Source organism: Ambystoma mexicanum, chromosome 6q (genome assembly GCF_040938575.1).
Source record: "Ambystoma mexicanum isolate Mex_15411 chromosome 6q, UKY_AmexF1_1, whole genome shotgun sequence".
Classification (NCBI taxonomy): Eukaryota; Metazoa; Chordata; class Amphibia; order Caudata; family Ambystomatidae; genus Ambystoma; species Ambystoma mexicanum.
In genome coordinates, this window is record NC_090937.1 from 1,017,232,105 (window position 1) to 1,017,376,283 (window position 144,179).

The following is a 144,179-nucleotide window of genomic DNA, read 5'->3' on the forward strand; positions in this document are numbered from 1 at the left end:
CACCAGCCTGTGGCACAGAAACCACAGATGCAGGCAACCATACCAGAGTATTTGCAATCACCACAGAGTAGAGACAACACACAGCAGGTGTCACAAGTGCATAGCAGCATGCAGACAAATGACGGGACGGTGGGACGCATGGACCCAACAGCAATGACCTCATTAGGAAATTGAGAGGGGTCACCATGGTGGGGAACAATCAATTTTCTGGGAATAGGATGTCCTTATCCCCTCAATAGGACAGCCTAAAGACACACTTGATGTGTTCTATCCTGTCGATCACACCCAGCCCTGCGGAGGAACCTTGTATAGGGGTGGCGATGGGTGACAAAACATTTTCCTTTCTTGTAGACACAGGGGCGACTAGGTCCTGCATTCGAGAGGGAACATTTAGGTTGTCTGGCGATGCCATGAATACTCAATGATTCCCTGGGGCTAAATAAGTGATTCCATTTCCAAACAATATCTCCCTTTCTATAGGGGAATGTGGCTTATCTTTGACTGGAAAGAGACATTATGAGCAGACTAAACATGACCATTTCATTCAACGACAAGGGAACAAAGTGCCCTACACCAGGAATACACTTCCTTAATGTACAAGAGATTATTCAAGCGTATTGCAGATGCAAGTTACAGAGGGGGTGCCAGTGGATGGGGAGCTGTTCCAGTACAGAACTGAGATTAAAATTGCATGGCTCCCAGGGATTGCAGGGAAGATGTGGCGAGTTCAGAATTAATCTTTGTTCAGACCAGAGATACCAGTGGATGTGACAGAAGGAACAATAGTGCCAATAGAGATCGAGGCAATAATTGTGAGGGATGAGTGGATAGCAGTATATTGGATGGATGACACGGGACGATCATGGCGAGCAGTGATCGCTGTAGCAGAAGGGTAAAGGCTGACCACAGTGACAGATAAAGAACTATTCAGAGATGAAAGAGCAAAACATGAGACAGTGTTTGAGATGAATGTGACACACTGGTTAAAGATACATGAAAGAGAGTTACCACAGAGGATGGCAACAGTCCTGGAAGCACAACCACCCTTCTGTGACGAAGATCTGGCCAAGATGTCTGACATTTTATGGACCACCAGTCCCTATGAAGTGGGACTGCTGAAAGGAGTGGGGAGAGTGAAAATAAAGCTGAAACCAGGAGCAATTTTACACACTCTCAAAGGAGGCAGACAAAGGCATGTATGAGACAATTGCAACAATAACTGAGCGAGGCATGCTAGTGCCATCAGAGTCCCCATGCAACACGCCTGTGTACCCAGTTAAGAAAGCAAAAGGGGGGTTGGGGCATTTTATACAGTACGTATGCCCTCTTAATCACATTGTAGTGGCAGAGTATCCTCTGGTTCCAAATACAGTGACAATTTTGTGCAGCATTCCAGCGGAAGCTGCCTGTTTCATGGTTCAAGACTTTAAAAAAAAAAATGCCTTCTTCTCTATACCACTACACCCAGACTCACTGGATGTTACTTCCTTTATGTATAGACACGCTAAGTGGAAACATACAAGACTTCCTCAAGGGTACTGTGAGTCACCCTCAGTATTCAATAGGGTCCTTCAGATGGGCTTAGGCAATGTACAGATGGAGAGCACAGTCATACAATATGAACACGACATGTTGATTTGCAGCATGACAGAGGAACAGTGTAGAAATAACTCAGTACACATGCTGACAGTGTTAGTTGACAAGAGATACAAGGTAGACAAAGAAAAACTACAGTACTGTCAGAAGGAAGTGCTATACATTGGATAGACAATCTCACAAAATGCCCAATGGGTTATGCCAAAGAAGAGGGAGACAATACGCAGGTGTCATGATTCCAGCAGAGAAATACAGATCCCATTCAGAAATACTTGAGGCAGGAAACTTCATTTCTATCAGTGGGTCAACAGTGGCTTCAAGCCTGGCGCAAGAGGCATTTGCCTCACTCTTAGCTCAACTCTAATCCCATAAGGTAACTCACAGTGCATTCTATAACTGAAGCAGAGGGAGCTACTTAAGCCCCGCCTCTGCCGAAGCTCTCGCTTCGCGTCTACTCTGCTGACAGCAGGTAATACTTCCAGCAATCTCCTGACAGAACCTGTCAACAGAAGAAAACGAGTCAAAGATATTAGTTCCATAGCAAAATCAACAGAATAGCAGAAAAACCGTAAAGACTTACTGAACCAAGGTTTTCCAGGAATTTTCCTCAGTCCGCAGTGATAGTCAAAGTCTCCGCATCTCCCGTCAGAAGCTCTGTCACAGACGCAGCATTTCTTCTCTCAGCATCCTATGTCTGCGGTCGCAGCCTATTCTTCCGAAAGTTTCCACAGCAGTTCCCCACATCGGCCGAAGGTATTTTCTTCCACAGTTTCTCTGAAGACCTGCAAAACAAAGGTATTTAATGAATGAATGAATGTATTAAAGAAAAGAAAGAAGAAGTTTCATGTGTGCTTACCTGAAGTCTCAGCAAGGCTTTTCTTCACATATTTTTTACAGCACTTGTTCCTGAAGGCAGCTATTACTCTGTTTTTTCAACAAACTGATGTAATTTAATTTTTCCTTAAAAACGAGTATAGCTGCAGCCTTACCACAGCCTAAGCCCTTGTTAGGGAACCACAAACCTGCAAAGCATAAAAGGAAATTCTAGCAAGAGAGATCTCTCCAACATAGTGAACATTTCTAATTTGATGAACTATACACAATTATTATTCTTACAAAGAGACTTTCCCTTGATACTTTATGTTTTGGATGCTATACAGATAAAAGGCTTTCAACACCATTACTCCCTCAGAATAAGTCATCTACCCAATGTGCCCCTGTGGAATACAGGATGGAGAGCTCCACAAAACAAAAGCACAGGTGAGAAGGGAGGGTCAGTTTCAAGGTACACTGTAGCAAAGTTATCAGTTTGTGAATGGGGATTGCAATAGTGGTTTTGTTACAGTTGTTGTTTCCACAGAACTAGTGCCCAGACCACAGGTCCTCAGCTGAAAAGGCATTACGCTCTCGCAGAGACTTAAGGTAAGCTTTACAGCAGGACAGCAAAACCCACGACAGTGAGACAGATGCAGCAATTCATGGGGTTGTGCAATTACTGCAGGGCATGGATCTTTGAATACAGCACTTACGCCAGGCCTCTTCTAGGGGATCTGAAGGAAGCCCAGAAGGAACACAAGATGATACAATGGACAACATAGATGACTGAGGCATGGGAGGACCTGAAAGAGGCTATATGCATTGCTTCATTGTTATGGATCCCAGACTATTAAAAGGAATTATTTTTTTTCTCACACACTGATGATGTGATGATGAAAGCAGTACTAACACAAAGGACAAGCTTGCGGCACAAGCCATTAGCATACTACAGTGAAAAGCTTGAACCAGTAGTGAGGACACTTTCCTTGCGAACAAGCTTTGGCTGCTGCTACATTGGTGGTAGAGAAATCAGCAAGTACTACTTTGGGGTGTAGCACCACTCTGAACTTTTTGCGATACTGGAGAAACCCAGACAACACATAGAGCATCAGGTTACGAGGTGCTACTATCATACTATCATACGCAAAACTCAAAGTGATGAGACGTAGAGTTGTTTACCCAGCAGTCTTTCTATCAGAAGTGTTAGAGGAAGGTGACTACGCACATGACTGCACAGAAAGTGGACAGGGCTTCAGTAACACTTGCAAGGTACAGGAAGATGCACTTGAGGGGAGAGACGTCCTTTACATTTATGGTTCTTTGACAATCGACCAACCAGATGTGGTCAGCCATGCAGGAGCGCAAGTAGTGAGACTGAGGGAGGATGGGACAAGCGAAGTAGTGCTAAGTGGTTGATTGCCATCCCATTATTCAGCACAGCCAGCAGAACTAGTGGCCCTTATACTAGCATTCGAGCACAGCAGAGAAAAGTAAGTAACAGTGTACTCAGACTCTGCATACAAGGGTACATGTCTCGGGAGAATAACTAAGGGGCAAAGCCCTTGTCTTGGAAGCAATATGACACAGAGCAACACAGGTTCGATCCCCGGGTCCACGCCTAGACACCACTGGGTATTAAGCGTGTTATAAATAACCAATTACAGTTACAATTAAAATGACATCAACAGTACATTCAGGACTGTCACGATGGATGAGAAGGGGGTTCAAAAGAGCAGATGAGACACTGGTGCAGCATGCACTTCTAGTGGCCAAATTGATTGATTTTATTCAGTATCCTGTGCAGATAAAGATAGTGAAGTGCCAAGCTTACACAAGCGGGGAAGACTCTATTTCAAGGGGAAACACAGCCGCAAACTCAGAGGCAAAGTGTGCATCGTATTTTGGGGAGGTACTAGAAATGGGAACCGCAACGCATGCACGTGATTATGCGCGAACAATGGTACTAAAGGAACGGTCCAATGTGTTGCCAGAAACACAGATAATTGGGTTGCAGGGAGCTGCCCCTAGGGAGGAGAAGGATCTGTGTACCAAAAGGGGACAAACAGTATCAACAGCAGATGCCCTATGGCTCCAGTACAGCACAGGGAAAGTGGTGATACCACTAGCATTATTGCACACTGCACTGACACAATTACACCATCCTACACACACTTGGAACGAGGTAATTGCCGCCCACATTGGAGAAACATGGTTCTGTACTAATTCAACTGAACATGTCGCCAAATTTGTGAGTATACTGTCTGTAAACAGTATATTGCAGGACATAGTGAGAGGTGCCATACCTCGCCCAGCAGGTTCATTCCACCATTTCCATGTCGATTATGTTGACATGATCAATGTTTGACAAGGGTACTAGTACATGATAATGTTTGTCTGCCCATTCTCTTGGTGGATTGAGACAGGCCCCTGTTCTCATTATGATGCCTTCAGTACAGTCAGGTTTCTGGTCTGCGAAGTGTTCCGACGATGGGGCGTGTGTGAGGTCCTGTGGTCTGACAATTCCCGTACTTCGTGTCAGGGCTTGTATTCCTCCCTAGCACCCGGAACATATAAAAGTTTTGAAATAGTTCTTTGTAGTAATATTAAAATAGGTGTGCTCCTATTGAATGACATTGTGTTTATAATGCCCTCACTTCACCAATGAGATGTACAAGCACATTAGCTCATTACCAGGTTGCTAGGCATTCAACATAAATTCTCGTGTGCATACCACCTGCAAGCAAACAGGAAGGGTGAATGCCTAAATGACCTTCTAAAGGAAATGATTGCCAAGACCAAACTGAGTACAAAGAACAATTGGCTTCACTGCTTGCCCCTGGTAATCTTTGCATTTCACAATAAGCCTTGGTCTGACCACCATTTAACGCCTTACGAGGTGGTGACTGGACGGCACATGCAACTCCACCTGGCTCCTCCCGCTAGAGAACTGAAAGATGCTTAGAGTGGTACAGCAGTATTAGGCCAATAAATGTTTGATTACATTAATTCCTCGATTGCTAGTGCCTCTTCTATCTATCGCCAGATACAGCGACACAGTGGAGGCCAGAAGACAGCAGAGGAAGCACCAGTGACAACAAACTTAATGACTCTGAGAAAGGAAAGCTTGTTAGCGTTGGAGATAGAGTTTTTTTGAGGAATTTCATTCAAATCTGGGATGCACCCAGATTTACTGGTCCTTACATCATCGAAGAAGTAGCAGACAAAGCTATCAGATTGGCCGGGAAGACAGGAATCATCTCTTGGACATCAAGCCCTACAAAGCGGAGGCCTCACTTGGCAATGAAAGCAACAGGGCCAATGATCAGCAGCAAGAGGAGCAACAAGATAATTCTGAACTTACACTGCTGAGTGGAGGACACCCAATGGTTACTCGCTCAAGGGCAGCAGAGTTAGGGCACAGACTTCTGGAACATCCAGAGTGAGGAGACATTGGGCCTCATTATACCTATGCCGGCACCAGTGTTTCCGGACAGGCACAGTATGACTCTGCAGGCGGGTGCCGTCCTGCCCACCAGGGTCTGACCCGGCGGATGGAACGACACTTGGCCACAGAGTTTCATAACACCGTAAGGGACTCCATGGGAAGTCAGGCGCTAGTATTTTTTTCAGGTCTGGTGGCAAGCCTCTGGTATCACCGGCAGGCTTAACGCCAGACCTGGAATGACGACCACTGACTGTTTTTCATTTTATTCTCTATATACATTTTTCGAGTAAGCCGACTGGGATATTAATGACTGTTTATTTTACCTGCAGCTTTCCAACCTGATACATTTTCACAAACCAGTTTGTCCACAATGTTAGGAGACCCAGTAGGTTTCGGGCCAGTTCACCTAGAGTATACTATCTTGCATTTATAGCTTATCTGGCCCAAGCTTAGCCACAGCTTGGGCAGGGAAACCCTTCTATTCTTTCCATACTGAGACACCCTGCAATTAGAGGTGTGTGGAAATGTATATTTATTTTTGATATAAATGATTATCTGGTTTATGGGGCTTAAAACTAAACACTAAGACAATAACGCTTGTTCTTGCTGCAAGGATCCAGCAGCACAGGTAAAGATGAGTGAATTAATACAAAATGTGCCTATTTTGTCAGTGGAGCTTATTTATTTGTTTTTAGGAGAATATCGCTTGTTGCTAATACTGCCGCTGTATCCTCTACTGACATAACCCCAACTCCACAGGTGGAACGACCATGTCAGGTGGACAGGAGAGCAGTGAAAGCACAGTAAGAAGGGGTAAGCACAGTGCTGATACACACATGAGGGGTTGGATCTCTATCTCAGTGACACTGCTCGAGTGTCTAATAACATGTGGTATAATCACATGACCAAAGTAGGTAAGGAAACCACCGGGGAGAGCTGTTATGTCTGCTCATTAATTCCCTATGCCATGGGCACCTCAAGAACATTTATAGCAACTGAAATATCAGCAGCAAGAGCTCAATGCCTGATGTACCTGTCGATGGTAACAACTCAAGGATGATTTCAAGGGAGGACAGCAACATTGAGATGGATGTCTCGTGCATCGTTCCCGTATGAAGATTGTTACATAAAGACTTAGGACATGATGAACAATTACTGGAAGTTAGATGAAGCTATACAGTACACAACTGATGGGTCTCAGAAAGGTGACACAAAGAAAATAACATTGAAGGAGAAGTCATGCCTGAAGATTGGGGTAAAGGAAATAGGTGGTGAACCAGGATGCTGGGAAAGACTGTAGATGCTTGTGTATGGTCAAGTATACACAGAAGAATGCTGAAAGATGGAGCAGTCGGAGGCATAGCAAACACACTACTACAGGTGAATACCATACAAGTAGAAAATGACAAATGCCTGAAAGAATGGAGTGTGAGTGCAAAGCTGATCACTTGGGTAGAAGATTAAGCTGGTCCAATGCCTATAATACCTCTGATGAAACCAGCATTGTGCTAAAACAGTGATGGAGCAGTAACATTTGGCGAAAACACAGAATGGAGGTAAACTGAAAAGCACCCAACAATGAAGATAGGCACGGCAGAACTGATGGATCATTATTGGTTGTGCAGATCCAAGGCATATGAGAAGCTGCCAACAAAATGGGGAGAAATTTGCTCATTGGTGCACATCAACATGCCATCACTGGTAGTGCCTCAGAAGGACATAACGTTTGATGACTTTCCAAAAGTGGACAGTGGCAAAAGAAGTAAAAGGTCACTGGGGTCCAAAAACGAGGAAGGGGGGAAACTACATGAAGAACTAAGCAGAGTGAAGAGAGGTAGCAACTACTTATCAGAAGCATCAGAAACAGCACTGGATGATGTACCACCAGAACGTAGGTTATTCAGCAGAACCCATATGTTGTTTATGTCAGTGGTTTCACCGGTGTAGGCCTATACAAATGCGAAATGGTTGCAGATCACCAATGGGAGTTGATGCTGATGATAAATTCTGTGGTGAATGGCTTCAACTCAATAAAGGAAGAGCTTCGAGCGTAAGATTAATGGCACGCAAGAATAGATATGTTCTGGATCTGCTCACAGCGATGGAAGGAGGAGTTTGCACAAGAATCTTTCCTGTTGCACATTCGTACCTGCCAATGAGGGAGAGAATGGCACTTTGACATAAGTAGTGAACCAGCTGTCACAAATGCATGCCAAAATGGAGGAAGAAGCCAAGGGGACTGGAAAAGACCAAAGCTGGACAGCATACCTCTTGTTATGGAAGCATTCATGGTTGGCAGATGGACTGAAGGTAGTACTGAGAGCACTAATATTGGCTGCAGTTACACTGTGCGTGGTAAAGATCTGCATTGCACAATGTTGCAAGATGGCAGAAAAATCAATAGGAATGAAGGTGATGATGGATGCAAATATAAGAGGAGCAAAGGATGAAATAGTGGAAGAAAGAGACAAGCTCAGAAAAAGAATAGTAGGATGTCCACTGTTCCCACTTGAGGCAATGAAGCTAGACAATCCATTAAATGTGAAGATCTATCAAGGAAAATGGGTGTGGAGCAACCCAGATGGAGTGCACAGTTATATGGACTGGACTTTCGTCGACCACAAAATTATTATGGACACCATGGAGGGATAACAAAGATTTGGCAGCCCAAGGCAAAAGGCTTGAAGTATGAGGATTTGGTCCACAAGTTAACCAGAAGGGTGACCGAAGAGAGGGTCCTGAGAATGCCCTTCCTCACCCCCAGATTCATGACAGGACAAAGATCCCAAAACGATGGCTGCCGCTCATCCTATTTCGGACATATCCCAAGTGCACCAATTATTGACAAGTTTACAGAAAGGTACCCACTCAGCCAGCCGTACAGAACAAATCCAATAAATGTCTTTACAGGTATAGGGGAAGAAAACAGAGATTGAGGATGGAAATACCTTTATGGACAGTATCGATTGAGCACGAAGCAACCAGTATGATGACATCATTAGTGACACCGCATTGTAGCAACATTAGATATGAAGCACACTCACAGCCTTGCACTGTTTACATGAACACACATTCACCTACATGATGAACATGCTTACACAGTCCTATCTCCAGAGGACAGATGCATATACACACTGTCAATTCTTTTATTATTTTAGCATTTGCCAAATGCGTAATGAAAAACTGCAAGACACGATAGATTCTGAGCAAGCTTGCTGATGCTTAAAGCCAATAGTCACGTGGACACACAGGAGTACATATGAAACCTGATAAACTTACGTATGACTAACCTATAGGGAACCTAGCATAACTTGGACAATGTATAAACCGCATTATAAGGTTTAGGAAATTACAGCAGGCCTCAAGCAACAGAGCATGAGATGAGGAGAAGCCGATTCAGGCTGCACATAGAATACGACGTGCAAGACAGGCTCACAGCCAAGGTCAAAGATATGCTGACACATCCCAATCTGCCAATGACAAGGGGACAGCTGCAAAAAATACAAATACATTCTCATAATTGCTGGCTCAAGAGCTCGATTTTGGGGTCTCTAGATGCGTGGTATGGCTGAAGTAGACAATGGACATTCACCCATGGTGGGAAAGCAGACCCGATCCCAGCAAACCAGATGGAGATGGTAATGAGTGTTGCAAGGTCTGAAGCGCACTCTCATAGGAAATGTGGTACACACAAGTTACAATGCAGGCACATAGTTGTTCCCATTACCTTGAAGAGGTGCACAGAGGGCTGAGAACCGAATCGAGTCGCAGGCCTGGGGACATCAGCCTTAATCAATTACAGCGTAGAACATCAGGGCTGGATGGCAAGGGGTTTCAAACAAATGGCAAGCCCATTACTCTGCAAAAATGTAATAGATAGTTGTGGGGGATGGGACAGGTCAGCCACCTACAATGTCTAATCTACTGAAAAGTCAGTAGAATGGCATCTATAGTAGACCATATAGGTAATAGTACTCTCAATGCCAAATCCTCTGGGTTGTATAGGTTTTTTGGTGACGGGCCCAGACGGTGACGCCAGAGTTATACAAAATCTGGCCGCACACGTTGGAGCACCCATATGCAACAGAGAATTCCCATGTTCTTGTATTTATCCCTGTTGGTTTTATATGCAATACAACTCAATTTGATATTGCCGTTGACTGAGTCATCAATTTTCTCTGGGGAGGGTGTTGGGCCCTCAAAGTCAAGCAACCCCTAACCATACTCTGGCATATCTGGGAGTCCATCCCAACAGTAGGTGCAGCAAGGTGCATGAACCAGTGGGTGATCGATATGATTTTAAATTCAATGCAGGCTTTGATGGGAAGCCAGTGAGTCTCCCGTCTCATTTGTAAAATGTGATCAGTTCTCTTCATACCTTAGCCATCCAAAGGGTATTATTCGGCATCCATTGAAGTTTATATACATTTTTTGAAGAGGTGCCCGAGAGGATAGCTTTGCAACAAACCAATTTTCTGCCAATGATATCTCTAGCTAGTGTAAGGCAATTGTCTGCGGTAAGGAATTTTCTGCTGAGGTTGATGAGCTTTGTGGAATAAGCAGTTGAAGAGGCCAGGGCCTTAACATGTTTTTGCATAGAAAGTTATACATCCAGTTAAACACCCAAGGTTTTCACATGGCTGGAGACAGTGGTAATGTTGCCATTGATGGAGAAGGATGCATAAGCCGGATCCAGGTTCTTGAGCCGAGGAGAACCCACAAGGAAAGGTTCTGTTTTGTCATAATTCAGGCAGATATCATGGTCAGCCATCCAGGCCTAAATGATGCTATAAACATGATTGCTATTAGAGGAGTCAAGGGTGTGATTCCCAGTGCATTTTTTCAAGATTTGGGTATCATCCGAAAGGTTTGTGTAGGGAATTTGTAGATTGTTAGGGTGGTTAAACAGGAGCTTAATGTACAAATTATTTAGAGTGGAGGATATGCATGAGCCCTGAGGGATGCCATATGGTAAAAGGATAGGGCCGGCTGATTTTGAACCACTGAAGACCCTGGAGAAGCACTTGTTGAGAAAGGATTTGACAAAGCTGCTGGCTTCCCTGGAGAAGTTGAACTTAGTGGTGAGGTGCTGACATAGGATGTCATGGTCAACAAGATTGAATGCCGTGGAGAGGTCAAGTAGGAGGAGGATGGAATCATGTATACTGTCCAGCTGGATCTTGAGGTCAAGGAGGGCAGCCTCTGTGCTGTGTCTGAGTCTGAAGCCTGATTGGCACAAGCCAAGAAGGCTATGGTCTTCCAGGTGGGCATGTAATTGGGTGTATGCAGTATGATCACACATTTTAAGGAGGCAAGGTACTATTGTAATGGGGAGCTAGTTTGTGGGAGGGTTGAGTTGAGGGAGGTCTTTTTTTTTAGTTTTGATGTGACCCAGGCTTCTTTGATGGATCTAGGGTCAGAGCTTGAGGCAAAAGAGGAGTTGATGAATTTTGAGATAATTGGTGCCAGGTGGGCAGTGCACATTTTCAAGAGGTCGAAGGGGCAAATTTCTCTGTAATTAGATGGTTTGGATGTTGGAGAGATTGACTTGGGTGAAGTTGAAGGGCAGTGGGGTAGTGATGGAGGATTCTGCCTTGTGAAAAAGAGTCATATCTTTGGCAGAGCATCACTTTTCTTGAGGATAGTTTTTCTCTAAGTGTTTGGGTTTTGTTAGCCAATGCTGATTTGGCATCTGTGCACCAGGCTTTGTCTTTGGGGACGTGGGTGGTGGGGGTTGCTGGGGAATCCAATTCTTTCAAGATTTTGAAGAGCTCCCTGGTATTGGAGTTTGATTTCCTAAATCGTGTGTTATAGATGCTGGGTTTGGCAGGAACAATTGTCACTTTGTAGATCTTGACAGTGGTGAGCAAAGCCTCTTTGTATGCAACAGAGAGGTTCTTCCTCCATTTGTGTTCATTAGCCCTCTTGCCTCAACAGAGATTTAGCAGCTCTTCTTAAACCATTTGTGATTACAGCACTTTTTGGAGTGTGATTTTTAGGGGTGTGTGCTAGTCAAGGGTGTGTAAAAGCATGGTGTTGTAATCAGAGAGAATAGCTTTGGTATCATTGTTGTCGGGCAAAGATGAGAGGAAGGCACAGGTGGTAGGTTCTAGCATTTCAATGGTGACTTAACAGGTTTGTCTTGTGGATATGCGGAGGTGTATGGCATCCTTTCAACCAGTCATGGATATGTGTTGCAGGAGGAATTTGACCAAGGAATGGTCTGTCCAGGGAAGGGAGGCAACGGTAGTGACCGTGTTTTGAATGTTTAGGTTCAGGATCCAGTCAAGGATGCAGCCTTTGGCGTGCCTGTGGGTGGAAACGGTTTGAGTGAGATTCATCTCCTGTAATGTGACAATGAGGGTGGTTGTTTTAGAGTTGGTGGTGTCATTAAAGCCCAAATTAAAATCGCCAAGTTGAGGACTTTGGTGTTAGGTTTGATAAGCAAAGAGACAAGGAGATGAGAGGGATGTCAGTATTGGTGGAGGTCTTTAAAAAGAAATCTCCCCGCGAGCCTGTTGAGGAGCAGGTAGATGCTATCTCACTAGTTTCCGCCCCTCACGACCATCATAGTGAATAGTCAAAAAAGTGCAGTAAATGTGACCCCCTGTATTGTTCCCATACTGCATTTAGTGTATGAGAGATGTTATGCACTCAGGCAGCCATACAGATTGTACCCTCACACTAAATGTTTGGACGGATGCTACATGAAAGGATGTCGCATGTCAGGATATCAGAATGCATCTATGGACATCATGGATGTATGATAAAGTGAAATCGGACGAGGACGGAGAGTTGTAAAAAAGCAGATATATGAACCTATGTTAAAATCATATGAATATAATTAATGCTGTAACTAAAGCGCTAAAAGAAACATGTACCTAAAGCTAAAGTAATCATAGGAAAAAAGAAGATGAAGTAACTTGCTAATCAATAAATGTAAACACACAGCAATGCAATGGAGAAAGAAAACAAATAGATGCTTACTATAGCGGAGTATATCAAATGTCAATTAAGGATATAATGAGAATATGGATGCTGGCTCAAGTTGAACTTAAGCAAGCTACCTCATAGAGAGGCCGAGGCTGTAGAATCAGGAGACGCAGAAAAACAGCTCTGTGTGCAGAGCCGATGATGAGTGAAGGTCGGCCCAGAATAAAGTATGCTATTTTAAGGGATAAGCACAGGGCACAAAGGAAGTACGTTAGGGAAAATTCTCAAGAATGGCTAATGTCCCTCAGCAGCTTTGCTGGATTTTCATTATGTAATTGCAGTTACTACAATTCAAGCAAGGGAATGTACCAATGAGATCTGTTAACTTCTTCCTACTTGGAGGTTTGGTGCTGACCAGCTTATCATTCAAGTTTTGGCTGCGTTGATAGGCAAAAGTAGGGAGCTCTTTAAACAAATGTTCGATTCTCTGGTCACAAGTTATTGTGTTCCAATTTTTCCAATTCCCAGGTCACCATGGCAATGCATAAATACTCAAGCAAACATGCGCGCTCGCGCTACGGCGAATGCGTTTGCCATTGAGACTTTGTTTTCTGCAGGTAAGCGGACTAGCCACACACACCATTACTCGCTCATTAAGACATTGGTGCGTACTTATCAGCTCTCAAGTCGTTATGACAGGAGCTTTAACCGCAGCTCAATGTTCTGCACGACAGTAGAAGATTAATTTGAAACACAAGGTACACCTTTTACTTTGAAGTATTTACATCGTACAGAATACATTTGTAACATCGCTGATATGACGTTTCTCTTTTATTTTCATACCCACCTTTTGGGACACATTGATTGACACTACATTGGTATGTGTTTTCCTGTTTTTGCATGAATCTTATGAACTATCAATTGGTTGTTTGTATGTGATCCGATTTGACAAGGATAGAATATGTTAGGCACATCTGAATTAACAAATTATGTACGGCACTGAAGAAGGTTTTGAACAGAAATGCATTGGCATATGTACATGAAATCTTAACCATTATATTTGCCTAGCCTCATTGAATATGAAACAATAATATTCGATAAAAGAAGCTAAATGGAATGTGAATAAACAGTTCCTCTAAGAAAAATCTTAACGATTTGCTGTTGAGAACATTTGTTTTTTGTTATTTTTGAAAAACGTATGGATATCACAGTATTCATGTGTGCAGCCCGGCTTAGGGTCAACTGAGAGCACCAGTTCTAATAGGGTGGACTCACTCTATTTTCGCTTTTTGCTGTGTGTGTTTAACATTTTTTGTGTTCATGGACTGTGGAGCCTCACCTACTAAACAGGCATCATCTTTTTACTGTGTGTTACATAGCACCTTCAGTGCAGTGACACAGGGTTGTCTCTTAGACTTCCCAACTCAGACTCCATTTTCTGGGACTGACTACTGTCTCCCAGAACATGTAAAGTTGCCATTGACTTAATTAGTCTTTTTAAATCCACAGACCCAGTACAAACCATTTTACATGGAGTACTGGAAAGAGTTAATACTTATCCCTTTTTGTCTGTTTCTCTTGGAGCATTGTTTTGCTCCCTTTTCATCGAGACTTGGCTGGTGGCAGTGGTAACTACCCTATTTTTCCTACCGCGGTTATCTTAAATAACCTTGGTATTGTTTTAGGCTATCTTGGTAGCCTCGAGCTTAACCATGCTGGACCATATACGGTTTTATACGGTTCCGGCTGGGTTTATTTGCCATTTCTTTTTGAAAATGTCTTTCTCGTGTTTTTCTCTGCGCACCTTTCCAGGTTTGGTTCCTTTGTTCACTGTCTCTTTGCGGGCTTCTACACAGAAGACCTCCTTAGGCGCCTGAATGTCTGGGTAGGCAGGATGTGACGGAGGGGTTTTAGGACCCCTGCCATGGGTTTCCTTGGTAACCCAAGTCACACTCCTGTTTGATTGGCTAGGTGACTGTCTGGCCAGGACAGCCACCCTGCTGTGTGATTGACAGCCAGGGTGAGTGAATGGGGGAAAACTGCATAAAAAGCAGGTCTCTGGGTCTGGAAAGGCAGAGTCGCCACTGGAACGAAAGAACCAAGGAGGAGCTGACGGAAGAGGACCCCTACCACGACTGAACCGCTCGATGAAGCCCTGCCACAGGTCCGAATCCTCGAACTCCAATGACAGTGAAGATCCTCCAGGAATCTTCTTCCCCTGAACTGGTGGGACCAACCAGTTTGCCCAAACTACAAGCTAGGACTCCCTCCTCTGGTTGAATTTGCTGTACAGAGCTACAGTGGGCCGGATAGCCAGAAAGGTCGGACCCTGCTTGGGTTTTAAGGATCGCACCTTTTATTTGTTGCTTTGCTCTGCTGCTGGTTTCTTCCCCGGGCATTGCAGGACCCTCCAGTCTTCATACTTCATGTCAGTCGACAGTCGCTTCAGGAACCGTGAGCCTGCAGGAACTGCCAGGAACGTCCGACTCAGCTACAGCTTCTTCTCCATTTAAAGGTACTGTGCAAATCCGGTTGTTCGTTTCCTTCAGCCGCAGTGAAAGTGTGTGAAAGCTTTCTCCAATCAGAGGGCTTGTCCTTCTCTACTCTTTAAACTAAGTTTTCTGTTGACAAACTTCGTCTTGAACTCTTGGCAAAGACTTAACCGCAAACTACCCTGAACCGTGTGATCTTGAGCAAAAGACTTTTGTCCTATTGACTTTGGCCCTAAGCCTATTTGATTTGATTCCATCACTGTAGTTCCTCTTTCTAAATTAATCTGCTTACTTACCTGTTGGTGCTGCTTAATTTCTGCCTAACTTTGTCTTTCCCTCCCTTTTTAAATTACTAAAATGCCATTTTGCACCCAGTTCATTTTGTGAGCTTAACTTGTCTGGAAACTATTGGGAGTGGTGTGGTGTATTAAGAGTGTGATTTTTGAACTGCTTTTCTTTAGTGAAATGTTATACAACTGATGTGTAAATAAATGTATATTCTTTTACTCAGAAACCTTGAGTCAGTGTTTGTTTGAATCATAGTAATTTCTGTACTTTGTGTAACTATTGATACTGCTCACTTGCTCTTGAGATAAGTCTGACTGCTCAGCCATCGCTACCACTTTTACTGTGTAGTGCATGCTTGTAACAAAGGTGAATTTGTACTGTCACTTGTAGTCTTAATTATGTGTGGTGTTCCCAAAGGGTACTGCATATAATTCTGCCTAACAGAGTACATGGATGAGCTTTGAATGTGGGACATTCCTCATACATGGAAGAAGAAGAAAACATCTGTGAGAGCCAAACTGCTGGTCAATTAGAAGCATATAATGTGCATGTGAAATAGAGTGAGCAAGTCTCTAGAGGCTAAGAGGAGCAACAGCGCCCTGCATAATTAAAGCAAATGCCAGTAAACAGAAGGCTGAAATGCACAAATGTGTGGTGTCTTCATATGTGACTCAGAATTTGAAAACAAAGCCTATTCATTAGATTTTCAAGCTAAGATAATGGTGTGCTCATACTCCCTTGAATGTTCCAGGACAGTGAACAAGCAACAAGGGCAACTTCAATCGGAAGACTTTGGCTTATGGCCTAGTCATGAGAGATGATGGACTAATTGGGAAAATGGGGAGTTGTTTGACGGAATTCAAAAACTTACGTTTCTTTTCACGTATGTGCTGCTAAAGAGCCAAAAGTCCAAATTTGGGATAGTATGCCAACAAATCAGTAGGTTTGGGGGACATCCTAACATGCAATGTAACAAAGATCAATCCACGGTTGTTTTGTCCGCTATAATCAGTACAATACATATTTATAGGTAGTTCAAGGCATGCCCTACATATAAGGGGTAGCCAATGATGTACTAATCCTTATATGTTCTATAAGTAGATATGTCCCCTTAAACCATTCCCATCCCTCGATAGGTTTTGTATTTGCCACGTAGAATGTCGTCAAAGATGACTCATATTGGGGTAATGGACCTCCAGGTAATCAAGCTACTATGTGAGTGTGGAAGCATGAGTCTGATGTATGCGAGTTCTCCTACTTATTTAAGTAACAATAATGTAGTACTTTGCCTTATTCCTTGAGTTTGTCCGATTATTTGGTCTGAGATCATTATTTGTGATTCTATCTAGCACACAAAGATGCTTCAAGGTGCTAGAGCAAAAGCCCACAAACTATAGGCTCCGCTTAATGCTTGATGTTACTGGCAAATTATTTGCTTCTATGCTTTTGAGGAAGCGTAATAGTTGGGCTTAATATAAGAAGATTCTAGGCCGTTTCCAAACGTGATTCTGGAAAGGCTCCTCAACCTCTCTAGTCCTAAAATTGCTATCACATGCAGCACAGATAAAGGATAATCCCCCATTATATGGGGCATTTGTGGATTTCCGAGCCGCTTTCAACTCCATAGACCGTAACTGGTTGTGGCAGAAACATGGTATCTGGGGTGTTACACCCACTCTACTGAGGATGATCAGGCAATTCCACAAGGTAAGAAATGTGTGTGTTCACCTGAGCAGTAGGGGGCATGCACATCTAACATACCTACCTTTTGAGGCCTTAAGCAAGGCTGTGTGTTTGCCCAGTGCTTTTTAATTTGTGTTTGGCAGATCTACCTGTCTAGTAAGCCATGGCAGCTAACTGTCCACATAAAGAAGGAGACAGTCACTTAGTGTGTCTGTCTTACACGGACAACATCATGCTGGTGAAACATATACTGGTAGGATTAAGAAGAACTTTGAACATCTTGTGTAAATACACCTCTGAAAATGGACTGAGACCGAACGTGAATGAAACAAAGTACTTCAGACATAGGAAGCTGACGACACATATGGTGTTTTAATTGCTGGGAACTATTGGACGGTCTGGTGATTATTGTTAGCTGGGCTTTCTGATAACTCAGAAAGCTGTTCATCCAATGGTCTGCTTGAAATGATTATCTTCAAGAAAAAGAAGGCAATAGTTCTCAGTAACATGTTCATAAAGATAGCAGGACAGGCGGCAGAGTTCAGTTTGAAGTGTGTCGAAGCAAGTTTATTGCCCCAAAATATGGCGTGGATTGGAGGCAGTGGGGATGGACTTTACAAATGGCGGTGGCTGGATTTCCTTGAAGAAAATTGTGAAACAGTATTCGGGGGCTCCCACAAGTTTGAGCTGGGCCTGATTTCGCTTGCAGGTCAGGCAAAGTGCAGGGCAGCTGTCCTGTATATGAAGATGAAGAGATCTAAGACTTGTCCTTTGTTTAGCCTATTGAGTTGTACCCTTGGCTTAAGCTTCCTGAAGCCTTTCTGTGAGGCTAATGAGAAATTGGTTGCCAAAATAGGAGGGACACCAGATTGGACTGAAGCCTTTATATTACTCATACAAGAGTTATTGAATTAATTCTTGCTGTATGATTGGCAGCAGAATTATGAGAATTTGGAAACACTTAAATCCTATTTGGCCTACGCCACCATGGGTCACAGATACATAAACATGCAGCAGTATATGATATTATGTCCTACTCTGGCTATTAGGAATTTGGTGCTGCTACTGTATTTGGTTAGGCTTCCCACATTGGTGTTTAAAGGCCCGGAGTTGAAAATTCCAGTGGAAGGCTGGGCATGTAGTATCTGTGGTAGTCCCACAGTAATGGAGACAAACAAGCATGTTGTGATTCTATGGAAAAGCATGGGTGATTTGTATATGCTTCAGCTCAGTATTTTTGTCAGTGTTTATAAGAACGGATGAGTTTTGGGTTTATTGACTTAACACTAAGACTTTCACCTGAAGGTCCGCAATATATAGAAACTGGAAATTAATGGAAACAATGCTATCGATATAGGGCTTAGTTAATGTATAGGATTCGTGAGACCCCCGTCTTGCAAACCCAAGCTTGGGTGGTGGTCTGGATGCTTGCTGTACTTAATTGCTTGGCCTACTGCTGAATTGTGCAGTTTATAAGGAGTGTGATAATGTTATGATTTATACATATGTTACATATTAAATGTTTATCTTTGTGTCATAATATTTTACTTTCCATCAAAACCGAAAATGTGAAAAGTTCATTGAACTGAAACACATAATAAAACAAATGTGCACTGTTAGCTGTTCTACCTCCCTGTTAATGTGGTATAGTTTTACCATGAATCTAAGCATGGAGATACCCTCCAATCCTTCCATTATCATAAAATGGCATTCTTTATTTCAGGAATCATAGGAACGACTTCCTTCGGAGCCTGCGTGAACTGCTTTATCCTGGGGTCGAGTAATGAGGTTGGGAGCTGGTCTGAAAAACCCATGACCTTGTGGATCTGCACCAGGACCAGGTCAACTTCATCTCTAACCAGGTACTTCCTTGTGGCCTCATCGCCATTTTGGAAGGATAGAGAAGTAAAGGGTGAGGAGTGTGTGGGAGTGAGGGGCCAATGGGCCCCTCTCTACCATCACTTCTCAGTACAAAACTTGGACCAAGTGCCTCTAGTGGTGGGTACGCCCCTCGCCCTTATGCGATACTAACCTTTGGTTATATTCGCATAGATGGGACCACCGAGCAGGACACAGGGCATCCATTTTCTGTACCCCCTTTTGACTCCATCCTGGTAACTAGGCCTCACTGCGATAGTACAAAATGCATCTCTCCCTTTTGCCCGCCGCTGTAGCTGGGAGCACATGGCCCCCACCCTCGTCCCCTCTCCCACTGGAAAAACTCTGCGGCTCCATTCTCACGCTGAGGCCGGAGCTGCTTGTGACAATAATAAATGTAACACATCCCTTTTCCTCTGAGATCACTGTCCTGCATGTGAACCAACATGAGCCAAGCACATAGCTCGTCCATCTCCACAAAAGTGTCCTTGCCCTCTTACCCTCGCCAGTTGAAACTTATTGCCATTCTAACCCTGTGTCCTTGCAAGGCATCCCTTTCATGTGCCAGACTGCCAACCTCGCTTTGAAGCCCACCCAACAGACCCCCCAACTAACATTAGACCCCTGTGCAGTATATCGTGCCCAATACTAACAAGTGCCACATACCTGAGATTCTTGTGAGACTAACCCTATAGTTCAATGACAGTATTATAGTGGTCAAGGCCCTTAAACCTGTGACCTGTGTAACCCAAATGTGTAGATGGTGTAAACCCTTGAGTGATTTGTATAACGACATGATACAATACTGAGAGGCTTTTGATCAACTGTTATTTAGTGCATGCATTACTCAGAATGTATTTTCTTAGCTTAGATAGTGACCACCGTGTTTCACAGCGACCTGACCTTTAGCACAAATGTCTGACGTCAATCCTCCCGCCAACCAAGCAACCAACCCGGAGTAAGAGATGATGCCCACACCTATGTCATCACCATGGCTGACCAATCCTGGTCCAACATAGCATCATATGTTAAAAGTGTAGATGTACTATATAAATGTGTTGTAACCTTGATTTGGTCAGAGCGCTCTCAGAGATCTAGATAAACTTTCCTTAAACTCTCGCAGCCTGCGCTTTTGTGCCTTATTACCTGCCCAGGGAGTGTCTGTTTTATTCATTTTTACACGTGTGAGTCAGGGTGGACACAAACAGGAGCATGAAGAAGTAGAAGAGGAAGAGGATTAAGAAGAAATGGGAGGGGAGGGAATCTCCTTTCTTTCATTTTACTTTATTGTTCCCAGAACAGAGACCTTCCCAACGTCTTGTCTGTGACAGAAACCCAACATTTCATTATCTTGCAAGAAGGAACGCCTCCTGCCCCTAAAGAGATAATTTCCCCATTACCTATCTCCTGGGCACAGACCTTGAACCCTTCCTGGGACAGCAGTCCAAAGCAGCACCTGCCCCTTAGAATGCAGATAGGCCAGCTCCTTCAACCCCACTAGGTTCCTCATGGCATCATCGCAGATTGGGTGCAATAATCCCTTACCACTAGATTGTTCATTAGGGTGCTACCAAATATGGTTGTCGCAGAGGAAAGGTCGGCATCATCTATCCTCCTCCATAATTGAGCCTCACAAGGTAAGAAGAGAAGGCGAGAGACAGGAGCAGTTGACCACCTCCCCGGAAGTCTGGGACACTTTGTAAGTAAATCCTAAACAGAAACAATAAAATACCAGCATACATGATGAGTAATAAGGGAGTTTAAATTACCAGGGACAGCCAAGGAAGGGAAGCAAGCTTAGGAAGAAGGTAGCTCCTAGGAGGCAAGCTCTCCCAGAGGTAAGTACTGTGACGAGGAAGTATAGGCAGCAGTCCAGCCTAGAGAGGACCAGAGCTCTGGAGACAGTGAGCTTCTGGGGGAAAGTGAGAAAAGGAAAAATACCTCAGAGGAGGCGCAGCTGATAGTTTGACTTCGTAGAGACATCAGAGATGTGAGGAGAGAAGGAGAGGGTGGAGTCGAATATGACACCAATTTCTTAGCATCCCAGGAAGGAGCAGGAAGAGGGCCCAAAGTGGGCGGCTAGAGAGAGAGAGGAAAGGAGGGAGCAGGTGTCCCAATGAGAAGGATCTCAGTCTTACTGGCATTAAGGCAGAGATTATTGGTGGCACATCATTCCTGAATTGTGGCCAGACAGTCTGGTATGAAAGAAGGAGCAGAGGTGGCTGAGGGGAGCCTGAAAGAGAGCTGTGTGTCTTCTGCATAACACTAAAAATTGGGGCAGAAAGTAGTGATGCGGTGGGCAAGAATTGCGAGGTAGTGGTTGAAAAGCCAGGGAGAGAGGTTACCCCCTGGGGAACACCACAAGTAGAGAGAGAGATAGAAGATAGGAAAGACCCCAGTTTGACCTGAGAGGGTTGGTCGGTGAGAAAGGAAGTCAACTAGGCCAGGGCCAGATCAGTGATACCCAGGTTGTCATGGAGGCGATTGAGCATGATGACATGGTTTACCGTGTCAAAAGCAGAGGATAGATCGAGGAGGATGAGGACAGAAGGGAGATGAGAGTCAAGATTGGAGAGCAGATTTTCACAGGTGTTCTGGAGAGCAGTTTCCGTGCTTCTGGCAGCTCTGAGGCCAGGCTGGTTGTCATGGAGACAACCAACAGATTCGGCATGCAGATTAACCTGGGAGATGGCCGGCCAGCTTTTCCAGGAGTTTGCTCAGAAAAGGAGTGATGGAGATCGGGCAATAGTTAGCCGAAGAACCATCCATCAGTGGCTATATATGCCCTCAGGACTGCAGGTTGGTGACTCACTGCCATGTTGTTGACGGTTGTTGCGCTGTATTGTCTCTGCTCATATTGTAGGTATCCAGCCTTGCGTTGTTTAGTCCTTATTTTCATCCTTCATATCTCGCTGCCTGCTCGCTCACATTCCTGGAGGTCGCACAAGGGGAGTGAGAGGGTCAGAACTAAGCAGCCTTTTTTGCAGGCAGTTGGCCACACCCCCCATGGTTATCGTTCTATAACAAGCCTTGGCATATTTGTGTCTGTTCCCCTTCGGAGAAACCAATTGTCTCTTTCTTTGTGATTTGATATTCATGCGCTAGGGTCTAGGGGCAGACCTACCGGGGGTATAAACACATTAATAAGAAGCTCCCTCCTATTCAAGCTAGAGAGTAAGCTTTTGGACAAGGGATTTCCTTGGGGTTGCTCTAAAAGTTTACGAAGACCAACAGGGGTTGCTAATTGCAAATGTGTATTTCCCACCTAATAAGGGTAAGTCTATCTAAGAGTTGTTAAAAATAAATGGATGCGGTTATAACCAAATACGAGAGGACCCTTAATATAATAATTATGGGGGGCTTTAACGCCGAATTAGGCACCCCAAGGAAAATGAGGATAGAAAGTTATTAGAGGAGGTTTGCAGAATCCCCTCTAGGAACCTTCGAAATCAACTACAAGATCGGTTGGATGATAGGCTGGAATCCTTTATGGTTAATCATTCCTTAGTGGAGCTGAATGGTTGCTGTGAAGGCGATAAATCTCCCGGATGTACCTTTAAACGGGTGGATAGCTCATCTATTATAGACTTTTGTATGGTAGATAGTTATCTTTTTTTGAGGGTAGATGACTTTGCTTTGCCCAGATAGCGACCACTTTCCTCTTACCTTTGTGGTAAATCTTCAAGTACTGGCCGTTTTGAACACCTGGCTTTTGCCACTCAAGTCGCACTTTAAAGGAAGTAGTGAAAGCATTTTTTGAGTTTGCAAAATATTTCCCAGAAATTAGGAGTAGTGTGGCAAGACTTCAGAGGGAGGATTACCAGGGGGACATTGTTCTTAATTAATTTTAATCTCTTATGTAAGCCCTAAGGGAGAAGTGTTCGGCTGCCCAAGGGCAAACCCATCCGGAAGGGGGAAGGGATGCCCCTTATCATGATGCGGAATACAGAGCATTTTTAAATCCAGCTAAATGCAGCTGTAAGATGTGGGAAGGCATATGGAGCTGACCTCCCTAAGCTTAAAAAAGAATATATGTTACTTCTGAGGGAAAAGATGAGATTGTATACAATTAGTCTAGCGGATATCACGGATTAGCCTGTCTTAAAACAGATGTTAAAACATTTTGGAAATTAGTGGCAGAAGGCATTGATGACCTGGGTGGGGCCACTGAAGAGGTTATCACCCTGGATAAATGGATGAAACATTTCCTAGCAATCTTTTTTAATCCACGGATGAGCACCACTGAATCTGGGAATACCCTCAGGCGTTGTGGCATAGTCTTTTCCAAGGGGGGATTTTCACTTTCCATTAAATCTATGCCTGCACAAAAAGCTGCTGGCCCTGATGGGTTCTGTTCCGATGTGTATAAATGGTGCGCTTACTGGTGGATACCACTACTTACCCGCCTCTTTAATGTTATCAATTTCTAGGGATGTACACCAAAATGATGGAGTGGGAGATTTATTATTCAAATTTTTAAGAAAGGCTCTACCATGAACCCTAACTGCTTTCACCCAATCTCCCTGTTGGATATAAAAAATGAGCTCTTTAGCAAAAGTATGATGTTTAGGCTTGAAGACTGGACCAACGCCAATAATGGTTACATGCTATTTCCATTAAGCAAATTACTTTGTGGTATTTACTTTGTGTAAATTGCTTTGAAATTTTACTTCAAAATGTATTATGTTTGTATGGCCGACCCCCACAAACCCTCCCCCCCTTCATTACAACCCCTACCCCAAACCCTTCACCAGCACCCCTTTAACTCCTTTACCCACAAACCCATATACATTGCAATGTTTTTTTGAAGTAATTTGGAAACAACTGGAGACATCAATACTAATTTGAATGCTTCTCAAGCCGTGTTTAGAAAGGGCTTTTCAATACTTGATCATTGTTTTATTTTTAATGATTTAATAGAAATGTATTGTAAGATTATAGGGGGGAAATTGTATGTTGCTTTTCTGAATCTGGATCTGGAAAAGGCTTTTTAGACTCCATAGATGGGAATATTCTATGTAGGAAGCAGAAACCCTGAATGCCCCCAAATGACGTTTAAACCAAATAAAAGCTTGCTATTGAGAAACATATGCAGCAGTTTGTTGCATCTCATGGGCGTGGGGGGCTTAGAGGGGGGGTTATAGACCATACGTTCTAACTAATAAGGGTGTCAAACAAGGGTACTCATTGGCCTCTCTTCTATTTATTCTCTTTTTATCAGATTTTCATACCAAGTCGAGCGGGTCTAGGACCCTCCCCCTACTCTTCATAATGTGCCTCATGGATTTGCTTTTGTTTGCTGATGATACAGCCCTATGAGATCTCACACCGGGGGTGCGGGGCTTCAAAGGAGTCTGTAGTATGCAGAATGTTACTTTTGCAGATATGGTTTAACCCTGAACATGGAGAAAACAAATCCTGCTTTTTGGGAAAGGGGAAAACAACTATGTTTAGAACGTGGTGGGTAAAACAATAGAAGATGTGAGTACATTTTGCCACATGCTGCTCACTTTTGATAGACCTTGAAACAGGGCTTCCCACATAAAATCTAGCGCTGGGAATGCAAAATCTAAGATGGGAGGACTGTTGAGGTGCTACTACAAATTTGGTGCCTGCAGTTTGGAGAAATGCTTGGAAGTATGTAGAGCTCAAGTAAGTAAAACGTTTCTTTATCGGAGCGCGATTTGGGGGGTATGTTTTTGGGATCAACTGGTGGTGGTCCAGAATAAACTGTTGAAAAATTGAAAAGGCCTTCCAGAGGGGGGCACCCAGCAGTGCAATTTGGTTGGAATTGGTGGTGCCCGATATAGCTACCTTGCAAACTTGAGATTGGGCACATTCTTTTTGAAAATGCATGTTTTAGGTCTAAAGAATCCAAATATACAAAATGATCTGGCAGAGATAGCAAGCTCGGAGTGAAAAAGGAAATATACTTGGTATAACGAGGGTTGCATTCTATTATTCAGGTAGGCGGTGTTAACAACATTTAGAAAAGACCTGTCTTGGAAAGCCCTCAGCTATGATGAGGAATTGGAAAGGGTAAACATGGGTACCCTATCATCACTCAAGCTGTACAGAGCCACTCCTTGTCTATTGATGCCGGGGGAGAAATATACAAGATCAAATCATATGATGCAGGAAATGCATGCTGATGCTTAGAATTAGACTTAGACCTATGGCATTTGGAAAGGGTGAGGTTTTATTTGTAATTGTGGAATGGGAGCCAATGAAGACCTGGGGCATTTCCTGTTAGTTTTTAAGAATTATAGTGACAAACAGAAAAAAGTGAGTAAAAGGTCATTTTATGATGGCCAAAACTACAACCTACAAAGAAGCATTACTTTTTAGAATGAACTTGAATGATGAGAGTTTTATTTTCTATTGATTTGAGTGTGTAAAGGAAGCACTCTTCTATCAGGGCATTTTAGTTAAAAACTGCACTTTATAATTTTACTTGTTGGACACTACTATTTAATCATTTCTATGTGTATATGAATCTTATGGGGTAATTATTTGCTGCCCACCACTGTGTACAAAGAGTGATGGTTTGGTACATGGTATTGGTTTTATTTGTATGCTGTATACTCAGCCAACTTGTTAATCATAGTCAGCATGTTTCCCCAATTGTATAAGGTAGCCTTTCTGATTCTATCCTCATGTACAAGGTTACCAAACGTTGCATCAATACAATTGGATTAGTCAGCCACATGTTACATTTTGGGTAATTATGGATGGGGTAGAATTGTGAAGATTAGCCTTGTGTCACATCCAGGAAAAATTGTGAATATTAGGTTGCGTCACATCTAGACAGAATTGTGATTATTAGCCTGTGCTACATCTAGACGGAATTGTCAATATTAGCCTGCATCACATCCAGACAGTATTGTGAAGATTAGCTTTGCGTCACATCTAGGCACAATTGTGAATATTAGCTTGCATCACGTCAAGACAGAATTGTGAATATTAGCTTGCGTCACATCTAGACATAACTGTGAAGATTAGCCTATGTCACATTTGGACAGAACTGTGAAGATTAGCTTGTGTCACGTCCAGACAGAATTGTGAATATTAGCTGCATCAAATCTAGAGAGAACTGAAGATTAGCCTGTATCATATCTAGGCACAATTGTAAATATTAGCTTGTGTCACATTCAGACAGAATTGTCAATATTAGCTTGCATCACAAAAAGACAGAGCTGTGAAGATTAGCGTGCATCACATCCGGACAGAATTGTGAATATTAGCTTGTGTCACATATAGACAGAATTGTGAATATTAGCTTGTGTCACATATAGACAGAATTGTGAATATTAGCTTGTGTCACATCCAGACAGAATTGAGAATATTAGTTTGTATCACACCTAGGCAGAACTGTGAAGATTAGCCTGCATCATATCTAGGCAGATTTGAAAATATTAGCTTTTGTCACATGTAGTCAGAATTATGAAGATCAGCCTTGAGTCACAGCTAGATAGCACTGTGAAGATTAGCATGCATCATGCTAGATAGAATTGTGAAGATTAGCATGTATCACATCTAGCTGGAATGGTGGATAGTTTACGTCACATCGAGGCAGATTTGTAAATAATAGCTTGTGTCATATATAGACAGAATTGTGAATATTAGCTTGCGTCACATCCATACAGAACTGTGAAGATTACCCTGTGTCAAATCTAGACAGAACTGTGCAGATTAGCCTGTGTCACATCTAGACAGAAATGTAAATATTACATTGCATCACATCCAGAGAGAATGATGAATATTAGATTGTGTCACATCTAGAAAGGACTGTGAAGATTAGCCTGTGTCACATCAAGGCAGAATTTTAAATATTAGCTTGCCTCACATTCAGACACAATTGTGAATATTAGCTCATGTCACATCTAGACAGAACTGTGAAGATTAGTCTGAGTCACATCTAGACAGAATTGTAAATATTAGCGTGCGTCACATCTAGACAGAACTGTGAAGATTAGCCTGCATCATATCTAGGCAGATTTGAAAATATTAGCTTTTGTCACATGTAGTCAGAATTATGAAGATCAGCCTTGAGTCACAGCTAGATAGCACTGTGAAGATTAGCATGCATCATGCTAGATAGAATTGTGAAGATTAGCATGTATCACATCTAGCTGGAATGGTGGATATCATCATGCATCCCATCTAGATAGACATGCCACTAATCAAACTTACTAATAAAACAAACTCGCCCCTCTGCGTACATCTCTCAAACACTGAACTAAAAACAAACATACTTCTAAAGCACAACAAACCGTATGCACTTCACTACACTGCAACAACAAAACTGACCACACATAGCTTCGAACAACAGCACATGAAGGCTATCAAACAAAAAACGCATCTAAGCTCAGCGAACAGTGGAAACCGAACTGAAGCTGCCACCAGCACATCACAACTCTTGCTCTTTGTCCCGCTCAGTCCTACTAATTTATCCTACCCTCTTGCTTTTCAGATCTGCCAAAGCACCAGGGGGCCCCTCCAGTGTTGACAATGCGTGATATAAGTATCCTTTAACATAACATAACATATATTGTATACATATCGTTTGTGTTTTAATGGAGAAATCCAAATTAATAAAGAACTGAAGTGGTGTTTGTCCATGAAAACGAAGAAGAGAAGCGGTTTCCCTTTTCTTGACAGAATTCATTGAGAAGAATACAATGCCGGAGGTTATGAAAAATCCATATTCATATGAATTAGGAACCGGAGTGGAATTAGAGATGCACAGATTATATATGACAATATCTAGGATTGCACAATGCAACTTGTTACCTTTAATTATTTAAGTATACTCGCTGGTCTACTTACAAGTACATGTTATTCTACCAATTCCTAGGCTTCCTCATCACAGTCATTGTCTCAGTACCCGAGTCAGACTCTCCATTCTACCCTTTCCTAAAACCACATACAAGACTGACCCCCTGATGCAGCAACCACGGAATCCACATCACTGGTGAGCTGCCTGCCTGCATAAACAGCCCACTCTTACCACCACTTGGGACACCATCCGAGCCTTGCTGGCCACCAGAGCCCCACCGGGGCACCTGCGTTCATCCATGGTGGAGATCCACCATCTTGACCTAAGCAAGCGGCCTGACCCTATAATGGCGGGCGCAGCGCGGCCCGAAAACGAGGTTGCATACTGCTGCTAGGCAACCTGGTCTTTCTTTGCCCAATCCCCGGCACCGATAGGCGGGAGCCGACACCTCGGGAGAAGGCCCGAGGGAAAAGGCCCTGTTCCTCCCCTGTTCGCCCCGGGTCGCAGCGGTCAGGCGTCGCCATCATACTCGACTCCTGCGCCCTCACGCACCAACACGGACACAACTGGCCCTGCCTTGCCCTATCCAGCCTGCACGTCCCTGCGGCACACCTCAGGTACTATCCTTCGGTTTACACGCCATCCTGACTACCGTCACTCTGTGGACATGAACAGCATTACTGATCTCGGAGCCAGGAGACTTGCCTGGTCAATTCACCCGTAATTTCTGTCACTCACACTTGTCCATATTGATGCTGAGCCTTATGGTCGCTTTCAGACCACATCTGAATTGTGTCGCGCCAAATAGCTACTCACCGGTGATCAGGCCGGTGCCTCTTGTCGCGCCTAGCCAGTTATATGCTAGTTCATATAGTTCATTTGTTGTTTGCACTACCTCTGCACGCCGTGAAATATGACTCTACCACGATATGTTATGATCTTTTCAGCATCAAAGTAAATACGGTAACCTGTCCCATCAATATATCCGGCTCAGGCCAACGTCACGGCATTGTCAGACCCTCTTCTTAGAGCAGGAGCTTTGGCTGCTCCCTCTCCCCTTTTGCACCCTAGCTACAACCTCGCATTTAGCCTTTGCCTACCTGTGTTTGCTTCATTTGAACTGCCCTTTTGCACCTAGCAATAATTTCGATTTTAGCTTGTGCCTACCTGTGTTTGCTTCATTTGAACTGCCCTTTTGCACCTAGCAATAATTTCGATTTTAGCTTGTGCCTACCTGTGTTTGCTTCATTTGAACTGCCCTTTTGCACCTAGCAACAATTTTGATTTTAGCCTGTGCCTACCTGTGTTTGCTTCATTTGAACTGCCCTAGCTACAACTTCGCATTTAGCCTGTGCCTACCTGTGTTTGCTTCATTTGAACTGCCCTTTTGCACCCTAGCTACAATTTCGATTTTAGCCTGTGCCATCTGTAGCGGTATTACTGAAACTGCCCTTTCTGCACTATAACAGCAACTTCAATCTATAACCTCGGCTGTGCTTTAATTAAAATTGCCCGTCTCCGCACCACACCAGCTAGTTCAAATCTTGCCCCTGCCTATCCTACTGCGCCAACAACCAAACTACCCACGCTCTCCTCAATTCCAATTATGATCCATTGGCTCATACTCACCATGTTCCCTTTCTGTATCTTAAACAATAACACTCCATGTAGCAATAACAGCTACATACCATACAACAATGGACTAGCCAAACTAGGCTGCCCTAGGCACCACCCCATCCCCTGCCCCACACCCTTCCTCCCCTCCCTTCCACCTTTCTCACACACCCCCCACCAACAACTCTTCGCTAAAAGTAAGGCCACACCAGCCAACATCCTACCTAACAGTACCAACTCAACAAATGCCAACCATACTGCCTCCAACCTTCTCCTTCCCAACCTATTAGATCACTGTCCCACAACTTACCCCACCTTCCAAGACCGCAATAATAGACTTGGCGTTAGACTCCCCACCACTTCTAGCAAACTGCCTACCAAACCTATGACTAAAACTTCAACCACTAAGGATAGTGCCATGACCACTAACGCAACTGCTCTAAAAGGTGCACTACTCAATGTTAGATCTCTAGTAGCCCACCCCACCGAAATTGCTGACATTATCCTCTCAGGAGACCTCGACTTCCTTGCCACTACAGAAACTTGGTTACATGAAGCAGCAGGACCCTACCTCACTCTGGCCCTCCCCGACAACTACTCCATCCTCAGAGCAGACAGACCTAATGCTCGCGGAGGAGGTGTAGCTATCATTTTCAAATCCTCACTCGACTTCAGACACATCACCTCCCCCCCGCTAAAGTCCTGCGAGCACCTCACCTACAAAGTACAAACTACCCCCAAGAGTACCATTACTGTGCAACTAATATATAGACCCCCAGGCCCCACAGGATCCTTTGAGGAAGACATTACCACTCTCATAGCAGAGAACACCAAACCCCACTCCCAAAATATCATTTTAGGAGACTTCAACTTAGGATTTAATGACCCTAACGACTCTCCAGCTGCCTCCCTGGCCAACGCCTTATCCGAGCACGACTTCACTCAAGTCGTTACACTACCCACCCACCAGAAAGGTAGAACCATAGATTGGATTGCAGCCCACAACTGTAATATCACCTGCAAAGCCCCACAACCACTTGCATGGACTGACCACTCCCTCATATCATTTGAAATCAACCTAAATAATCCCAACCCCAAACAGAGCCCCTGTGCACCAGCCTGCCTGTCTAGAAACAAGCGCAATATCTCAGCAGAGACCCTCACACCTCTGATCCTCCCTTCGCTAAACACACTGCCTGCCACTGCCGACCTGAACCTTCTAGTCAACACCTACAATGATGCCCTCACCAGCGCCATTGATACTGTCGCTCCCCTAAAGGAACGCAAAGGTAAACCCATAGCCCACTTGAACCCTTGGTTCACACCAGAACTCAAATCCATAAGAAAAAAGAAAGCCAAGATGGAAGCCTTATGGAAATCCAACCCCACTGCAGAAAACAAATCTAATCTCAAAACCATCTCTTCCTTCTATAAGAAAGAGATAATCCGCACTAAAAAGGAAACCTACAATACTAGAATAAATAATGCCCAATCGTCGGTTAAAGAACTCTTCACCATCCTGAAGGAACTAGAAAACCCTAACCCTCCTACCGATACCTGCGTGAAGGACAAGCCTTGGTGCACCAGTATCCAAAATGCCCTCGCCAATAAAATTACTGGTCTCCAAAACAAAATTGAAACCAAAAGACAACAACTCGCCAACAGCAATGCCCTCACTCCTAGCGCACCCACCCCGACCCATAACACCTCTGGCTTCACTTTCAAACCGGTTACTATTCCTGAAATCCAAAAAATCATAGCATCCCTCAAACCTTCTAATTGTAAAGGGGACAGCTGCCCCGCCCAGATCATCAAAGATGCTGCACGAGACCTAGCCCCCTTCATCTCCAAACTAATAAACCTTTCATTCTCAACCAATTCTGTACCTAACAACCTGAAACAGTCCTGGGTTCTGCCCCTCTTAAAAAAACAATCTCTCGACCCGGCCATACCCACCAATTACAGACCCATCACTACGGTCCCTTTCCTGCTAAAAATCCTCGACAGAGTCGCCTACCTGCAAATCCAAGATTACCTGGAGACCAATCAACTGTTAGGCCTGCGTCAATCTGGCTTTCGTCCTCAACACGGAACAGAAACAGCCCTCGTTGACCTCAAAAGCCAGATTGATGGCATCAAGGACAACAACAAAGCAGCCATCCTACTCCTCCTAGACCTCTCAGCAGCCTTTGACCTGGTTGACCACAAAATACTCTGTAACCACCTTTCATCTGCTGCCCACTTCTCACACTCTGCTGTCACTTGGATACAATCTTTCCTAGCCAACAGAACCATGAGGGTTTTTTCATCTTTGGCTGCAGCAGACCCCATCCCCATCACATGCGGTGTCCCACAAGGGTCCTGCGTCTCCCCTACCCTCTACAATATCTTTACCAAACCCCTCTTTGACAAACTGGACCATCTGGGTGTCACCTACACTAACTACGCGGATGACACCCAGATACTCCTCACCATCACTGGCAACTACAACACTGACGCCACCAGGATCAACGAAATCTTCGCCATCATTCAGGCATGGATGGCCATACACGGCCTCTGCCTGAATGATGAGAAGACCGAGCTCCTCTTGGTCGGCTCCCCCAATAACCTACAGAAACTCAGCCCTGACTACTCCAAATTCATCATAGATGGCAACATCATTCCAGTTGTAAACCATGTGAAAACCCTAGGCTTCTACCTAGACGCCAATACCAACCTCTCCAAACAAGTTAATATGACCGCCTCAGCTACCGCCTACACGGGGAAATTAATTAGGGCTTGTAAACCCTTTCTATCTACAAACAGCTGCCTCATTCTGGCGAGGGCCCTCATACAATCTAAGCTCGATTATTGCAACAGCCTCTACCTTGGTGCCAACCAAGCTATAATCAAGAAACTTCAGATCCTCCAGAATAATGCGCTGAGAGCAGCTCTAAACATTCCCAGGAGAGAGCACATCTCACACATAAGACTAGCTTGTAAATGGTTATCTATCCAACAAAAAATCGACTTGAAAACCCTCTGCCTCACCTATAAAGCCCTAAATCACCTTGCCCCCCAGTACCTCACCAACAAATTCTCCCTCAAGCCTAACACAAGACTCACCAGATCATCCAATACTCTCTGCCTCACCGTGCCCAGATTCTCCGCCAAAAAAGCGGGGGGCTCAAGCTTTAGTGTCCTTGCCCCTCAACTCTGGAACACCTTGCCACTGAGTATTAAATTGACCAAATCCTTCCAACTGTTCAGAAGATCAGTCATTAGCTGGCTTCTAGAGAAGGAAATCCCCAGATAAATTAAGCTCAGTCCCACTTGCGTTTACTGTACATACCTTGAATAGATGATTGTCTTAGACCTGCACCAACTGTATATATTGTACATACCTTGAAATGCTCCTACTGCCTGCCTGTATACTCTATATTTGGCATCTTAACGCCACAATTGTATAACTGATTATTTACTGTAATTATGTAACCTATCCTTAAGCGCCCATTTACCCCTGGGTCTGGAGCGCTATACTAAATAAAACAAACAAACAAACAAACAAGAGAAACTTGGATTTTCAAGAGCCCCTACCCTGTTTAAGATAATGTCACTTCCTGTTTCAATGCCAATCAGTCACAGTACAAGGTTGGGAATTATCTAATTACTTACCAGTAATCTTCATTCCTCCTAGTCAAACTCCTCTTTGTTACACTCGTCACAGTACTGACCTCTAAGGGCCCACCACTCTCACAGGAACCCTTTTTATTTCCCCTGGAAGAATAGAACTCCCACTTACCAACAATTCCTTAGTTAAAAATGTCCCAAGCCAGATCATGGCACCATCCACACCCTGCGTGAGAGAGGAAGGTCATCAGTACTATGATGAGGAAGATTAAGACTAGGAGTAATGAAGATTAATGGTAAGTAATCAGAGAATGATTTCCATGTCGCTCTTCCTTGTCCCAGTATTTGCCTCTGTGGAATAACTAAGTAGTAGACTGTTTCTGCATCCCAACACCAATTTTATTATGCTACCAAGGCAATCAGACCATTCCAACAGAAAGCACATCAACCCCAAAGCAGCAATCCCTGGGGTTATCCCGGTTCATTCTAAATTGGTGAATGAAAATGTTCTGACCAGCCCATGTGGCTGCTCTACATAGCAGCTGTACTGAAATTCCCTAAGCATCTGCCCAGGAGGCAAAAATACCCTGTGACAAAATCTGATTTGCAGGAGCGTAGGGGTGAGTAGGGATTAAACCACCTACTCAGCCATCACACTTCGAGAAACCAACACTGAGCCCAATCATAAAGGTAAAACATGCATTGTCAAGAGATATACTTCCTTTGCCATTGGACTCTTAAGAGAGAGTGAATGTGATTCAATATTGTCCCAAACAGAAAAGTATCACAGCTAAAACTAAAGGGAATGTCCAATCAAGGTTGTATAAAAATATACATGTACTTTAATTAAACATAACATCAGCAAGAAAACTGAAGAGAACTGTAAAAATCCCAACCCTTTGGAAAGAACAGAGGATATGCAAGAAAAGATAGAATACAGCACTATGGGTAAGAAAACATGCATAATAGGAAATTTCCACAACCACAATGTTATTCTAAAAGGATATGTCTTGAGGAAAAAGTAGCAAAAGTGACCTAACCAGTCTCTGTATGTAAAATAGGACAGAGGTAGGGGGGCAGTTATGGGCCAATAGTATCCTCTTGGCACTTTGACTATTGCAAACCAGGTTGTTCGATGCTGCATGTGCAGTTCAAGACTATTCGGGTTCTTCAGTCACACTGTCCTAGATGGTGGGCAGTGTCGAGCAGGGTAGAACGAGTCCTCTTTGTGGTTTGAAGGCGAGCGGATTGTGAGGCCACCAGAGTCAATTTGACGGTTAGTTCGAAAAGGCTAGAGACTGGATGGCTTGTGAAAGCAAGCCCCTGAACACTCACATCAGAGATAATACAACCCGCTGGGGAAGAAAGGCTCAAGTCGATTGGATAACAAGTTTAATCTCATGTGCAGATGAGGGCAACAGCAAATAACTCTGCTAAGAAAGTTCTGCCTAAGAGAGGTACAAGCAGAAACATTTAAAGCAAAAGATTGTCAAAGTGACGCAATACATAAAGTGACAACCTGTGCGGCTGATTGGATGGACCTAATACAGGTGCTGACTTTATCCAAATGGGATGACAGTTTATAGGTCCAAGCCTAGTCTGTCCATCTTTCATCACCTGGGTGCTGCAGGGCTCATCTTCTCACGTCGAAGGTCAGGAAACAAATTAATTATACTCCTACTATACAGCTTGTTTATCACTCATACTGTGCACTTGGCAGGCTTCAAAACAGACACACAGGAGGTTCAAAGGCACTCTAACCTTCACACACACATTTCACTCACTCCATCCTCGCCATGCAGCTCCAAGGTCTCCACCTTCTTTTTTGAACTATAATTTATCTCTCTCAGTACCTCATAATACAAATCATATGATTGGTGCATCAACGACACGCCCTGTCCATCCTCTTTGAACATTTCAGGACTTGTTTATTGGGGACTGATAGTCAAAGGGCATATAGTGTCATGGAATTCGGGGTTCTTAGGGTTCAGTCACTTATATGGACTATAACTCATGGTCACCCAGGAATCGCCCGTGTCATGCTTTGGCCAAAGTGAGATAACATGCACACCGGGTGCCAGCCTTAGATTGCGGCCTTGTCGGTCACATTCCTTTTGTGTGAAGGATACTTTCAAGAACAATGAACCAACAGTTTCGAGGTTGGGGGTTCACCTGTCCTCATGGGATCTCGGGCATGACTGGAGATTTCTGTTGCCTCATGGATCTGGGCTTAGTGCATGCAATGCTGCCTTTACAGTGCAAGTCTTCTCTGCTACCTATGATTGTTAATATCTGTGCAAAAATAGCAGTGCCACCCTTGCCTTGGGCCACATGATATGAATACACTATACTTGATTATATTGGGATAGGGTCCTGCTGAACTGGAATTTGTGCCTTTCACTGACCACCTCCCCCGGCTCATCACAGTGCCTCAAATGCATCTTGCCTTACTTTAAAGCACCTGGGGGGATGGAGCTGCCCCCTTGCCAGTACTTGTCTACAGGAGCAGTTTGATTAAGTGCTTGTGGAGATGTGGAACATTAAGGTCACCTGGCAACTGGAGGCACAGGTTCGGTTCTAGCGGTTCGATGCAGTGTCCGATAGTCGGGGCTCGAAGTACCACCAGGGTCAGTTCGACTGGCAATGACAGCCAGCAGCAAATATACTGGTGGGGTAAGTGACGGTTCAAAGATGGCAGAAACGACAAAGATGTTGCAGTTCAAGCTGAGCCAATGATACAATTGAATAGCGCAATGCATTTGCAAACAGGTGCATAAGTGTCGTTTGACTTTGAAATGTCAAAGGAAACTCCAGAGGGTCCTGCTGGTTTGGGATGCAGAAAACCCTGTTCAGCAATAGTTCAATGCAATGAAACATAGGGCTCCTGGATGTCTTGGCTCTCATGATGATGTGAGTACCACTCTGGGGTGTCTAGGACAATTTCAGTGCTTGGCCTCAGGCTCCCAGCAAAAAAGTAATGTTCACAATGTCAGGGGTCCTTTACCATGATGAGATCCTGGGCAATAGTGTGACTGGCAGAGATGCAGGTCTTCTTCCAGCAGCAGGCTAATCCGCAAAGTGCACTGTGGATGGGTAGGTAACAAAGCTAGCCTCTGCCTTGTATGCTCAGTCTTCAACTGACTGGTGGAGGGCTCTGAAAAGTCAACTCACTCAATAGAGGTCCAATGAAATTGTTCTTAGGGGACCACTTCTTTTAAAGGCAAAACCCACAGGTGATTGGCATAAAGGCTTCTGATATCACAACTAAAGTGTTTTGTGCTACAGGAAAACATAGAAAGAAACAAGATGGTAGAACCTTCCTCCAACTGTCAAGAGTTCCCTCTGTCTACACCAATGCCACCTGCTTCACTTGTCAATAGAATCAAAGGTCCATTTGATACTCAGAACCTTGGTGTGAGTATCTGCCGTTTGTGAATGGGTGTGTCCTTTCATTTGTCAACCCAGGACAAGTTCCTGTGGAGTAACTGTCTCGCTAGGGAGCGTGTTACAAAGAAAGGAAAACCCTTAAACTACAGTCTTGTTGGCAGCAGTATCATGCAGCTTGACTGGGGGAATACGCATAGCCATTCATCAGATGAGCTAGGCTCACAGGGCAGACACATATGTGCTATCAAATTGATGTGGCTTGGATAATTATGAGATCTGCTGGTCACCATACCCTTAAATTTGTGTATGACTTATATTTACAGTTTAGCATGCCGCCAAGGCATTCTCATAATTTTGTGGTATTGAGAACATGGGTGCATATCTTAAATAGAGCCCCTGTGTGCAGAGACTTGCCTGTCACTGCAGCTGTCAGACGGGCACATCTGTTCTCTGAACCTGCTCTGTATCACTGGTAGAGCAGACAATGTGTATCAGGCTACTGATATAGTAGGACACCAGTGTTTTTGGAATGGTGGAACTTCTGAAAGGGGTACCTGATTATCAGATTACACTTTCTGAGATGGAATTACCTGCATCATTGTATTATTGTAATAAAAAAAAAAACCCAGATGGAAATATTTCACACCCAGGATCGGTCATCAGTCCAGGCTTGGTGTATCTCTGCACCCTCCCTCAGAAGCCTTCATTCAGCACGAGAATTGAAAGTGCCTTACCGTCCAGACCACACAAAAGCTTGACTACAACCCCGACCCCACACGGAATGCAGGAGCTACCCCATCCAATGCATCCCCACTACCCTACCGGAGAAGATGCCCAGTAGGCCAGAAACTTTTCCCCCCAGTGCTCCAAACCATAAAGAATCAGATAACTGACTGGAGGATAGGGCATTTTTTAACTAGGAGAAAGTGGATAAGTAGGAGGTTTATACCTCCTGGGGAAAAAAAGGTTTCTGAGAGTGGGGTGAGGATGAGGAAGAGGGATTTGGAGGTAATGGGATTGCAGGATGACCATATTCCTTACCGATAATCTTCATTATTCTTACCCTTGGTCTTTCTCATCGCAGTATGGATGTTTGAGGTGACTCACCCCACACAGGAACCCTTTTTCTATTTTTATTATTTGTTTCTTGCATGCCCCATGACTCCCCTGGGAGTGTAATTCCCACAACATCTCAGCATGCATTAGTTATCTAACCAATACAATATTCTATTAATTATATTCTGGGAGGGAGAGGAGTGAGTGTAAGTACTCTGACTAGGAAGAGCAGGGCTAGGAGTAAGGAATATTAACAGTAAGTAATGTGATTATTACTGCCATGTCCCTGTTCTTCATCTCAGTACTTACACATGAGAAATACCTACTGCAGAAAAATGGACGATCCAGAATAGCCCTACTGGTCACCAGATATCCTGCACACCAACCAATACCTTTTTATTGTGATGGACATCCAGTAGAAGTTCAATGCAGACGCTCAACACCCCTACCCCAAATCTCCCAGAACTCTGGGAGAGAATGTTCAATCTATAGTCCTTAATAAAAGTGTTTGGTTCCGCCCATATGTATGTCCTGAAGTTGCCATGGATGTAGGGTGGCCGAATAGGTGGCACTAACCCTAGCTGATCAACCCAAGATCCTTGGAGACAAACATGTCCCATCGAGAGAAAAGGCCATAAAAATGGTTTCTCTTATCCACCTACTAATGGTTTGTACAGTAGCCTTCCTACCAGGATTGCCACCTCCAAAGGCCACAAAAAGACTGTTGGAATGCTGTATAACCTAAGACCTATCACAATAAATTAGCAGCGCCTGTCTTTTTTCCAAGTGGTGCCATGCAACCTTTCCTAAGGAAAAAAGTATTCGGGGAAAAAGAAGGAATACTAGCCTCCTTGGACAAATGAAATTTAGAAGTTACTTTGGGAAGAAAGAGTGAATGACACCTGAGGAACAGGGCATCCCCCTGAACCACAAAATATTGGGCCTTTCCAACCAAAGACCCAATCTCCCCCAAAATCCTGGAAGATGTCATAGCCACCAAGAACACTGTTTTGAGAGTCATTATAACGTTATCTTCAAGTGGGTCAAAAGGAACTGCCTTCAGGTATTTCAGAACTGGGGGAAGATCCCAAAGAGGAACTACTGGTGTGGGCACAGGTCTAAAGAGATATTTTGCAGGAGTCAAGACACCAAACCCACATTCTCCCTGGACTCTCATCGGGATCGGAAGACCTTATGGCTGCCATTGTTCCCTCAAGGTGGAGACCATCCGACCAAGGTAAAAACCTCATGCAAAAACTGGGGCACATCTGGAATCCATCACCACCTGGCCCCAAACATTTTTCTAGCAATGCAGTTCAGAAAATATTTCCAATGCCTATCATAACTTTTCAGTGTAGAGGGATACCTATCATTCTTGATTGTGGCAGCTACCTCTTTGAAAACCCTAGGAGTTAATGTTTCTGCCACTCAATTTCCAGGCCACCAAAGTTGGTCTCTGCAGCCTTCCCTCCCCATGTAACTCTTGAATAGGATATGGAAGAAACAGAAGGAATAAAACCTGGCTAGGGGGAACCATAACCTGCAAGGCCAAATAGCAGCAATAATAATGACTTCTACTGCACAGTCCGAGACCTTGAGAATTACCTTCTGTAGCATCTTCTGGGGACGCAGCGAGGGGCAGTCCAGGATTCTCAAACTTCTTGCAGAGATGGAGGGAAACCTTTGGAAAAAGCTCCTAGAAAGCGAATGGAAACTTCCTGCTTAGTAGGCCTGCTTCTAGATTGTCCTTTACATTTATGTAAACTGCCCTGATTTCAAGAAGAGCCTTCCCAACTCCAGAGCAAGCTAATGCAGGGGTCTGGAACGTGCTCCCTCCTGTTTGTACACAGTATATATATATATGAGGTGACCCCCTAACATAATCTAGAGTTGTAGTATTGTCTGTTTGTAGAGTGGCTTCTAAGTAGTTGGACAAATGATGAACTTCCTGTGCTGTCCATTTTTCTTGGTGATTCTGTCCATTCACCACTGCACCTCAACCACATTAGCTGGCATCAGTAGTAACAATGGTTGGTAAGAGCCTCTTTAAGGGAACCCTTCTGAAAAAGTTGTTGCCGTGGAACCACCAGTCTACGCTCTACCTCAGGGTTTCTGAGACTGGAATAACTGCTTTGAAGTTCTGGGAGTACTCCCTGCAATTCCTATGCAGGTGGTACAACAGTGTAGGGATGCCGAGTAAACCAGAAAAATGCAGGAAGCCATCTTTCTCAGAATCTGTAGAAAGTCCATGGCCTGAGCCTGTTGCTGGCCCATCAGGCATAGAGAAAACTATGTACATGTTGTGCTCTGCTCTCTGGGAGAAGCACCTTCTACTGCTCTGTGAGGAAACGAGACCCAAAGAATTGAAGGCCCCTCGATAGTAGAAGGTGGGATTTCTACATATGTATTCGGAAATGCACAGCCTCCAGGCCTCTGCACGTCATGCCCCAGTGCCTCTGTAAATTGTCTTGAGATGAACTCTTGAGAAGCCAGTCATCTAGATAAGGGAACCCATGAATGCCCTGCTGGTGAATTCAAACCATAATCAGTGCCAGGATCTTGGTAAAAACACATTGAGTTGACAACAGGAAGAATGGAAGGGCACAACATTGGAAATATCTGTCCAATGGCGAACAGTTGAAGCTTCTGATGGGGTTTCCAATTTGTAAAGTGGATGTAGGCATGGAAGCAGGCATCTCTAAGATCAAGGAATTCAAGATAATCTCCTTCCGAATGAGCAGAATGATCTTCTACAGCATTCCATCTTGAAAGTCTTTATTATAATAAAATGATTCAGTCACTTAAGTCCAGAATAATTTCACTTGGGCACCATGACAAGAATGGAGTAAAATCCTCTGCCGATCTAGCTCCTGTGTACCTTCTGAATGGCTCTTTTCTGATGAAGTACTGTTATTGCCTAAAGCATGGCTTTCCTCCTTAGGTGACCCTTGGGCACCGCGGTAGGAATGATTCTTGAACTGGGAGGAAGGAAGAAGAATTCCAGACAACATCCCTTTTGAACTAATCTGCTCACTCAGACTTCTGGGGCAAACATCAGCCAGGTCTACTGCAACCACTGCAGCCACCATATAACTGTTTTGGCATCAGGAGCATAGCATATTTTGGGGAGAAGTTGCCTGTTCGATCTTTCCTCAGCCATTTCTGTCTTTCTATTATTCCTTGCATCTGAGGAGAAGCAAAAGAAAGGTGTGACCTACCACCTCTTTTAGTGGGATACAAAGGTTTGGATCGGGTATCTGACTTCTTTCTTAATTTTCCAGCATGTTTATCTGCCTTAAACACACAGTGAACTTCTTCTTCTAGAGTGTCCCCATATTGCCTTCAAAGGGGATCATCATGGCCATAGCTTTTTGACGGGAGTCTGTTTGCCAGTGTTTAATATGCAAAGTATTTAGGAACCACAGTGTGGGGAACTACAAAGTGGGATCCACTGCGCTGATCAGAAAATAAATTGTTGAGCCCTGCTAGATGTGTAGGGTTTCTAACAAGACAATGCCCTTCCGTCTTGAGTGATGGACATATCATTTCTGTGGAGGGAGAAACCCTTATTACAATTGTGCTGGGAATAAACAATCTATTTTCCCAGCACAATTGTAATAAGGGTTTCTCCCCTCAAAGATTTAATATGCATAAGCATGCGGCCTGCCACATCTGATCCCACCACCATTGGCAATGCTTTGATACTATACTGGGCATGGCCCCATATGAACTTGATTTATTTTCTAATGTCCTGAAGGTCGGGAGTAGGGTTGTGCAGTGATTTGCAAACGTTCATTATCCTCCCAGGCCAGTCTCCACCCTATAGGAGTATAGACTCCCTTCATGTCTCCATCCTCCTCGTTATCTGTGCTGCTAGCCCTGATGGATTCCCCGGAATCCATAGATGCACTGCCAGGCTAACAAGGCAGAGTCAGTGGCGTACCTTTCTCTATCTCTATCTCTGCCAGACAGTAAAATCTGGTCAGGACTCTGGAAACTGACACATTCTCAGGGTCCCTCTCTTCACTGAGGATTTCCACATTGACCTCTGGGAGTGGCAACCCCTTTTTCATGGTTCTATTGAACTGAGGAGAGGAAGCTCTAGTTTTATTTTTTTTTATCCATAGGGGTAAGGGGAAGAGGGCCCGAGCCTCATTATTCAAATATTTCCCCTTTTGCTTTTCCTACATTGAGGATAAGGATTCCAGCAATGCCTCAGAAGAAAGGGATACAGTGTTAGAAGAATCTGAAGGGGGAATAGAAGCCTTCAAGTTTTTCCTTCATATGGCCTTCCTCCTTAATAGCCTTTACGAATATTTACAATATACATTTCTTGAAAAGGCTATTGAACCTTTTTGTTTGTTTCCTTTTCCGCTCAGGGTGCATGGAAGACAAGGAGCAATCCTCCTCCAAATGCTTGTTTTTTCCCAAAATGCTTCCTCACCCTGATCACCTTGTTCAATGCCTGCTGCAGTGTGGCTGGCTTAGCTCAGCAGAATAAGAATACTGTTTAGCCCGCTATACAGTGAACACACACCCTTGATGCTCCACCCGTTGCCATAGACACCAATCTGCAAACAGATCTTCCTCCCTTCTGTCGGCCATCCACATGGGGCTCTCCTGTGGCATTTCACAGGGAATGGTGACGTTGCGTTGTTCATACCATACAGCTCGAAAACTGAGATGTGGCCCAACTCCTGCTAAATGAGCATAATGTAGCTGGAGAGCTCCCCTTTCTATGGCTTCCAATCCCCAGAGCCAAGCTTGTCGGTGACGTTCAGAGGGAATGCATGCACAGCAGGGAGTGGTAATTGTTACAGAATACGACACAGTTGACTTCCTGTGATCCCTGACAGAGGCAGGATAAAATAAAAAACAAATGTATGCCGGGATGTTTGGGGTGTCGTACTCCAAGGAAAAGAGTGTGGTAGCCAAGAAACTAATACAAATAGTAAAGGGTTCAGGTGTGAGAGGTGGGTCACCGCATGCGTAAGTATCAGGATGAGTTAAGGGGACATGGAGGGAATGTGATGAGGAAAAACAAGACCTGCTGTAGTGAATTTTGCCAGTAAGTAATTAGTCCAATATCCAGATATTCATCTTCCTTGTTATTTGAAAAACAACTTGGCTAATTTAATTTAAGTGTACCTTGTAACATATATGTCAATATTCAATGAGAAACCAAAGCAATTTACTCCTGTCGCTTACTGCTGACGAGAAATATCCTTCATTTGGCTGTCTAATCAGTGTGGAATCATAACACCCAGAGAGCGGAGTTGGTGAGGAGAGTTGAGTCGGCAGGAGTCGCTGCAGACTTTATCCCCTGCCTACTACCTGTGTGTGGGAGGACTCAAAAACTCCCTCCAGAGCAGAGCAGTGAGCGGAGTTGGTGAGGAGAGTTGAGTCCGCGGGAGCCGCGGTGAGTGAGGGAGCTATGGACCCTAATGTGAAATCCTCACGGCCCCTTACCCATACAGAGCGGAAAAGTGCTAGAAAGGAGCGGACCGAAGATTCACTCATTGAAACAGATGCGGACCAGAGCCGCTGCCGTCTGAGAAGCACCAAAATAACATCAATGGTGCCTGTTACAAAGGACTCCCACAATGATGACATGTACCAGGCAAGCCTCGTGGTGACTCAAGGCCTCATGCCACACGGCTCTCAGGTAACAGAGGAAGCTCGGGAACCACAATCACAACCACATGAAGCACAAGAGCGCAGCCAGGAGCCAAGCCACTCACCCAACAGTGATGCATGCAGCGTCCACCCAACCGCCAGCATGGTGAGCGGGTCTCCGGCAGAGGCCGCCGAAGGGCGGCCTCTGCCGGACCCTCAGCGGGAGTGCCGCAACGAAGAAGAAGATGAAAGCTGGAGGGCTAGAGAGCCGGCATCCGTGCTCCCAAGACTTCCTGGACTCGTGCGGGAACTGACGAGTACGCCGTTGAGGGGGGAGGAGCCTGACCCCATGAGAGCCAGAGCATGCCGAGGAGACCCGAGCCATCGATCAAAGCAGGTAATGCTGCCGAAAGGTTGAAACTAGGACTACAAATCGAAGAGGTGGTCAGTGTTCAGACAAGCCACGAAACGGAAAGCCGCAACCTCAATCCAGATGACCAATTGGATAAAAAGAAAATGTGCACCACGGCAATAGTACATACGGAGCCGAGATCTCCACATAACCTAGCACCCTTTACAAAAGAAAGGATACTACAGGATGCAGAAAGCAGCAGCAAGATAACAACAAGATAAGAACATAGATTGCACTGTCACCATTCAAGACAGTGAGGAGAGTGGGAACGAAGAATGAACCAAGGGAGAAAACTTAAAGTCAGACTCGGACCCAGAGGAGAGTCAGTCCTCTGCAAAAATGAAAAAAAGAAAGAATGACAATAAGCCCATGAATCAAAGAAAAAACCAACAGAATAACACTAATTCTAAAATGAACAAGAAAAAACAAGAAAACGGCGACACAAAACTGACAAAAGGCAAAACAGCAGCAAATGGGCACCAGAAACCACATAAAAGAAGTGCTACACAGCCAAAATGGCTGCCAACCCCCTTGATGTCGGGCACCCTAAAAACATTTTTCATTAACCACCAAAAACGAAAACTAGACACTGATAGTGAACTTTCTGATGCAGAAATTCTAGAAGCGGTCCAGGAAATCACCCCAGTGAACAAACATCGGAAAACTGATCTGGAACAGGACCAAGATCTAAACCAACACCCAGAAGAAGCCCGACCTCCACAGATTTCACCGGCAAAAAGAAACACCTCAAACGTAATCCAAGCTCAAAGAGAGAATAACCTGCTGTCTACGCCTGCTAGGAATCAACTAGACACGGCCAAACAAGGTTCAGGGAGCATACCCCCGAACGAAGCCATCCAACAAAAGGATGGGCAAGAGCAGGAAGAGGGATGCCCAAAGCTGCGAGATGAGGTAATAAAATCACAAGACCAGACAGTAAGAGAGACGGAATTTCACAATTCAAACAGGTGGTCAGATCAAAGGATACACAAGTAAGTGATCCCTGCCTCGACTGGACCACAATTCACCTCATCATGGGACAAAAACCATTTACCCCAGCTAAAATGAGGGATCAGCACTCTACGAAGCAAGAAAAAAGGACAAACAACACTGACTACGTCAGAGTTTGATCAACATGGAAACCGGCCAAGCGATAACTCAATCTCTGAAGCACATGTATTCCGGGGAGATCAGGGACTACGATACAGTCACCTAAGAACAGACGGTTAAGCGAAATATCCACAAAACTGAAAAAGATTCACCAAGCAAAAATCCTGACATGTTAACGGTCATGTCAGCTATTACGATAGATTTAGCCCCATTTTGCAAACTCTACGAGGCTATAAAAGACAGAGTTCAAGATAACACTTTGATTCTGGCAAACTTGACTACAAAAATGACCTACATAGAAGGCTATATCACCGCCTTAGAGGAAAGAAAAAGCAACCCTCAAAAAGGTTGAGAAAAAAAGTAGAAGACCTGAAAAAGCTGGTAGAATCTCTACAAGCAGAGAAGGGAAAATAAATGTCAACAGCTAAACTAATTCAGGTCCAGAGTCAGGACAGTGAAAGGGGGAAAGAACCAGACTCACCGCGAGAGACAAAAGAAAAGATCGGCGAATCATCCAGACGGAATTCCAATCAATCAGTAAAACCGGGAGTGTCAACCCAACCATCCATAAGAATCCCAGTGTTATTAAAATTAACAAATAAGGAATCGGTGCCCACAGCGACGCGAGGTGATAACGAAGTCACCATGAACCAAAGAGGACAAACCCTAAAAAATCACACCAAGAAAATGAACTTCTGGAAGCCGCGACTGGAAGAAAAAAGGTGGGGGATACAAGCAGCTCACCAAGATCCATAGAAGACTTTATGAAAGACATGGACATGATGAACCTCTCTCAACATTGGGAAATCACCCCCAACAACTTAGATCAAGAGGTGTTTATCATGGATCCAGAAAAAAAAGCTACTATTTCACAAGACCTGGGAACCAGCAGTAAAGAAACTGATAAAGCCCAAGGAATAAAGGAACAACTACCCGTAATGGAGATCCAAGAGACAACCTCGCACATCCAACAAAAAAAGAAATGACAAACAAGCAAGCTAGATACCAAAGAAGATAGACAAAGACCAAGCAGGCGTGAAACTCCACAGCAGAAACGTGAGACAAAAAGAGCAAATGGACAGCAAAGCAAAAATTCGAATGCAGAAAATGAGGACAGCATATTCAAAGTTGAACAAATGAAAAAAACAGAAGGCTATATGATTCTGAATAGGAAAACAATCCTAAAAATAACCAGTAAAACGAACACACTGAAAGGTATCAAAACAGGAGACATCAAATTAGTCGAACCATATCATAGAGGAAGCACTGCAAAAGCATACCGCCATGTCAAGGCCATCAGAATCCAGCAAATAAATGGAGCAACTTGGCTTCTTATTGACAGAAATGAAACATGAACTCTCAAGGGAGGACAAAGCGCGCCACTCAAAGGGCACGGAAGAACACAAATACCGCTACACATCTAGAACGGAAGAGTTCTATCGAGCCAACCGGATATGTAAAGCGCAGGGGGAAAAGACACATGACCCCGTGAATTTGCATTCCATCGAGATTATCAAAATCACAGATATCGACGATCAAGCTATGAGGATAAAAGGAACAAGTCACAGGAAAGGTCCAAAAGACATGAGAAGGGACAACACGAATACACCTCACGGTCTAGACCAGAGGATCTCCACAGTCAACTTCTATACAGTCCCAAAAAAACCATATGCAGGCAGCCAACCGACAAAAGTCGTGACGGAAACCCAGCAAAAACAAAAGTCGTGACATCAGCTCAAGGTTCATGGTCATGGCTCAAATCAACCTTGAACCCGAAACCAGAGAGATAGCAACCAAAAGTGACCCCGGAAACCACATCCATAGGAACTGCCAACTTCCTGACCGATGCATGTACTAAAAGATACAATTTGGGATCGTGGAACACGAGAGGGCATGTACACCTGACTACTCTGGGTGACGTTGATCTAGGCCTATTCGATATCATATGTCTCCAAGAGACATGGCTGCTAGAAAAACCAACCTTAGATGGGTTCGCAGTAGAAATATCTCCGGCAGTTAAAGGCCTCCTGGGACGCCCATCTTTGGGACTTTTGACAGCAATAAAAATGCGCTCAGGTCTATCTGCTCCGAGAAAGTTAAAGGAATCATATGAGATGCTGGTCATCTTGACAACATGGGCCCACCAAACTGCAGGGCCGAAGTGGGAACACACTAATCAACTTGCAATAATAAACACATATTGGAATCATACGACAACAAAAGCCTACTGTGCGAAAATGGGGGAAACAATAGACTGGATTTATGCAGAGCACGACAAGATTGACATCATCGTGTTTGGGGATCTGAATGCCAACTGCAATAGACCCCACAAGGACGAAAAGGATTGTGTGCCACAAGGAGCTACAGTTGAATGAGGAAAGGCCTGGAGGTCTGTCACCAAACCAAGGAATCTACACAACATCGCAGCACTGTTCACCAAACAAATTAACATTCGACATGGGAACACTTGAAGTCTAAAGCCACCTTGGACTACATCTATGATACCCACGGCCTGCTGCCTAATATTCTTGAGTACAAAGTCCAAAGAACTACGCACAGTGATCACAACCTTCTGACTTGTGCATGGCAAGGTAAACAGCTACTCAAACAGTCCTACAAGTTTAGCGTGGAGGTAAACAATCAACATTCCAGGTTATGCCTCTCATAAGCTGATGTCCTAAAGATAACTGCGAAATATGAGCTTCCTGGTGTCACACACATATCAGAAAGTGTGGTGGAGCGACCAAATTATCTTCCTCTACTAATTCCATACAGAAGACCCGAGTCAGGTCATATGAACAAGGCGGCTCGACTTAAACATGCCTATGACAAATTGGTGGTCGAAAAAAGGAAAGTGGTCCGGAAATGGAGAAGAACAGCAAAAAAGATGAATACCAAAGAAGCCTGGGAAAAATGGTAAACTGAAACAAAGACGTATAACCAATGGTTAAAACAACATAGACTTCTCCTTTACCAACAAGACGCTGAAAAGATGTTGAGAAGTCTAAGTACAAAAAAATCGAGCAACTTCTGGGCGCTAATTAAATCAATGAATTTGCCCTTATCCACAGAAATCTCGAACTCTGTTTCAGAGGAGAAATGGGAAACATACTTGGCGGCCTAATTCGACCTTCCACAGTCGAGAGTATCTGAGGAAGAAGTAGATACTACCACACCATGGGTTGATGTATCGAATGTAGACGACATTGAAATTGCCATCAACAAACTAAAAACATCGAGAGCCCCCAGCCCGCCTGGCCTAACCAACCTTGATTTGAAGCAGTCACCGAAAGCAAGGGTGGGAATAACAGTAAAATCTTCACCCACCGCAGAAAAACAAAAATGGTTCCTGAAACCTGGCTGAACGCCATAATTGTTCCAGTATATAAAAAAGGCAGAAGAGAAGACCCTGAAAGCTACAGGCCCATAGTGCTCCTGGATATTGTGGGAAAAATCTTTGCAACACAATTGCTAGACCATTTTAGAATTTGGGCAAAAAAACGCTCCCTGCAGGGACTCCTTCCAAACAGGTTTTCAGAAAAACGGAAGTACTGCCATAAACATCTTATTGATGAACATATTGAAGGCTAATGTCAGAGAAGGAGCACCAAGAGCGTATCTTGCATTTGTAGACTTATCGAAAGCTTTTGACAAAATAGACCGGGCTACACTGTGGTCCAAATTAAACAACTGGAAATGTCCAATGTCGATTTTAGGTCCAATAAAAGCCCTTCACGCCCAAACTAAGATACAGGTGAAACTTAGCAAACAGGGAACACTGTCTGAGGATATTCCAGTCAAGCGAGGTGTCAAACAAGTATGCCCCTTAGCTCCATCTCTTTTTATTGACTTCCTCTGTGACTACCAAAACGACGAGGAAAAAATAAGAGCGTTTCCACCAAAAATCGGGAAAGCGACCATATCGCTACTCCTTTACGCGGACAACGCCATCATCATTGACCAAACACAAATTGGTATACAACGGAAACTAACGAACCTGGCAAGATACACGAAAGAGAATAACCTGGAAATTAACATATCAAAAACTAAAGTACTGATCCTGGATAAAACAACGAAGAAGTCACCGAGACCACCCAAATGGTTTCTCGACAAAACCAAAATTGAAGTCGTCAATCAGTTCAAATACCTAGGGGTGACCATCGATGGGTAGGCCAAAGACAAAGCGATGCAAGAACAGCTATAGGACAAGGTGAAACGATTAACAGCACAAACAAGATTGTTAGATAATAAATTCAGGAAATTTTCGCTCTTGCTGTCGATCAACTTTTATAAAGCAAAGGTTGTACCGTCTATCATCTATGGCATGGAAGCTTCACTGAACATTCCAAGTGTGATATGACAGAAGCTGGAAGGCCATGTATGGAAATTGGTTCTGGGCCTACCAAAGTCGACATCCATGCCCGCGATCAGACGAGAATTGGGCCTGGTGTCCTTGGCATCTTTGGTAGAGCAAAGCAAGATGAGACTATACAGGAAAAACCTGATGGCGGAATCCCTGCCAATTTATAACATCATTGAAGAAGAGCTTAGGAGCGGCACGTGCAAGGCACTCAATAACTTAACTGGGCGCTAAGACAGCAAGAAACCCTTAGAGAAATATTATGCTCGGAAGAAGATCTGAAAACCAATCCAGACTGAGTAAAACGGAAAATGGAACTTATGGACTGGATCACGACGACTGACACAGCTAGTGCAAACCAACTATTGACTCATCTCCCACCGACATTCAACAAAGTCAAAATGCCCCAGAACTAGTGTATGAAATTTCCAAACAAACGCATGCAAGGTATGTTCCTGAAAGTTAGACTAAATTTGCTGATGACACATGAAATCCTGGCAATTTGTGCCCCAACAATGGACAACAGTTGCCGCCTGTGCAAAAATAAAGATCAAGTGGAAACACTGAAACATTTAGTGTTGAGATGCCCAAAGACACATCAAAACAGAGACACATATCTTAAATCCTGTCTGCAAGGGGCGGTAACGCTAGACGAAGACACAGTGTGGAACAGGTTAATTTCGGGAGAGACAACAAGATGGGCACTGACAACAGTGAAGTTAATAGAATCAGCCTTTAAAATGATTACCCACCTAACGACAGAGGTGATGGCATTACCAGATACCCCAGCGGGGGGAGACCCCACATTTAAAGGTAAATCCTAGGTCGGACCAAACTCTGACAATTAAACGCCAATTGAAGAGCGAGTCGAGAGAACACAAAATACCATGAAGAAGAAAAGACTAGACAAGAGAAGATTCATTAAGTCACCCTTTGATTGACGGATCCTCAGAGTGGAAGACCCTTGTAAAAATCGAAAAAAATCTTTTTGATTAAAATTCAAGTAATAAAAAAATAAAAAAATAACACCCTTTGCAGACCAAAAACCTGATGGCTGGATGCATGCCAAAACGTTGTAGCCCATGAGACACCTGCTCCTTGTACACAATCCAGAGTTGAAGAAACAGGAAATCTCAGCCATCACGTAAAAAATTGAAAACATCTACACTTTTGTACTGCAGAGTAGTGACTTCTGCCTTACCCGAGTACAAGGGTGAGTAATGGCTACAGTGCCTACTCGGCCATCAAACCGGTACAACACAAGACTGATCCCAATCATAAAAGTACAACAGGCACAGTTAAATGATACACCTCTTTTGCATTTTGAGGTATTGTGGGCGAAGATAAGGCTACACTCTCAGGTGGGGTGTGAATGTGATCAGTGGCAACCAAAAGACCAACAGTCCAAAATAAAGGCAATGACCAAAAAGGTTTCAATGCAAATATGTATACTTTAATTAAACACACCACCTGGAAAAATAACCAAATAGAAAAACACTACACAAAACCCTCCCCTGAGGAAAGATCACAGAATATGCAAAGCTACAAAGATGCAGCACTCTGGGTAGTGAAATGGAGGTGAAAGGCAAGTAATAAACTCAATGTTCTTAAAATAAAACATTATTGAGTGAAAATAGGAATTACAGTGGCCAAAACGTTCTCCTGAGCCCAAATAACGAGTGATGGGGCAGTTAGAACTCAATACTACCCTCTGCATTGCTTTGTGGTTCAGTGGTTTCAAACCATGCTTCTAGATACTGTTTGGGTGGTTCAGATTGGGCTTGAATGCATCAGTCATGTTGTTCCAGACAGGAAGCAGGTGTTGTGCTGGGGTCGAGCTGAGGTTTTCTGTGGTCCGAAGAAGTGCAGATAGTGAGGGCCACCAGGGTCGATTTGACAGTCCGTTCAATGGCAAAGATGCTGGTGACTAGATACACAGTTCCAGATGGGCAGTTCCGGTGCAACCGTCTAATGTTGCAGTTCAAAGAATCTTCCAGCGTTTGGTCGACTGTTGATGAAGATTGGCAACAAAGATGCAGGCAGTTCGAATCTGTGTGCTTCAAATTTGAGCCAGAGCCATAAGGGGCACAGTGTGATTGGTGAGCTGGTTTGAGAGTGCAAAACAGCAGCTCTAGGATTGTTCGAGTGCAAAGGCAGCTCTGGATAATCCTGTTGGCTCAAATGGGTGAAACGTGCTCGATTCATTGCTAAACAGTTCAATGAAGAAAATACAGGAATCCTGGTTGTCTTGACTCACAGGTTGCTGTGAGTCCCAATCCAGGCTGCAAATATTAGATTTAGTCCTTTTTCTTAGGCTCCCACCACAGGGGAGGCTTACAAACACCTTCAGAGGGCTTGGGGGTTAGTGTGGCATGCAGAGAAGCAGGTTTTTCTCCAGCAGCATATCATCCCAAATCTTCCCTGGGGATGGTTAGGGAGCAGAGCTCACAAGCCTGTCACATGTGTGATATGAAATTAATGTGGCTTGGATAATTATGAGAGATACTAGCCATCATACGTTAAACTCATGTTTGGCTTATATTTAAAGTGTAATGTGTCACCAGGATAGCATTCTCATAGTTATGTACTGTTTGGAACAGGGGTGCATATATTTAATGCAGCTCTTCCTCTGCAGTGACCTGACTGTCACACAGTCATCAAATGGGCAGCAGTGACCCCTGAACCTGTTCTGTGCCTCTTAGAGCAGGCGCTGCAGACCAGGATGCTTATCCAGCAGAGCAAAGGTGTACACTATGTTTATGGCATGTAACATATGAAATGGCGATCTGATTAGCAGATTTCCCTTATCGAGATGGAATTACCTGCATCATTGTGTTAGTTTACAAAAAATCTAAAAAGCTGGGCTTTTACACTCTTGCCAGATGACAAACCCATTCCACAGAATAAAAGGAACATATTGTGAGCCTTCAAAATTGTGATTGCAGACATGCAATATCTGTGAGAATATGGTGCTCCAACATTCCCTTTTTGTCTCCTGCCCACAGGGCAGCCCTCTGCGCTTTGCAGCCCTATGGCGAAGGACCACAAGTGTAAGGACAGCTCCATTGTAGGAGCTCCAGATGGTGCCTGCCGGTGCCCTCCATGGTAGCAAGGAAACTGCAGCCATCACCCTGCTGCAACCTATCAAGTAAGCGGCCAGGTTGGTGCAGTACTCACTTCTAACTTTCCCGCTCACCCGTCTCACTCCTGCTGTATACATAACCACAATCAAACATCTTAGTACCCTGTTGATCAGCCCTACTAAACTTACTCCCTGATAGTTACCATCTTTTAGATTGCAGCTGCGTAAAGAAGTTGACTGTTTTAAGCAATTATTTAAAAAAAGTTAAATTATGTGTATTTTGCATTGCGGCTGTGTAAATATGTTGAATCTGTGTGTTTTGCATTGCTACTGGCTAAAAAGGTTGAATCTGGGTGTTTTGAATTGCTGCTATGTCAAAAAATTGAATCTGGGTGTTTTGCATTGCTGCTGTATAGCCCACTAGGCTCTCTCCCCTCTGGGTTCCCATCCCACAGGGGTTCATGTACTGCTGTGTGCCACCTGTCTATTCCTCTGTTTGCTCCCTAGTTTGACTCCCTCATGCCCCTTTGGTGCAATCTATTGTGTGTCTCTCCTTCTCTCTGCCCCCCCCCCTCCAACTTTCCTCCTAGCACCCTCTATGGTGCTCTCCATCTCTCATATCTTCTCTAAATGCTACTCTATCTCCAGCCCTATCCCTCTCAATAAGTCTGGAAGGAAGAAGCTCAAGAAGGATATCCTGGTCTCCAACCTAGGCCTCCCTACTGCTGATACCTACACCAGTACTTTCCCCAGGCAGACTCTAACCAACATCCTCTTTGTCATTCCCTTTCCAGACTAATGGACCCCTCATATGCTCTCTGCTCTCTCTCCTTTTACCTCCTCTGCCATTAATGGTGGCACTAGGTGGGAGGTCCCCTTGAGCGCCTTCCACTCCCATAAAACCATCATTAATATATATCTGAATGGCAGGTCCAGAGGCCACAGCCCAATCTCCTCCTTTTTGATAGGCGCTTCCCACCTCTTATCAACTTCCTCCCTTTTCCTGCTACTCCTTCCGCTACCTCCATGGCACCCACCTCTTCCTCCTCTGGCCACCCTAAGGCCCCTTTACCATCTCTGCAGGGTGCACCTTAAGCCTGTACCCCGACACAGAAGTCTTTCAAAGGTGGCAACCTGCTCCATATCACTACTCTCAACACTTGTTCTGCTGTCAAATACTCCTCTGACATCTCTCACCTCCTTGAAGAACTCAACCTTGATGTCCTAGCTCTCATTGAGACATGGTTCACGGCCAGTTCTGTCATGAATTTTGATTCTCTCCTCCCTGAGGACTACAAGTTCCTCTCTAAACCCACAACCAACTGACCTGCAGGTGGGGAGCCCGGATCTTTCCAGAGTGGGTACCGGCTTATGTCATTGCTACACAAGCCTATTCTTCCTTTGAATGCTTGGACTTCAGACTCTCTATCTCTCCTGAACTCTCTCTAACTGTGAGACTGTTCCTCTCAGAATGGGCTGACCTCTCCTCTTCTCTCCTTTCTTCTACCTCTGAACTTCTCCTACCCCGGGGACCTCAGCATCCATCGGATGCTTCTTATCCCTCCTCAGGGATCTTCTGCAATCTCTCTTTCTATTCTACCTATTCTACCCTCTTCCCCGACACACTCTGCGGGGCACACCTTGGATGTTCTCATCTCTTTTGACATCCCCCTCTCTAACCCTCTCACCACTCCTCTGTCTTGGACTGACCACGTTCTGCTCTCTCCTGTGATGTGCCTGGATGCCTGAGGACTTTGGCGCTTAACAAATATAAAGAAATAGAAATAGAAGTGTAGGGTGGCTGAGAGGAAGTGGAGGCCATCGGGCACATCCACTGACAAACTGGCCTGTCGTCTGCTCGAAAGGCAATACAGATACTCTGTCCTTTCCAAGAAGATAGCCCACATTAAAGCCTGTGTCTGTGCGGCCTCTAACAACACAGCTGAACTTTTCAAAATCTGCAAGGCGCTGGCCAATCCAGTTGCAGTCTCCACCTCTCCTGTTCCCTCCCAGGCCCTCTGCTCAGCTCTAGCCTCTCACTTCACCACTAAAACTCAGGGCATCATGTCTTCTCTCTCCTCTTCCTCTACCTCTGCATCTAATGGCCCCTGTCTACCTGCCACTCCCCTGCCTCCACCTTTCTTCTCTTTTTCTGTGATCACTCCTGATGATGTTTCTAGACAAGTGCGATCTATAAAAGTGTCATCCAGGCAAGTTCTCCCCTGCTCCAGAACATCAAGGACCACATTGACACACTCGCATCAGCCTTGGCCGATTTTTGCAATCAGTGTTTTGTCACTGTAAGTTTCCACTCCTCCCTTACGCACTCCCATGTACACCCCCTCCTGAAGAAACCTTCCGCTGATCCTTCTTGTCTGGCAATCTACCGCCCGATATATATCAATCCTTTCTTGGGCAAATTCTTGGAAAAGCTGGCCATATCCCAGCTTACTTTCCACACTGAATCTGTTGGTTGTCCCCATGACCTTCAGTCTGACTTCAGAGCAGCCAGAGGCACAGAAACTTCTCTCCTGAACACACATGAAGACCTACTCACTAATCTTGACTCTAGCCTTCCTTCTGTCCTCATCCTCCTTGATCTATCATGTGCTTTTGACATTGCCAATCATGCAATTCTGATCAATTGTCTCTGTGAGAACCTGGGCATCATGATCAGGCCCTCACATGGTTGACCTCCTTCCACCGGGATCGTGCCTCCCAGGTCCAACTGGGGTACTTTCTCTACACCACCTCTCTCTCCACATGTGGTGTTCCCTGGGGTTCCAACCTCTCACCCTGGCTTTTCAATGGCCTCTGAAATGGCCTCTCTTCCCCTCTCGAACTTGAGCAGGACCACCTCAGGTTACGGAAGCAGCTCAAGACATTCCTTTTTGTTTCTGCTTTCTCACTTTATCTCCCTTACTGACCCACGTGTCTGCTGTGCTGACTGGTTGCCTGGCTACCCCCCAGAACTCAATGGGACCAGGCTTCTTCCACTACCTGCAAGCACCTGCACTGCCTCCAGGCCTCTGCACACTTAGGGAATGCATCTGTAACTCTACAGTCCCCTTCCTCCCTGCACTACCCGGACCCGGCTCACCAGGCTGCAATTACTCAGACCAATGCTGCCTGACCGCAATTCCTCATTCCCTCCCTCTGGCACTTCTGCTCTCCCTCTCTCCGTGCACTTGCACAGTCTGAATGACAGTACGCCTATCGTTTGTTCATCCTCCCTATGTCTCCCTACCTTGTCTTGTCGCACCTAGAAACATTTGTTTACAGGCATGTTATAAATGACTCATCTCATATCATATCATAGTAGAGACATGTCAATCGAACTTTGATGGATACTGACTGAAGATGAACTAATCCAACTGAGTATGTGCTCATTCATCCTTACATATCACCTGGCAAAAAAGCCTACATGGCTAAAAGAAACATTATCAATGGACACCCTTTGGACCTCATACAGGCTGATGTTGCAACCATTGTGTCCTCAAAATCTGAAACTGTCTGAATAAGTATACATAGAATATTAAAAATGGTGCAGAAGAAAGTCTTATTCCAGTGATGCACTACAAAATGCAATGTTGCAAGAACATCACCATTCTAGCAAATGGACGAAAAAGAAATAAAAAGAAACAATTTTCCAAGCCACCACAAACCCACAAACTTCACAACTGCTACAGTTTTAGAGTCCCCACATGCCCCTGAAGGCAAACATCCCCCTCCCATCTTGTTTTCAGAATATTGGCATTTCAGATTGTTATGGGACTTCTCATGAGAAGGGATGTCATCAGTGAATCTGAAAAGCTTAACAGGCAACAATGTACCCGGGGAGATGTATGAAATATTTTAGTGATCAGGCACCCTGTTTGTTGCTAATTTACCTGTGCACCTTTTCAATGAGTGTTTATCATTGTGGAAAACCAGTGCAAAAGGTAAAACTCAACCTAATGGTATACGATATAGAAAATAATGGGCACATTTGCACTAAACCTTTGAATTTCAGAAAATAACTTCATACAGCTATGGCAAATGAGTGAAAAGTAATTAGCAACAGAATCTTTAAAAGGTCAATGGCTCATATGTTTCAACACAACTATGGGACAGGGATTTACTCGATGCTTCGAGCTACAGCTCCCCTCAGTCCCAGCCAGCATAGTCAATGCTGCTGGACCATGGGAGTTGTAGTCCAAAACCTCTGGAGAGCCGCCAGTTGAAGATATATGCTAGAAAGCCACTACTGTCACATATTGGTTGACTGATAATATAATTTCAGTATGGAATAAGTAATTTCAACAACTATGCCACCCATGCCATGGCACCACCCTTGCAAGTTCACCTCCAGTTCAGAGCCACTGAGCAATGCATTGTGGGTATGAACATTAGCTCAACCTCATTATTTTGCTCCAGGACATTGACTTTATCTGATAGGGAAACACTGTTTTATACATATTTTATCAATCTCAGACAGGTCTCAAGGATTCAAACAACCACAAAGGTGTTTAACCCCAATTAGGGATCTTCAGGCTGGTGATTGGATCATTAGGGTGATTTTAGAAAACATCAATAGTATGGTAGGTTTAAAAAGCATGAAAAAAGACTGTTACCTGATAAGTGAGAGTAGAATAGACCCTTTCAGATAACATGCCACTGATACCACAATGCCACCCGGTAGCCATCTCTAGCAGTTCACCTCCAGTACGGAGTCCTTCAGATGTGTCTATTTGGATTGATAAAGATATGTATAAAATAGCACTGCTCTGTAAAATAAAGAGGAACTAAAAGCCTGCGTTTGATCTATGGATACTCACAATGCATTGATTAGATGCTGCAAACTGGAAATGAAATACACATGTACCTCTGAATGTTTGTGGGACAACCTTGTGAAGCTTCAATGACGGGGCGGGTCCCAAAAGGTGCATGTCCATTTCATGTCCCCATGTTTATAAGACAAACAAACATCAGGATGGATTTGCATCTAACCTTTGCAAGGAGTGAGTGTTTATGTCAAGTTAAGTTCTTTGCTTGGTTTAGAGAAAATCTCTATACCTTTAAAAGAAACACAATTTTTGGCATTTTTGTTTAAGTATATTTGGGCCGTGTGAGAAAACTGAGGGTATCGTCACACCTATTCCCCTTGGATCCTCTTGTCAGGTGGTTAGGGAAATGCCATCACTTTTGGATCCTGACCCTGGAGGTGGAGATGCGAAGGAGGATCACCTGGGTGGAGGGTCCTTGGGGATAGGTAAGAGAATATCCACAGGTGAGACATGGTATCCCCCCTTTTCTGGTGAGAAGCAAACTTACAATACCCCTGTTTTATAGGCTGTTGCAAACCATCTCCCATAATTTTCCCCAATTCAGACCATTATAGTACTGGGACGAGGAAGAGGTGACATGGAACAGTGCACACTAACATGTTATTTGAGTCAAGGAGGAGGTCTGATGACTGTTATGAGGACAATATCTATAGTCAGGCAATGAGAATTAAGAACTCTCACATGCAACCTGTTAAATGGTTGCAGGTGTATAAAAGAGGAAGAAAGCAGCATAGCAGGGAACCAGTTGGGCAGGAGAGCTCAGCAAGCTGAGTTTCAGCTCACAGATTATGGGCTGGTGTAAAGGCTGCCAATTTCAGAGAAGTGTGAAAGATGTTGAGATATGAGTGGGTCTCAATAGAGTCTGGAGCTGAGCGTATCCCATTGCAGGGTGTTCAGTGTTGCGAGTAGGGAACACAGAGAAGCTTCTAAGCACTGCCTGTAGGTCAGGAGGATGCAAGCATTGCTCACTGGCGCACTGCGGTAGAGAGAGTGGAATCAGCGAGAACCTGAAAGACAAACCATAGCACTCGGAGGATCGGTTGCACACTTGTGAGCAGCAGGGAAGTATCACTCAGGCCAGGGCACTCCAGGGGTATGCTGTGGGCAATGGCTAATGCCGGTCAAACAAACGTCTATGGAAACAGGATCTGGGGACCTGATCGAATGTATTTGAATACCAAACGAGTTGTAAAGCATGAAAGGAGTTTTGAATGATATTAAAAAGGGTCTGGAGACCCAATATGAAATATTGAATACCGAATAAGTTGTCACAAATGTAATGTCTAGAGGCTGAGGTTGGTCGGTGTACGATTGTTCCAGTGATAAAACGAGAAGGCAAACTAAATAAGTGAATGTGACAGTGAATTTGAAACCTGTAGAACTGTGTTGAACTCAGGGAAGGGAAGCCCAAGACCATTCGGTGGAAATGTGTTGGACTTGGTGAAGGGAACCCCGAGACCATTCTGTGGAGCTGTGATGAACATGGGGAAGAGAACCCCATGACCATTGTGTGGATCTGTGTTGAACTTGGGGAAGGGAAGCCTGAGTGCATTTTTTTGTTGGATCTTTCTTTAACTTGGGGAAGAGAGCCAAGAGCTCGTCAGGAGCTGAAAGAAGCTCAGAACTTTAATTTGAACACTGGTTTTTGGGTTGCTGAAATCAGTACACATTGTTTAACTTTAGTTGTGAGAGCAAGTATAGGTTTGGGATGCAGACAGACTATTAAGTTGAACTTACTGATTCAGACTATCCTTAGTTTATTTATATAGGAAAATCCCACCTTAGTATGGGGCAAGTTAGGCCTTACATCATTCTGACATTTGAGTTAATAAAGATTTTTTTTTTTACTTTGAATCTGTTGTCTGTGTCTTGCTTCATGATGCCTTCCCAAATGGTGTCAGTGGTGGGATGCGGCTCAACCGATACAAGTTGGGGAACCCTAAAATTTCAGAAGCTAGGTGCCAGAGCATCAGACCACTCAGTAGCCACAAAATTCTCTATTGGGTTTGATATTTGTAGCAGTAGGGTTGAGATTAATCTCCCGGGTGAAAGAAGTGCTTTGATGACCATCTTGGAAAAATACAATCTCAGGATTCACTCTTATGCTGATGATACTCATCTGTACATCAGACTTGATGATGTAGAGGATGCTCTTACTGTGGCTACTAGTTGTCTAGATGAGATAAGCACCTGGATGGAGGAAAACTGGCTGCAATTGAACCCAAAAAAACGGAGGTGATCCTGTTTGGGCCTAAACATCTCGTTGCAGGAGGAAAATGTCCCCCTCCTCCTCAGTTTTTGGGGGCTAGCCTCAAATATTCCACCAAGGTCAAGAATTTGGGCTGTATTTGGCAGAGTGACCTGGGATGTAACGCCCAGGTCTCAGCCAAGGTACAGTCCGTATTCTATAACATCTGCCTCCTGCGCCAGCTCTACCCTACGTGCCTAAAGTAGATCTTGCTGTAGTGGTGGGAGCACTGGTTAATTCAAACCTCGATTACTGCAATGGTCTTCTGGCCGGAGCACCTAGTAATCAAATTCATCATCTCCAGAATGCACAAAATGCTGGAGTCAGACTGGTCTTTGGTGTACCTAAAAATACCCATATATCCGGTCTTTGTCGATCACTAAACTGGTTGACAGTCGAAGATCGGATTAAATTTAAGACCGGTTGTTTGGTTTATCGATACCTGCACGGCATAGCACCAGCATATCTAATAGACAAATTGAGACAATATCAACCTACTTGCACTCTTAGGTCGGAGGATCACTTCCTTCTTGTAATTCCTAGGATGAAGTATAGGTCTAGGGGATATCAGTGTTTTTCAGTGACTGGGCCCAGATTGTGGAATAGTCTTCCGCTATCTCTGAGACAAGCCAACTCCCTGATGACCTTTAGAGCAGGTCTCAAAACTCATCTCTTTAAATAAATCTGTGATCCTGATTATTTTGTTTGTTGTACAGTATCATCTACCTAGTTGGTCTTTCTGGCCTTCTGAGTGTCATCTTTCGCTCCATCTGTGCCAGGATACGATTTGGTTCATTGTGTGCGCGTTTATGAATGCTTCAAAATTCAAAATTCAAAATTCAAGACTGATACCTTCTGATTTGATTCTAATTCCACCCCTGATACGTATATCAGACTAGAGCCCAACTCTGGGCTGGCATGGAGGTTTGGAATTGATGTATTAGCCGGAGTTATAGACCCAGACTTTAGTGGAGATGTTAAGGTGCTGTTCCAAAATCACAGGAAAGATCAATTTCAAATACATCAAGGGGTGCTTGAGAAAGCAATGTTCCCTTGAATTAAGGAGGAATCTGGTGATAAGAAAACAGGTAGAGCTAGAGCTACTCAAGGCTTAATGAGAGGCAGATGAGACACCTGATGCCCCTCCCAAACCTGAGCCCAGACAAATTATAGACGAATACCCCAAAACACTTGCAGACCTAGCCTTTGCCCAAAGGAGCGATGCCTTATTGGCTGAAGTAGCCGGAAGCTCGTAAGAAAGGGGTAACCATTTTCTTTGTGAAACATGGACTTCTATATGGGGGAGCCACCACTTCAGAGGGCTTAGTAAAACACAGTAGTTTGTCCTGAAAAGTCATGAACAGGAGGTCCTAGAGATAGCCCATTCACATATGATGGAAGGCCACCGGGAGAGTCCAAAACTCAAGCCAAATAACACATACATATTACTGGCCCGGAATCTATGCTGACATTAAAACCTTTATTCAAACTTCCAAAATCTGCCAGAAGACTAGCTGCCATATACCACCACCAGTCACCCTAAATCCATTACCGATAATTGAGATTACATTTTCTTGGATTGGCATGGACATTGCAGGATCACTAGAAACTCCCAAACTGGGAAATAAATACATCCTAGTCATTGTGGACTTTGCAATACGATACCCAGAGGCCTTTCCACTAAGAGCCAACACCATACAACAGAATTTGAAGCACCCGCTCCCTTTCTTTTCCCGAGTAGGGCTTCCAAGGGAAATATTAACCGACCAGCGCTCTACTTTCAAGAGCAAACTTATAGGAGAAGTTAAACAACTCTCATCTATCACTACACTAAGAACATCAGTGTATCATCCCCAGGCAGACGGCCTTGTGGAAATATTTAATGAAACCCTAAAGATCATATTACGAAGTTGGTGGAACAGGATGTTAGGAACTGGGATTAAATGAGTCCATTGGCTTTGTTAGGAGTTAGAAAAACCCCTTGGACTTCCTCATGATTTTCCCCCTTTAAACTACTTTATGGACAGGGACCCCGGGATGTTCATGATATTTTGAGGGAAATGTGGGAGGAAAGAGAAGAAACCCCAATTCCACTCTCCCAAACTGCAACTGGGGTTAAAGGACATATGCCGGCTGATAGATCTTTGGTATATAATCACATGATTAAAGCACAGGAACAACAGAAGACCTCCTATGATAAAAAGGTCTCTTAAGGTCCTTTTCCATAGGTCAAAAAGTGCTTGCATTATTGCCCATTTCTGACAATAAACTCATAGCCAATTGACATGGACCATATGAGGTTTGGGAACAAATGTGTCAGTGTAATTATAGATTCTCACAGCTGTACGTCTACCATGTAAATCTGTTAAAGGAATGGAAAGAAAATCCTACAGAATCCCTTGCCATCATATTTTCCTGTCTGTTACTAGAAGATATGGATACACAAGTCCTAATTTCTCCTGGCCTTAGTAATAACCAGAAGCAAGAGCAGTATGACCTTATAAGACAGTTTGCTGATGTGTTTAGAGAGGAGCCCGGAAGAGAATAGAGTGGGTTAGTTTTACTCAGGCCAGGCAAATAGTAGCATAACCGCAGGTGCGCAAACATAGTTAGGTTCATAAAATCAAATAAAATGAAAAGCTGAATAGCAGCACTGCATGAACAAATTATTCAGAGCATGCAGAACAATCTAACAGTAGTGAGCTGAGCCTTGAAAGGAACAATTATTGTTTGTCTAGAAACAGGAGGGAAGGAAGCAAAAGTGTGAGAGTGTTGCCAACATTATGAGGATATTGTGCTCAAAGGTCATAAGGGGGTAAGGTAGGTGCTGGATGGTTCTGGTAAATGTAAATGAAAACCTACAGAAATATATAGAGTGGGTGGTAATGAATGAAGAGGGTTAAAATAGGGGTGAAAAGGGAAAAATAAAAAAAGGAAAGGTGATTTCTGTCAGGAGTTGATCTTGGTGGAAGAGCTCTCAGTCTAAACCTGACTGAAGGGCCTTCTGGCTGGAACATGCTCTAGACAGGAAGCTGCATCGGAGTTGGTGCTGGCAGCTGTGCAAGGAGTTTGGCATAAACCGGGGCAGCGGAAGATCGGGGTCCTAATCAGAGGAAAAGTAATCAATTGGATGGTGAGTATGAAAAGATAAATAAATAAGTAGAATCCCTCTTGCAGGATAATTGGAATGGTGTTAGATTGGACACAAAGCAATACTTCCATAGTCTTTATGGTACTAAAAGGTTAATGAAGTAATCCAAATTCAAAATTCTCAGAATAAATTGCTGCAGAATAAATTAAATCAAATTGGCAATAACAAAATGTCCTTCTGTGACAGTACCATATTCTGTGACACAATCAACCTACGAAGGAACAACATTATCTCAGCTGGATCATTGAATTGTCTTCACACTAAACCACACTTTGACCAGAGTATTCGGCCATCACATTGTGCCATTTATTCACACCAAATCAAGAGTGTGATATAATCAAAATCATACTATTGTTCAAGAAGAAATCATCTGCTTGGACTGGCATCTGTAATGCAACATTTCACAATCATTGCTGGTCCTGCATTCACACAACCCATCACCAAATTCAGAAATGCCTTCTGCCCTATTGTAATATATTATCTTAAGTGTGATCGTGCTATCTTCACAACCCTGCTACAAAACACTAACATTCAACACATGTAGTGTACGACATTGTATAGAATCACTAGCCCATATCTGGCTTCCCCTTCATTGGGAACATATTGGCAATAGTGAATACGAAACAACTATCATTGCACCTGTGCACTAATCGCCTTCAGAATCGTTTCCAATCAGGTGACTGGCTTTTTTTGTGGGACTCAATATATCAATACATTCTATTAAATAATAGTTAAAAAGGAAATACCTGTTTGTGTTTGAGCCGACATCTGACTGCTCTTACTGCTTAGACTTTATATATCTTCTGACACCATTAGTCAGTGTGAAACACTCAATAACCTAGCTAAGTGTGTTGAACTTAGGCTGACAGTAATAATAACAGCAATAATTAGTAAATAATGACCCAATGAGTGGGTGATACTATTTGGTAGTTACCTGTCCCAGGACATTATTTTCCATTAGCACTCCAGGTACTGGAAAAAAAAAGTTATACTGGCAGAGACTGGCAAGATGATCAACATATTACATGTTGGAAAGTATCATGACAAAGATATTGGCATGGGGGCAGCAGACATTTTTCTGGGTGTAGAAGTAGGGGCCTCAGATCAGTTCTATCAGGGCCCATGGACCCAGGAATGGGAAGGAGTGGGCAAGATAGAAACAGAGGTAAAGCTGCAGATGAGGGCATTGGAGGAAATTGAGAATGGGAAAAGGACACATACTGAATGGAGAGCAGCACGAGGGCGGGCAGTCGTTATGTGAAACAAACAAATAAACAAATGTGGTAGGTTGATGCACTGCATATTGTACTAGAGCAGTACATACAGGCCTATTGAAAGATGGGAGGTATTGCGAACTGGAGGAGGCAACACACATGGACGCAGAGACAAGGAGCTTGCAGTGGAAGGAGTCATGGACTGTAACAACACAAGCTTGGTGTACTGCAGAAAGAAAAAGTTAATTGTTAAAAGAATGATTGGATCACAGGGTTGCCAGGAAGTTATAGCACACGGTCCAAGCAATACAATTGGCCTATGCACTGGTTTACATGCTTTCTGAATGTTCTCTCCAATCAAGTCAAGCTCAACCCTCTGATATATATAACCACCAGCCTTTCTAGCGTTGGACTTCTAGGCATGGTACTCTTACTAATATGTATCAATTTCTCCACAGTGACCTCCCTAGCCCAAATCATCAAAGCATGCATATTTTTCTTGAACATATTTACTCTTGATACTCACATAGTCGAGTCGGGGCTGTGGTAACGAAGTAACACACTTGTTTGAATAAATCCTACACTGAATGCATAAACAATGACTTTGTCCTAATATTTTATAAGATGACATTGTGCTCAACTGACCTTTGGCACACACATCACTCCCTATTGCCTAGCCATACACATTAAACTCTCCCTACTTCAATGAACAAGACACAATATCTTGCTGTTCTGTTTTCCAATAACCTCTCATGTAGGTTGCGAGTTATTACAGTACCTAGAAATGCTTCCTATCACTTCTGTCTTCACTGTGGGGTGCCCCCACTAAAACAGTTGTCTGATAACATAACTTTGCTTCCTACGGTAAAACTGTTATGTTTAAACTTCTACAATGCCATCTGCATAGGGTTGTCATTCAAATGTTGCTACAACTTAGAGTCCGAACCACACACCGCTGCTTATATTGTGGTTGATAAGCACACATTTCATACCTATGTTAGTGCTAATTATTTGGCTGCCAATCAAGGAGAGACACAATTCATAACGCTGTTCATACCCATACACCCATATACCTCTACAAACTGTGCAAGCCTTATCAAACATTGTGCTTTGATATCAGATACTTTCAAAAAGGAAAAATCACGCATTTTGAGGAAATAATATACAATTGCAGGGAGCATCTATATGGAATGTATTCCCTTGTCACCCAAGACTTGAACCCATGATTCTCAAATTCCACAAACCTATGACTAAGCATTGCTTAGAGCCTGTAGTGACAATAATGGCATAATGATCAACTGACACCTAAACATCTGATCAACAGCCTGAAACAGATCAGTCTGCTCATAACAGCCATGTGGATGTCACCATCAAAAAGGTCACATCAAGATCAAACAGAACAATGATCTACTGAGCTGTTCTCTAATGCTAATGTTTATGTACACCTGTCCAAGACCTATAAAAGAGGTTTGCTGTTGTCAGTAAGGACTGTACAACTCCATAAATAAATAAAGTAGAAGATAACCTCAAGTGTTCTTCCATTTGCCAGTCTGCCATACCCTGATATTACTGACCCTGTGAGTCACTAAAGTGTCCAGTCATGGCATGTGGGGTTGTGAGTCTAGTAGCGAGAGTGGTATATCTGTATGGCTCATCTTCAGCCAGGGATCCTGAATTGCCCAAAAGGGATGATCTCCTGACCCCTCAGGATTAAAGCTTGTTTTCAGGCTTTGTCAGATTGTGTAGAGAATGGATTATCTTCGCCCTTACCTAAGCAGAATGGTCTGCCTTCTTCTTTCATGGGTTTTTATTTGTGTAGCAAGGTGTGTCTATGACCCATGATCTTTTAGATGTTCAAATCGCCAAGCCCCTTGGAATTCATGTTATGTCTAGTTGCAGCAAAAACATATGGTATTATTCATTACGTTTTCACATCAATTAACCTTCTACACATCTCCTCAGAAAACAAAAGAAGCTTTCCCATATATGAGTAATAGTCAATCATTAATCAATGTTTTGGAATATACTCACAAAACAAAAGGCAAGGATACATTTCACGTTTCATGTCATGGACATTGCTGCATTACTCCTCTCACATCCCCTTCAGAATCTCTCTAATTCACTGTTCTTCCCACATTCTACTCTAAAATGGGGTATAAAATTCCCAATCTCTTTGCAATAAAACACTCCGCCAAACTATCAATTACCCCCATGACTCAACTACAGTAACTGACCTTCTTAATGATACAGTGACATTTTCCCACTTTTGGAAGGTATGCTAAAGTGGGACCGATTATCAACAAAGCTAACCCTTCTGCCCTCTCCCTCTATATGACTGTCAGCCTCTCCCCTTAAAATACACTGCTCCTCAACTCCTTTCTCCCACTTCTCTGACCATCAACCTTATCTTCCCTGACTTGAAATTTATATTCCATTTCCTTTCCACTGATGCCTCCATTGACCAAGTAGATGAATTACAGCTTCCTAAAATATCTTCCAACTACCAACATGTTCTTGAACCTATGCAGTCTGACTACATCCTGGCAATCCTGAATAACCAACAACCCATGCCCATAGCGGCCCTGTGAAATTCACTTTTATATCAGCTTCTCTCACCTCTTCCTTCTTATTTATTGACCGCTCACCATCTGACCAGTCACCCTTAGAGTTAAATGTCATGCCACCTTACTCTCTACACTGGCCATTCCCACCACTGTCTGAATGGAAGAACAAACACAACAGTCTGCCTCTCTACCTTTCCAAGCACAGGTCCTCACTCCTTGCACACTTATGACCTCCAGCCTCATTCATTGAGCAAGCCTTAAGTGAAACTGTTCTCTATTATTTCTGATCTCGTTTATGATCATCTTCTCTGTACTGTCTACTGTCTTGGACAGAGATAATTCCACCTGCTTCACCAACCTTATCTCTGTGTTCTGATATATTGACTCAGATCTCCCCATTACCCTCCAGGCCATTCTACTCTGCTACCCCGGTCTCACAAAATCTCCTCACATCAGTCTACCTATGATTTTGGTCTATATTTCTCATCCAAGAGCACCAAAACCAGTGGTACAATAAATGTCCTCAAACCTCCAACTCAGTCTCTACATCAGCTCCCACCCTTACTTGTTCTTTCTTGGCTTCCTCTTTCCTACATAATCCTTCAAATGAGTGCCCATTCACTAGAAATGCAATCCATCCAATGGCCATGTAGACCCTTTTGCACCTCAAATAATCAAGGTCTTGGTTTACCCATCTTGACTTATACCCCATCCCGCCTTCTTCCTTTTGTATCTGGCACCTTCCATAATGGCTTCAAAATTGCAACTGTGATATCCATCCTCAAAAATCCTTGACCTTTCCCAACATCGTAGTCACATATCATCCTGTTCTGCGTCTCTCTCTCTTCTCTCAAAGGCCCTGAAAGGATAGTCTATAGACAGAACTACAGCAACCTTGAATTTAATGACTTTGCTGACCTCTTTCAATCTGGCATCTGCAGTTGTCAATTCTCACCTCTTCACAGCAGTTAATTAAGCACTAAACCAAACACCTCTACTCATGATCCCAGACTACTATGCAGTCTTTGGTGTTCCACGCCTTAGCTTTGCTGATTCTGGGGAGAGCCCATGACAGTCAGACACAAGGGGCAGGTGATGGGGTCTGGGTCCCGATCTAAAGCCTTATTCAGATGAAACACCCAGAACCAGGGACCCAATGTCTGGTGAACCCAAGGCAAGTAAGATACTGGAATCATCCTTGTAGGAATATCTTTAAACAATTACTTGACCCTCAGGCATGGAGGAGGACCAGAAGCAGGCTAATAGTACCAGGACAATAGCTCTAGACCCATTGCCAGGAGACCCTGACATGAGCACAGCTCTTCCTTTTTTAGGAGATTTACTGGGGGATCCAGTATCCCAAGATGGATGTTTGGATCCACTGGACCCAGATGTGGTTTCACTTGAGTTTCAGGATAGGTTAGGGACTCCTACGTTCAGTCCAGGCCTGATTTTATGGGAATGGTTTCCTTCTTAGACTGCAGGCTAGCATGCTGGGGTATTCCTCAGACAAAGGTTATAGGCATCAGTCAGGACAAAAAGGAGAGCTAAATGCCTCTGGCCTTCTCCTCCTACCAATATGGCTTCTACCCCTATTATTGACCTTATACTAGTCCGATATTTTACAAGTGTGGGAGAAATGTGTAAACATTTTTGGATAGGGTGTGTAAGTCATGTCAAGACACAATGCTTAATACAGTAGGCCCACTTGTCACAATCCTAGCTTCGGAGGCCAAGTATTCAGGGGAATTACTAGACTCTGTCGAGATCAGCGAATGGGATTGGAAGTTAATGTGCATTTGAGGGATGCCACTGCATCCATAATGCAGGAGAGTAGGAAAATCATCCGTCGTAAAATAATTACTGGGAGGACCGCCAGACTCCAAAGGGCAGAGGATTCAGGAACCAGGTTTTTTGGTGATGAATTAATCAGGTATTTCTGAAATTATGTGAATAGCTTTAAGTCATTAGAAAAGGCACCAGTTTCCCATAAGAAGGTATATTATGCCCAGGTTCCCACTAGGACCAGCCAGGGTCATTCGGCCAGCCAGGGCGCTCATGCCCCAGGCACTGCTACATCTATACACATAGATTCCCAAGTCCAGATACCAAAACAAGCAGATCTTCCCAGAAAATGTGCAGTGAAATGGAGGACGAGGATTCAGGGAAGGCCATAGAAGAGAAGCCTTCTCCCAGGGTGATTATTTTGCTTCCCCACCTTTGGTCACAGTAGGAGGGTGTCTGTGATTCTTCATCATTCTTCATGGTTGGCCTTGCAGTTTCCAGAGCCCTTGAGTCCTTCAAAGTCCAAGAGTGTTTTAGCTGGAGGTCATGGAGAATACATGCCAATGTTGTCCCAGGAGGATGTTGTTATTATTCAAATACTATCATGTGTTTATCAGGAGATCTGAAGCCTTTTAGAAAAACATGACATAGGGATTTCAAGGAAGCATCAAGGGGAATTTCTCAACAATATGTTTCTAGTCAGTAAAAAAGACATGGCCGTCAGGCCAGTGATAAACATGAGGGATTTCAATCAATTAATTGTCTACCATCACTTCAAAATAGAGAAGATAACAACTCTCAAGGACATTCTAAGGCCAGGGGACTAGTCTACAAGACTAGATATCAAGGATGCTTAGCTCATGTGCCAGATTTCAAGACTCATATGTGGCTTTTACAGTTCCTTTTAAAAGGCCAATGCTACCAATTGTACATCCTTCCCTTTGGGTTGTCATCAGCTCCTTGGTGCTTCACCAAACTTCTCATAACTGAGGCAGTATTTCTCAGGGCCAGAGGGGTCAAAGTGCTTATTTATTTGGATGACATCATTATCATGGGTGAGTCAGTTCAAACCATTCAGTCCCACTCAGACTTGGTGGCGGATCTGCTCCGGGCATTGCAGTTTGTAATGAAACATTTTGGAAATTCAGTTGTGTGGGTTTCTGGTAAACTCCAAAGTGTCTACTCTCAGTCAACCAACCAAAATGATGTGGGTCACTCAGAAATCTGCTCAGAGAACCATTTAGTCATCAAGTGTGTCAATTAGTCACCACGTCAGTAACACCAGACTACTTTAATTTCCAATCCAGGCTATTTTCCAAAACCTCTGCATTATAGAGAAGAACAAATGTTGAAAATTCAGGCTCTTTCAGCAGGTCTAGGCTATGCTGATAGGGCGCCACTTTCCCCAATTGAAGAGACACATTGATTTTGTGGCTGCACCACCTGAATGCTATGAACAAAAGGGCTATCTTTGGAGGTTCTGTCATTGTGTGGCCTGTTCCAGATAGATCTATTTACCTCACAGTTGAATGATCAGCTTCTGACCTTTTTTCTGTTGGAGACGAGACCCGTTTGCCAGAATAAAATATGCATTATTACTGCACTAGCAGAAGGAACGTGTTATGGGCCTCATTACAAGTACGGCGGTTTGGAAATAAATGCGTGTATGCAGTGTTAATTCCGCGACAGCTGCAATTCTACCAGTAGTGCACTACTGTACTTTGCTGGTAAGATGTAGGTTTTTCATCCAGCAAAAGGCTGAAGCTAAATACTCCATCCTAATGCCAATAATCAGCAAAATCATCAGAATTTCCACTAGTAGAATCCCCATGGAGGTTGCCTGCAGTTGGTAGCTGTGAAGGTTTGCCATATGGCAAGTGAGTGGATACCCTGGATTTTCAGATATTTATTAATCAGAAAATGATGCAGGTATTTTTGTCTCAGAAAAGGGTGGCCTACATCTAGACTCCCCTTTCGGCAACCTCCATGCCAAAAGCTTAATTTAGATCTGGGCCTCGATCAATCAGAATTTCAATTTGAAGCGCCGGCTCCCAGTTGCACAGAGACAGTTTAGAGTTCACAGGTACCCTCTTGACAGCTGCAGTGACAGCCAAGTCACTTCAGCACAGGCACTGCTTTGTAGATATGCCACTCTGTTGCCAAAACACATAACTATGGGAGTTACTATCCTGTGGCAGTTGCAAAATTTAAATATAAGCCATACCTGAGTTTAAGGTATGGTGGTTAATTTCTTTCATATGTATTAATCCTGCAAACCCAACCATGAACAGGCTATGCATATTCTCCCTAGATTGTTTGTGTTGCTGCAGCTAGCAGGGCAGGAGTCAGTGGGAGCTGTCTCTCCTTTGATCCTTTGTGAGATCAGGTAACACCTCTTTCGAACAAGACAGCCTCTCAGCAGGAGCTGTCCTACCAAACAGGAATAAAACGGCACACCATATAAAAAAGGACCAGCCTCACACCAGGATGCAGCATACCAAAGGGGCTTTTGATGCTGTGGACAAGGGAAGGGAGTGGGGTGATTGTAGACAGAGGGGGCAAAACATAGTTGGAAGAGGGGCCCACCATCTATTTTCTCTCTGTTCATCTGCTTCTTTCCTGTCCCCTCCACATATTGCTCTGGGAATGATGCAATAAGGCAAAGGGCACTTGTCTGAAGACCAGAAATTGGACCTCTTCAAGCAGGCTTGTTTTAGTTTAATCACCTGTGCACTGTTTCCTATAAAAGTGGGGATCTCCCGCTCCTTCTTTGTTTCCCTTTTGGACTTTAAGATTTAAGGAAGAATTCAATTGGTCTTCCTTCGGGAGAGGCGAACTTTCTAAAGCCCTCAGCAATTGAGTGAAGAAAGAGGCTTCCAAAGCAGAGGCAAGCTCTTCTCCCTAACCTCTCCCTGGGCACATTAGTGGTGACACTTGCTGAGGATCAGGACTTGCCATTCTGCAACAATCCTCCCTAAGATGGGAGGGCAGAACCTGAAAGGACTACCCTTTTCCTAGAGCCCCTGCAATGGGTTTTACGAACATCCTAAAAGCCAGGACAGCCAGGATCTCTGTTTCCACCATCAAACCATGTGAAGCAACCTCTGAGCAACCTTCGCTTCTGCCAAGCCAATACAAACTGCCAGTGCTGCCTTTGACAAACTCTGCTGACAACATTGAATCAGATTGGCGTTGTGGGCTCCAGAAGAGTCATGTCACCTGACTGCCTCGAGAACCATAGCACTAAGCATTCAACTCTGAATCACTGCTTCGGACATGGCATCAAACTACCTGGATATCACATGACAGCTCAACTCAAACCTTTGGATAATTGTATCATGCATCGACTAGAACCCCACATTTTGACTAAGTGCTATTTGAACCTTTATCCATGGAAAGACATTTACTTTTAATTGTAGTTACCAATGGCCTTTTCATCCCATCTTTCAATAACCAGTGATGCATCTTTCTATCTTCTGTATTTATGCGTTCTCTCTTACAGGGGTAGGTTGTTACAGTGTTTTTGTAGCTTTTCGTGGAGTGGTACATTTAATTAAACAAGTATTGTTATAGAATCTTGATTAGATATTCCTTTTTATTTTGCTGTTTTTACTTTACTGCTTCTTTGTCACATTCACACAACCTTCTGCGATAATAGCCTTCCCTTCCCCCAAATTATCACAAAATGTGAGGAAGGCATATCTCTTGGCTGTGCCTGTTCTACATTTATGATTGGGATCACTTTTGATTTGTATAAGGGTGAGGGCCGAACAGGTCGTTTAGCCAATACTCTACCTTATACCTTTGCAGAGCAGAACTCATTTTGTCAGCGTAGCTTGAGTAGTTTCAGGGACATACGGACATCTTCAGGACCTTCGAAAGCAGCTACAGAGTGCCTATAATGTTCCTGGGCACAGGGAACAATTAGGGCCTTTGCTTTTAGGGCGTTATGAATGCCATGTCATATCACATCATTTGGCCAGGAAAGCATGAGTTTGCTGGTGCATTCCGAGGAACGTGGATGCCATTAATGCTGCTTGTTTTAGGTGGTAAGTGTTTTGGTTTGGTTACAGAAGGCCTTATTGGTGGTTCTGTAATACCAGTATGGGGCCCTTATGGTGCAAACATGCTAATGTGCCATTTGTACGGAGTATATCATATTAGTACAAAACAGATGTGTCCGTTAATTTTGTGAAGGATATTAATTGATAAAAGTCGTCAAACCAGGCAGCATAGCCCCATCAACTTGATGTTCTGTGCACTAAGACCTTTCGTCATAAAACCATTTATTTGAGACTAGGTTTTAATCACGGAAGCTTTTAAAATTGTATTTCGGTTAAATGTGCATATGCTCCTTTAATAACTCTCCGTCCTTTTTAATTTATGATACTTAGTTTATTTTAATATCTTTAGTTCATTCATTACACAGTTCAGTGACTATTTAATCTTTCTCAAATATGCATATGACAGCCTGGAATGTGGCGCAGAACGATATTTAAAAACTCTTCAGTAGCCTTGCAGTCTTGAATTTTTTGACGTTTCCCAGAAATCCTTCAACATGGATTCTTTCGACAATCATGAAATAATGCATGATTTATCATCAATGATTCCATATTTTATTTTATCGTGTATGAGTTACTTTTGAAGCAGTTCCCATGGTTCGAAAATCAGCATACATTTATCTTGAATCAAATGACCAAACTTAATGAAGTATCTTTCCCCAGAATTGACAGATTTCAATGTTTCCTAAAAACAACTTGAAAGATTGTGACACGGCGAGCATACTCGGTGGCCAGAATACAGATCAAGGCAAAAAAACAAACCATTGATAAATAAACAGTACACTCTGCTCTATTCCCCCCACGCCCCAACCCTTCCAATGTTACTTCCAATCAAGGCAATATTGTGCTTTACACCACTTCTGTATCCGCGATTACATCATATATGATTTTTCTACACACACGTTTTACATTGTGGTATTTTACCTGTGTGATAGAATACCATCTTGCATTCTCCCACACAGAATTGTGCGATAGCATTTTTGATTCTTGCTGTGCAAAGCCAATGCGATTCTACTGCAGGAAAGGATGGGCTGCTTAAAAGACACACATTCCATGTATGCTGTTGCTAAATAGAAGCAATATTAATATTGCTTAGATGTTAAGGTGATAAATCAACCCAACAAAACCACTGAAATTCAGCTAGAGCCAGCTTAACTTTGTGCCACCTGTTATGCAGCCTTTGACCACAATGATGACATCACTAATTACATGTTGTAGGAGAACACTGATAACATCACAAATTGTATTACTGATGACATCACTGGTGGCAACACTTATTACATTGTATATAACAGATTATGGGCTCGATACATGGAATTATTTGCGGTGAAAATCGCGAACTTGCACGCCAATCTCGTGCATAAGCCCGTTCGTTGATACATGGAATCGACTGCGCAGGATTTTCCTTGGACTTACATAGATTTTGTGGCAGCCCATAACACTCCTGCGATCGACCAAGTGCTTTGTGCAAAACAACAGAAAATGGGGAAGCACATGCGAAAAAGTGGCCGGTATGAGGGACGGACCGCAGGCAGTCCATCAAACGCTCACTATTGCACGGAACAATATATATACATTAATCAACCATGCACCGAAGGCAGGCATACAGATACTTGTGCATAGGATTCACGGCACAGAGGTAAGATCGGGTGTCAGATTTAGGGGTACATGCATGCAGCTGGTGTTTCTGATCTAACTTAGGGTTGCTTGTACGGAATGTAGCATGGTGCAGTTAATGTTTATGGGGTTCGCATGCAGATCTTCCAACTTTTACATGACTTACGATAAATTGTATGCATGTTGTCGGGGTGCCGGTAACAGTTACGGGGGACCCCAGGCAGGTCCCTAAGATGCAGGCCTGCTTGCAGGGGAAGCCAGCACTGTTTTGGGTACATGTATTCACGCACAGGGGGCATGCAAATGTGGCTGTTTCTGGCTGTTTTTGATTTGCGTCGAAGCGTGTCAGGAGCGTTCCAGTTGCAAGTTGCATATACCTTTAGTTTGCACAAACATTTCCATGAATACACACGGTTTGCAGATAAAACTTTTGCATGCAGGCTCGCGCAGTGATGTTTTCGGCATGCAGCCGTTTGCAGGATTTCTGCAAACCTTTCCATTAATCAGGCCCTAAATTGTTATATATAAAATATTGCAGGTTTTGAGAACTCACGATGTTTTCAGGCAGTGCAGTGAGGTTAAATTGTTGGCAAAGGAAGACACACTTTTTTTAAGCAGCTTGCTACAAGCCCCTTCTTTTATGTCCAGTCTCTTGGTGACTGTTGTGATACATCACGCAGCCCCAACTAACCGCATTTAAGAAGCACGGAAAAGGTAAAAAAATGACAAGTTGCAAGAATAACATATGCCCAGGTTCTTTTGCCCCCATAGCAAAAATCAAAAGCTGGCATCCATGTATATACTCAAAGCAATTGAATATACATTTTAAAGTGAAATATACAAATGTAGTTCAATTAACCGTTTCCTTAGAAGAAAGGGCGCAAGACAAAGTAGCATTGGACTTTAAAAAAAAGTAATGAATACCATAAAAATAATATGAGAGAGGAAATCCTCCAATAAATTTGCAGGTGAAGTATAAAACATGCTCTCCTTTTAAAACCAGAAGTCTTTCATAAAATATTCCCTGCAAAACAAAATCCCAATATGAAACAAGTGCTTATGGTCTTGTGGGTAAGTGTCTGTACTGGCAACATGGCAACCTGTGTAAAATCCTGTTAGCCAAATACATGAGCAAGCTTGCCAACCTAAAAAAAAAAAAACAAGGGGTCTGAAAAAAAGTTAGGCTGTCCAACCACATACATGGGTCCTCTATTAGTGCCCTGAAAAGCAGCCACAATCAAGGAAAATAACTGCATCAGTGTCCAGGATTGCAAACTATCTTGTCACATCATGGGGAAATACTCATGATTTACTTGCCCTCTCTTCACCTCCCTCCCCCCCTCAGGCCCATGTCTGGCTTTCAACAACAATCTGCTTTATAAAGATAACTCGAAAATGACCCATAACATAGTGTCGCTCAAATATGTATATCCTTATATAACTATATTAGGCAAAAAGTGTACAATTGTGGCATCATTCCCCCCCCATCTTGACTATGAGACTACAAATAACAGAATGCAATTCAGTGAAAGGCAAAGCATGATTGCTAGTGATGTCATCAATGACATTTGTGATGTCATCTTTGATGTCCTGGGTGTTAGTCTTAGCAGTGCACAATGGTGGCACGAGTTATGGTTGGTTAGCTTAATATTACAGCAAATTTCTGGGGGGTTTCGGGTTTACTTGTAACCATAACGTCTCTTTCCCAAAGTTTTTCACTGAAATTCGTAGGTTTTTGTTCGTGCAATCTAACCATAACGTCCTTTTATTCAAGTATTTTCGGTGAATTTTATAGGTTTTTACCAGTGCACATTAAATTTGCTACAAGTTCCTTATATTATTCTTACCCCCAATGTAGCACCTGTTGAGTCAGTGGGCAGTACGAATGTCCGCTGACATCAATCCGATAGTATTCACAAACCCAGAAGCACAGGGGAGAACAAAATATGTTTTACGCTTCAACCAACAAAGACATGTAAATAAAACATTACATACATTTACTACACCCAAATCTACCTTTTTGTACGAAGTCATCATTTGAAAATGTACAAATGATTTTCTCATGTAGCACACAACATAATGGAATGCACCAAGCACACACTATAACTGTACACCTCATATTATCACCTCAGTACAACTCTGCATCCAGACTCACACACACCAGGCATTTATTGAAGAACAAACTCTTACTAAAAAGTAAGTACATTGCACGTATTTCTGTATTATTACTATTTGTTATATACACATTTGCTATAAGCAAATAGCACATTTTTTTATTTTTACAGAAATGGCAAACACACTTGAGTGGTTGGAAGAAACTTCCCAAAAGAATAAATGAGTGATGATAACATCTCTAATGGTATACAATACATCTTTTAATATTTAAAATAAATACATAATGTAATTTGTACATACCTCACTGAAATAAACATTTATTTTGTTATAGTTTTCATGAAGAAACAATTATGCAGATCCCAACAGTCAGAAAGAGAAGCCCTATCCCCAACTGTACCTAATGAAATCATGATGCTATCTGCATAATTGCATGAAATCAGTAAGGACTTTAAGGAACTTTAAAATTATTTAAAAAATCATTTGATTAAAAATATTCATTATCACTGTCCTTCTTTCACCAGTCCCCTTGTCACCAGCAATTATCCCCATCAAATTCCCAAAATTTAAATGAAAGACGCTTTGATGAAACCTCACTCCCTTCCTCCCTTGATCATTATTGTACAGAAATTCCTTATTCTCCCATTTATGTTTGCCATTCCTTGGCACTTCAGGGGTTAAGAGTCTGCAAACACTGCGACTGTCTGGGGTGTCCACACTCAAAATGGAGGTACCACTGTACACGTGTGATGTCCGCATTATGTCTGTTTTCACATGACACACTATTGATGAGTTGGCAGACAGCATGCCTTTTCTATGGACACTTATGCACCTACACCCTGCATCAACTGCCCAATTGGTGCCACTGGTGTGATGGTCTGACTGCGAACAGTATCTGTGCTCCGCTGACAGTTTACAACTGGATTTTCTGCCAATCTAGAGTGTTTCAATTTGAAGGTTTGCCCTTTCAGACCTCCTATACCCATTCTTGATTGATCTGGCAACTTTTTATAACTTTTCAAGGCCTATTTTCGACTCAGTAGTCTACGGACAGCACGACTGCCCCCGGACAGTTCCTCTGAAGTGGCCCACCCATTACTTTTCCTCATTCTTAATCTGGCTATCTGGGAGAGAGCACCAAGACAAACCTGCTGAGGAGATTTCCTGAAATCCTGCATCAATGGCATCTGCTGTGGCCATTCCTCCTCCCCAGTCACCACCACCATCCGGAGGGCCTGGACAGGGGAACAGGTGCAGAGCTACAGATTAGGATCAAGAGGAAGATGAAGATGAGGTAGAGGAAGTGCCTGTCTCCAGTACCCATAGTGGGTAAAGGGTGTGGCAGTTTTTCACCATTGTTGGGGCTGTACCAAAGACTCGAGCAGCCAAGGTGAGATGCACTGAGTGAAAGGTTGTGCTCAGTCGCAGAACACCTGGGATTTTCTCCTATGGGACCACCTCCATGTGGTGCCACACCAGATCCAACCACCGGGGTGTTATGAAAAAGTTTTTCTTTTTTCATGGAGAGGTAGACTATCTTCCTCTTCCCCATCTTCCTCAACTGCTCTTGCTGCCACAAAGGGTACCCCTTTGGGGCAGACGATTCCACTGACTGTCTTGCAGGCCATACAACACACTGCTGGCCTTACCTTTCGAGGGTCACAGTTTTATTTTTGTACTGTGATGCATCAATCTGTAGGGGGGGGAGAAATTTCATAGTGCTTTTGAGGCTGTGGTCAAGGAGCATGAGAAACACGAGAAACACTGCCTTCCACCTTAAATTTAAGGACCGTCCAATATCTTCCTTTGTTCACCTGCCCAACCGTCTCTGTGGTTGGTTCTTTCCCTTCCCCCACCTTACCTTGACTCTCCTGAAAGAAAATCCAAAATCAAAATACTCAAAAAAAGGTTCCTTCAGGAGCCACTTTTCACAGTTAAAAGATAGCCTGCATAGTCCATGGACAGCACAGTAGTCCACGGACATCTGGAAAATTCCAGGCATGTGAGGGGGGAATGAAAATCATTTCAATTGTTTTTCGCACAAACATGGTGGCTCCTAAAAGAACCCTTTTTTGTATTTTTGAACTTTAAACATTTTTATTATTTAATGCATACATGAAAACATATCTTATTTATGTACAGAAACTGATTCAATTCATTTTGAATAGTGTGCAGACAAATCTGGTTATCCACATCAGTTAGAGGCAATGCATCTCTTCGAAAAAATGTTGACAATATCAATTTTAATATTTTCATTATGAAAAGATGTCACGTTAACATCTCGCAAAAAAGCACATACATCTTTGTTCACATTACACCTTGCTTTTTCCATTTGTGGACAAAACAGGTTTGAACGCACTCACACTTGTCTCTGGGCAATCCATGAAAACATTGGAGTAAATAGTGGAAACAGTTCCATCAACTTTCAAAATGTATACTTCATTGCAAACTGTAATGAAATTCTGGTAACATAGCCCAAACTATTGCCTCCCCAGTGAAAAACAAAGATGTCTGGATGTTTCATGTGAACCATATTCTCACAAAATAGGAGTAGGTCTGCCCACTTCATTCCTCACACTCCATACCATGACACATGAAATTCAGCTAATCCAAGATTCTCAGACAATCCACACTTCTCACAATGGACCTTTAGCCAATGGACCCAGCAATCACCCACAATCCACACACTCTGCTTCCTCAAATCCATAGCTATCTTCACTACACATAACTTTCATGGAATCCAAGATTTACAGACAATCAACAGTGCTCAAGAGTCCCCCAAAATCCATACACTCTGTCTCCTCAAAGACATAGCCAGAGCCCTCTTCAGTGCTCTCGCCAAAAGAAAACTGCTCTTGCTACCCTCTTGCTACCCTTTCACCTGTGCATCACACTCAGTAAACCTGATTGGCTGTTCTCCTGATGTCCCCTTTCCATGGCAGGCACCTTTGAAAGACCCCGATGAAGTGGACACTGTAGGACAGGGAAGCCCTTCTACCCTTTCCACTTTCATGTTTGTAACACTCCCTCAATGACTGCTTTCAAACAGTCACACATCCATCCACCAATCACATACAAAACCTCTAAATCTAATCCTGTCATTTCAGTTCAACACTTCAGATGTACATGTGCACTCTCAGAGTACATATCTCATGTTAATCATAGCCATCCGCATCAATAACTACTGTGAAACTCTCCCAGATTTCTATTTCAAGATTGAAAAACATCTGCATCTAACAATACATTGTACAGGTATGATTATATTTTTTAATGTATTTCCTGCAACTCTTTTACAAATAAATATATAGCACTTTCCTGCTACTTACCATGTAATAAGCTTTTCAATAAGTATATTCTCGTTTTTAACCACTCCAGCACAATCCATGCATTGCAGCATTCAGCACCTGTTCACATCAAGCAGCACATTCTTATCATGCTGTGTATTTAAAAATGTTTCTCTTTCGGACCAATCTGATCACATTTTAAACATTCATATGTCCATTCATATCAGCACTGGATGTCATTTTTTTGTAACAGAAAGAAATGCAGATGCAAAACATGTGCAAAATTGTTTAAGTGGCATTAGTTGTTTGCAAGTTTAATATGTTGGTAGTACATGCATATCTGCCAACCTAACCTATCCCGATCTGTAAGTGCTTAACAAGTCTTGTTTTTTGTTTCCATTCTGTGACTTGTAATTCCATGTCTCCCATTAGAAATCTCAGCATACAAGTCCCAAAATGCAAGGAAAAAACAGGAATGGAATGGAATATTCAAAAGAGTGACATTTATATCGAATGAAAAATATTAAATGCTGTGCGTTTCAAACATTTTCTTTTTAGGAGCATTTTCATGTAAGTCAAAAAATGCATATGTGCATTTATAGCAGCACTGTGTGTAACTTTTTCCTAAAAGAAGGAAAAAGCAGATGCAAAACATGTCTACAACATTTTCAGTGGCACTTGGTATGTGGAAGTATAATATTAGCCGTACATGAATATTTGCTATCATAACCCATTCCAATCTATAGGTGCTTATCCAGTCCTGTTTTTTTCTGTGAAATCTGGAACTTGTAGTCCAAAGTTTTATATTGCGAAAAGTGGAACTACAAGTCCCAGAACGCAAACAAAAAAACTAGGACTACATAAGCACCTACAGATTTAAATAGATTATGTTGTCAAGTATACATGTACTGCCAACATATACAACTTGCACACACCAAGTGCTACAAATATTTTCCATCTGATTTCATTTTCTTTTACAAAAAGGTTGCACTTAGAGCTCCTATAAATGCACATATGCATTTCTTAACTTTCATGAAAATACTCCTAAAAAGAAACATTTTTTAAACGGTCAACATTTTCCATTTTTCATTCAATATAAATGTCACACTTTCCAACCTCACTCATTACATCCCTTAGACTACCACCATTCTCCATCTGCCCATACATATCTGTATACCACCAAAGTATCAATATACAACACCTTACATATAAAGTACTCATCTTTCCCAATCTCTACTATAAGACACCAAACACTGCTGCAACAACAATCTGCCATTGCATTAACACTAGGCCACAGTTTCACTCTTCTAACATGGCAACACAATACAAATACATTACACCACAATCAGAGCACTTCCCTTATTAAAACCAGCAGCACAAAAATAACCTAGATGTGCACTTTCTCCTCACATGCATGTCTGCCCTGTTACTTCCAAGGTCCAAAACACAACTACCTACACTCCAATTATTCTAACAGCATAGTTAACACACTTTAGTACACCATCCATGACACAAGTTCATTAAATCTTTTTCTCAAGAACTCCTCATACCTTCATAAAGAACCACAAAGAACAAACATTACCACATATACCCACTAACCTTCTTATACAATTACAGGGAAGAAAAATATTGCTGAAGAAACCAGCTGCTGAAAATAAATTCCCTTCAAATCCTACAAAGTAAGTACATTAATGTACCATGCATATTTCTGTAATTGTACCAATATACTTCCACTATATATTAGTATTCTCTTCAAGCAACATGTATTTCACTCTAACTCATTATATTGCACCAAAAGTGTCTGTATCTAGTTGAGCTGCTATGTTTACCCCTTGATGGAGTTAATTGTCCAACATTTATTTGCATTGTTTGAAACTGACATATTGTTATACTGATTTCATTTGCATTGAATGCAGCTTCAAATGAGTTATAGTCACCTAATAATTCTTGTTATTGTGTCCAAGGTTTAAAAAGTTGTATTAAGCCCATGTAATAAAATTCTCTATGTTGTAGAGATTTTAAATGATCAATGTATATGATTAATTAGGCTAGGTTTGATTGGTTTCATTAGGCTTCCTTCACAAGCTGAGACTGAATATTCGCCACTTGTCTCATCAGGTGTGACATGGTTTTTGTAGGAGTAGTTTTGGGCTATGTCGTACAGGCACATGTTTTCCAAAACAGTACCTTTGTTTGGGTAATATGTGTCAATCACATAAGAAAAATAAACAAATCCTGGCTGTTGGGATAATTTGTGGCAATTGTTTCTATCTCTTGGTAGGGTTTTAGTAGTATTTTTCAGTAAAGAAGCTGTACCAAGGTTTAGCCAGACAATGTGTTCAGATTTGCGATATTGGGCTGTTATATGATCAGCTTCATAGCACCTGCATTCTCCAAGAGAGAGCGTTTTATACAAAAACTGTACATTTCTTGTGACAGTGTTTTGTCAGATGATATGTCATCCCAGGGGTCTTTTAGCTCTGTTTTCTCAGCTTTGGTGAGATAGGCTGTAACATAGCTTGCAACTGCAGTGGAATTGTCTGCAATGTATTGTATGCCTATATTTCCATTCCACAAGAGAGCAATGATTACATTGGGCCTCATTACGAATCAGGCGTTACGGGGTTAACGGCGCCGTAAACGGCGCCGACCCTTAACGCCTGATTACAAGGTCCGTTTGCACCATGGTGATATTAACGCCTGCTTTTTGCAGGCGTTAAAATCCATGGCGCTAAGGGACCATGGTGCTAATTACGCCACCGTAATTTACGGTGGCGTAATTAGCGCCTTTCCCACTCCCATTATGCCCTATGGGGCAAAAATGGGAATGGGGAAGGGTAAAATGGGAAATGGGGATTTACCGCCCCACTCACCTTGGAATGGGGTGGTAAATCCGCCATCCACCATGGTGTAAACATAGTTTACACCATGGTGGTAAGGGTACGACCCAGGCGGTAACTTACCGCCTGGGTCGTAATGAGGCCCATTGTAATCATTGATGTACTTGGATGCCTCATCCCTTTTAATGTTGCATGTGTTTTTAGGGGATTTTACTTCTACACAATGTCTAACAGAAGGCATCAAGCTATTTACTTGTCCTTTTGGTCTAGCAAAGCCAAAGCGACATTTGGAATAGCATTTACCTTTGTTTTTATATGAACGTCAACAGTATTTGGCACACTTATGTTTTTGGAAGTGTACGATTTGTGTAAGTAGGTCTCTATGTGTGGTTTCTGAAGGGGTGTTGCAGCTAATGTATTTTTCAATACCTGTGGCCTGTTATTACATACCTGACTCTAGTTAGCGCATGGTCCGTAATGCTGGTGTTTCTAGAGTGGAAATCAGGGTGCTACCGGCATGTCCATGCTGGTGTTCCCATGTACGTGGTACTCGGAATGTGCAACTACTAATGCCATGCCGGTGTCACAGGCATGACAGATGCATTTTGCCGCAGATTCCAGCACGTTGTTTACGGGTACTGTAGGTCTCTTGCGGTGACCGTGTTAGCAGCATCACAACTCAGAGTATGCCTGAGCAGACAAATATGCCGGTAGGGAGAGGCCAGCACTGCTATTTCCCTACTGGCATACTTGTAATGAGGCCCTCTGTCTTTCTAAGAAATCCTAAGAGTAATTTTGAGGCAAATCTTAACGATCAAAGTGATTACCATATTTGCATATTGTGTGGGTTTATGCAAAAAGACTGTATCTGCCCTGGCTATAGCAAACATAAAGGGCAACCGTATAAGGTGGTCGGCCGTGAATATCAATCAGCCTAATGACATTTTGTCCCAGTTGGCTCTCCAGGGAGCTATCTTCCGTGCCAGAAACATTAATTGCATGGCAGAGGTGATGCAAAATATTGTCCAGGCCCTGAAACAAGATAGAAATACACACTACATTGTTGAATCTAAGGATCGTCTGTGTTGAAATAAAAAAAATTAAGAAGCAGCATCGTAAATCCTTCGAGCTAATTAAGAAAACAAAATTGTTAAAGTATGAGGGGAAGAAAATAGCTTCGAAAAAACAAACAGCAAAATATTAAACACACATGAAACAACATAAGTTAAATAGGAATCCACTAATTGGAAAGTGGCCTATAGGCTAATCCGGACCCAAGACTCCAAGTCCTTTTTGCAACTATATCGGTCATATATAGCGCAAGGTGTGCCTCAGGAGGCCTCATGGGTACAGTATATTAAAAAATATTTTTGAAAAGAACCGGAAAAATTTGAGAAAGCCTATATTAGAAAAGGTAGAAACGAATTGTTCGAGCCAGCAATTGATGAGGATGATATATATCACATCATCATAAAATTAAATACCTCCTGATCACCAGGGCCAGGTAATCTCCCAAACATTGTAATTAAAAATAACCCACTCTTATGGGCAACATTTTTTTGTCCGGGCTTTATGGACAATGTAGAGAGTGGTATATTTCCTGAAAGTTGGCGATCCTCTATCCTCATACCAGTTCATAAAAAGGGTTCAAGAGCTGAACCGAAGAACTGCAGACTACTGGCGATGTTAGACACTAGTAGCAAAATTTGTCCGAACATTCTTTTGAAACAACTTAATAAATAGTGTGAGGGCAGAGACAATGATTCTGGGTAGTTGGCAGGTCATCAGATATTTTTTTAAACCAGAGATATGGGGGTTCTATTGAGGCTTTGCGAGATGCCTATGTAAAGTGTATCATGCCAGAAATATTTTATGCCCTGGAAACTCTCCCTGAGAAACATGTACTATGGCTGAGACAGCAAGAAAGGTGATTACTTTGCTCCTTGCTAGGAGTTCCTCAGACGGTTGCAGTTGAGGCCTTACGTCTCGAGTTGGGTCTGATATCGCTGAGGACATGTTGGAAGATTGCGAGGATCTTGTTATTCATAAGAGTAAATCATAAAATGGATGAAGCCAACATGTTAAGGAATACATTGGTGGAACACGTGAAGCAGATCGTAGCTAGACAAAGGTGAATCCGCACAAATCTGGCATATAGTGACTTATGGCCTACTGCACGATAATACTTTAATGATTTATGTATCCCTTTGATTGAGGTAGAAGACACTGAGCACTTTAAGATAAAGTTCAAACTGAAGTCAGCACAAGGTGGACAATATTGAAGGATTAACAGAGAAAAAGAGACCTGCTGAATATGTAAGGCAGAGCTTTCCATTGAACTCCCCATTAAGATATGTGGTTAAATGGAGTAATATAAAGTTATGTAGATATATGTGTACTTATGTTTGAACATTTTACCAGTGTAGGGTACACTGGTATGTGGAATGTGACACTGAGAGAAAAACACAAATGTAGGCTATGCACTGCAAACATAGAAACACCTCCAATGATCTCTGCCTCATTGCCAGTAAGACTGAGATTCTGCTCATTGGGAATCCCTGCTCCCACTTTCCCTCTCACACTCTGGCCACCCTCCTTGGGCCCTCTACCTTTGCCCTTCTCAAAGGCAAAACACATTGGGGTCATCTTGGACTCCACTCTCTCCTTTTCTCCTTCTCTCCTCACACCACAGACCTTTCCAAGAAGGCCCACTTCTAGCTGCTCCTCCTCAGAGGTATTCTACCTTTTCTAAATTTCCCCCAGAGGCTCACTGTCTCCAGAGCCCCGGTACTCTCCCTACTGGACTACTGCAACAGCCTTTTTCTCAGTCTGCCTAACTCCACTCTTCACCCACTTCAACTAATCCAGAACCCGACTGCAAGACTCATCCTTGGCCTCAAGCCCAAAGACTGCATCTTTCTAGCCCTGAAATCTCTGCACTGGCTCCCAGAGCAAGTTCAAGACCCTTTGCATTGTCCACAAGGCTTTCTGGGTCCAGAGCCCGCACTATATCCAACTCTCTCTGCCTAAATGCCTTCCTTGTAGAGCCCTTTGCTCAGCTACCTCGAACTCTGTGAGGGTTAGACGTTTCTCCAAGCTGAAAGTGTGGGTAGAGCTCTTTCCTCTGCAGGTGCCTACCTCTGAAATGGCCTCCCTCCCCCTCTCATTCTTGAGCCGGACCATCTGAAGTTCCCGATGCTGCTCAAGACCTTCCTTTTCTCTTTTCTACCTAGACATATCCAAAATGGCTGCGAAGATTTGCTTCTCCAGTCAGGGCTGGACTGCCCTACCGGGACACCGGGACATCCCCCAGTAGGCCTCTGGCCGTTGGGACTCTTTGGAGCGGAAGGTCACACATTGCATGAAACCCGCCTCCACCTGGGTGGTTTGCTATGAATTGGCTGCCTGCAGTACCGGCTGTCACCACCGACCAAGGCAGGCACTGTGTATTCTTTTTTTTCTTCCAGCAGGGCTGGGCATTGGCAGCTGGGCTCACGGCCCGCACCTGCATATGAGGGCCTCCTGGCCTGGGCACAGGAACCTGCACATGCTGTGTATTATTTTTCTCTTCCCATCAGAGCTGGGCATTGGCAGCTGGGCTGATGGGCCTCTGTGCTGGGCTTAGCACGGAACCACACGTGCCCTTTTCCTGCTCCTCCACCAATGGTCTTGCTCCGGTCATGGAAAAGCCCCTCAGAGAGATAACTGCCTGATTAGCCATGCATATGCAGCATGACTGAAGACGGATTATCACACTCGCCTATGCACAGCAGTGGGCCATCGTGGCACCCCAACCCCCTATTCACAAGGGATGCTTTCCGATGCCCACAAGGTCCGCACCCACTGCGCTGAAGCTTCTACCACTTGCCACATATAGCGCACAGGGGGCTATGGACAGGCACACAGCAAAAGACCCTTGTGGAACGATGCCCGATGTGCGCTTCCTGGGCCCTGGAGACTCCGAGCCCCTCAAGGCGAGGAGAAATGTTTGGAGAACCACCATGCTCCGAAGTGGTGATTTATTTCAATGCAAGTGGCATGTTAGGGTGTAAAGTACTTCATTGCCCTGTCATGGGTGCTGACTAACACGGTCTCCTCGGTTCGCCTCCAGCTTGTGCATTTTCTGCGTGGAGAAGGATAAGTTATTTACGGAGGAAGGCTTGGATCTGCATTACTGGAAGCACTGCCCCATGCTGAAGAGATGCGAGCACTGTAAGCAGGTACGTGTGTGCAACTTGTAGAAAAGTTGCATTCTTCAGGAGAAGGGGTATGAGCCGAATGTGACATGTGGCACATGCCACAGCGTGCCACAGCATGCCACCAATCTCTGGACTGGCTGATGTAAAATGTACAGTTTAAGGGATTTCAAACACATTCAACAAGTGAAAAATACCCTCTCAATCATTGTGGTGATTGTTTTATATTAAAACAAATTCAGCAAATACATAGTTTAAGCACTTATCATGCAGCAGCATGTCACCAATCTCGGGACTAGCTGATGTAAAATGTACTGTTTAAATGACTTCAAAGACATTAAACAAGTGAATATAAAGCCTCACAACCATTGCGAGATGTTATAAATCAAATAAAAAAAAAAGAAGAAATAAATTTAATTCCTATATGTCCCTTGAACTCACTACCTCACAGACTGTAGATGGAGGTTTTACCATTGCAGCAATGCTTTAGATGGGAAATGCCTGGTGCTAGTTCTTATGACCTAATCAGAAAGGCAGGCCTGCAAGTCCCTTTTCAGTGTCAATTCTAACGTGGCATGCCACCTACATATTTCTTTATATCTGCTTCAAGTCTGTTTTTTCATTGCTTCAAAATTACTTCAGGATCTTTCCTCTTAGGCTCTTGTTTTATATTTCATAACCTACAGCAATTGAATGGTTGAAAGCACTTGGAACTCCAGCATGCACCAGCATGTCACCACTCTCGGGACTAGCTGATGGCAAATGTACTGTTTAAATGACTTCAAAGAAATTAAACAAGTAAATATAAAGCCTCACAACCATTGTGAGATGTTATAAATGAAATTTAAAAAAAAAGAAGAAATAAATGAAATTCAGCTCCCTTGAACTCACTACCTCACGGACTGTAGACCGAAATTCTATGTCAATACCGGAGGCTTGGATTATGCTTTCTCCACATCTTTACTGTTCAGCAGCAAAGAAAAAACAAATGTGAATGAGTAACATACAAAACTAGTAAAAAACTACAACAACCATGGTTTTTTGAGTTTTGTAGTCCATTTCCATTGGTCTTCGAACTGACCATGTGATACTCTAATAACCAATAAAAACAAGTCCTCAATGAATAAAACCTCCTGTCCTCTTTCCATTCCTCCTCTTTCTTTGCTGCTCGGCAGCGAGTTAAGTACTTTTTTCTTTCAATGGTGTGAATGTTTGCGTGAGTGTTTAACAGGCTTAATATTCATTCCTTTGAACACGCGCGCATGCGCTCTAGCAGGCGGAGCATATCCGCACCAGATTAGTCGGCTCTCGGGAGTTGCGGCCGCGACGGGCTGGTGCACCGGCAGCCGCAGCTCTACAGACCCGACACAGAGGGCACTACGACATGGGAGAGAGAGCGCGACAGGACCGCGTAATTCCGGCGCTCTCTCTCCCATAACTGCATTTGAATTTTATGGAGATCGAGTGATACGCGCTTTGAGTTGCTAATTCTTATTCAGATCGAAAGATCCTTTATACTAGAGCTTTTCGTTCTGACTCAGCACGCATCGTTCCACCGAGCGTAGCGTCCTGTCAGGAACCCAACAGCCCCCCTGCAGGCCACCATAAGGTACCGCACAATATACGGGCACAGTCCCATGTAATACCTGTAAAAATGGCATTATATCTTTATATATAATTACGAACCAGGTGATATATTACAATATATATATATACATATTTATACATATATATTAGCTCTCTTTACTGAGAGAGTATATATATATATATATATATATATATATATATATATATATATATATATATATATATTATACAGACACTTGCATTCCCCAGGGTCTGCAAATCATGAGCTCCTCCAGTGATGAGGGGAAGGCTAGTGTTAGCCAAAAGAGGAGCCACTCGGAAATGACTGATGTCCTCCATAAAGCCCTGGGGGCTTCGCTGGGACATAATCCTCAGCAAAGAGTGCTGATGGAGGACTGGCTCCGATTCTTTCAGGGCCTGGAGGAAATCAAGGGCCTTAAGGCACAGAAAAAATCTAAAGGGGGCAGAAAAACAGCCCGCAGGGCGGAAGAAGCCCACACCCCCCCGGGCACACCACCGAAGAAGAAGGGTGGTAAAAGGAAGAGGAAAGGAAAAGCGGGGCCTAGCAGGGGACAAGATGCATCCTCTAACACCTCATATGAGGGAGAGGATGATTGGGAGGAGGAATACTCTGAGGAAGAGGAAGTCCTATCTATATCCTCCTCAGACGAAGAAGGCCACTAAGCGCCGAAGAAAAGGAAGAGTGAGGAAACTGAAGAGGATGGTGCAGAGGACGATGATTTCGATCCGGAAGCACTGATACATCCCAGATCATCTGAATGGGAGCCGCCCAAAAGAATAGCGGCATATTTAAAGAAATGCCTGAGAGCGCCACTAGCCAAAGAAGCCAGGAGCAAGATGAGAGCGGAATGCCCCAGACCACACCTCAAAGAGGGTGCTGCCGATACACCCATTATAGATGAGAAGATGATAACCGTCATGAGCAAATTCACTAAAGATGTGAGGAAGGGTCAGGATAGATCCTGGCGATCATGCCAGGATAAGATGCTAGATATGACGGGACCCCTCACAAAGATTCTCCAGATGGGAGAAGAAGCCAAGGTCAAAGGAGAGCCGATAGACCCGTCAATTCTAATCGGGTGGGCCCAAAGGGCGATATGCATGTTGGGGAACGCCAATCATGCCATAACCATGGAAAGGAGGAGATCTTTGTTAGTGAAGATCAACCCCAAATTGAGCGAATTGGCCTCCTCAGAATCAGCCACATCGGCGAAAGGAAAATTATTTGGGGACTCCTTTATCAAGGAACTAACCAAATTTGTCAACTCATGTCAGGTGTATTGACCCACGTTCGAGTTATTATGCTGCAATATTTGGTGCTGTGGGCTTAGAAAATCCAAGATAGCCGATAAGCCCACATTTGCACCAGAATCCCGGAAAACCGCGCAGTTTTTGCGCACACCAAAACGGTCGCCTGACCTGCCACCCACCAGTGCGAGCGTGATGGGCCAGAAGCGCCATGAGTGAAACGTGACGCGAAAGGAGAAACAGCAGTGCCTGTTAGCTCAAAAAGCGCTTTGAAATCACCTTTGTTTCTCTGAATGCAAGCTCAGAATGCCTATTTCAAACATTGCAAGATAGTTAATACAGGAGACCATTGCCAGACCCTATCCTTTGGCTGCACACAGAGCGAAACTAGCGCAAAGGAATATGGTGCTGTTCAAAATCCGTTTCAATTGATGTCAAAAATTGCTAAAATCATGGGCACAAAACCACCAAACAAAAATCCAACTTCTGGTTGGGTGTTCTACAGTACTCTACTGCAGAATCTACATCAATACAATGTTAGCAAGGATCATATGCCATCTAGTAAAATCCCCTTTATGAAAAACATGAATTCAAGACAGCTGCCAAAAAATGGGTGCAGTACCAGTGTTTGACACTGACCGGCGCTAACGATCTAAACTCTGACAGGAGACCTGTATTTCAGGAGCTGAAAAGGAACCTGAGTCAGCTGGGACTTCAAAGCCTTGCTGGTCAATGAGAATTCTTCACACCTACTGTTCCCAAGCCCTATACCAGAAGGCAGTCTGATTTAATTAAAAGTTCAAGAGGCCTCTGTCCATGGGCAACCTTCTGCTGCCCCATCAAAAGGAGATCACACCTCTCTGATTGAATCAGGGGAGGGGTACCTGGGACTGCAGGGAAGCAGAACAATGAATTTCCCTTGGCTCAAAGCAATTGCTAAATCAGGGGGTCGTAATGGCTTCCTTTTGGAAGGAACTGGGAGGGGCACTGCCTCTGTGAGCCAGCTGAGCTTGGAGGCGGGGACGTACGAGGAATTCCCCCATGTGCTTTGGGACCTAAACACGTCCATCTGGGCCAGAGCATAATTTTAAAAAGATGGATAATTCATAGTACAAAATTGTCAAAAGTATATAAATAATATAATTATTCCTGTGATTTTTCTGTGCACATTTTAAGAGGTGTTAGGAATCTGTACAATGTTCTGAGACTGAACCCCGCGATTTATTAATATTACAAACACTGTGGTTATCTCAGAAAATTGAAAACTTATTGTAATGTGCCCAGAGAGGGGGTGTACCTCCGGGGAAGATTTGATGAAAAACCAATATGGCGAAACCCACTAAAAAGCGCAAAATGTTGTCGTTTCTGAACCCAAGCTCAAAGGAACATGGGGTTTGAACAGAGACCTGTCTTAATTCATCTGCGATGTCTACATGTATTATGAACCACGTGTGTATCTGGGAAACCTGTTTGTTATGAAAAATCAATTTTCTAAGTGAAACCAAAGGGGCGTTTCTTCAATAGATTGTAAAAGGGTAGCATCACTCTGACTCACAACTCAGTTATCCAGTTAAAGCACAGACAATCCTCTAACCTATCAGGATCCTTAGAGGGTTGGGCATAGAAAGTTAGCCTTCCCACCCACTTTCAAAAGACATAAAAAGAGCCACTGAGACCCAGGTAGGGACTGCTCTTTCCACTTTCTTGCGAAGCACTTTGCCGGACCAGACAATATCCAGAAGGACCATCTCCAGAACTTAGACTCCAGATTCCAGAACTTTGAAGCAGAAGGCCTACAGAAAGCTAAAAGTATTCTCAGCTGGCCTTACAATCTTGCAAACTGATTTACCCCAGACTTCCAAGTTGCACATTAGAATAAAACAGCCGGCTGTGCTGTTTCTGCTTCTTTGCCATGAACTTTTGCCGGAACCAGAGACCCAGATCAGACCGCAGTGCTAGAACCAGACCCGGAAAGCAGAGCTGTATCCAGAACCGCAGACCAGACCACACCGGTGTGCAGTGCCAAGAACTTTTGACAGAACCAGATATCCAGACCAGCAGAGCATAGCTGACCCAGATAGCTGTGACTTCAGAACCATCCGCCAGTAGTCCAGTCTAAACCTGTTGACCAGATCTTGACGGCCTATTTCAAATTTATAGTGTGAGTATCCAGCCAGAACTGTGAAAACCAATCCGTAAGTTTAAAATAATCGAATTCAAACCATTTCCACCTATCTAGAACTGAATCATAGAAATCAGAGAAATGGTGTGTCCATTCTGTGATTTCAAACCTGTGAAAGTGTCATTTGTCATTTGAATCTTACTTTATTTTTGAGAATCTACCTCCATTAAATCGTCTGTATCTTTTGAAGTGAGGTTTAACTTTCATTTTAAACCTAAGAACCTAAGCTTTCGAACAAGCCCAAAACTGACTTTCTATTCCTTATAGTTTTTCTGTAATCGCGATCGACACACTTTGAAAAAGTGCTGCAAATTGCAATTTGACTCAATTTCTCCACCTGTCAAAAATTGCTGTATTTTGCTTGCAACTGCTGAACTCCGTTTTCAACCTGATAATCATTCATGAATCACTGATAGTGTTGATCTGAACCAATCTTAAGTAGCTATCACCTACCCTGAATCTCCTATAGGGAATTAAAACATTTCTAGCATATTTTTCACTTCATTTCAAATCACATTTAAAAGTATTTCTGCCTGTTTTAAAGCATACCGGTTGCTCTAAGCTTGCTAGGGCGGAACTGGAATTTGTATTGCATTTTGTTTGTATTCCTTAAAACTGTGTGCTCTCTTTTCCATCTCTTTATATTGCATGGGGGGGAGTGAATTGTCACAAGGAAAAGTGATCATATTATCTCTTGTTGAAACCATATCAGTTTATTTCTGTGCTGCATGCTTTCCATTATTGCTTTTCCTTGAAACCATAAAAGTATTCTCTGCTACCTTATCCTTTCTATACTGACTCCTCACGGATTGAAAGGAGTGTGTAATTGTAACACTACCCATTGTTGATCAACATTATATTCATAAGTGTGCTATCAAATATTAATTTATTCATAAAAGTGTGATATATATATATATATATATATTGTTTAATTTTTCAAATACATATTTTAATTTGCAAAACAAACCTACTTCTTGGCTCAGTGAGGTCAGGGGGATTCAAAGAGAGGGGCGTTATACAAGGGTTTATCATCCAGATTTATGAACTTGTCATAAAAATATATAAATAAGGGCTTCCCTTGGGCATCCCAGACAAGGCATTGACTTTGTTGGAGTGCTGAATTGAAGTCAATAACAGAGTGGGGGCTCGAGCCGGGACATCTGGATTAGAGCTACCACTTGTGCAGCTTAATACATTGTGCTAACTGACAGGATACATAAATCCTGTTGGATCACCACGCTGTGTTACACTGTAAAAGCACCCCCCAAAAGAAGGACGCTCTAAGGAGACGGTCTGTTTTGCAAAATAAAATACAAACTTCTGTAAGTCAGGAAGGAAATCAATTTCCAGAATGACCACCTTGGTAGATATCAAAATAGCCAGAGAGCACCTCTTACATAAGCTATTTGTGAGAGACGAATGGACGGAACAGGACCAGACGGGGTGGTTGCAGGCAATCGCACCCCAGATCACTGCAACAGGGTCATACATATGGAGAAATCAGGGTCCATTACATGTGGCCCTGAGTGAACTATATATGGCCCCTAAAGCTAAAGATGAGCACAACAAGATTGCCAGGATAGCAGCATATTTATATTTATATATGGGAGCCATACAGGACAAATGTGCTGAAGGCCAAGATCTGGCAAATAGGCAATTTATGGCATTAGAGAAGGCCCAATCTGACCTGGTCTCTTCTGAGCAGAGGCTGCACAGGAGCCAGGAGTCAGAAAATGCGAGTAGACAGTATCTCATTAAAATAAAAGAGGATATGGGGATACTGCAACAGGAAAAGACAGACCAGGATGCCAGATTGCTGGCCTTGCAGAAGGAGTACCAAGAAGGTTTGGACTCCCTACTGCAGAGCCAGAAAAAGCTGGAGCAACAACTGGACTTCAATAGGGCATGCGCAGAGCAGGTAGTCACCCTGCAAGCCACCTAGATAGGGAGAAGGCAGAGAGCAACAAACTGATTCTGAAAGACCTGGACACCCAGACAGAATTTGAGGAAGAGCGCCAGAAAGCTGGTGCCCTTCAAAGGCAGAGGGAAAACCTGGTGGCACATAGGCAGGCTCTTAGTCAGGAAAGGGACACCTTAGGCCAGGAAGTCAGCCACTTAAAAGGAAAAATGGAAGAAAATCACCTGGCCCTCCAGGGACTGGGTGACCTCCAAAAGGAGCATCAAAACTTGTTGGAGCACACCAGGAGGGTGGAAGATGCTCTGGCAAGAAAGGAGCAGGCCAGTAGGGATGGGACTCAGGAGGTAACCCTCCGGCAGCAAAGACTGGCCCAGTACCCCAAGACTAACCAGGAAGCACAGAGAGAGAATGAGGCTCTCTGCCAGCACAATGATAGGCTCCAGAAACAGGTAGCCATGCAGGAGAGACTGATAGAGTCTAGTAAGGCCTTGACTGAGGAACTGAAAGCACAGGCTCTTGCATGGCAACAGGGAGCAGGGGCTGATAGAGATGAGGTTCGCTGGGAAAGGGAAACACCTGAGCATAACCTCAGGAGCCCTAGTACCAGAGGCCTTCATCTCTCCCAGTCCCTGGACTCTGCCACCCCCATGTCCCCTGGCGCACGTGAGCACAGGGCCACAGGGATGGCAGATTACTATCCAGCCAAAAGTATGGGGCTCATAGGCCCGTACCACCCAGGAATGGATGGGCGGGCATCCGGGTATGGGCACCTAAGTACAGTGCAATTTAGTGGGGAACCCCAGGAGAGTAGGCCCAATAAAGGCATCCTAAAAACCTCTGCCCAGTTAGGTCAGTGGGGGGGTACTCATCAAATCCTGGCAGCTAGGAGGAATCTGAAGACTCCTCTGAACATCACAGGACACAGGAGACCAGGTCCCCACATTCTGCCAGCCATTCCCAGGCTCGCAGAATCCGGGAAAACATGGAAGATCAGACGGGCACCTCTGGGAGCAGTGCTTCTGAGTCAGAGGATGAATGGACCAGGGTTGCCCAAACTAAAAAGGCCAATAAGGCAAAAAAGGGCCTTGCTTAAGGACCTCTTAAAACAGATTAAGGCAATAAGGAGTGTCATCACCCCTTATCACAAGAACACTAAGTATTCTGTTTGGGAACACTGGAGCTTTACGAGCAAATGATGGAGACTTTCCATTTGAAAGACAGCAGTAGCTGCATTCAGTATGTAAAATGGACATTCTCCCCAGAATACTCCGGTTTCTTTGCAGAGCTGGAGGACCAAAACCATTCAAGATAGTCCACATATAGGGCGGCCATCTTGAAACATTTTTCTGTGCACCGAAATCCCCAAGAGGCTCGCAAGGCAACCTACAATTTGCAATGTGGGGAGGATCAGGCCCCACAAGAATTTGTGCAGGCATTGAAGTGTGCCTTTGCACATACTACCAGAAGGGTGCGCATGGACAGCAAAGAATTTGTTAACACTTTTTTCCATGCCTTGCCCAAATACATCATGACCCAGCTAGTGAGAGATTTTCATGAGAAAAGGTCACTAGACTGGGTCATTGAACAGGCCACCCGAAAGGATGAGGTGCAGAAGCCCATAGAAAATAAAAGTAATGTGCAGAAAAGCCCCAAACCGACCGGCACCCCTGCTGCTGCCAAGGTGGCAGAGGTAAAGGTTGCCCCCATTTTAGATTTGGAGATGGGGGGGCCTAAATTCCCAGAAGGCCCTCGAGCCAGTCACAAACAGGGAGTCAAGGATGTAGTCCCACAAATGGGATCCCTCATCCCCCTGATTATGTAAGTCCCTGTTACAAGGGAAACCGACCCATCCTGGGTTATGTGTGGACTCCTCCAGCCCAAGGGGGGATCCAGCCAAGCACCTAACCCAGGGAACTCCCCTCCTAATTTCCCACAGGAGGGCAGTAATTCCCCAAATACTGGGCAGAACATTTTTCCCAGGTATCCACCTAATTTCCAACCCCAAAATCATCCATCCTTCTTTCCCCAATTCCCTGAGCCCAGACCACTTAATCCGGGAGAGGGGAGGCGAAGGGTGGAGGGGTACCCAAATCTTCCCAACCCGGGGTCCTACCAGAGAAGGGATAGCTACCCTTCCCGGGATCAGCCCAGGGGAGAAAACCAAACCCCGTATCAGCCTGAGCGGGTTTCACAGTTAGAGCGCCAGGTCCAAAATATGGCACAGGATCTGGGTCACATGCTGAGGGCTCAACAGAACCCTCAGATGAGCATGCCGGTGCAGAATGCCCCAAACTGTGGGCCTGGTGCTCCAGAACAATGGCGGGGGCAGCACCCCGATAACCCACCGGTTCCCAGGTAGGAGGCACAAGGGTAAGGGGGTGTAAAGCCTTGGAGGAAGCTTCCTTCACCACTTGTAAACAGCCCCTGGAAACCCAGGATCCAGAAACAAAATCTCCTACCCCTGAAAGTCTGCCACCCAAGGAGCAGAGAGGAGGTAGGAGAAACAAAGGACCCAAACAGACCCATTTTGTGGAGGAGGTACAGATCTTCCAATTTGAGGGAGAGGGATCCTCAGAGGATCCTGGGAAAAGGATCTTCTCCTTCAGAGATGGGGGAACTCCTCCCAGAGAAAAATGGGTCCAAGGGATCCACATCCAGACTGGGTAGATGTGGGGACTGAGCTAGGGCTGCCCATCATCTCGTCCCAGAACCAACAGCATCAAAATCCCCTGGTTCAAACCCATTCTGGTGACTGCCTCCAAAAAGGGGGGGGCGGCCCAGAACCGGAACCAGGGGAACTCGAATATCTGATTTCCAGTTGCCAACTTTTTCTTGCAGATTCCCATGACTCTCCACAGAATTCTTCCCAGATCTCTTCTCTCACAATGTCTAAAACTAAAAAATTAGCCCACCAGTTGTCCAAAAATGTGCATTATCTGTGCCCCCTTGAGGAGAAGGAGGGAAGATACTAGGCCCAGGTTCAAGTGCAGGGGCAGGGTACAATTTTGGCACTGGTGGACACTGGATCCCAAGCTACCCTTCTGTCCAAAAGGGCCTTTGATTAACTAAATGCAGGAAAAGGGGAGAATTACTGTCTTCCTCTCACCTCTCATCCTGGACAACTTCAGAACTTTGACAGGAAAGAAATTCCCGTCGAGGGGACTGCAGATTTGGACATTAAAATTGGGCGACACAAGGTGAAACACCCGGTCATAGTAGTGACTCCAAAGGGCACCCCTTGTTTACTAGGGAATGACCTCCTGAGAAGGTTGTCACCCCTAATATATGGCATAAACAAGGTCCTCTGGACTCAGACTATCTGACCAATAAAATTAAAACATAGTGTCAACCATGTTAGTTTAAACGGCACATGCCACATGGTTGAACAAAAATCTGACCAAGTAGAATTTCACTTCCGGAATAACCAAATTCCAGACGTGACAGTAATAGCAGTAGGACAACAGACCGGTGATGGGGGGTCCTCTCTATTTCTGCAAATCAACCTTCCTTCCAGTTTAAGGTGGTATTCCACACTGGAAGGAAACACTCTGAAATTCTTTACTAATCCACAATCAGACATCCCCACTCCAATAGTCCAGAAAGATGTGAAATCAGCTCAGAGCCTGGCTGATATTCAGAAAATTGGAGAGCAGTTGTTCATCCCTGTTCAGTTAAATGATGGGAAGGACTCTGTTCTCGCCCGAGTGTGTGTGAACAACGGTAAGAGCTTCATCAGCGAAACTGTGTTCCGCCAACTCCCAAAAGATCCAGCCATTGCCACATTCAAACTGATAGACAAATGGAAAATGGATGGGGAAACACCCAATTCCAAACATCTCCTGCCAAGCAGGTGTATGCTCAAAATCTCCATTGGCAACAAGAGCATAGTCCATAATTGTTGGGTCGTGCGGGACGTCACTGCCACCTTTTACTTAGGCAGTGACATTCTCACTCGCTTTGCCATTAGTTCGGACCTAATAAACTTCAAAGCTTGGTCCCGATTAGCAGATAAACCCATGGGCTTTGATGATCCAGAAAAAGCATTTAGGTCAGCTCAATTGCTACCTTATGCAGTTGAAATTCAGATTAAAGAGGAAGTCACCATCCCAGAAAGGACCCGACAATTATCCCTGGAAGTGAAAGTTAAGAGGACAAAAATTGAAAAGCCCTGATGCTTATATTCATCTAAATGCTTCTCTCCAACAGGAAGGGTTGCGGGTAAACCCAACACCATTAGTCAACATAGAACATGACACCATTCCAATAGAGGTGGATAACAGCGACTTAAAGAGTATTACTCTAGCCGCAGGCACCATTATTGGAATGGCGGATGATGACCAACATTTTTCCATTGATTTAAGAAATGAACTGTTACGACCAATCCCCAAGGACTGTTTTGACAGTGACAGTGATGACAATAGAACACCAGACAGGATCTTTACCCGGCATGGGGGGAACTTCCTGGTGTACACTTCCTGCCCTTATGGTAAGGAAGATGTGACTTGTTACTTCAGAAGGGATGAGGTGATTTTCCAGGTCCATGAGGGCTGCCTTTCCCACCTGAAGCCTCCAGTCCAAATCAGCACCCTGACCAGGAACTTCTCCACCCAGCTGGAGGAGGCCGCTGAGATAGCAAAACCAGAAGTCTTTCCAGGCTTCAGACAGATGGTTGAAGAGAGAGTCAACCTATCTGATGCCTGTGTGACTCTGGAGCAGAAGCAAAAGTTGAAACAAGTTTTCTTGGCTTTCCAAGATATCTTTGCGGTGGACTCATATGACTGTGGTCGCAGCGACATCCACACAACAACAATTCCCACGGACCCTGGCATGACTCCAGTGTTTGTGAAGCAATATCGCTTACCTCTCGCATCCATGGATCCCCTTACTGAAATAATTAAGAACCTTGAGTCCCGGGGGATAATCCGTCCAGTTCACAGCACCTTCAATAATCCGGTGCTGGGAATAGTGAAGCCAAACGGCCAGTGGAGACTCTGTGCCGACCTTAGGGAGCTCAACAAACGGGTCCATATTTCCCGATGGCCTCTTCCCTAAATTGACCAAGGGCTGGCCCAGATCCAGGGGTCACAGGTATTCACTGCTACAGACCTGACCAATGGATACTGGACTTTGCCTGTCAGTAGGGAGGACCAATACAAACTGGCTTTTACCTTTGGGGGCAAGCAGTACACATGGACCCGGACTCCCCTCGGATACCTCAACTCCGGCAATGAATTCAACATTTTCCTACACGAGGCCATGCCGGACCTGGGTGCGAGGCGTAACCTGGTTTATGTAGATGATGTTCTCATCAAAAGTTAATCTGTGGAGGAACACATAGCAGAGATCCGTTATGGTCTGACCCAGTTGAGGGCCGCCGGAGCAAAACTGTCCTTTCAGAAAGTACAGTGGTGTAGAACCCGTGTTAATTTCTTGGGGCATGAGATTACTCCTCAGGGTCTCTGTCCCCAGGAAAAGAAAGTGGAAGCACTTCAGAAACTGAAAGACCCCACAACTCTGCGGGAACTAAGGAGCCTCCTTGGACTGACTAATTACAGCAGAAAGTTCATTGAGGGCTACGCAGAGATCACCAGACCCCTGATTCATCTCTTGAAGGGGGGGGGGTCAAGTGGGAATGGGGTCTAGAACAATCCGAGGGAGTAAAACAGCTCAAAAGAAGCCTCTCAAAAGCGCCCTGCCTATCTTACCCTGTCAGAAACAAGGAGTTTTTCTTGGAGACAGGGTTATCTAATACATGCTTCACTGCAGTATTATATCAAAGCATGACAAGGTCAATAAAGTAATCTCCAATGCGAGCAAAACTTTATCCTCTGTGGAGGAAAAATTCAACCATTGTGAGAAGGCACTCCTGGCAATGGTGTGGGCATTGAAGAATTACCGCCCGTTTATCCAGGGGGAACACATCATAGTGGAGACACCACACCAGCCTCTGCAATATCTCCAAAGTGACAGAATCCGGGCCGGAAATGTGAGTAATTCCCGAATTACTTCCTGGATTCTGTCAATGCAAGGCTTTCCTGTGGAGGTCAGATATGGCCAAAACAAGAAGAGTCCCCTCGCACAAGGTCTGGCTGACTTGCATGATTGTGCCAGAGAAAACTGTCTCAAGGACGAAAGTCTAAAAATCAAGGACAACATCGAGGCATACCTTAATTCCCCACACAAAGTCTTTGAAGAAACAAGTGTGAGGGAATGCCCACTGTCTATGTGGACGGATGCTCTTACCATGTTGACAACAATGGGGAAAAATAACTTGTGGCCAGCGTAGGGAATGCATGGATGAATGAGTCCCCACAACCCTCCACTGGGTACAAGATTGGTCCCCGAAGTAGTCAAGTGGCAGAGTTGATGGCTGTGCACCAAGCCATCCTCACTGCTGTCCAACATCAACTCCACGAACTGGTCATAATCACAGATTCAGACTATGTACGGAACAGGTTCGTGGAGCACCTGGTTAATTGGAAAACCAGAGGCATGTTATGTGCTAATAACAAACCCTTGAAACATGGGAAGTTAATTCAAAACATTGATGATCTGGTCACCGCAAATGGGATGACCATCTACTGGGAGAAGATCAAGGGTCTTCCAAAGTAGAGGGACCAGGCAAAACTGGAAATGACTTAGCTGATCAGCTGGCCAAAACCGGGGCCATCCAAGGGTATCTAATAGAGATCGAGTCCCTGTTTGGGGAAATCCAGGTCACTGCTATCACTAGGTCCCAGACAAATGCCCACAATGATTTATCAACTGCACAATTGAGTAAGGAGACCCCATATGCTGATTTTATTACGGCTCAGAAGGGGGATCCAATAATTGGTAAGTTTTACCAACACATTGAGGACCCTGAGAATTTTCCCCTGACGGATACCAATTACATTGGGAAAGAGGACCTTAGAGTGTTGATGAAATGTCCAAAAATGTTCAGAATCCAAGACGGTTTGTTGGTTAGGAAATCCCAAGCTGGCCATGATCAGTGGGTGGTTCCTACCTTATTCCGAATCCTGATGTTAAGTCACGCCCATGATGCGGCCACAGCCGGTCATAGGGGGTTTCATACAACACTTGAGATCTTAAGAGAGGTTGCATACTGGCCACACATGGGGCAGGACCTCGACCAATACTTGAAGGGGTGTCTTCTGTGTGCACAATTTCAGCCAACATCCCTCACACACTGTGCGCCTCTCCAAAAGAGGGGGATGACACTGCCATGGTCAGACTTGCAAATCGACTACATAGGGCCTGTGATTCGCTCCTCTAGGGGGAATAAGTACATGTTGACGGTGACATGCTTATTTACTAAAAGGGTGGAATGTCTCCTGGCCCCAAACGGCAAGGCAGAAACAGCAGCTGCCCTGATGATCAACCACATATTTTCCCGTTTTGGTCTACCCCAAAGGACTGAGTCAGACAGAGGTAGCCATTTCACTAGCGAAGTAATGACAAAGACGTGGGAGATACTGGGGGTTAAAAGGAAGCTACACATTGCTTACCGACCAGCTTCTTCTGTTACAACCGAACCATTGTGAGCATATTAAAAAGGTTTGTGGCAGATTCTGGGCCAAGTTGGGATATTCGATTACCTCTTGTTCTAATGGCCATCAGATCTACCCCTTCACCTGCAACTAAAATGTCACTGTTTGAGCTGATGACTGGACGCAGGATGGTGCTTCCCCAGCATTTGCTTTACAGGATCCAAGAGCAAACATTGGTCAATGCCTCCACAACTCATGAGTATGTTGAAAATTTAAGTAAACACCTTCAACATGCTTTTGCCTATGCTCAGCGAAACCTAGAAAGATCAGCCGATAGCATGAAGACTCATTATGATTTGAAGACTACTAGGAAAGAATACAATGTAGGGGACCGGGTTTATCTATACAATTTCCAAAGGAACCAGGCCAAACAGAGGAAATGTCTTCCTACATGGAAGGGATCTTTTGAAATTGTAGACAAGATCTCACCAGTCGCCTACAAGATCCGCATCCCTAAAGGCAGTTTGGCAGAAGGGGAAGACTAGTGGGTCCATATTAATCAGCTAAAGTGTTGCCATCCCAGGCACACTTTGCAGTAACTGGAGGAGTCCTCTGCAATCCCAGAGGGGGCCGCTCCAGATTAATACAAGTCCAACCCTAAAATATTTCACATATAGCCTATAAAATTCTATGATTTTTGAATGCAAATGTCTCTTGATGTATAAAACGGATATGTTCGCACCACCATTAATAGTGGTGGGGAAATGTCTACGAATATGTTTCTGCCGCTTTGCTATGTCATCCTAGGAGAGATAAACCATGGAGACTGACCAAGGAGGACGACCCGGGGACCGGGAGCAAAGATCCGATCGGCCTGAGTACCGCCCGAAACTCCCATCAGGACCGGCGAGGAGAACCGACCGATCCACCCTGATGGAGGAAAAGATGCTGAACTGTGCCATCTGTGGAATCGGAAGAAGATGATGCGGACCTCCCAGTGCGTGGATCAAAACATCCTTTGCACCCGACTCCCCCTCAACTCGAAATCAAAGTACAGTCGGGCGGGGGGCTTGTCAGGTGTATTGACCCACGTTCGAGTTATTATGATGCAACATTTGGTGCTGTGGGCTTAGAAAATCCAAGATAGCCGATAGGCCCACATTTGCGCCAGAATCCAGGAAAACCGTGCAGTTTTTGCGCACACCAAAATGGTCACCTGACCTGCCACCCAGCAGTGAAAGCGTGATGGCCCAGAAGAGCCATGAGGGAAACGTGATGCGAAAGGAGAAACAGCAGTGCCTGTTAGCTCAAAAAGGGCTTTGAAATCACCTTTGTTTCTCTGAATGCAAGCTCAAAATGCCTATTTCAAACATTGCAAGATAGTTAATACAGGAGACCATTGCCGGACCCTATCCTTTGGCTGCACACAGAGCGAATCCAGTGCAAAGGAATATGGTGCTGTTCAAAATCTGTTGTAATTGATGTCAAAAATTGCTAAAATCATGAGCACAAAACCACCAAACAAAAATCCAACTTCTGGTTGGGTGTTCTACAGTACTCTACTGCAGAATCTACATCAATACAATGTTAGCAAGGATCATATGCCATCTAGTAAAATCCCCTTTTTGAAATGCATTAATTCAAGAAAGCTGCCAAAAAATGGGTGCAGTAAAGGTGTTTGATACTGACCGGCGCTAGCGATCTAAACTCAGACAGGAGACCTGAATTTCAGGAGCTGAAAAGGAGCCTGAGTCAGCTGGGACTTCAAAGCCTTGCTGGTCAATGAGAATTCTTCACACCTACTGTTCCCAAGCCCTATACCAGAAGGCAGTCTGATTTAATTAAAAGTTCAAGAGGCCTCTGTCCATGGGAAACCTTCTGCTGCCCCACCAAAAGGAGATCACACCTCTCTGATTGAATCAGGGTAGGGGTACCTGGGACTGCAGGGAAACAGAACAATGAACTTTCCTTGGCCCAAAGCAATTGCTAAATCAGGGGGTCGTAAATGGCTACCTCTTGGAAGGAACTGGGAGGGGCACTGCCTCTGTGAGCCAGCTGAGCTTGGAGGCGAGGACGAACGAGGAGTTCTCCCATGTGCTTTGGGACCTAAACACGCCCATCTGGGCCAGAGCATATTTTTTAAAAGATGGATAATTCATAGTACAAAATTGTCAAAAGTATATAAATAATATCATTATTCCTGTGATTTTTCTGTGCACATTTTAAGAGGTGTTAGGACTCTGTACGATGTTCTGAAACCGAACCCCGTGATTTATTAATATTACAGACACTGTGGTTATCTCAGAAAATTGAAAACTTATTGTAATGTGCCCAGAGAGGGGGTGTACCTCCGGGGAAGATTTGATGAAAAACCGATATGGCGAAACTCACTAAAAAGCACAAAATGTTGTCGTTTCTGAACCCAAGCTCGCAGGAACATGGGGTTTGAACAGAGACCTGTCTTAATTCATCTGTGATGTGTACATGTATTATGAACCACGTGTGTATCTGGGAAACCTGTTTGTTATGAAAAATTCATTTTCTAAGTGAAACCAATGGGGCGTTTCTTCAATAGATTGTAAAAGGGTAGCATCACTCTGACTCACAACTCAGTTATCCAGTTAAAGCACAGAAAATCCTCTAACCTATCAGGATCCTTAGAGGGTTGGGTATAGAAAGTTAGCCTTCCCAACCACTTTCAAAAGACATAAAAAGAGCCACTGAGACCCAGGTAGGGACTGCTCTTTCCACTTTCTTGCAAAGCACTTTGCCGGACCAAACAATATCCAGAAGGACCATCTCCAGAACTTAGACTCCAGATTCCAGAACTTTGAAGCAGAAGGCCTACTGCAAACTAAAAGTATTCTCAGCTGGCATTACAATCTTGCAAACTGATTTTACCCCAGACTTCTAAGGGGCACATCAGAATAAAACAGCTGGGCTGTGCTGTTTCTGCTTCTTTGCCAAGAACTTTTTCCGGAACGAGAGACCCAGACCATACCGCAGTGCCAGAACCAGACCCGGAAAGCAGAGCTGCATCCAGAACCGCAGACCAGACCGAGCGCTGTGCAGTGCCAAGAACTTTTGCAAGAACCAGAGATCCAGACCAGCAGAGCAGAGCTGCCCCAGATAGCTGTGACTTCAGAACCACCTGCCAAAAGTCCAGTCTAAACCTGTTGACCAGATTTTGACGGCCTATTTCAAATTTATAGTGTGAGTATCCAGCCAGAACTGTGCAGAACGAATCTCTTAGTTTACAATAATCTAATTCAAACCATGTCCACACATCTAGAACTGCATCATAGAAATCGTGTGTCCATTCTGTGATTTCAAACCTCTGAAAGTGTCATTTGTCATTTGAATCTTACTTTATTTTTGAGAATATACCTCCATTAAATCGTCTGTATCTTTTGAACCGCACGTCCTAGAGATTTAACTTTCATTTCAAAGCTAAGCACCTAGGCTTTCCAACATGCCCAAAACCGACTTTCTATTCCTCATAGTTTTTCCGTAATCGCGATCGATCCACTCAGGAAAAGTGCTGCGAATTGCAATATGACTCAATTTCTCCACCTGTCAAAAATAGTTGTCTTTTGCTTGCAACTGCTGAACTCCATTTTCAACCTGATAATCATTCATGAATCACTGATAGTGTTGACCTGACCCAATCTTAAGTAGCTATCACCTACCCTGAATATCCTATAGGGAATTAAAAACATTTTTAGCATATTTTTCACTTCATTGCAAATCACATTTAAAACTATTTCTGCCTGTTTTAAAGCATACCGGTTGCTCTAAGCTTGCTAGCCGAGAACTGAAATTTGTATTGCATTTTGTTTGTATTCCTGAAAACTGTGTGCTCTATTTTCCATCTCTTTATATTGCATAGGGGGGGGGGTGAATTGTCATAAGGAAAACTGATCATATTATCTCTTGTTGAAACCATATCAGTTTATTTCTGTGCTGCATTCTTTCCATTATTGCTTTTCCTTGAAACCATAAAAGCATTCTCTGCTACCTTATCCTTTCTATACTAACTCCTCACGGATTGAAAAGAGTGAGTAATTATAACATTACCCATTGTTGATCAACATTATATTCATAAGTGTGCTATCCAATATTAATTTATTCATAAAAGTGTGATATATATATATATTGTTTAATTTTTCAAATAAATCTTTTAATTTGCAAAACAAACCTACTTCTTGGCTCAGTGAGGTCAGGGGGATTCAAAGAGAGGGGCGTTATACAAGGGTTTATCATCCAGATCTATGAACTTGTCATAAAAATATATAAATAAGGGCTTCCCTTGGGCATCCCAGACTAGGCATTGACTTAGTTGGAGTGCTGAATTGAAGTCACTAACACTCCTATGCAGCCTTGGATAAGGCTCAAGCCTCTCTTAAGAGAGTGTCCGGGGTGCACATTTTTGCCGGGCCAGCAGAGGCAGGTGTCGCTCAGCTGGCCGGTTCCATTTCAATCGATCCTATCAGGACAGAGCACAATGGCGGGAGCAGGAGGTGTGTAGACAAACGCCTTTCTTCCCATCGAGCAGTAGAGGAAGATGCAGAATCTGGTGAGGGGAATGTCAGCAGAATAACCCAGGTGAGAATAACATACCCGCATTTAAATACCCCAGAAGTAGGGGGGAGGACTGCTCAATTTTTGCAAAATTGGTTGAAAATATTAGGGGATCCCTGGGTAATACAAACCGCTCAAGGGTTTTATATAGATTTTCTAGAAACACCACACCAGGGAAAACCACCAAAAAGTTTTGAAATGAACTGGGAAGACAAAGTCTTACTGGAAAGAGAATTGCGGGCTCTGGAATGCAAAAGAGCTATACGACCCGCATCAAGTCAGGTAGGAGGTTACATACGCAATATGTTCCTAGTAAAAGGGAGACACAAGACAAGACCAATCATAAATCTGAGAGGCTTAAACGGATACGTGGTGTACAGACACTTCAAGATGAAAGGGATACATCTGTTAAGCGATACCCTAATTCAGGAAGACTGGCCAGCCAGGATAGATTTGAAAGATGCATACCTGACTATTCCCATAACTGAAGAACACTGCAGATTTCTGAGATTCATCTGGGAGAAAACAATATGGGAATTTCGATGTCTGCCCTTTGGCCCGGCATCAGCACCATGGTGTTTCACCAAGATGATGAAACCAGTGGTATCACATCTCAGAGCTCAAGGGATAAGGCTTATTATTTATCTAGACGACATATGTCTGATGTGTCAACAGAAGGAGATGTTGATAGAGCAGGTACAGATAACAATAGATTTGTTAGAGAGTCTGGGGTTCCTAATAAATTGGGAGAAATCCAGTATAATACCAGTTCAATCAATGAAATTCCTGGGTCTCATAGTGGATTCGACGCAGGGAACACTCAGTTTACCCACTCACAAGGTGAACGATATCAAAAAACATCTGAGACCGCGAGATTAGTGGGCTGCCTAGCGGCATCAATTCAAGCGATATTCCCAGGACCTCTTCATTACAAGGCACTCCAGAGGCTGAAGATCTATCACCTCAGGAGGGGAGCTTCCTACGAATCAAAGGTGAATATTTCACAAGAGGTGAGAGAGGAGTTAGAATGGTGGCTCATTCATATGGATGCATGGAACGGGAGAGCCATATTTGGTTCATCCCCGGACCTAATCATCGAATCCAACACCAGCAGATGGGGCTGGGGAGCCTGATGCGGGAACCTATTGACAGGGAGCAGGTGGTTGGACCAAGAGACGAGTCTCCACATCAACTGCCTGGAGTTGTTAGCAGGGTCTTTTGCAGTGAGATGCTGGACCAAGGAGAGAGCGCAATGCTGCGTTCTGCTAAAGATGGACAATGTCTCGGCAGTCAGGTACATCAACAGACTGGGAGGGACAAGATCCAGATTATTAGCAGAACTGGCAAAGGATTTCTGGGAACTCTGTCTGGAGAGAAGAGTCTCAGTGACGACGGAATATCTGCTGGGCCAGCAGAACGAAGTGGCCGATTGGAACTCCAGATACCTCAGAGACGCCAACGATTGGAAGCTGGACGAGGTAGTGTTCCGGGAACTGATGTCACGATGGGGTCCTTGCCAGATCGACCTATTTGCATCGAGACTAAACAAACAACTACCCCGTTTCTTCAGCTGGAGACCGGACCGGGAAGCAGAGGTGACCGATTCCTTCCTGCAATCATGGGGTCACCAGACGAACTACACGTTCCCTCCGCTCTCCATGATAGCAAGGACGCTAGCTCAGGTGAGACACCAAAGAGCAGCCATAATTCTAATTACGCCGGACTGGAAGGGGCAGGCGTGGTTTCCCAGTCTACTGGAATTGACGCATCACAACCCAGTGGCTCTACCCAACACAGAATTTATCATTCGAGACCCCAGAGATCGCAGCCATCCACTAGTGAGGCCAGGAGGACTCAATCTAATAGCGTGGGCGATTTCAGGAGATCTTGGGCTAGGCCAGGATTATCGAATGAAGCTGAGAACATCATTAATGAATCCTGGGCCCCAGGGACACACAACGTTTATAGATCAGCATGGGACAGATGGAGTAGCTGGTGTTTGGAAAGGAATATTCATCCCGATGGAACGGATGTAGTTCATGTGGCCAATTATTTAGCTCAGATGGCAGCTCAGGGGCAGGCATACAGGACTATCAACACAGCCAGGTCTGTGATATCTGTGGGGTACCCTAGGGTAGATGGTTTAGTGATTGGTGAACATCATTTAATCTGTAGATTGCTAAGGGGAGTGAAGATGCTCAGACCCCCTAGTGAAAAGTATAATCAATTATGGGATGTAGATAAAGTTTTGAGATTATTTTTATCATGGCCGGATGATCAAGAGTTGACTCAGAAAGCGATTTCAGGCAAGTTATCCATGCTCTTATGTCTCTTAGCATGTAAAAGATCCTCTAATGTTAGAGCACTGGAGATTAACAGAAAAAGTATATCTCCGAACGGAGTGACTTTCCTCATAGCAAGGAGGACCAAAACAGGTTTGAGATCTTTTTCCTATGAGACTTTCCCAACTCAACCAAAATTGTGTCCAGTCAGATGCCTAGCAGCATACGAAGAGGGAAGTTAGGCCCCCGGGAGTGTCACAATTATTAATAGTGATTTGTAAACCATATAAAGCGGTTACACTGGCCACCATAGCTAGATGGTTTAGATGGGTGATGGTACAAGCGTGCATCGATATTGAGAGATATGGCGCCCACTCCACTAGAGGAGTGATGGCTACTAAAGCGTATAAAATAGGAGCCAGAGTAGAAGATATAATGAGGGCTGCAGATTGGTGGAATGAATCGAAGTGCGACATCGTTAGTGGTGAGTAAGCTTTGAACAAGCATAATCCGAGCCTCCGGTCTTGACACACAATTCAGATTTTCAACACATTCGTTACTGAAAGTCATAATTCTATTAAAGACACGGAGGCGAAGGATTATCCCACCCAATCAATCGTATGAATGTAAAGTATTATAAATTATGTAAAGTTGATAATTTATTATGTTTAATGAGACATACATGATGTATATTATGCAATATTTTGTAATTGTTTTTATTGGAGATATTAATTACTGTGTATTTGTGACTACGATTGCCCCACCCTTTGTTCGGTCTACAGTCACCTCTCTAAATGTATGTTTTTATAGGGATGGCGACAGACAGCAAGCAATCCAGGATCTGATTTAGGATGTAGATGGAATTTCAAAGACGTACTGGACGCAACCTCGCAAGGACACAGAAAGAGGAGGAATGGAAAGAGGACAGGAGGTTTTATTCATTGAGGACTTGTTTTCATTGGTTATTAGAGTATCACATGGTCAGTTCGAAGACCAATGGAAATGGACTACAAAACTCAAAAAAACATGGTTGTTGTCGTTTTTTACTAGTTTTGTATGTTACTCATTGGCATTTGTTTTTTCTTTGCTGCTGAACAGTAAAGATGCAGAGAAAGCATAATCCTTCGCCTCCGTGTCTTTAATAGAATTATGACTTTCAGCAACGAATATGTTGAAAATCTTAATTTTACCATTGCACCAATGCTTTAGATGGGAAATGTCTGGTGCTAGTTCTTATGACCTAATCAGAAAGCAGGGCCTGCAAGTCCCTTTTCAGTGTCAATTCTAACATGGCATGCCACCTATATATTTCTTTATATGTGCTTCAAATCCTTTTTTTCATTGCTTCCAAATTACTTCAGGCATCTCACCTCTTAGGTTCTTGTCTTATATGTCATTACCTACAGCAATTGAATGGTTGAAAGCACTTGGAACTCCAGCATGCCACAGCATGTCACCACTCTTGGGACTAGCTGATGGCAAATGTACGGTTTAAATGACTTCAAACACATTAAACAAGTGAATATAAAGCCTCACAACCATTGTGAGATGTTATAAATTAAATTTAAAAAAAGAAGAAATACATTATATTCAGATAGCTTCCTTGAACTCACTCCCTCATAGACTGTAGACCAAAGTTTTACCATTGCTCCAATGATTTAGATGGGAAACGTCTGGTTCTAGTTCTTAAGACCTAATCAGAAAGAAGGGCCTGCAAGTCCCTTTTCAGTGTCAATTCTAACGTGGCAGGCCACCTACATATTTCTTTATATCTGCTTCAAATCCGTTTTTTCATTGCTTCAAAATTACTTCAGGCGTCTCACCTCTTAGGCTCTTGTCTTATATTTCATAACCTACAGCAATTGGATGGTTGAAAGCACTTGGAACTCCAGCATGCCACAGCATGTCACCACTCTTGGGACTAGCTGATGGCAAATGTACTGTTTAAATGACTTCGAAGACATTAAACAAGTGAATATAAAGCCTCACAACCATTGTGAGATGATAGAAATCTAATTTAGTAATAAAAAGCCTGTGCGTCACCTTGCGGCTGCTAGCAGTTTGTCTCCTGTGCATTACACAATATGGCCTGGGTAGAAGTAGAATCCTCTGAGAGCAATTAAAGCAGAGAAGGGCCTTCAAACATTCTGCAGGACCCCTCTCTGGGACAGCTGATGGAGAAAGCAGCATGGGCAGTTCTAGGGCCGTTATCCCATAAGATGGACTTTCTCCTGGGCTGGGTCGTCTTTTTGCAAGGAATGACAACTGTGAGGCCTAGAGCCTGCAAGAGACAATGGCAGGAGGAACATAAGGCCAGTTGCAAACCACTGTCCGAATCATGCAAAGGACACACAGAATAGTGGCATGCTAAGGGAACGGCGTGATGGAAGGGACAAGGTGACATACCGATAGCTCTCATTCACACGCTTTTGGCAGGTGTCACCGCCTTGTAAAGGGCTGACTCACCCGCCAAGCCTCCTGCACGCCCATTCATTCCAATGGGCGTCTCACCCGCCAAGAACAAAATCGGGTGATTTCACCCGCCTTTGCAAAACAAATGGTTGAGAACTATGCATAACCCTTAGCCCACAGGAAGACCAAGAGGGCAATGAATGGGATTCCAGCAGCACTGAGAGTTCTCACCTTTCTGTGAACTTGGCCACTCCTCATGAAGGAGAACCGTGCAAAAGGCACAATAAGAGCGTTTAGAAATGCAGAGATAGTTCCCTGGTCGACCCCTTTCATCCAGACCTGCTACTCCACCCGAGATCCTTGGAGGGGAAGCCCCCACTTAAGGCCAAAAGGTACTTGAGCAAGCGACTGCGCACGCCTCTAAATAAGGAGGTGAGAGTCTAATTGGAGGCCCAATATCCCAGACCTTCTCTGCCGGATAAAGTAGCGGACACTCTGGAGGTGGACTCATTCATGGTGAAGCACACCAAGGACCTGAAAAGGGAACTGACCGCTCATGGATTGCATGACAGGACACGCTCCCCGATTCCATAGGTCCATTGGCCAAGGTCATTAAAATGGTGGAGGAGACCAAAGAGGCCCTGCCTATGGATATGCATATTCTGGCTAATTGGGCACAAAGAGCAGTTTGTTTAATAAGTATTAACAACTGTACGATAGCAGCGGAGTGATGACGATCATTTTTAGTAAAGATCGACCTGAAACTCAGGAAGTTGGCATCCTCTGAGGCCGCTGCAGCAGCTAAAGGGCTTTTGTTTGGAGAAGCTTTTGTCAAAGAAATGTCCAGATTTGTTAGCACGTTTGCTGCTCTGGACAAAGGTCAGGCATTGTTAAAGAGTGTTTGTGCCCTGTGTATCCGCCAGGGCGGCAGAAGCAGAGGCGTCTCCGCCAGCCGATGAGGAGACCAGAGGCCCTATAGAGGAAACAACTGGTGACAGCAGGAAGACAGAAGGCTGAATCCTTCCTTCCCCTCCAGTGGAAGAGGCAGGCGTCAGGGCTGGGACTGCAGCAGCAGGTGAGAGTACAGTTGTATGCACACAGCGCAGGAGCAAGCAAAGCATTCCCGCGATAGGTGGAAGGCTAGCGATGCACCTAAGCACTTGGGAGGAGCTTATCGTGGACTCTTGGGTCGCAGAGACTGTGCAGTGGTGTTGTCTGTAATTTTTAAAGAGCACAGACAAACGAAACTGCAGCAACCTTTCGCAATTTCAGAGTGTTAGGCAGAATCACATGCAGTACCCTTTGGGAACACTACATGCAATTAGGACTGCAAGTGTCAGTACGATTTCACCTTTGGTAGAAGCCTGTACTACACAGTTATGTGGTAGCATTGGCTGAGCAGCCAGACTTATCTGAAGAGTTTAAGTGAGCAGTAGAACAAGTTACACAAAGGGACCAACACATACAGTGGTTCAAACAAACACTTACTCAAGGTTTCTTGGTAAAAGAATATACATTTATTTACACAGTCAATTAGAAAACATTACACTAGCAATGCAGCTTAATATCATACACTAATACACCACAATACACAACCAATAAGTTACTGAACAAGTTCAGCTCCCATGAAGTGGGAGCAAAATGGCAATTCAGTTGCTTTAAAAAGGGGTAAAAAGACAAGGCTAAAGAAATGCAGCCCAAATACATCCATAGGTAGGGTAAAGGGTTTGAGTTAACTACAACCAGCAATTCAATTCGATAGGCCTGGGCCAAAGTCTATGGTTCAGAGTCATTGTATAGGATAGCACAGTTCTTGTAGATAATGGTTAAGTCTTTGCCACAGTTTTTAGAAGAATTTGGCAAGGCGAAAAGTTAGACAAATGTTTAGGGAAGGACCAGCCTTCAAAGAGGGGAAAGTTTCACAAACCTTCTCTGTGGTCGAAAAGATTTCCGGACTGTGTTTGCACAGTACCTTCAAAGTGAAGAAGAGCTGTAGCGGAGGCAGTTGTTCCTGGCAGTTCGAGCAGACCTCGCTGTTCCTGTGCTTCAGTCGTGGGGACAAGAAGGAGGACGTCAGGAGGTTCCTGCACTGCCCAGGGAAGAGGCCACAAGCTTGGATAAATGTTGGTTTAAGGTGTGTGTGCCTTAAAGACCACAAACTGGTATCCTTCCCACTGGCTATCCGGTTTTCCACAGCACTCTGTAGAAAGTTCGACCAGGAGGGGATGGTTTCCAGGGGGCTTGTGAGTTGGTTGGTCCCACCAAACTCAAGGGTAGAAGTTAACCTTGAAGGGCTTCTCTGTCGATGGAGTTTCAGGCAATTCGGACCTGCAGTAGGGCTTCACCGGTAAGTCCCAGAGACCTGCTTTTAAACAGTTTTCCCCCATTCATTCCAGCCTGGCTGTCACTCACACAACAGGGAGGCTGTCCTTGCCGGACAGCCAGCCAGCCAATCACGCCAGAGTGCATTCAGGTCTCCTAGGAGAATAAGCACATGGAGTTTCGGGCACCTCCCTCACATCCTGTCCACCCCAGGCACTCAGGCGCCAGAGGAGAGCTTCAGCTCTGAAACCCGCCAAAGGCCAATGAACAAAGGGACCAAACCTGGTTTGGCACGCAGAGTTAAACAGAAGAAGGATCTTTCCTAAAAGAAACGACGAAAAAAGTCAACCGGAGTGTGTTTTTATAGATAGGTCTTGGGCGCCATCTTGAAAAACATGGCTGACCTGATTTTTTGCTACCGGTGTTCGCCGTCGGGTAAAAGCATGGTAGTTTGATCTAAACCACTGCCACCAGACATTTAAAGTAGGAAAGGGTAACATTTGACTGTTACATGAGTGTTTTGACTCAGGGGATGCTAGACAACCCCTCCAGCACTCATATAGGAAGATAGTGTGTGCTGGGTCAGTAAATATAAAAAGACTAGAAAAGTCAATTTAACTTTACATGCTCAGGGAGACAGTAGTCAGTCCCTGAGAAAGTGTTTAAACCTTGTGGATTCTGAAAGACACCCCTGTGCCACTGCACTGAAGGTGCTGTGTGACACAAAGAAAAAGATGATGTCTATGGAGTTGTTTTAAAACAACATAACCAAAGAACACAAAAGTAAAACACACACGCAAATACATGGAAGAGTGGGAAAAAAGGCTCACACTCTTCCCAGGTAGAAAAATAAAATCCTAGAAATCCAGCAAAGTTGCTGGGGATCTCAAAAGGTAAGGGAAATTAGCACATTTTGAGAATCCTCCATAACACAGAGGAGGAACAACGCCTCATGGGCAAGGAAGTAGGAAAGTTTCTAAAGAAAAGGGCGATAAGGCCAGCATAGCAGGTGGCGCAGTGCTTCCTAAGCAATGTCTTACTGGTGAAACAGAAGCTAAAGGTCAGGCCGATGATAACCTCAGACAATTTAACACCTTTCTCGTGTACCGACACTGTAAGATGGAGGAAATCCATCTCTTTAGGGACATTTTGCAGAAAGGGCACTGGCTAACCTGCATAGATTTGAGGGATGCCTATCTAGCAGTACCCATTCCTGAGATGCACCAGCAATTTTTAGAATTCCTCTGGTAATGGGAAAGGTGGGAGTTTATGTGTCTCCCTTTTCGGACTAACTTCAGCACTGTGGTGCTTCACAAAGCTACTCAGGAGTAAGACTGATTTTATACATCGAGGATATTTATCTCATGACGCAGGATCCTATGTGGCTGCTAGAGCAAATGGTCCCAATGACGGGTCTCCTACAGAAGCTGGGGTTTCTCATCAATTGGGAGAAATCCGAGACCAGGCCACAGCAGAGAATGGAGTTTCTGCGGTTTATCACAGACTCAAAGCTGGATCACTGTCTCTGCCCCTGTGGAAAGTGAAAGACCCTTTGAAACATCACAGTATTGACTTTCCATTAAAGACTAAACTTTACTTGACAGTCTTATGTTTGCTCAATCACCTCTTCTGTGTAAAAGTTCTTTTAACTAACCGCTCAATTTTCCATCAATCATATGTCATAACAAGTTGCATTTGTCAGTAATTTTACAGTCACTTATCTAAGAAAGAATCTGCTCAACCTCCAAGGGAACCTGACAGCAGGTGCGGACACTAAATAGGCAGACAACACAGGGCGGATCCCTGCCGGATTTGGAGGCGGTTTATTACAGGTTTTGTTCTTCCTTATACCCTTTTCGAGATGGAGTCATTCATTAGAAAGCTACAGCAATACAGTGAAGGAAAGAGGAATTGGGGATGAGGAATTGTGAGGTGATAGGACCATAACGTCGTGATTAATGGACTAGGACAAGTGTCATGTCTGAGGGCAATAGAGTTTCAAACTGCAAAGACTACATTGACACCGAAAATGTTTTTTTCTTTGATTTTTGTTTAATGTTTTTTTTCTTTTTTAAAATTGCTGCTTGAGTTTTAATAAAGAACAGTATGCATAATACGAGCCTCTGTGTCTTTAATAGAATCATGACTTTCCTGAAAGAAAGTATGGACAATCTGGACTGGACTCTACCACAGTACTAACTACCTCGATGGAGTTTAACATCAGACAGCATTTCTGGCTACTCCCTTTTTTCTGGCTATGTATTCCATATCATGTCATGGAGTGCCCCCTACATTTCTCTGTCAACAGAGCTGCCGAGTCTCCCTAAAATTGTGGGAGTCTCTAGCAAAAGGAGACAGACACCTGCACTCTCGTATTTGGGCAGGATTTTCTTTCTACATCTGCAAAGATCTTCAGCTGTGCCTCAGACAGTCCCTTTGTTTGTGGCAACACTGGGTTGAAGTAAGTAACACACTGCTGAACACAGCACTCAAAAGCACATGCTGGTCTGACTGGGGCTAAGCTTTGTCCTGTACACCTTGACTGCTGAATTTCCAGCTGATCTCAGTGACAACTTTGGCTAAAGAGGGATAGATGGGATAGATAAGATTATCATGTGTGTAATATCAGCACAGGTGGTGTGCGAGAGGCTACAAAGCCCATCGTCTTGCTTTGCTTCAAAATTTGATTAGAAACCACATCCTGCAGTCTCATATGAAGCACAGTTTAGGGTTTCTAAGCCAGAACTTTCATTTTTTAACATTACATCAGGAAAGGAGAGGACCTTGCAATTCTCTTATTGATTTCATGTGCAAGTTCATCACTATCAGGTTGGTGCTGCAGACCCCGGTCAACGTCAAGGGATAGGCTTCACGGAGGGACTACTTCACCTTAATGTCTACTTTCCTTAAGCCTCAGCCCGAGGAAAATCCAGACACTTCCCAACAGACTGGTCCCTCTGAATGTCGCTGTGGCTCATATGTCTCACACTCTGCCCAACCTTATTGTTCTTCAAAGGCATGCATGAAATGGACAACTGCCCTCAGGGCCACAGCTTTATGGAAGAAATGGCAGCAATTATATGGCTTTTCCCCTAATCCATGTTGGCAAGAGAGTAACAATATTCTTATACTGCAGGCCCATGTGAAATATAGCTTTGTCTTAAAATCTAAGTATCATATGTTTGTCCTTCTGTAGGCTGTTGATTGATTTCTTGGAGTCATAGATGTGTGTGATGTGTTGCATTTCGATAAGTCATTCATTTTGTGAGGCCCATTGCTTCCGAGTCACATTTTACATGTTACTGTGTGGGATCTCAGCAGTGGGTCAAAGAGTAGAAGAAAAGCATGACAGGGTTTAGTTAAAAACAATATTTCCAGAGACACATGGGCTAGATGGAGCCTGGGGTCCCCTGGTATATTAAACAGGCCAGGCATTTCAGGAGCTAGATAAGGAAAGAAGGAAGGCCCTTTACCCTGGAATAGGGGGTGCAGAGATTGGGGGCTCGCAAAGCATTGATACGAACAGAAATGCGACATTCACAAATAGAGTGAGAGGCGTTCCTTGGTCTGTTGTGGTGTCGTCATGTCCACCTTTACATTTTTCATAATCCTATCATGATCGTGATGGACCCAAAACCCCTACTGCCAATTTTCCAAGCTTCATTTCTTCGCACACCACTCCCATTAGAGAACTTGATTGCAACTGTCAGATTACATGGTCACTGTCCATTTTGATGCAGTGGCTGGCAACCCCATGTACTACCTGCAGGGTTATCCAGGTCTTCAGGCGTCGACATCGGAGGCAGTGGAAGTTGATGCGAAAGCTCTGGTTAGCATGGTCAGGTCGATGACTCATCCTGCTGCTATTTAAATTCGTTTTCAGCTGTGTGCACATCGTGATTGTCCTGCTGGTGTTTAAATTCATTTTCAGCTGTGTGCCCATCTTGATTGTCCTGCTTCTGTTTACATTTGTTTTTAGCTGTGTGCGTAACCTGCTTTTTATGAGATGTGTTAACAAGTCCACCCCTATGTACTTTGTCTAGTCTGCTACCGGTTCCCTCACCCTTCCACAGTCCCATTGTCCCTCTGTGCTGTTATTCCCCTCAGCCCTACACCGGTTACCCCACTTCCTCTGCGTGTTCACTGTTTTTATGTGCATATTACCTCCCCCAGCTCCCATTGTTTTTCTCCCAGTCTTGTTCCCTGTCTCCCCCCCTCTACCTTCTGCTCTCGCTGCGCCTCTGTGGCCTCAGCCTGGTTAAGTGTACCTCACTCTCTGCAGTTTGCTATGGCGCTATCCATCTCTCTTATCTTCTCAAACTGCTTCTCTATCTCTTATCCTTCACCCCTTACTAAGTCTGTCAGGAAGAACCTCAAGAAGGACATACTGAGCTCTAACCCAGGCCTTCCAATTGCAGGCACCTACGTCATTGCCTCTGCCAGAGAGACTCTCACAGACATACTCTATGTCGTTTTCTCACCCGTCCTATGGACTCTCCATATGATTGCTCTTCTCTCTCCTTTCTCTTCTTCGCCCATCAATGGTGGCACCCGCTGGGAGGTCTTTCTTGCCCTCTCCACCTCCAGGGTCATCATCAATGTCTACTGCAATGGTACTATCATGGTCCAGGGTCCTCAACCCAACCTTCTACTCTTTGATAGGCTCCTCCCCCACCTTATCAACCTCCTTCCGCCTTTTGCACCAGCTCCTTCAGCTGCCCTGGCTCCACTGCCAGATGTGCCCACCTTGGCTCCCTTGCCACCTCCTAACTACCCTTCTACCCTCACCATGGCTTTCTTGCCATGACCCCACACATTGACAACCCGTCTGCCTTCTCCTCTTGGGTGAACCAGTCACCCACTAACATGTATCTGGGCTCCCTCCTCACCCATTATGGTCCCGCCTCCCTTACCGGCCTTGGCTCCTCTGCCCCCTTCTACCTTTATCCCTCAGGCACTGTCGTCACTTAGGGGGGCCCACTGTCCCCTGCTCCCCCCAGAAGTCTTTCACTGATTGCAATCTGCTCCACATTGCCATGGTAAGCACTCGCTCAGCTGTCAAACACTCCTCTGACATCTGCAACCTCCCTGAACTCCTGGATTGTGATGTTCTTGCCATCACTGAAACCTGGTTCAATGATTGCTCTGTCACAAGTTTGGACACACTTCTCTCAGAAGGCTACACAATACTCTCTCTTCCTAGACCAAACAGACCAGGTGGGGGAGTAGCATTGATCTTCCCTGAGTGTATCCATGTGTCTGTCATTCCCGCTCAGGCCTACTCATCCTTTGAGTGCCTGATCTGCAGGCTGTTCCTCTCTCTAAGCTCTTCACTGCTGCTGTCCACCTTTTATCGGCCACCTGGTCAGCCCTCCCTCTTCCTTTCGTAATGGGCTGACCTGGCCTCCTCTCTCCTTTCCTCCTCTTCTCATCTCCTCCTACTGGGTGATTCCAATATCCATCTCGACTCACCTGATTCCTTAAGACCTTTATGCAACCTTTGAGATTCTCCCTTTCTTTCTATCTTACCGTCTGGCCCAACGCACAGCACTGGCCACACCTTGGATGCTCTCTTCTCAACTGACATTCCACTATCTATTCCTCTCACTACTTTTCTCTCCTGGACTGATCATTTTCTCCTCTCTTCTCACTTGAAGCTCTCTTCTCCCCTTGCATAGGTAAGCCCGGCACTGCCTCCCATCTACAAGGTCACCCGACCCATGAAAAGAGTCTCAGTAGCTGTCTTTGCCTCCACCTATTATGCTCCTTCCACTCCTGCGACTGACACCCACCCTGCCACAGCCCTCTCAAACTTTAACCTCTCTGTTTCCAATACTCTTTATATTCTTGCCTCTGTCATGAGGGTACGACTGAAGCCTACCAAAAAGTGCAACTCTTGGTACAACTCCAAATCAGCTTCCGTTAAACACAAGAGCAGTGGGATTCCTCTGGGGCACCCTCTGACAAACTGGCCTACCACCTCCTCCAAAGGCAGTATAGACTCTGCGTCTGCTCCCAGAAAAGAGTCTTTATACAAGCCTGCATCTCTGCGGTATCCAATAACATGGACACACTTTTCAAAGTCTGCAACGAATTAGCCTACCCTACCGCAGCCTCCTCCACCATTGCACCCACCCAGGCAATTTGCTCGGTCCTGGCTGCACACTCACCTCAAAAACATTGGATAACCTATCCTCCCTCTCTTCGTCACCACCTCATATAGCAACAACTCTTGTACCACCCTTGGCCACCTCCACCCCTCCCCTTCTTCTCCCTTCTGTCTCCCCTGTCACACCTGAGGAGGTTACTAGACAAGTCTGGTTTATGAAACCCTCCTCCAAACAGGTGGATCCCATCCCTCCAAAATCATCAAGGACAACATTGACTCTCACGCTCCAGCCTTGGCTGACCCCTGCAACCTCTCCTTCACCACTAGAGTTTTCCCCACCACTGTTCTTAAGCACTCCCTTGTGCACCCTCTCCTGGAAAACTATCGCCCGTTCTCTATCACTCCTTTCCTGGGCAAACTCCTGGAGAAGTTTGCTATTTCCTACCTTACCCTCCGCACTGATCTGTTGGCTCCTTCCACGACCACCAGTCTGGTTTTAGACCATCCAGAGGCATGGAAACTGCTCTTCTGAACCCTGTGAAGATATGCTCTCAAATCTTGGTTCTAACTCTCCCTCCTCATTCTACTTGACCTCTCCTCTGCCTTCGATACGGTGAACCACAACACACTCATCGCACGTCTCTGTGATACCCTCATCATCATTGATCAGGCCCTGGCATGGCTAACCTCCTTTCACTCCGACAGCCCATCCCAGGTGGAACTGGGGTATTTCCTCTCCCCTATCACTCCCTCTACTTGCATTTTCCCCAAGGGATCTAACCTACCCCCCCTGGATTTTCAATGGCTACATGGCCCTCCTTCCCCGTATCCTAGCCACTTTCACCTCCAACGTTCAGTGTTACACGGATGACACACAGCTCTCCTTCAGGCTACCCTCGGCCTCTGCCTCTTCCTCACTAATACCTGACTGTCTGGCCGCAATTCAGTTGTGGTGTGCTCCAAACGACCTCTGAACAGCATCCACAGTAGAATCACTCACCTGCGACAGCAATGAGGGTTTCATGTCCGTTTCAGCACCAGAGGCTAAGGCTTCCTCAGAGGTGTCCTCAGAGACACCCCTGGCCAGGATGGTCTGTAGTACCAATGGATTCTCATGGGCTACCACACCACGTCCTCCTCCACTGCAACCAGTGCCTCATCACCTGCACAAATAAAAAAAAAACATGATTACAAATGTTAATAGCATAGGTCACACACATAGGTATTACAATGTTGTCAGCCAACACATGAATCTGCCATGTCACACATGACACATAGTCAGGCATGCACGCAGTGTCAAAGAAATGGAAGGGGAGCCTGAAAGCAGACTTGGATGTGTGTCAAAGGGCAAAATAACACATATACTGCATAGCACCTGCATCACACACAAGCATGTAACTGGCATAGTCCTTCCACAAACATGACTGATGCCAATACACAGATGGCACGTAGCATGGCCATGCCAGAATTGTCAACCAGCCTCAGATGGAAGTTGAATACTACTGACCCTGAGCCATGTACAATGCATGTCAGATGACATTTCATGGAATTCACTATTAGAAAACACACACATGTGTCACAGGGTGCAACAACGCTAGGGTATTGTAATACAGTGAGGGCAGGCATACGGATTCAATAATGCTAGGTTACATTGACATCACGCAAGTGAATAGGCATATTGAAGGGGATAACAGGGTTTAGAAGTGTGTGGGTGCAGTGCAGTACATGGGTACGATCTCAACTATGAACAACAATACAGATCCAGTAATGTCACTGTCGTGGCCTGATGGCAGTGTAAGGGTAAGTGCCGTCATCATGTGTAAAGTGTTGATAGTGGGTTGTCGGGATAAAGTAAACCCCAGCCCCAAGGGCGGGGGGTGGCTGGGAGGCAGTGCATGGGTTAAAATGGTTGCTCAGAGGACCGTGTCGTAGCAGACAGTGTGGGCAGGTGGCAAGTGCATTCTCTCAGTCATCTGGGACTACAGCAGGGGAGAGGAGGACAGAAAACACAACACATGAGGAAGCATCAGAAGTGCCTGCAGACCCAGAGAAGCTACACCTCCAGTTACATAGAGGCAGGGAGGCTGTACTAGAGGGAGGCCCCACCTCAACACAGACGTGAACCACAAACTAATTTCCATGAGGACCAACTGACCCTGAAGGAGTAAGAAAGGGATGATCAAAGAACATGAGAATGAAGTAAATACTGGAGGAGGAGTTGAAGGAATTGCTGGCCCATGACCCATAGGGACTTGGTAAGAATGCACAGGGTTCAGGAATGAACACTCATAGCCACTGTGAGCCTGTGCCATCATCACAGTCCTAGAGAGATACCTTTCACCAAGCCTAAAGTTGCATAGGGAAGAGTGTAGAATCACAGAAATCCTGGTAAAGCCTGTTGCAGTAGTCCACCATAGGAATTAACAGTCCTCTGGAGACAGTGAGCTGCTGGGGGATGGGGATGAAAGGAAAAATGCCTCTGAGGAGGAGTAACTTGCAGCGTGACCTCACAGAGATGTCAGTCATGTGACGATAGAAGGCGACTGTTCAGTGGAAGATCATCACAGGCTATCCGCGACCACAGGTTGGAGCAAGAATAGGGCCAAGAGAGGCTGGACAGAGAGTGTCATGGAAGGAGGGAGCAGGTGTGGTGATGAGGATTGCCTCTGTGTGCAGCACATGGTTTGTATGCAGTCTGCATGACAACAAGCACGTATCATTCCAACATCACATGGGTCACACATGGCAGTCATGACAATGTAGCCTGAACTTGCAGAAAATCATAACACATCACCCAAGCAACATACACATGGCCTATACACACACGCATCACCACTCACCGGACATTCCCTCATACATTGACAGGTCTCCCACGCCTTGGACCTGCACCACTGCAATGAAATCACTAGCGATCTCCTCATGTCCAGTGAGTTCATCGTCCTATGGTGGTGACCCACAGCCAGTCACCAGAGTAGAGGTGAACTTTGCAGCCAGCTTGTCTTTTGCTCGGTGTCAGAGGTCATTCCAACGCTTCACAACATCACCAGCTGTGCGCCTCTTAGTCCAAGGCACTAATATGGTCCGTGAGGCACTGCCAGTGGGTCATACGCTGAGCAGGTGTATGTGTGCTCCCTGCCTGCACTAGCATGCCACAGCCGTTTTCCAACATGCAGTCCATGAGCATGTCCAGTTCATCATCACAGAAACTCCTCTTTCTCGACGTGTGGGACTCCTGTGCCGTGTCTGGGGTCTTAACCTGTACCACTGGAGCATCGCTTCTGCTTCTTTTGAGGTGGTGCACACCCTGAGTGGCTTGTATCGCTCTGGTCAGTAGGGGCTGGAGTACAGGTGGACGGGCTAAGGAATCAGCCACCAATGTAACTATAGAAGGTCAGCTTCTGCGCCACACGTGTCTTGGCCTTAGTGACAAGGGACTTGGCTCCTGAGTCACACTGGGCCGGGACTAATCCAGTCCTGCCTGGGTGACCCTGAGCCAGGGTGCCAGTTGCTACAGCTGCCCCTGCAGCTTCCAGACCCTGACCGGTGTGAACAGCAGATGACACTGCTGCTCCAGATCCCCGGGTGCCGGTGCCTGAAACTTGCACCGCACGTGTCTTGGCCTTCAGGACATGGAAATCGGCCATTGAGTCACCCTGTCCCTGTGCTGGGACCACTACCATCCGGGCTGGCTGACCCTGAGCCTGGGTAGTGGTAGCCGCAGTTGCCCTGGCAGCTTCCACACCCTGGCTGGTCTGGACAGCAGATGGCACTGCTTGTCCGGGACAACGGGTGCTGGGTATGTCAGCAGCTGCTGCATCTCCCTGCCCTGGTTGGGTGGGAGGCATAGTTCTCCCTGCATGGTCCTGGACACCTTGCCCATGTGGACCACCTTGGCCACCATGGCCACGTCACCCACCTTGGCCAGCTTGGCCACCCTGGTCACGTCGCCCACCTTGGCCACCTCTGGCAAGTCGCCCACCTTTGCCTCCCTTCCCACTTGTTGCCATCCCAGTCATGGCACTGATGGACTAGCACAATGGGAGGTGCAGCCAACAATTGTCCTGGGCAATTGGAGTGAGGGGGCAGATGGAAAACGTACCACTGTTCTCCAGAAAGGCTCTATGTGACCCCTGGTGAAAAAATAACGGGTCGCGCAATGCCCAGGCACCCCAAAAACAAAAATCAACGTGTACGCGACCCCTCGATAGCCCACATGTGAGTAAAAAACATCCTGCAATACGCTGTGTCACCCAGCAACACAAAAAATGCATACGCGAGGAACACGTAGGCTACTATGAGCACGAAAAAATGGGGTACGCGACACAAAGGGGCAACCACACTGCTTCCAGGGGAGTTGTGCGTGTATCACGGGGTGCACGCGGGCCTTCCCACACGATTTTGCTAATGCGAGTGGGGTACATGATTTTTCTGGGGTGCGGATGGGGTACGCACGGCCCTTCCCATGCGATTTGGCTGGTGTGGGCGGGTATGTCAGTTCAATGGGGTGCGGATGAGGTACGCGCGGGCCTTCCCACGCGATTTGGCTGGTGCGAGCGGGGTGTGCGATTTGGCTGGGGCGCGGATGGGCTACGCACAGGCCTTTTCATACGATTTGGCTGGTGCAAGCGGGCTACGCTCTAATTTTTCATGCAATCACGATGGGGGGGCTGTGTGCTGGGTCACGGATGGCGCGGGCCTTGTGCCGTATTGGGCATTTCACTGGCTTTTGCCTGCGCAAGGGGGTGTGTTGGGGGCATTACTGGCGCTGCTTGGTGTTTATTGCGCCACGGCTACTGATGCCTCGGAAAATCCATGAATACGCGCGCCACACAATTGCTGGTTTGCGCCACAGCTGGCGCACGGCACTTGCTCTGCTTCTGCACTGGATTATATGAATTGGGCCCTAAATCAGAAGATTTAGCAACATTTGTAAATTATGTTTTCATGCTCGTGCATATACTCTGATATATAAGTTATAAATATTATCAGTAGGATATGGTTGTACTGTATTTATCACAGTTCGTACAGTCAAGTGTGAAATGCATGAATTAATGTACAAACACACACACTTTACTATTGCGTCCATACTGTTTTGGAAAACATGTACACAATACATGTTTGACATTTAAAGCATTACACAGTAATAGGTTTTGGATTGAACTGTTTTTTAAATTTAGTATTATGCAAGAAAAGCACAAGATGCCAATACTTTCGGTAAATTGTTTCAATCCTACAAACTTTCAGGATTGCACATGCAGTTTATTTTAAGATGTAACTTAAAATAAAAAAGAGAGCATCATTGAACCATGCGATGGTTCACATTAGAGATAGAATTTGACACTTAAATGGAGCGAGACGTAGTGGCGTGGTGTTTAATGGGGCTAGGCCCCCAAAACATAAAGTCTTGAGTTCGAATCCTCCATGGAACCTCTCAACTTTCTTTTTAAAGAAGGATTATAATTGGCACTTCGTATTTTAATTTTTAAAAAGGAGGATTATAATTTGAAAAACGAAGAGACAGACTTACCGTGACATGGCATGTGACACCTGACAGTGGCACGTGTCACTTATAGTGGTGACATGCAGTGGCACATATCACTTGCATATGACACATGCCATATTCGGCTCCTACCCCTACTGTTCTTCAGTGTGTTAAATACTATACTGCAAATGTTCCCCGTTTGAAATGTAATGGGTTGGTCACGTCATTTAACCATTTGTGTTAATGTTAATTCTCGTTATTTGCGTGTATAAGTACCGGAAGTCCGAATTCCTGTAACACTGCTGCTTCCCCCGCTGCATGTGACTTCATGTGACTTCACGTGGCATCTGTAGGGAGAATAACACAAACAAGGCCCTTAAAGGAAGGGAGGGGGCTTGCTTAGAGTGAAAACAGTGAGGCACCCGTGGAGTGCCCAGGGCAGTATTGTTTGCATGTCTTGAGATGCATGTCTCATCTTTGTTTTGGTCAATTCAAAGAGAATAGCACTAACAAGAGAGCTCAAACAACCATTGACTTCCCCGTCACCATAAAACAAATGACCCCTCCTCCTTGGAGGCACACCAGCTTGAGGGATATTACATGCCTCTAAGCTCACACACCTTTAAGTTAATTTAAATGAATTCCCCTGCCAAAGCCACTAACCCGCCCATACACTTCAATGGGGTCTCACGCTCCAAAAAACAAATCTTCTTTTTCACTCACCCTGTTAATTAGAATTGCTCATTTATAACAGAAAGTTTCTAAGCACGAGCCCGGGCCTCAAACCTGTGATGCCATGAGTTGTCTGTTTCCAAGACAAAAGCGTTGCCCATCAGCCATCCTATCATGGAGTCTAGTACATAAACCCACTGAGCCATATTGCTGGCACGTCGTATTTTGGTTACAAGATCCTAATCTAATTTACCTGGGAAACAGGGCAACGAAGTTAACTTTAGAATTGAAAGCCCCATACCTCTGAACCTTTTGAATTATACTTCTGCACTTTCTAAGCCCAACAGCCGGGGATACCGCAGCCTTTCATCATTTTATCAGGTACCATAACGTGTGCAAGATCGCCCCCAGGCGGCAGGAGACAGTTTCCACCATAATCATATAAAGAAGTTACTTTTAAAACGAATAACATGAAAGTCGAAAACCATCCTTTTTCACCTTTTGTAAAAAAAAAAAAGAATAATAAAGCATAGCTGTCAACTTTCCCCATTCTATTGGTCTCTTACAGTTTCTCCTGGTTTTTGCTTCCAATTCCATGCTGGAACTTGTAGTTTCGTTTTCCCAATTGTAATCTTGTGCCTACACGTCACAGCAGGCAGTGCGGGGAATCTGGGACTGGCTTGAAGAGACACGGGTGGAATTGGGAAAGTTGGCAACTATGCTTAAGAAGGTTTCCCGTCCCTATTGGATGGTTGCATTTCTTTGCACGCTGGGGTCATTCCTTGCATGCTGCCCTTTTGCTCTGTGGTAATAACTACTACGGGGCTGCCGTAATGATGCTGAATTAACAAGGCCTCTGTATTCTGGAGAAGTCCAGGAGGACCCACAGGCAGAGCCTCAATTAGCAAAGTGGGCACCAGGATGATATTAAAGTGTACGTTTCCATATTTGCGTATACTCACGTTTATGCCACTAGATTTCAGCATATCTTTGGGAAAGGCTTGTACAACGCTGATCACTTGCAGTCCAGTCTATGATTAAATAGGAATCCGTAGCATGTTTTCTATAATAATAATACAAGTAGTTGTAATCAGACCAGTGCTTAGTTGATGTTTGGTTGAACTCAGTAACACGTGTGCTAGAAAGACTGCGACGGAAACTGGTCCGGAAAGTATGTTCTTGCACAGCTAAATTAATGGCCACTTTTCATAAAAAAAACAGCCATTCTCCATTACATAGATACTCTGCGCGATTGTTCAATTACTTTGTAATGGGGGCAGCTACTAGGGGTGTTGCTAGATCTGGAAAAGATCCTGGGCTACACTAATGTTGGGACTCGATACTAACTAGCCTTTTGGTTGTAGCCCCTGAGCTTCTATCCGGGGCTACAACAGAAAGATCCGGGGCTATAGCCAGGGGCGGACTGGCCTGTAGGACTCTGCACCCTGGGCCTCTTTTGTGTTGTATTTCTAAATTTTACAATAGGAAAAGTGTTGATCTTGCTGAACATATGTAATATGGGGCCACTTTGAACATTATTTCCAGGGCCTCTTTTGGTTCCCAGTCCACCCCTGTCTCCAGTACAGGAAGGTGTATGGTAGTTTTCATAACGGTTTTTTTCAAACCAATTTTGGTCCACCATTTATATGGGGAATTCACTGGTTATCTCTGCTGCTTCATTTTATATATTCTAACGATTTTTAGAAAAATTGAAATTGAAGATGAACTTGCTATGTGCAGGACAGTTTTATTATGTTAGTGTTTAAACGATGAATTATGAAGGAACGATAAATGGGTGTCGATAAATTCCTGAGATTAAGAATGGTTGGATTTGATCTATTCATGAAACGTTTTATATTGTGTCTTAAAGTAATTGTGTTTTCTAAAGTAATGTTTGGTATGTATGTTTTTATATTTGCCTTTTTTCTTGGGTGCATAAGGCATGTCATTTGCCATAAGCACTTTAAATGAAGGAGGAGGATTAAGATGTGTGTGTGTGTGAATATGGCCAAGCTTTGGATTTAGGAGGGCTGACTAGCCTCGAGTAAGAAACCCAAGAGAACATGTATGTGGGCAGGTGCTGAGGGAGGTCACAACAGAGTGCTAGTGCAGGAGTCATTGTCGTCTAATGACCAGGGTGTTGAGGCAAGTCTGGTGTTTCAGTGTGAAGTGGTTATGTGACCAGCTAGATCAAATTTGCCATAGTCGTAGCTACAGTCTAAAGTGGGTGGATGGATAGCCGTACCTGTAGCAGATGTCCACACAAGTGGTACGTTTATACATACTTTAAGCTCAGAAGGAGCTTATCTTTGATGTTTCTGTATCATCCAATCGTCTGTGGGGAAGGCAAAGATAGCTATGTTCATAGACGTTTCTAGGCACTGTGGACATGCTATCTTCAAGTCTACTAAGTACACTAGACTGGCTGTTGAAGAGTATCTTCTAGGAGGGTCAGACAGCCTACCATAGAAACTAGGATATTGGGGTTCTCTGAGTGCAATAGAAAGGTTACCTTTATAGTCTTACTACATATCTTGCAAGTTCTATAAATACTAACCAAAGGAGTCTACTAAGAACAAATTCAAGGATACTTGCACATAACCGCTGTGCATTACAATGTCTAACCTTAGCATCCATACGTGCAATGAAGGGTTATCAACATATATCTTCGAGCGTCATGTGCGGGCTAAACATTCTAAGGCATAAATGCTCTAATTGTAACACAAGTGTTAGCCTGCATGTGCTTTCCTATAGTTGCAATGTTGCAATGCCAGGCTGGCCGTATATCAAGGTACAACCCCATGGCTGTCCTTACATGTATTGTAAGTGTAAACATCGGCTAATATAATAAACTGTCAGGTCCAGTACCAAGGCCCCCCATATCTATGTATACCCCTATGACTGCACTACTCCCCTAAATCCATCAAGTGCATCACATTTCCTACATCCCAAAGTCCGTCTAAGAGCACCACATTTCCTACCCCCAACAATCCATCTAAGTGTGTCACTTTTCCTGTCCCCAAAATCCATAGAGGTGCAACATAGTTCCTATCCCCAACAAAAGGTGTGTCATGATTCTTACCCCCAGAAATAGTGCAAAAAACATTTGCGGGCAGATCACCCAGATCCGTTGTGAAGGGTACAGAGAGTGATGCAAATGGCTTTAAAGGTAGTCCGTCGACTGATGGGGAGCCAGTGTAGGACTCTGAGAGTGGGGCTAATATGTCTCTTGCTGAGAGGCCAATGAGGAGACGGGCAGCAGCGCTTTGAATTCTTTGTAGTTGCCTGAGCTGGAATGCCAGGCCGTCTAGATAAAGGGAGCTTGCATAATCTATGCGGGAGGGGATGATGTCAAGGATAGCAGAGATTTAGTGTGGTAAGTTGAGGTAAAGGAAGATTTGCCTGAGGATGCGTAGGTGGAAGAAGCATGTTCTGGACACAGAGTTGATGTGTTGGGAGAGGGATGTGTTGGGAGAGGGATAGTCTTGAGTCCTTAGTGCATCCAAGTTTTTTAACAGAAGTGGATGTTGCCAGGGGGGTCCTAAAGAGTGTGGCTATGGGATTGGTTGGGGAAGGGGAGCAGTTTTGCCGCATACAAGGATTTCTGTTCTGCCAGGGTTGAGGAGGTGGTGGTTGATAGTCATTCGGTGGTCAATATCAGTAAGGCAGGAGGAGAGATCCGGGCGATCGGAGGCTGGCGATTTTGGTAATTTGAGGATGCTCTCTGTGTCGTCTGTGTAGTTGTAACAGATGAGGTTATGAGATTGGATGAGTGCAGGAAGAGAGCTATGGTAGATATAAAAGAGGAGTGGAGGCAAGGAAGCTCCCTGCGGAACCCTTTTCGGCACTGGGTGAGAGAGGGAGGAGAAAGGGTGGAGGATCATGATTCGCGAGTGATTCGAGATGAAGGAGGAGATCCATGTTAGAGATATAATTACACTGAGATGAAATCACGATGTTGAGTGGTAATATTGGGTCAAGCTCTGTTTGTTTCTTAGTGGCGATGCACGCAGAGGGGCTAGAGGGGAAAGAAAATAGGTTTAAGGTTAACACAGTACGGGCAACCTGGCAGACGTGGTAGTGTGGAGAAAGGAGCAAGTGTCAAAAGCTGAAAGGGCGAATAATGAGGAGGATTTGGTGAGAACCTGCTGCCAATCATTGTGAAAAAGTGATGTTTTCTGCGTGTGCCTGGTAACGACCTGGCTGCAGGGTGTTGTGGCATTTATGGGACTCCAGAGTTGGTTTCTTAAATCTTTCTCTCTTCTTTCACCTCAGATTAGAAATAAATGCGCACAGTAATAAACAGACTTTATACACAGATATCATGCCCCTCCCTAGAAATTACCACTAGTATATTCTTGTCATTGTTCACAGTGGTGAAATGGTCTTAGGCGGTGCCCCATGCAGGAAAACCCACCCCAGTGTGGCATCAAAATCTTCCTCTGTCATTGGATCCAAATACATGAACACCTCAGGCAACACAGAAAAACATGACACTTTTGGTTGCAAGTTTTCAATATCATAAAATGCCGCTTCCTCAGCCAGGTATGTACTTCTGCGTTTACCGCTCTGTGTGTTGTTCATTAAACCACCACTGAATAACTTAGTACTGCCTCAATAGGTTAGTAATAACAGTCAGCTCCTTTTCCCGTTCTCCAGCTCATGCTAAGAACAATAAATGTGGGGGGATTCTGAATGTTGCTGGTGCCTCCTTATGGAACAACCTCGCTATCACCTTAAAGTAGGTGGACAACAGTCTCCTGTTCAGGAAATGGCTAAAGACACTCTCGTCAAGCGTGCCTTTGATAATCCTTTAATAATTTGATATTAAGAATTTAGACACTGCGAAGACACTAAATTCATGTGCAGCCTATCAGCTCCTTTATCACTCGAAAGGATGACGTTCACACTTGTGTTATGTTGTAATGCCATTACATGGTTTGTGAACCCCTCCCCCTCCCACCACTCACCACCCTCATCCTCACCTTGGCACTTAGTTGTTCCTGAACGTTCCAAAGCTTCCACAGATTATACCCCTCCTTCCAGTTCCATCCACTTCTGTCCCATCCTCTATAATTGGGCTTCTACAAAGCACTTGCTAAACAACAATAAATACATGGAATAAACTACATGTATTAAAAGACCAGCACATTGCATACTAATAGACTGAACACTAAGCCAATCCTGCTAATTAATCAAGCCTGCTTTATCCCACTGAAAAGTGTTCAGTAAAACATCTAATCACATTATCCTTGCGGAAAACAAATGTATTAAGGCTGTTGTTTCTGTAAGACCTTTACACTTGATTACCAATTATCCACACCACACACTGCGTATTTATTGCCGCTTCAGATCACATCTTCAAGCATTTTAATAATTATAATCACCAACTAATAGAATTAGGTTTCATTATGTTTACTGGCCATGGAGTTGAATACGTTTCCGTGGAATACTGCTAAGACATTCTGCAGCAGTTCACACAATCGAGTACGTTCAAGTTGTTAATGGAGGAGAATCATTTGGCAGATTAACAAAGGGCACGCCTCTGTATTACAGCAACCCTAATTATCACATCATCTAATCATAGGCATCCTTCGTCATGGCTGTTTTTCTCTTTTTACTTGTTGTTACAAATGCCCGTGTTGTTAAGACACAATCCCTGAACAGAGCGTTGTTTTTCTCTCGCACAATCCTCTCTGTGTGTGGCTCTGTATCAACAGAGGTGACCCACAAACGCGTTCATACCATTCTTCTAGCCCTACAATACGTACAATGTATGTTTGTGCCCTTGTGGGTGGGACAAGGACCGATATGCAAATGGAATTTCTCCTCTGTGAAGGGTGCAGTGAGCTAAAACGTGGTTGTAGACCCTCCTGATTGGAAGAAATTCCATAGAGTAGGGTACTTGACCCATGCTCGTTCTCAGTAGAGGGGCTCCCACACTCCTTTTAACATATGTTTCGTATGCTTGTTTCATGTTTGCATTTTTATATGTGTGTATAGATAGGGGCTGTTATATTTGTTCAATTTGTGATTATGATTGCTTTACCTCCAAACATAAGAAGTACTAGGAGGCACCATTGGTATGCAAGGACTATGAGTTACTATTTGGGAACTTCAAGCTTTTCTGGGGTTTCCCCAGGGTCAAACCCTGCCACTGGTCTCAAGACCTGCCGTGATGCCTTCTGCCCATTGTCCGACCAATCAGAGGCCTGAGCCATTCTAAGGTAGGTTTAATAATATCTTCAAGGACCAGCTTGCCTATTGTTTCCTTTGTGGGGTTTCTTTGGCTCTCAAAGTAGGCATTTGCAGGATATAATCACAAATTGGTGCTTCTGGGGAGTTTAGGAGAGTTAAGCAGTGTTTTGGTTGAGTTTGTTAAAGTGGAGTGTAGCGTTTTGGGAATTTGTTTGACCCTAATTTTCCCATTTCATATGTTGGTGTTGCTAATTACCGACCCGCTCTAATCTTCCCTCTTTACCCTAACTCCCTTATAAAAAGAAAATGAAAAAAACACGATAAATGTTCCCCTTGTTCTTTCTCCATTTCCCTTTAAGTTACCACGAAAACGTATGAAAATAAGAGTTTCCTTACAACCTACTTTTCCTGTGTTTGTAGGGAAAATGTGGTGTTAACCAAAGAAGATGCCCTGTGCTTTGCTCAGTCAGCACCACTACTGTGTGTGTGCATTGAGAACCCTTTCCCATCTTCTGAGCCTTGCAAGAATACCATTGTTAGTGTTTGTCTTTGTCGTTTATTTGTTTTGCACATTACATGTTTGCCACATTAGGCACCTTTTGGCACCTGGAAACACTTGTGTGTAGGCGTCTTACAAATATCCAATACATAAATAAATGGTACACATTTGTGTTTTGCATAATGACGCCTTAAGCAAGATGTCTTTATATTTAGAGGGCGTGGTGAAGGGGGAAGATGATGTGATTGAGGAAGTAAGCCAGCAGAGAAGACAGTGTAGTATAAGTAAGTCTTTATTTCGAAGGTTAAAAACATTATTTTAAAAAAAACACAAATACAGTTTTTATCACGCACTAACAGGTCTTTGATGATTACATGTGTCATATGAGATTTAAATTGAGACCATAGTCTGATCCAGAAAGTCAAGGGTTTTAAGTAAATTAAATAACTTTTATAGTCCAACCCTAGATCTTGATAGATCAGAAAGGCTGGTGCACCTTTAGGAACTCCAAAAAGATTGTGCAGGAATATATATTGCTTATTCGAATGGTTTTTAGTGGGGAAAACCCCCACGACTCTGCCCTGTGCACACAAGTGGCTACTGGCTTAGCATGATCAATCGTAACCACATTGTTAATGGTTAAATTCCTGTTAGGAAAGATTCCTCTTTGCTGCACCTTTCCTTCCATTTCTATGGACCCCAAAACGTTTTGCTTTTATTTTTGTATCTGACCTGATCTTTTAACAGTGCGGTGAAGCCTTATGCTTCACTACACTGGATTTTGCTCATCTGCTATGGGGAAACTGACATGTCCTTCAGGCTGTCAGTACTGGAAAACATTGTTTTCCTTGGCCTGTTTACTTTGTTACTACTTTTAGCAACATATTAACAAATGTGGTTATTTTTATCATTGTACAATGCATCTTACAATGCAGTACAATGTAGTGCATGTTTCGTTTTGCCGAACACTAACACTTTGTGGTTATTCTAGGTGTGCTAAATGGACAAGCTGTTGGCAGTAGTGAATTTTTACCTTTTCTTTGTGCATGTTGTTTTAGCCTTACCAAGTTTACTGTATTTGGCTACTAACTGTGGCTAGAGGTCAAACATGGCCATGCCACAAGGTTTTTCACCTGTATTTTTGCCATCTTGTCTTTTAGCCTTCTTCCTGGCCTATGAGGGCAGGAAAATCCTTCTATGGACAACCAGTGCTGGGCAAAGCAGAGGTCTTTGGTGGGCTGCTGGAGGGCTATGTGTGTTTGTTGCCAGGAAGTGTGCAGTGCCTATCTGGTCCCAATCTACAAACTGGTTCAGTGTGTCTGAGTGGTATACATGAGTTTTGCCGCCATTGGTCCTGATTGGACCAATGCTTGGTGTGTGGGCCAGATCTGTCATTGGCTAGTGTGAGTTCCTGATCCTACCTGGCTTTTAGGATACAAATACAAAGAGGACACCTGCATCCACTCTAGAGAGATCCTGGGAGAAAATGAAGGAGCCAAGACTCCTATCCAGCTGCAAGACCTGCAAGGAAACAGGATTCCCATTGGAAGAAGGCCTGGTGACCAACTTCTACAGCAGAACTGCGAGGGAGCTGCGACATCTGTAGTGGAGAGAACTTCTATTCTCGATGTCGGCTCGGAGTCCTACGACGAAGAGCCTATGGAAGTGCCCCTGTAGTGCCCAGTTGCTGACAACTCTGAGTTTGGGCTTCCGTGCTGCAGATGTTGCTGTTCTGAGTTGAGGCCTGCAATTTAGGGGATCTTCAGCTTGTGCAACACGACTTACCTCTGCAGAATTTCGTGGTCCTAGCATCAAGAGGGACCCGGGAGGGAAGGTTTGACTGTGGCAAGTGAATCCCTTTGCATCGCCGTGCATCATTGGCCGTCGTCTGCAACTGCTTTGCTTCCAGTCTTGTACCGAGATGGGCCCTGCATCGAGTTTGTTTGCATTTCTTGAATGGTAGATCTTGCACCAGCATTAGTCGATGGTCAGAGAAGTGCTCGAACCTGCAACCCCTGGATATCAAAGGCTGTGGCTGATGGTGGGAAAGTGACCATGGACTTTCTTCAACCAACCTGCCAAGTCCTGTGAAGAATCAGAGTATGGGGTGCGTACATGCCTGCACCCCTAACTCCCTTTTAAAAGTTTGGTAACATTTGTATTACTTTGGCTTTGCCATTGCTTGTTCAAACACGCACTCCGAAAGTTGGAGACATGTTTGTTAGTTAGATTAACTTGTCCCCTAAGACTTGGAACTGTTCACTGGACCCCAGAGACCCTACCTTCATTTGTTTCCAGCTACAAACAACTGTATGGAACGTTACTGAACTTTTGGGCACACAACCCCATACATTCTCGGGGTGGACCTCTGAAGTTAGGATTCAATCTCTGTGGGCCTGTAGTGCTTATACTAATCTGCACCATTCTATTCAGGGGTTTGATATGTATTTTGCCCTACCCTAGTGATTAGGTATATGTATCATATGTTTAGTGTTGTGGTGTGATGTAACTACCTGTTAGTAGTCATTTTTCACTGTGTGGCCATAAATATAGAAGTATTTTTATACCTGTTTGTCTAAGTGTGTTCCTTGGCTGATTTATTTTTTATTTTATTTATATGCTTGTAACACAGCGATAGCCCGCAGGCATCAGGGCACGTAGAACACAAAAACACATAACAAACAAACAACCTATCGTACCCGCTGGTTCTAACGAGAGGATTCAACTAGCCTGGAGCCAACTCATTTGAACAAATGGTATTTCAAATATTTCCTAAACGTCAGGAGGTTTTTTCCAACCAGAGGGTAGGAGGCAGCTTGTTCTAGTATTGCACTACCTGCACTGAGAAAGCTTTACCCTTACCAGTTGCCCGGCGAAAGCGTGGCACATTTTGCCAACCCTTGTCTTCTGATCATAGCGACCGTGAGGGGATGTATCTAGAGAATTGTTTCTTTAAGTACTTAGGGGCTATACTGTGAATGATTCTGTCCTCTATTCTATATACCAGTGAAATGATTTCCTTCCTTCCGTGATATGCTCTCTGTACTTAATCCCGTTGATGATGCGAACAGCATTGTTCTCCATGACTTTCTTTCTATTTCTTTCTTGGATGCTCCTAACAGCAATTTTTTGCCATAATCCAATCGTGACAGGATAATAGCCCAGGCAATGGTAGCCATGTTTTCCTCATTGAGGAACATACGGATGGCCCTTACAAGACGTAGGTAGTATGCATTGTTCCTGTGAAGGTATTTAACCTGTACCTCAGACCCTACTGATGCTTCCACCATCACCCCTAGCTTTTTAACCTGGGGCATATCTGGGATATTTACATCCTTAATGGCAAACGCTTTGTATTCTGTGCCTAATTCTGATTCACTGTGTGCTCATTGTGGACCCCTTACAAGCTCACCACCTCTTGAGACTTAGCCTAGACCACTTGCCTTGCTAAGTTGAACTGGTTTGGTTACACCTCCCAGAGTTGTCCCTGTCACAATACTAAGTTGATTTTCTATACTGTTAGGAAAGATTTCTTAATTGTAGGTAATTTTCCTTCCATGTGGCAACCCCTAATCTTTTTGCTGTTATTTTCACCCTGATCTAGACTTTGCCAGAGAAGCGCAGCCTTCCGCCGCACTCCTCTGGGCTTTCGCTCCATTCTTACAGCGAAACTGACATGCCCTTAAAACAGTCAGTACCGGAAAACGTTGTTTTCCGTAGTTCTTTTTGCATGTTGCAGCTTTCGCGCAACATGACACAAGAGTGCACCGAAACTTGCATGGTCTCTAGTCACTCTACAGGCCCTAGACACTCTCTTTGGATTGTTAACGAACTGTGCAAGTGAATCACAGACGAGACTGGTGGCAGCGATTGTTTCTTTGTGTTTTGAGCTCCTTTTGGCTGTTTAAGTGCATTTTTTGCGCTTAGCCCAAAATGGTGGCCTGGCTCCCAAAATGGCCAGACCACGAGGCTCTTTGTCCTGCCCGCTGACCGTCTTGCCCCCTTCACCTTCCCCAGGTCGAGCCGACCCAGGGGCCTTCCTTATTTGGTCATGTACTTTCCCGCAAAACACAGATGCTTTCGCAGGATTCTACAGGCCTTGTGTGTGCCTCCAGGATGTGGGCTGGGATGTCTGGTCCCAATACACATCCTGGGTGCCAGGGAGTCTAGTGTGTCTTGAATGCCTGGGACCACCGTGGTCCGTGATAAGTCCACGTAAGGTGTGAGTGTTTTGTGAGCAGATCTCCCATTGGGTCCTCTCCATTTTGGCGCAAAGGTAACTCTGGATAAGAGGAGGCTGGAAACACCACTACCATGTCGATCTCCTGAGTTCTCACGAACAACGGATACAGGAGCCAAGTATCCTGCAACCAGGAGGCTGAACCGAGGAATCGCTGGTGACCCGCTAAAGGACTGCGCCTCTCCACTGCTGTCGCCCTGTGAAACCATTCTGCCTCTGATCGAACGAGAAGGCCTGTACTGGTACTTCGACCCTTTGGAATAGTGGGAACAACTATTCTCTGCATCTTCATCATCTCCTGCACGTAAGCCTTCGGAAGCGTCTCTGGGCCATTCAGTGGACTGACCAGCTTACCCAGGAGTCTTGCTCTGTAACCGCTGTCAGTTTGCTGCTGTATTCCGAGTCCTTGACACTCTCACACAATTCGTACACTTGGCATTCCCAGGTCTGAAGTGAGAAGTGTACATTGGGCTGAGATACACATGGCTGCTTTGTTGCCCTGCTGTGGTAGCAATCTGTGCGGGTTCACTGCGTTTGGGACATCCTCAACTTTAACTTCTGCTGCTGTGGAATCTACACGACGCCGAGACGTCCCCTGCTCGTATCTGAATCTGCCAGCACTGAAACTGACACAGAGAAGCCTGGGTCTGCCTGCATTGGGGACCGGTGAGTAACAACGCTAGGAACTGGTCGCCCTCCTGCAGTAGCCCATAGCTTTTCCTCGCTGTGTTAAACAGCACACCTTTTTCGCACTCGCGCTCTGCTTCTGCCCGCAAGTGGAGCCGCGCTTGAGTAGAAGAGATCTGTTCACCCTCCTTTGTTCACCACTCTGAACTGCCTGATATCCTTGAAGAGACTCCCTTTGGACCATCGGCACCAGCGTGTGCAGGTACTTTTGAGCACAAGGATCCACTCATAGTAGGGCTCGGACTTCCTTCTAGTTAGGTGGCCTCTGAAGGCGAACTGGGTCTAACGATTACTTGCACTGCCCGTTTTCCTCCCCATCTAGGTGGTCTGCATATTTCGTGCTTCGAACTCTTTAGACCCTTCGGTAATTGTATATATATTGTGTTTGATGGTGATGTGTTGGTTTACTTGAGTTTTAAATCTTGATTCTTTGCTATGATCAATATTACAAAGGCCTTGTAATAAATGTGTCTATATTTTTAATATAACACCTGCTTGGAGTACATTGTAAGCGTCCTTGCTTTGTGTGCTCATTGCGGGCTTTCAGTCACCCTCACCCCTCTTGAGACCTAGTCTTGACCGCCGCAATCGCTACCTTGATTGGTCTGGCTTGTCCAGAGGTTACCCTGTTCCAAGAAACTAGGCTGGCCTTCTGAACCTCTGTCCCTCCAGGACAGAGTTCAGAAATCCATCTTAACATATACATCTGTTCACCAGTCCAGAGCATAGAATATCAGTCCTAACAAATTGGTGTACAGTGGTGGGATGACCCTCTCCACTTAACATCTAGGTGTTTAGTGGGTGAGGCTCCAGACACTCCAGACACTCCACCAGTCTTGTACACTGGTGGAGTGTCTGGATAACACTTACGCAGTGCACTGTGATATTTGACTTCCTTGTAGTTGACAGTCACCTACTAGATTTAAAATCATGGAAACAATCACTCTCACTTCCTTAAGTACTTCAAAAGTGTAACACTTAAAAGAAGTTGTCTAGTGACAGAGGCCTGACAGTCTCTGGCACTAAGTCTGAACTAATTGTAAAAAGGCTTGATTTTAAGAAGAGTAAGGGTGTACCTCCCCTAGCTAATGGTACTGATAGTGGATTTGGGGCTGAACTCAGCAACAATAATGGAGTTGCTGGCACTGCAGCTACTAATGTTGAGGATGAGGAGGAAGAGGATTAATCCTCTGGAATACTGTATGTCACAAACTCAGAGGCTGAGGCACTTTTTTGACCTGAAAAAAGAGAAGCTCAGGCTCAAAGAAAAAGAGTGTGAGTACTACTTGGCTAGATTAGACTTCAAAAGAATTGAGAGGTAGAAGGACAGGGGTCATCAGATAGAGTTTGTCAAGCTTCAGGCTTCACAAGGCTCTTCCAGAGGATCTGAAGATGGTTCTGGGTCCTCTCTTCAGATTCCCAAATGATATGCTCAATGTGTATCAAGAGAATAATTATATAATTGATTGGCTTGTAACTTTTGTTTGTTTGTTTGTTTGTTTATTTATTTATATAGCGCTCTTGACCCAGAGGTATATGTGCGCTTTGAACATCAGGTTACAAATAACAGACAATGGTACAGTAGTAATAAGTCATAGGAGAGCTGAACAAGAAGGCAGAAATGCATAGATAATAGTGGTCAAACAACATAAGTAAAATTGGAGAAATGGTGTGCATACATATGTGGTAGGACAGTTATTTGTTGATTAGCCAGGAGATGACCTTAGTTCTGAAGGGTTGGAAGGTGGGTGTAGATTTAATATCCAGTGGGATGGAGTTCCAAAGTTGTGATGCCAGAGCTGGGAAGCTGGATCCGCCGGCTCTTTTGAGGGAGTATTTGGGAACTGTTAGTTGTAGAGTGTTGGACGATCTGGTGGTTCTGGTGTTCTGTCTTAGTGTAAATTTGTTAGAGAGGTAGGGCGGGGCAAGATGATTAAGGGCTTTGTAAGTAAGGCAAATAGTTTTCAGGTCTATTTTTTGTTGTATGGACAACCATTTACAGGCAGTTCTGGTGGCGGAGATGTGTTCCCTTCTGGGAATATTGAGGGCGGCACGGAGTGCATTGTTTTGTAGGACTTGCAATTTATTGATTACTGTTTTGTTGGCACCTACATAGAGGCTATTACAGTAGTCCAGTTTAGATTGAATGAGAGCTCTGGCTAGGATGAGGCAATTGCTAGGGGAGATCAATGGTCTGCAGGCCCTGATAAGTTTGCCAGTGTAGGCAGTGGCCGAGGCGGTCATGTTGATTTGTTTAGCTAGGTTAGTGTTCGTGTCTAGGTGGAAGCCGAGGGTTTTTACGCTCTTGGCGATGGGTATGGTGTTACCGTCAATAGTGAAGCTAGTGTAGCCGGGACAAAGTTTTCGGATAGTGTTAGGTGAGCCGACAAGAAGCAGTTCGGTCTTGTCATCATTCAGGCACAGGCCATGTGTGGCCATCCATGCCTGAATGATGGAAAAGACTTCATTAATCCATTTGGCGTCCTTGTTGTAGTTACCTGATAAGGTGAGGAGTATCTGGGTGTCATCTGCGTAGTTTGTGTAGGTGACACCCAGATTGTCCAGCTTATCGAATAGGGGCTTGGTGAATATATTGTATAGAGTAGGTGAGACACAGGAACCTTGTGGGACACCACAGGTGATGGGGATGGGGTCAGCCGCTGCTAGGGGAGAGAAGACCCGCATGGTTCTATTGTCCAGGAAAGATTGGATCCATGTGACCGCAGAGTGAGAGAAGTGTGCTGCCAGAGACAGATGGTTGCACAGGATTTTATGGTCGACCAGGTCAAAGGCGGCGGAGAGGTCAAGGAGTAGAAGGATGGCAGCCTTGCCTTTGTCTTTGAGTTCGTCTATCTGGCATTTGAGATCAACAAGGGCTGTCTCTGTCCCATGTTGTGGTCGAAAGCCGGATTGGCGAGTTCCTAGTAGATGATTAGTCTCGAGGTAGTCCTGGATTTGTAGATAAGCCACTTTATCCAAAATTTTTAGTAGGAATGGGACGGTGGTAATAGGTCTATAATTCGTGGGAATGTCAGGGTTGAGAGTAGTTTTTTTTAGTAGAGGTAGGACCCAAGACTGTTTCAGATTGCTGGGGACCATGTTATTGGCGAAGGACAGGTTTATTAATTTAGTGATAAAAGGGGAGAGATCCCTAGCTGCATCTTTTATAATCTGTGCGGGGAAGCTATCCCCCTTGCAGTTCGATGGTTTCAGGGATGTTATAATTTTCTGAACCTCCAATATGGATACTTTTTTGAAAGTGAAGCCTGAACTAGTGGCAGTAAGTGGAGGGGGAGTGGGGGTGGAAGTAGGATCAAGAGTGAGTTGTTGTCGTTTGTTGTTAATTTTAGTTTGGAGCCCTAAGATTTTGTTAGCTAGGGCATTCTGGATCCCTGTGCACCAAAGTTTATCCTTAGTGCAGGAGTCGGTAGGAGTAATGGGGTTTTCTAGTTCCTTTAGTATGTTAAAGAGCTCCTTAGTACTAGAGCTTGCCTGGGAGATCCTAGTATTGAGAGATTCTTTCTTGGCACGTATAATCTCATTTTTGTAGAGGGTGGAGATGTTAGTGAGATTTGTTCTGTTATTTACAGAGGGCACTGATTTCCATAGTGCTTCGAGTTTATTTTTTTGTTGACGGAGGGTTTTGAGCTCCGGGGTGTACCATGTGTTAAGGTGCGCTTTGGGTATCCCTTTACGTTGAATTTTCATATTAAGTACAAGGAGTGAGTGATGCTGATAGGATTGCATGGTTGTTCAGTAGACTACAACATTCTGACTGCATTGCCATTATAGAAATATAAAAAGCTGAGAGGCAAGAATTTGCAAAACTTAAGCAAACTCTAAAGTTTGGGAAGACCTATGCCCAATACTTGCAGAGATTTAGAGAGTATGAATTATGTTACCTTTGTCACTGGTTCTTTCAAAAACATGTGCGACTGGGTAGAAGGTTATCAAGTAACCACCTTTGAGGGCATGATTCATTTAGTAATTCTTGAGCATATTTTTGCCTCTTGTTCCCCAGAGTGGAACACACATACAGGGAATTCACAAATCAGGGTAGTGGGACTAATCCCCCCAAGCATGAGAGTAGCTTCACTAATCCTCCTAATGTGTCAAGGCCCAGTGGGACTTGTTACACATGCTGAGCAAGTGACCATAAGAAGGGGGACCCCAGGTGTAAGCGTAAGAACTTGATGGTCCACTCTGCAAGTCTGGCCTTCCCTCAGTATGTGGAAGAAGAGATTGCAGGTGTGTCCTTCCCTTTAGATTTCTTACTCACAGGTGAAACATCTAAAGTTAGACTTGATTCCTTGGAAACTAGTAATGCTGGAGCATCTGCTCCCATCCCAGTCTTGTTCCTCAGTAATAATTCTCCTGAGGATAGAGTTCAGTTAGGAGGTGTGGGTTCCACTACTGTTAGGAACACTGGGTCCAGTCCTTCTGATGTAGCTTCCTCCATGGTAAACCCACAGGTTCTTGCAAGAGATCCTGTGGGGGATATTCACTTGGCTGGTAGGCCCTCTCGCAATGTTTCAGTAGCAACTGTTATTAAAGCTGTGAACAGTTAAACGGTCAGGGCATCTGTCAATGTAAGAAGAGTCGTTCCTAGAAGAGTTCTGGGTGAGCTTAGTCTTCAAGACTTAGGTCCTGATATACACTCACCAGACCCTTCCAACACTTGGTCTCAGAATCAGGTTGCCTTAGCCAAGCCTAAGGGACAGCCAAGGCCTAAGGGGAAACCGATGGCCAGAGGAGTCAGAAACAGAGGTAGAGGGTAGGAGAATGTCCCCCCTGTCCTACCTACAACCTCTGTTCAGGTAGTTGGTAGAGTCCCTATTCCAGGTTTGGAAGGAGGATCCCCAGAAAATCTGGTGTCCTATAGGACTCCTGGACTACCTAGCATGATGGTAGAGGAGATCCCTAGGCGAGAGAGGAGTATGTCCCAACAGAAAAGAAAACTGGCATGGATAGGCCTATGGAGAAAGGCCTGCTTCCAATGGGAGGGGTCCCCTCCAGTGAAGCAAATAATCCAACAGGAAGGTGGGTTTCTGGAAATTAAACCCACAGAGCCCACCAGAGAACACCTTGAACGTTTGGAAGTTTCTCAGGAGTGAGGCCCTTCCTCTTGCAGTTGGTGTGTGACATTCGCCTTGTGGTTCATCCTGATGTCAGGATACCACTAGTGTGGCCTAACACACATCCATCCATGATGGGGGTCCAAGAAGAAAACCAATGTAGGAGTCTCACTATCTGTCACCAGGGGTAAAGGTGTGAGACATGATTTTTGTTACTCCAAAATTCACTTTTAGGTGTGGACTCATTTTTACCACAGGTAATGCCTCATCTGATTAGCCCTTTGACTGTGGAGGCCTCAAGCAATAGGTTACAATTGGTGATTGCTTATCACAATCCCTTATACCCTTGTGCCAATCCACAGGGAATGACTGCCAAGTCAGTCATTGACACCTTACTGAATGACCTTACCAGAGGTACCTACTCTTCTGTGCTCAGTAGTGGTCAGACCCTGTGGAAGGAGGGTGAAGTGACCTTTCAAGTGTCACTTAGCTGTCATCCATAGGAGGATTAATTTAGAGGGAGACTCTTCAGAGCTCTCATAAATTTGGTCTAAGCCTTACCAGGTTTTACAACTTAGCAATGCAAACTATTCAGAACGCTTTGGTGAACCTAGAAAGTTAACCATAAAGTTTCCTATGAATAGTATGGAGGATTCTATCTTGAGAAATAGAATTGGAGCCCCGCTTATCGCCACAGAATGGGAGCCAGAGAAATCTGAGTGTCTCCCTGTCCTGTGCCAGAGCAGTCCTTGAAATGGCTTCAGTGAGAATGACCTAGAGTCTCCTCACGTGATGCCACATCAGCAAGGTGCGCTGGAGAGTTTGCAGAGGCAATGTCTCTCACTGAAACCCCTGATAACAGGTTGGTTTAAGCCATGTGGTATTGTGGGAGTTAGTGAACCCACCAGGTTTGGTTGTCATGGTGGTTCAGAACAAACATGAAGTTCTGACAGTTGGTGTGAGTTCTACCCTGTATTGGAACAAGGTGTGTTTGAGCCCTCTAGCTGTCTCATGTCCAGTACTGAGTATCTGCAAGAACATACAGGTACAGCTAGTTTGGGATTATGTTTGGACACTAGAGCTCAGTATGCTGTCCCCAAGACAGATACACACTCCTGCCTAAGAGGTAACAACTTGATGGATCAGCTCTGTACTGAAAACTGCAGTATCATTTTTAATCTCTCTACAGGGTATGGCAACATATCCTTGGCAGACTATGCTAAGGAGGAGACACCAGTTTCAGACTGTTCAGATCGTTCCTTCAATGTATTGACTTCTGGATTGGTGGCTGCAACTGACACCTGTCAAATGAGATAAGACTTTGTTCTGAATGGGGAAAAAGGTTCTCAGCAATACATTTCTGGATGACATAGCAGATTCAAACCTACTTGGAAGGAACTGGGAATAACTCAAGAGACTCAGTGCCAGGACCTTCATCAGGCCAACTTGCACTGCACGACAACCTAGTGTCAAACTGAACAGGAGCCATTGGCCTTCCTTCAGCATAACCTTGGTGTAAGTGGAGGCAAGATGCAACCTGTTATCAGTGAAGTACACAATGTACATAACTGGGCAACCCCCACTAACCAAGGCCAAGTTAAAACTTGTCTGGGCCTCACTTGAAAACACAGGAGTGAAGTGGCAGACTATAGAAATATTGCTGTCCCTCTGACTGACCTCACTACTTCAAGGGGAACTAAATAATTATTATGGACCCTGAGGTGTGAGAAGGCCTTCACTGGCCCGAAGGAATCTTTTGTTTAAGGGTACTTGATTGGAATAGACCTTTCATAGTTATTAAATGCTTGGAGATGCGCATAATGTTCAAAGACCTACTCAAGCAATTCTATAGAACTCAGACAGGCAGCAATTAATCTGTTGGTGAATGTATCACTGCCAGCGTGTATCCATTGTAGTGGTTTCCTCTGAGTGGCATAGAGATTTTGATTGTTTACCAGGGTTCCTGGCAACTGATTTGAATTACAGCAGACTGACAATATTATTGGATGGTGATCACTCTCAGGTCGTTTCATGATGTTTAATTCAAGGAGAGAGACAGTGTCTGAAGATGGGCAGGCAGTAGTTGATAGGAAGTGTGAGGTGGCGAGATAGTCGTTGAGTAAAGGGAGACAGTGGACGGGGAGATGAGACAAGACAAGACATAAGGAGGAGGAGGACATGGCTGCCAATCTGGAGGCAGTTGTTGTAAAGACTTGAGACCTATTTGCAGAAGGTGGGTGAGAGTTTGACCTCAGATTTGGTGGGGAAGAGGAGTTACTCCAGGAGAACCAGGGAGAGGTAGACAAAAATGTGCAATTGGAGGAAGGCCAGAGGTGAGAGAGGGAGGAGGTAGTAATGATGCTCAAGATCTAGCACCAATGGGCAGAGGAGCCAAAATGGTCCCACAGAAGATTGCACAGGAGGCCATTCAAAGGCCATAAAACAGCTTCAGGCATTTTTCAAGAGGGTGTCAGTACCCACCCTTCACATCACTGCCAATCTGGTCATGAGTGTGGGACTATTTCAGGCTTCAGGAGGTTCTTACTCTGAGGGTGAACCAAGCACTTTGATATGCAACTTCTGAAGGGAGACAGTCCATTGGGATAACCAAAGTGAGATTGCCATGGACACCTCCTCAATGCACACAAACTTGAGACTGTGGCACAGTGATGTATCAGGGAGCACAGAAGATGTAGCACAGATACAGCTAACACAATTCTCTCCTGTCATAATGACAGTGGCCTCAAATGAGTGTGAGATAATGTGCATGTTCATCACTGGTCATGCTCTAGCAAGCAACCTCTATTCCCCTCTCATTCTGGGCTAATCCAACAATTTCACCAAGCCCCATATTCTGAAACAGAACAGCTTGACCTAGTGGCAACATCAACTAGCAGGGCCACTGTTTCACCACTAGCATGTAGCCACTTGTTGCTATTGGTGGAATTCAGTCAGTGGTGCCATTTGGGCAGTAAATCTGAGACAGGGAGATTAGGAAAACAGGCACATAATGTGCTTATTTCCTGATCTTGGTTGGTGTGAGCTGGATGATGAGCTAGTGAGGGATTCCAGGGAGAACCACAAGTTCCTGCAGCACTTGGCACTCTACTAGATGACTGG